This window comes from Eleutherodactylus coqui, chromosome 13 (assembly GCF_035609145.1).
Source record: "Eleutherodactylus coqui strain aEleCoq1 chromosome 13, aEleCoq1.hap1, whole genome shotgun sequence".
In the NCBI taxonomy this organism is placed as follows: Eukaryota; Metazoa; Chordata; class Amphibia; order Anura; family Eleutherodactylidae; genus Eleutherodactylus; species Eleutherodactylus coqui.
The window spans coordinates 29,398,458-29,499,836 of record NC_089849.1 but is presented as its reverse complement, the minus strand read 5'-3'; the positions used below and the strand labels follow the sequence as shown (position 1 = coordinate 29,499,836).

The following is a 101,379-nucleotide window of genomic DNA, read 5'->3' as shown; positions in this document are numbered from 1 at the left end:
GATTACATTGTATTCAACTGACAGGCCCTTGTGAGAAGAAAGGAGCTCTATGCAGAGAACAGACTACCTGCTTTTCTCTGCAAGCAGCTCCCAGAGGCTCATTTACATGGAAATGAATTTGATAAAGTGCTAATGGACATTAGTGCCCATTAGTACTTTATGCAAAATGATTGTTGAAACTGTCAATCTTTCAATCGTTTGCATGTAAATGAGCCTTAGGAGTTGTAGAGCTTAACCTTGAGGGGCCACAGCACCCTGATAGTACAATAGAATAACAATGCTGCATGCATTGCAGAAGAGTAATGATGGTACACTAGACTAGGTGGCGCTATCTTGAGACGGGTACTTCCCCACGTGTTGTTTTGTGGTGCATTTTGGGTGCTACAATATTCATGCATACAATGAGGGTTTTCAGGTTTTGCTGCATTTTTTGGAGAATTTTCCTTGCTCGGCTCACTTTATAGCACATACTTCATTGAGAACACTCTTATCTATGGGCTGTGTCCGGTATTGCAGCATTTATGTGAATGGTGCTAAGGTGCAATATGAAACATTGCTCACAAACAAAAGCGATGGTGTTTCTTATCTCATACACACCAGCACTGGGCTTGGGTTAGATGGCACTCTGCAGAAATTTTTTGGCACCCATCCCCCGCCAAGAGAATAAAAATTGTATACATCACACTGATGAGCAGTCTGCTTGTACTTCACTTGTGCAGAAAGCAGCAGGATAGCAGCATATCCACACCAGAACAGCTCAGGGAATAAATACAAGAAGCAAGCTTAGTGCATAAATATAGCACCAGAACCAAACTCAAAACATAAATACAGCACCAGAATCAAGCTCAAAACAAAAATACAGCACCCGTACCAAGTTCTGAACATACAGTACCAGAACTAACCTCATAACATTAACACTGCACCAAAATCAATCTCATAATATAAATACAACATCACAACCCATAAATACAGCACCAGAAGCTAGCTAATAAATACAGTACCAGTACCAGAATTCTATGCCCATTTGCCATTGATTGCTCCTGTAGTGTCTTTTTGTTCTGTGGCTCCAAAAGAGATTGCTGCATATTGCACAGAGGAGGAGAGTATCTGGCTAGATAGACCCAAGTGTGGCAATCACCCTCAACCTAAATTCTCGGTGCCCCCCAGGTCGCACATAGCTAAGGCCGTCCATGCATACAACCCCCTTTAATGACGTGGTGTGAGTCATTAGCCTGACTTTAAATGGGTTGTCCCACTTCTATCTGTTTGCTGTAGGAATCAGACAGCGCTGTCCATCGCGCAGTGGCCGGTGTTGGTACTGCAGGCTGAGTTCTCTTCATTTGAATAGCACTGCAGTACTGGGCCACTGCACAATGTATGGAGCTGTCTGCTTCCTGCAGCAAAACAGCTAGACGTAGGACAACCCCTTTAAACCGACCCTTAAAATTTGTCTTGAGATTGGGTAGGGGGGTTGTTGTAATATTGCCTGGTGCTTCCCATTTGCACCATTCACCCACAGATCCGCCAGTCACCAGATCATCTCCTGTCTTCTAAGATGGCCACATCACTTGTCTAACGACCCTGTGCACACTGTGGTAATGCACTGGTAGTCTAGGACACGGCATGCTGCATTCTGGATGGTCAGCGCTACTCACACGAGCAATACTGGTCAATCTGCAAGCAGAGTAAAGTGTCTCAGACTACTGATGCATTGGTCAGTGCGAGGCATGTTACAACTATCTTGGAAGTCAGAAGTAGGGCCCAGCAGAAACGGAAGGCATCAAATAATGTTACTCCCTCATGCGGTCCCAAGTAGAGATGAGCGAGCACCAAAATGCTCGGGTGCTCGTTACTCGGGACGAACTTTTCGCGATGCTCGAGGGTTCGTTTCGAGTAACGAACCCCATTGAAGTCAATGGGCGACCCGAGCATTTTTGTATTTCGCCGATGCTCGCTAAGGTTTCCTTGTGTGAAAATCTGGGCAATTCAAAAAAGTGATGGGAACGACACAGCAACAGATAGGGCAGGCGAGGGGCTACATGTTGGGCTGCATCTCAAGTTCACAGGTCCCACTATTAAGCCACAATAGCGGCAAGAGTGCCCCCCCCCCCTCCCAAAAACTTTTACTTCTGAAAAGCCCTCATTAGCATGGCATACCTTTGCTAAGCACCACACTACCTCCAACAAAGCACAATCACTGCCTGCATGACACTCCACTGCCACTTCTCCTGGGTTACATGCTGCCCAACCGCCCCCCCTCCCCCCCACAGCGCACACCAAAGTGTCCCTGCGCAGCCTTCAGCTGCCCTCATGCCACACCACCCTCATGTCTATTTAGAAGTGCGTCTGCCAGGACGAGGAACCGCAGGCACACACTGCAGAGGGTTGGCACGGCTAGGCAGCGACCCTCTTTAAAAGGGGCGGGGCGATAGCCCACAATGCTGTACAGAAGCAATGAGAAATAGAATCCTGTGCCACCGCCATCAGGAGCTGCACACGTGGGCATAGCAATGGGGAACCTATGTGCCACACACTATTCATTCTGTCAAGGTGTCTCTGCATCCCCCAGTCAGACCGGGCTTTTTAATTCATAGACACAGGCAGGTACAACTCCCTATTGTGAAGTCCCTGTCAACCGACAGCATGGGTGGCTCCCCGCAACCCACCGGCGATACACAAAAATATCCCATTGCATTGCCCAACACAGCTGAGGTAGTAATGTCGTGCTTAATGCAGGTGGGCTTCGGCCCACACTGCATGCCCCAGTCTGACTGGGGTTCTTTACAAGTGGAAACAGATGCATTTATAATTCCCTGTGGACCCACAGCAGGGGTGGGTGCCAGGAAGCCACCGGCGGTACATAGAAATATCCCATTGCATTGCCCAACACAGCTGAGGTAGTAATGTCGTGCTTAATGCAGGTGGGCTTCGGCCCACACTGCATGCCCCAGTCAGACTGGGGTTCTTTACAAGTGGACACATGTAGGTTAAACTCCGTGTGCACCTACAGCATGGGTGGCTCCCTGGAACCCACCGGCGGTACATAGAAATATCCCATTGCATTGCCCAACACAGCTGAGGTAGTAATGTCGTGCTTAATGTACTCCCTCACCATCCTTTTACAGTGCTCCCGCCGACTCAGCCTTGACTGGGGAGCGGTGACACAGTCTTGCTGGGGAGCCATAAAGCTGGCAAAGGCCTTGGAGAATGTTTCCCTGCCTGTGCTGTACATGCTGCATGATCTCTGCGCCTCCCCTGCTACCTGGCCCTCGGAACTGCGCCTTCTGCCACTAGCGCTGTCGGATGGGAAGTTTACCATCAGTTTGTCCACCAGCGCCCTGTGGTATTGCATCATTCTCGAACCCCTTTCCTCTTCGTGAATGAGAGTGCAAAGGCTCTCCTTATAGCGTGGGTCGAGCAGTGTGTACACCCAGTAATCCGTAGTGGCCAGAATGCGTGTAACGCGAGGGTCACGAGAAAGGCATCCTAACATGAAGTCAGCCATGTGTGCCAGGGTACCTGTACGCAACACATGGCTGTCTTCACTAGGAAGATCACTTTCAGGATCCTCCTCCTCCTCCTCCTCCTCCTCCTCCTCCTCAGGCCATACACGCTGAAAGGATGACAGGCAAGCAGCATGGGTACCGTCAGCAGTGGGCCAAGCTGTCTCTTCCCCCTCCTCCTCATGCTCCTCCTCCTCCTCCTGAACGCGCTGAGATATAGACAGGAGGGTGCTCTGACTATCCAGCGGCATACTGTCTTCCCCCGGTTCTGTTTCCGAGCGCAAAGCGTCTGCCTTTATGCTTTGCAGGGAACTTCTCAAGATGCATAGCAGAGGAATGGTGACGTTAATGATTGCAGCATCGCCACTCACCACCTGGGTAGACTCCTCAAATTTTCCAAGGACCTGGCAGATGGCTGCCAACCAGGGCCACTCTTCTGTAAATAATTGAGGAGGCTGACTCACACTGTGCCGTGCAAGTTGGAGTTGGTATTCCACTATAGCTCTACGCTGCTCATAGAGCCTGGCCAACATGTGGAGCGTAGAGTTCCACTGTGTGGGCACGTCGCACAGCAGTCGGTGCACTGGCAGATTAAACCGATGTTGCAGTGTCCGCAGGGTGGCAGCGTGCGTGTGGGATTTGCGGAAATGTGCGCAGAGCTGGCGCACCTTTCCGAGCAGGTATGACAAGTGGGGGTAGCTTTTCAGAAAGCGCTGAACCACCAAATTAAAGACATGGGCCAGGCATGGCACGTGCGTGAGGCTGCCGAGCTGCAGAGCCGCCACCAGCTTACGGCCGTTGTCACACACGACCATGCCCGGTTGGAGGCTCAGAGGCGCAAGCCAGCGGTCGGTCTGCTCTGTCAGACCCTGCAGCAGTTCGTGGGCCGTGTGCCTCTTCTCTCCTAAGCTGAGTAGTTTCAGCACGGCCTGCTGACGCTTGCCCACCGCTGTGCTGCCACGCCGCGTGACACCGACTGCTGGCGACGTGCTGCTGACACATCTTGATTGCGAGACAGAGGTTGCGTAGGAGGAGGAGGAGGGTGGTTTAGTGGAGGAAGCATACACCGCCGCAGATACCACCACCGAGCTGTGGCCCGCAATTCTGGGGGTGGGTAGGACATGAGCGGTCCCAGGCTCTGACTCTGTCCCAGCCTCCACTAAATTTACCCAATGTGCCGTCAGGGAGATATAGTGGCCCTGCCCGCCTGTGCTTGTCCACGTGTCTGTTGTTAAGTGGACCTTGGCAGTAACCGCGTTGGTGAGGGCGCGTACCATGTTGCGGGAGACGTGGTCGTGCAGGCCTGGGACGGCACATCGGGAAAAGTAGTGGCGACTGGGAACTGAGTAGCGCGGGGCCGCCGCCGCCATCATGCTTTTGAAAGCCTCCGTTTCCACAAGCCTATACGGCAGCATCTCTAGGCTGATCAATTTTGCAATGTGCATGTTTAACGCTTGAGCGTGCGGGTGCGTGGCATCGTACTTGCGCTTGCCCTCAAACTGTGGCGCTAGCGACGTCTGGACGCTACGCTGAGAGACATTGCTGGATGGGGCCGAGGACAGCGGAGGTGAGGGTGTGGGTGCAGGCCAGGAGACGGTAGTGCCTGTGTCCTCAGAGGGGGGTTGGATCTCAGTGGCAGGTTGGGGCACAGGGGGAGAGGCAGTGGTGCAAACCGGAGGCGGTGAACGGGCATCGTCCCACCTTGTGGGGTGCTTGGCCATCATATGCCTGCGCATGCTGTTGGTGGTGGCTCCCCAGCTGATCTTGGCGCGACAAAGGTAGCACACCACTGTTCGTCGGTCATCAGGCGTCTCTGTGAAAAACTGCCACACCGTAGAGCACCTTGACCTGTGCAGGGTGGCATGGCGCGAGGGGGCGCTTTGGGAAACAGTTGGTGGATTATTCGGTCTGGCCCTGCCTCTACCCCTGGCCACCGCACTGGCTCGACCTGTGCCCACACCCTGACTTGGGCCTCCGCGTCCTCGCCCGCGTCCACGTCCTATAGGCCTACCCCTACCCCTCAGCATGGTGTATTACCAGTGATTTGATTTCCCAGGCAGGAAAGAAAGTGGCGCAAGCCTGCAGCCAAAATAGAATTTTTTCCCTTGTTTTTCAAAGGACAAGCCACACTGCGTGTATTCAATGAATACTACTAAGTTTAATAACTGTGTTGTGGCTCTGCAAATGTGTCAGAGAACTGCAGTGATGCAAAGTTATTTGCTCCAGCAGATCAGGGATTTCCCATGCAGGAAAGAAATTGGCGCAAGCCTGCAGGCGAAATAGAATTTTTTTCCCTTGTTTTTCAAAGGACAAGCCACACTGCGTGTATTCAATGAATACTACTACGTTTAATAACTGTGTTGTGGCCCTGCAAATGTGTCAGAGAACTGCAGTGATGCAAAGTTATTGGCTCCAGCAGATCAGGGATTTCCCATGCAGGAAAAAAATTGGCGCAAGCCTGCAGTAAAACGTAGCTGGCTGCGTCTGATTTTTTGTAACGTTCTGCACGCAGCACACACGTACCCAGAGCCCTTGAGGACTGTCAGAGGCAGGCGAAATAGAATTTTTTCCCTTGTTTTTCAAAGGAAAAGCCACACTGCCGTCTATTCAATGAATAATGTATGTCTTCTGGCCCTGCCTACACAATTCTATCCCTGTAGTATTAATGCCGGGTGCAATGCTCTGCACAGCCGGTTTTGAGAAAAAAAAAAAATATGCAACACTGCTAACAGCAGCCTGGACAGTACTGCACACGGATAGATGTGGCCCTAGAAAGGACCGTTGGGGTTCTTGAAGCCTACACTCACTGCTAACACTCTCCCTGCCTAACCACCACTTCTGTCCCTATTGCAGGGCGCAATGCTCTGCAGATCCAATTTTGAAAGAAAAAAAAAAATACAGTGCTAACACAGTACTGCACACTATTAGATGTGGCCCTGAGAAGGACCGTTGGGGTTCTTGAAGCCTACACTGACTCCTAACGCTCTCCCTACAGCAGCTCCAGCACGATACCACTGTCCCTCAGCTAACTCACAACGCATCTGAGGCGAGCCGCGGGAGGGGCCGATTTTTATACTCGGGTGACATCTGATCTCCCCAGCCACTCACAGCAGGGGGGTGGTATAGGGCTTGAACGTCACAGGGGGAAGTTGTAATGCCTTCCCTGTCTTTCAATTGGCCAGAAAAGCGCGCTAACGTCTCAGAGAGGAAACTGAAAGTAACCGGAACACCGCGTGGTACTCGTTACGAGTAACGAGCATCCCGAACACCCTAATATTCGCATGAATATCAAGCTCGGACGAGTACGTTCGCTCATCTCTAGTCCCAAGACAAACTTTGTTCCAAGAACAGAGGGTGACTTTAAATACAGACCTACAAATGGATTAAAATCAGTGATCCATATTTTTTCAAGCGCGGTTGACTTCAACGGGGAGAGATCAGGTCGCTGACACATGGAGGTTCTGCATGTCAGTATGTATCGTAAACGCATCCTACAGGTATCATGCAACTTCTGTGATCGGCGCCACTTATATCCTGGGTGGAAAATAAGAGGTTCCCACCGCCGTCTGCTGAGCGTCCTGCAGCGAGGATGTACAGCATATTCCTATTCCAGCAAATAGGAATTAAAGGGTCCTAAGAAGAACGTATGGCACTCCTTCCCTTCTGCTAGGGCAACCCCTATAAGGAGATCTAATCCCTCAAAGTGCCCACACTTGCAGGCTGTCCTTCCGTTTTGCCTCGAGTGAACTTTGCAGAGGCTTTTGCAGCAGCATTTACATCTGAATTGAGAATGGCCATGTTTTTGTTTGTGGTCACCATGGAGATCACAACTGACTTCTTCCAGGGTCCGCGGGCGTAACTTGTATGTGTAATGCTAAATTTACTGGCCGTAGATGTGTTTTCGCACACCAGCGTCGACTAATGTTTGTCAGGGAGACTTAAAAACTTTTTCTCATGCAAGCTTGTCTCCGTAATGAAATGTAGACCTTCCTCTAAAACAATGTCAGGCTGTCCCCACTAAAGGTGCCAATACACATTAGGTAAAGGTTGGTTCAACCTGCTGATTCTGGCACAATTTGCCACCCATCTGTATGCGGGTCACCAAACTCTGCCCAGACAGAGACCTTGGGGAAACAAGGAGAGTACTTGTGTGTGAAGTGGTGAAAGTGACCTGACTATAGTTGATAAGTGTGAAAGGCCTCCCAGGCTGGAACATCGATTGACTCAACGCAAGGAAGACCTCTGGAACCTTCGGGGCTACTGGTCACGGGAGTACCAGTAAAGGATAGCCCCAGGCGAAGGCCCGCTTGTAGGGCATACAAGGCGCCTTCCAGCATGGGTGCATCTCCAGACGGAAAGAAGACATCATGACTTCTTTTCTGAGCAAACAACTTTTATTCCTCAGGCACCTCAACAGTACAGTCTTTGCAAACGGACAACAACTCCAGTTTCCTTCTCGATGCCAGATGTGGGGCTCGAAAGTGCAAGGAGGTTTCTGTTCACAGACCATAATCTCTGCCAACCTTGTCTGGTTTTCTCATATAACAGTGTAGCCTAAAAATGGTGTGATCGAGGAAAAACATCCAGCCAAATGGGATCCTGTGGCTGTAAATAACTGGTCGATAAAAGGGGTCAAAGGAGGGTGGCAGGAATCGTTCTGAAGAACAGTCGATGTGCGGTTAAGCAAATTGCAGCCAAATACAACGCTGGTGCTCCCACTAATATGTCCAAATGCATAACTTGTCATTCCTTAGCACTGATGGGCTGTAACAGAGGAGAAGCAATTCTAGCACTATTGCTGCCTAAGGCCATATTTACCCATTTCGCAATCCAGGATGGGCAATGCTGGTCACACGTGTGCATAAACTTAAGGCCAACTCGCAACGCAGACATCTCGCGTGAAGCTGGCTTAACAGTTAGTTCTCATTCCCATGACTATACGCGTAAAACGCTGCATGGATCACTCAGCCAGTGGCGTAGCAAGGTCAGGTGGTACTCGGTGTGGAAATTTTTTTTGTGCCCCCTCTCCCCCGGACCTGTACAGAGAAGCCCATCACCTGGCACTGGAGGAGCTGCTGCTCGGGGGTCCCGAAGCGCAGCGGGTCTTTCTGCAGTGGGAGTAGGTGCTGGGATTTCTGTCCGAGGCTGAGGTTGTGGAGATCCTAGGCTGTGCCGCCTCTGTCCAGAGTAGTGAGGGCTCAGTGTCCACCTCTATGGATTGCTCCTCCAGGAGAGCAGGCAGGAGCATCAGAGAGCTGTCACTCCCCTCAGTGATAGCACCCGGGGCGGTCCGCACCTGCCGCACTCTCCTCCCTACACCACTTCACTTAGCATTTTACCATCGTGGGAGCCGGCTACCACCACGAATGGCAGCGATTGTGATACGTATCTCAAGCATGTTGTCATGCGCAGTGTGATTTGTTTCTTTTTTACATTCCATTCTCTGTCTCATAGCGGCATTGTGTATGCAACGCCATCCATACACAATATATTGCGTATGGGCAGTATTGAATACAAAACCCATAGAGAACTATAGGCCTGTATGGGTGTGATACGCGGGAAAATAGAACATGCTGCGTTATTTTTCACGTGCATATTACACATTATGTATATACACTAATGTGAATGGAACAATCAATGCACTTTCATTGACTCCATTTACCATGTATTACGCAGGCATATATCACTCGCGTAATACGTGGTGAAATCACGCTAGGAATGAGCCCTTAAGTGCCCTTGCTGGAGAGTTCTCAGGAGACTCAGGAGAGGTGAAGATGTGCTTTCCGAATGCATCATAAGATCCGTCTTTTCCTCTCCCTAGGAGGTGATAACTTCTCACATGTCTTAGTCAGAAGGTTTTTAAAACTGGATTTACACTTTGAGAGCCGCCATATCTTCGTGACTCACCGAGGTGATTTTTCTGTAATCCCTGCTGCCATAACATCACTGACGTAGTACAAGGAACTTTTGGAAACTTTGAAACATGACAAATAAAAGTACCAGATGAATTCATCAGCGACAGCGACCCATCATGCAGGCGTGTGCTTCTCAGAGCACGGTGCAGAGGTTTTCTAAATGTCATTGCGGCTTATATCCTGTTTTGACTCACACCCACATTAAAGGTGAATTCCAGTAGAAAGCAAAGTTTCCAATTGTAATAAAGATGCCAAAACTCAGCAACATGCAATGGGGAAGACCGCATATGACTGGATGAGGTGTTGCAGAGCTGCACCAAGATGAAGATCCTGAATAGGGAACCTCATCTATTAACCTATAATTCCCTATAATGGATATAAACATGGATTTTTTAAACTTGACAACCCCTTTGTAGAGGTTTCAAACACGGGCTTGGAGCCTCAGGTGTAATAGCCGCAAGTCTGGAGAGTAGTCAGGGAAGAGCCAGGAGTCAGCAACGGGAGGTCTAACTTTGCAGTATAGATAGATGAGGCGGGTAGCGTAGTCAGATGGAAAGCCAGGGGTCTGTATCAGGAGGTCTTGTAGCAATAGCAGAGGAGCAGGCAGAAGTGATGCTTGACCAAATGCTGTGGAGCAGAATAATAACGCAAGGAAAGAGTGTCAGGGCCAGGTTTTATAGGAAGTCCTAATCAGGAACAGGCGGAGCTAGAACAGGGGCTGGATAGTAGGATCTGGAAAACAAGGGCAAGGTATACGGGGGAACTTGTCAAAAGGTCTGGATGGCTCAGCAGGGTGAGACGCTGCTCTGAGAGCAAGAGGTCCTAGGTTTGAGTCCTGATACCCTTTAACACTGGTTCATACAGGTCAATTTAAAGGGGTTTTCCAGGGAGAATACTACTGATGAGCTATCCTGAGGATAGGTCATCATTCAATAGTTGATCGGCTGGGGTCTGTTGCTTGGGACCCTGAACAATCAGCTGAGCAGACGCATGCTGTCAGCATCGCAAATATACAGAGGTCGGAGCTGAAGCTGAGGCAGTCTCTGCGCCGACCTTTGTGTAGAAATCAACGCAAGCCGTGCCTGCAGTTACAAGCACCAGCCACTACTTCCGCTCCAACCACTGTGTATTTGCGGCGCAGACAGCATGCGCCCGCTCAGCTGATCGGTAAAGAATAGGCCATCAATAGTATTCTCCCTGGAAAACCAGCGCAGTATTTTCCATACAAAATGTCCCCTCTGTGGCTTCACTTAGCAATATAGTGCATTCTCCTTGGCCCCACTTAGTAATGTAGTGCACTGGTTGTGGCCCTACTTAGTAATATAGTGCACCCTCTGTGGCCCCACTTAGTAATAATGCCCTGTCTGTGGACCCACTTAGTAATATAGTGCACTCTCCTTGGCCCCACTTAGTAATGTAGTGCACTCGTTGTGGCCCTACTTTGTAATAATGCCCTCTCTGTGGCCCCACTTAGTAATATAGTGCACCCTCTGTGGCCCCACTTAGTAATAATGCCCTGTCTGTGGACCCACTTAGTAATATAGTGCACTCTCCTTGGCCCCACTTAGTAATGTAGTGCACTCGTTGTGGCCCTACTTTGTAATAATGCCCTCTCTGTGGCCCCACTTAGTAATATAGTGCACCCTCTGTGGCCCCACTTAGTAATAATGCCCTCTCTGTGGACCCACTTAGTAATATAGTGCAATTTCTGTGGCTCAACTTAGTAATAGTACACGCTCTGTGTACTATTACTAAGTGACTGCCTCTGATTGGTCACAGCGCTCAGCCAATCAGAAGCAGTGCTTTCAAGAGGCAGGGATTTTTAAATCCCTGGCCAGAAGAGAAGGGGAAGAAGAGTGCTGGGGACCTGCTAGAAAACTCGCCAGAGATGACTGCTCTTGCAAGGTGAAGTATAAATGTATATATATATTTTTTTTCTACAGTTCATGAATTATTTGAGGGGGAGGGGCTTATATTTCAACATCCCCCTGAGAATCCTCACCACAGGGAGTCCCCTGCCACTGCAGTCACAGCAGTGGCAGAGGATCACGAGCATCTCCCATTGATTTCAATGGGTCTGCCGCGATTTTGTTTTAACGTTGCGTCACAAGCGTTTAAATTTGCACTTGTGCATGGAGCCATTTGAAGCCATTGGCTTCATAGTTTTGCAATTTCTTGCAGCCTCACAGCGCTGGGAAACCGTGCGATTTCATCGCCAGTGTGAAGGCACCCTAAATGGATGATCATGCATGCGTACCACTGCTCTATTAATTTTGGTGGGACTGCCAAAGATAGCGAGAGCTTAATCTTGGCTATCTCTGACAAGCCTCTTGAAATTAACCCTTTCCAATCCACTGTCTGACGTCTGAAGACATTATGATTTAAGGCTGTACACCTCTGATGTTTGAAGACGTCCGTCGGGGTTCTCTTACTGTATATTGCCAGCCTCTCTGCTGTTGGAGCCTATCCAACGTGTCACCTCATGCAGTACTGGCTTTAGCCAGCATATAGCGCTGTTATATAACGGCAGAAAAAGAGTAAGCCCTCTTGGAAAACCGGGATACAAATTGGATTGGAAAGGGTTAATGGAGAAATAAATTGCTGCATCGATTCAGGGACCTTCAGGAACCCCATTCTCATGATCAGGTCGGATCCCCGTTGATCAGCAAGTTATCCCCTACCCCAATAAGATGACCACAGATTGTCCTACTGTTAAGACCCCCGGCGATCAGTGGTAAAGTGTGGAGGAACCTATGAGTAAGTGTTCAATTTCCCTGTAGCACCACCACAGGCCAAACAATAGATTACACAGTTCCGATTCAAAAAAATCAATGGGTTGTCATTGCAAAAACTGTGCAGATTAAGAGATACCGGTTGTGGCCTCGTTCCTCTCTAGTTAATAGGTGAGGATCCTGAACTGAAGACCACAACCTCCACCTCCCAGAATTCCCTTACAGGGTATCTACGATAAGGTTTTCTAATCAGACAACTCCCTTAACGAATCAAATCTGAATAGATGCAGTTGTGGTCGTCGTGACACTACAACACGCCTGACAATAAAGGCCTACGTGGTACAGAAAAGGTTAAGTACACATGAAGCAACTGAAAAGAATGCGATTGGCCAGTTGAGTTGTCAATCATGTGCAGAGTGTTTAGTTCCGCCCCCCTATCATGTGCAATACTACAGGAAGAATTTAAAAGGGCGACTCCACTCATAAGTCTGACAAACAGAACATTCCCATATATATACTGGATAGCGTAGCGATTGTCGCTGTACGGATATCAGTAAGGAGAGGGCCTTCAGAGAATGGCGCCGACTGTATGGTAGAATTACTTACAGGTGGTACGTGCACAGCGATATAAAGTCATCGCGGCACATGATCATTTTCCAGATAGTAAGGCCGGCTTTACTTGAACGTATTTGCATGCGATAAATTTGCGCGCGCAATACGGAGAGAATAGAACCCATTGATTTCAATGTGTTCTTTCACATTTCCGTATTTTACACGCACATTTTGGTTGCGCAAAAAAAAAAATAGAACATGTTCTATTTTTCTGCGTATGTGCGCACCAAATGTCCCCATAGAAGTCCATGGGGGGGGGGGGGGTGCAGAAATGCGTGCGCAATATGCAAGGAGATCCGTGAAATGCTGTGTAATTTGCGCTGGAAAAATGAACACATCTGGAACTCGTCAAGACATATGAGCCATTTCAATTGGCGCGTCTTTGTTTGGCGCACGAAAATGAGCATGTGTTACGGGCGCAAAAACTATAGTAATATACGCTGCTGCATACGCAAAAAAAAATCATCATCTACTTAGTCCACAAGTATGCACACGCTCGTGTGAAAGGGGCCTAAGGGGTCACTCACGGGCATATGTGGTCCATGTGTTACATGCGTATGTTCCAAGCGCATAAAATACGCAGTACGCAGCAAAACGGTTTTTGTGTCCCGGAAGATCAGCAAATTTTTTCCATTGTTTTCAATGGGAAACCTTGCATCGCGTTCGCGTGCGCCTTGCGCAACATGTGATGTGCTTTCCGTGCCCATTGATAACAATGAGTGATGCATTCCGCCCAAAGATAGGACATGCCACAATCTTTCCCGCACCGGCATGCGACAAAAAAAAAAATTGCTTTTGTATATGACCGTATTCCAAAGAAGAGGGTTCATATTCTGGCAATATTTGTGCATCTCGCAATGCGTAAATTTTGTGCGATTTTCCGCCGGGACGCACCGGACACAATTCAGCTGCCGAATTCCACAACAAATTCCGCAGGGTCAACTGCAAATTTTGATGCAGAATTGCAGGCAGAATTAAAGCGACCTTCTGGTCTCAGGTCAAAATTCTGCCCTGGGACTGGGAGGGATATTACCCTCAGATTTTCTGCTCGGCCGCCCCTCCGATCTGTCCGTTGTGGGTCACGTTCTGTTTTTGGCTGTCCAAAATGGTCGCAGCAATTTTCTAACTACATAATGCACAGTGTGAAAGTATCCTATAGGCTCATTCACACGGCCAGATGCAGTCTTGGTCCATTGCGTGTATTGTCCATAAATACGAACCAAAATAGGACATTGGTCCGCGTAAGAAATGCACGTCTGAATACACCTATTTACTTTAACTGGCCCATGTGCGGTCCGCATACAGTCAGTAAAAAATGCAGGCAGTGCAGGGTCAGAAAATGCGCCCGTGTAAATGGGCCCTAAGGCGCACAATACATAGTAAATAGGACCCACTGATGTCAATAGGTTTGTTCTCATGCAAGTATTTTGCTGCGCATTTCGGTCACGCAACAAAAGTCCCCATAGAAGTTAGCCGGGGCGCGCAAATGTGTGTGCGATACACTAGTAGATGAGTGAAACACTTCGTGATTGTACAGGAAAAGACTATCTGGAACTAATTAGCCATTTCAATTGGTGCGTCTTCGTTGCGCCTTGCGGGTGGAAAAAGTAGAGTAAAATACGCAGACACAACCAGCTGTAAGTGTGAGTTACGTCCAAGAGACTCGGGTGCAACGGGCATATGACGGCGCACGGACACTCATCTGTGTGCTGTCTGATATACACGGACACTCATCTGTGTGCTGTCTGATATACACAGACACTCATCTGTGTGCTGTCTGATATACACGGACACTCATCTGTGTGCTGTCTGATATACACGGACACTCATCTGTGTGCTGTCTGATATACACGGACACTCATCTGTGTGCTGTCTGATATACACGGACACTCATCTGTGTGCTGTCTGATATACACGGACACTCATCTGTGTGCTGTCTGATATACACAGACACCGCACATTGACATACACTGGCATGTCCTATTTCTCATCCGTGAATAAGACATGCCGTGGGTTTTTCACGTTGACCATGCGTCTGTGTGAAAGACGTCTATGTGTAATAGCCTTATAATGGCACGGCCCGAAATACACCCTTCCAGAAAGCCAATTACAGCGCATGGAGCGCTAATATAATAGCACCATTGGGCCCTACTGAGTCTCCGTACGCCTCTGATTTTATACGCATTCAGGGCTTTTTGTGTTGGATGCTTTTATTATAGGATGTTCTCCCCCTAAAGGCGTCATTTCCAGGGGGATATTTGGGGGGTACAGCCCCGTACAGCGCATCATATTCTCCTAGCACGTGAATCTAGCCTGGACATGAGACCATGAGCCCCAGCTACACAATGTATGACATTCGGTCATGTGAGAGTCAGGGTGGGATCACAGAATTACCGTGACGTAACCTTCGAAATAAGTTTACAGGCGCAATAAAAAAGTAGCAGCTTGTCACCTCCTGACACGGGGTCTGCGGTGAATGAAGTTAATGGGAGGCTGAAAATCCGCGACAAATCCATATCTAGATTTGAAAACCACATTAAAAATCCAAGAGTTAGGCCGCTTTCACACAGCCAAGAAAATCGCGCAAGATTTGTGTGTTGTGAGACTCGCAAATCTCGAACTAATACATTTGCACAGCCGGCTGCGGCGTCTTGTGGTGAATGACGCCGCAGTCATGATATCCCTCGGCTACCTGAACAATGAAAAGGCATCCCCGCTGTGGGGATAAAGGGAGTGCCCCACCGCGGAGACTCCCTTCATCTCCCTTTGCCAGCCGGCTCGCATAGTCTCCCATAGGAGTCTATGGAGCCACCAGTGTTATACCATCAAGTCCTATTTTTTGATGTATGATATTTTTTTGGGGCGCGTCAAAAAATCATTCCTCTGCATGTAAATATACGCTTTCACATAATAATCTTTATTTGTATGGCTCCAACTTAGGGCTCATGTCCACGAGCGGGTTGGATTCCCTACCCTGCCCGCGTCCGGCGAGCCCTATTTACCTGTATTTCCCAGGCAGCGTCATCCGAGAAGATCTTTCCACTTTTTTCAAATCTCCTGCCGTCTCGCGCGATCCACCGCGCGTCCGCAGTGTCAGGTGTGCCGTGGATTGGACGGCCTCCATTAAATTCAATGGAAGCCGTCCCTGCTGGACCAGCAGAAAATTGGAGCATGCTGCGATTTGTTTTCCGGACCAAAAAAAAATCAAATCTGCATGCTTAAATTGATTTGCGAACGCCCATGCGTCCCTATGGGTGGCTTGATTTGCGGAATTCCCGTGCGGGTTCCACAAATCCAATCCGCCCGTGGACATGAGCCCTAATTCCGCAGCGCTTTCGAGGCACATGGAGAACACAAACAATATGAAATTTGCAGAAATGACAAGAGTTACATGTGGTATTCGGAATATTCGGATGATTTGGGGTAGAGCGTTCCAGAGGACCGGTGCTGCTCTAGAGAAGCCCTGGAGGCGAGCGAGTATGTGGCGGAATATTCTTCACCAAAATCTTTTTTTATTGTGAGGTGAAAATGCTACGGATCCACGTCAAAATCTGAATGCCATGTGTAAAAGAAATAAATCCCTCTGTACAACTCAGAGCTTGCAATGGATCAAGTTATGCGCGGCAGTTTTGATAATTCTGGCGCAATTTGCCACAATTTCCCCATCTTGCGGACCCCACCACAGTACGGCTGGTTTAAAAAATTGTGAACGAATTGCAGAATTTCAGATTGCGGATTCTGCATCGAAAGTTCGCATTCCCTCACAGCGGAAAAGATCTACCATGGCTGTGTCCGCACTAAAACCACGTGCGGATTCACAATGCTAAATGTGCGCTGTACGTGAAACGGCCTATTTGGTCTGGAGAGATATACTTTCTTCTTGTGGAGTATGCCTTGTATTTGCACAGTGAACGAGGTTGATTTGCGCGCGTATCGGCGCACAGTACTGTAGTTTTTGCGCATGCAGGGTCTGTTGCCATGCATGCACAACACCCCACGTTGCGGCTTGAAAGGTTATTTAGACTAATACGATGTGTTCTGTTTTTCATAGAATTGCGCAGCATATTGAACACTTAAGCGCTTATTTGCGCACCTTCCATAGACTATGGGGGTCTTTGCTGCGCAATACGTAGAAAGGTGGAGCAGGTGCTATTTTTTTGCACACGCACAAAACCTGTTCATGAGAATAGTAATAGGTCCTACTATCTGCGCATTGCGCACGTATACTTTATACGTGCATGAATGCGGCCGTCTTTAGAAGCTCTATGGCGTATTTACGTGCCATACTCAGTGATTAGAACACATTGATTTCAATGGGTTTGTTCACTTGCGTATATTTTTTTCTGCGCATTTTGGTCGCACCAAAAAAAAAAAAACCGCAGCCTGCTCTCCTAAGTGATACTCTGCAAATTTGCGCAGGAAAAGAACACCTCTTGAACTCATTAGACTAATTAGCGATTTTAATGGCTAGGAGCATCGGCACGCAAAAAAGCAGGAAAATATACACTGATGCGTGTGAAAAAAAAGCAACATTCGCTCCGCGGCGCTCCTGCGTGTGCGAAGATGTACACGCTCGTGTGAAACCAGCCTTTTAGGCCATGGAATGTTCCTCTGGGATATTCCGTATGACAATGGAGGATGGTACGGTACTACGCCTCCGCAGCGCCATTTATTACAGAAGAACGCAGCTTTCTAATAATGAACTGGAAACCTGCCTCCTAACAAGTGGCGGTGCGGGGGCGTTGTACCCGCTCCCGTGCCCACTGATCACTCACGGCCTCGGGTAAGTACCTGGCCTCCCACAATTCAGCACAGGTTACAACAATAGGAACATAAATTGAACACACAAGTGCAAACAATCTGTGGGGAGACTCCCTGCAGCAGGTCCTGGAATGCTGGCAGTACGAGCAGTGGAGGTGAGAGTGGCATGTTGTAGGTGAAACAATCAGATTGTTGGCCTAAAATATATATTTACTATGCACAGTGCTCAGCAAGCTCATTGTTTTCCTTGCTGGGGCTCATACTTGTTGTACGGCGGGCATAAGGCTGGATTTACATGCTGCTGTTAATGTGCAGTAAGAACCGCACTGGGAAAACCGTACACGCTTTGAACGCAATTCACCGTGGTTTCTGATACGGACATGGAAAAAAATGGCAACTGCATTGAGAAGCAAGGCAACCATGTATGAGGTTTATATATGGTGGTGTGAATATGGCCTGAGGGTACCGCACTTGGGGATTGCTGTGCCCTGCTCAGTGCGCATGCAAAAAAACACGCAATTCTGCTTCCATTCACTGAAATGGTAAATTCTTAGTATAATCAGTTCAATATGTGCAGTAAAATAGAGCACGCTGTGTTCACGAATGAAAGCTGCCCGCAGAATACGCTTGTGAATGAGCCCATTAAAAGCCACAGGTTCTATTCACTGCGTATTGCCTGCGCAAAGCATGACCAAAATAACTTGAAATTGACCAAAGGCCTCCTTCACAGGACCGTATGTGTTTTTACGTTCGCCGGTACGCACCGTATTATCACACGAATGAATTATTACCGCAATCGAGTCCTGAACTTTAGCCACATTTTCAGCCATTCAAGAGGGCCGCTGCTGCGTTTTGGTAAAAAAAAAAAAAAGACGCAGTAGCGATGATCGCTGTAAAATGCTCGGAATGACTAATAATGCTTAAATAGCGGCCGCGGTCTTCTTTTCCCAGCGCTGTACGCAGGTAAACTCCCCCTCCCTTTTTTCCAGCTTCCATTGAAGTCTATGGGAGCTTCCAGCGTATCTCGGCAAACGCGCCATATGAAATAGGCAACCGAAAATATTTTTACCAGTGTGTCTTTTTCTTTTTGGGGGGGGGGGGGGGGGTCGTGCCCAAAAATCGTTCATCTGAATGAATAGATTGGAATCCAATGCTTCGTTTGGTTGTGATAGAGATATATATATATATTATTTTTTTTACGCGGTTGATTAGCTGCGCAAATTTGGTTGTGTGCATAAGGCCTAACTGCTGAATATTGTGATTTGTTGGGCTTTGTTCGTTGTAATAACCTGAGGGCTCGTTCACAGGGGCCCGCACCGCGTTGTATTACAGAATGAATAGACTTTAATGGGTTAATTCACGTGTATATTTTTCGCACTATTTTTGTTGTGTGACAATATAAACAAAAAAACCCAACAAAACGCCGTCTCCTATTCTGGACCATAATCCGCAGGATTGGCAAGCGTTTCCCATTGCTTTTAATGGGAGACCTCGATCGCACTCCTCTGCTTCTCGCACGCCATGCGACATTTTGCTTGCTCCATTGAAAACCTTGGGTGCTGGGTCCCGAGGGAACGCCCAACGATAGGAGATAATTTTTTTTTTTACTGACTGACTACATCCATTAACCGGTTGTCTTCAGACGTGTTTTCCACAGACCGATGTTCACACCGTGTCTTGTGTCGGACTGTTTTCACCGGCCATTAAAGTGTGTTTTTAAAAAAACAATGCAGTGAATACACATTAGTATCTGCATTCAGTGTTTTTGCGCACTCAGGTTTCTGTGTGTGGTGACAAAAGTGTCATCACTTGGCATGGAATGTGTGGGTTGTTTTTTTTTTTTTTTTTTGCACATCTGAAAAATGCAGTGAACACAGATGCAGCACGGACGTTAAAAAAACCCAAACGCACCAATAATAGAAACGCACTGGAAACGGAGCGTTTGTCACAGACCAAGAGTGCCGGTGTGAATGAGCCCCTAAGGCCCTCTTCACGCGTGCGTTCGTCACCTCTGTGGACGCGGGTAGATGATCTGTTCTGTGGCTACTACAGGAGCGCCGTTAACACTTTAGGCCTCATGTCTGCGGCAAAAGTAGAATTTTAAAAACCATGCAGTTCTCCTGCGCGTGCGATCCGTGCCCGTAGGCAATCATTGGCATCCGCAGGTAATTCATCTTCCCTGGCACGCGGATCGCGCACACGGGAAAACAACCGCAGCATGCTCCATTTTTGTGCGGTTTTCCCGCATTGACGGCTTCCACTGAAGACAATGGAAGCCGACCGGATCTGCGGTACAGACGCAGCTATCACTGTGTCCGGACCGCGGAAAAGCAGGAGCAAAAAAAAAGACATCACTGTGCATGCACACCGTTAACGTCCCGAGCGCATCCGCTGGGCAGAAGAAAGATTTGGCCTGCAGCGTCCGGACAAGTGAGTATAATGTGTTGTCTGGCCTCATGTCTGCGGGCCCGTGGACATGAGGCCTAAGGCCGGCTGCACAGGACCAGGTCGGATTCCACATGTGGGAGCCCGCAGCGGTATCTGACCCCGTGCCGCGGCGGCATCCGTACGTACCCTGTCTAGCGCACAGTGCTAAGGCAGCAGTATGCAGTCCTAAGCTCTCGCTCACGACCTGAAGGCTCAATCCCCGCATGGTTCTGGTAGCCGACTCAAGGTTGACTCAGCCTTCCATCCTTCCGCGGTCGGTAAAATGAGCCCCCAGCTTGGTGGGAATTGTTAGACATGCGCCGTACAGTGTTTTTGACTTTTTTAAAAAAAATTTTAATCCCTTCTTTCCCGCGCCGTTGCTGGGCGATGACGCAGTTACCCGCGACCTTTCTGCAATTTCATTGCACAAGGACCGCAGGTCAGATGGCTTCCATTGAGTAATGCTTGCCTAAAACCACATTCACACAGGCGACTGCGATATTGCACTTGCCAACGTACGTTTTTCTGGCGATGCGAGCATTTTTGATTCAAAGCCGCTTTGTATCACTTCCGTGAAGTTGCGATGTTCAGGTGCACGTTTCACGCGCATCAGAGTATCGCAAGTGCTTCCCATTGACTTCAATGAGAAAAATCGTATCACGAGTGCCGCGCGATGTAGTTTGAAAACAATCGAGGAGGCGTTTCAAGTGCACACCCAGAGATAGAACGTGCTGCGATTTTTGTGTGTGCATTTCACGTGTCTGGGGGGGGGGGGGGGGGGACGCAGAATGCTCTACTTTTGCGCACACCGAAGGTCCTCTTAAAAGTCTATGGTGGATGCGCGATTCTGCAGGAAAAAGAGCACATCTGGAACTCATTTGGCTAAATAGCCATTTAATTCTGGGCGTGGTTGTGTGTCGTACGCAAAAACTAACATACGCCAATACACGTGCAAAAAAGACTAGTTTATGGTGCGAATACGTTGCGCTGAGGCATGCGCCAATGTGAGGAGTCCTTAACACGATCCGCCACGGACGAGTATTTGCTCATCTGTCAGGCGAGTAAATGTTCATAGAAACGTTGGGACCCGGCGCTGCGGCATCGAAAAAAAGACGGATCCGGTAAACATTTGCCTCTATGAACGCCACATCCTTCCGATCTCGGAAACCGTAATAGGATTTACGGAACGCTGTGGCCATAGATTAATACTGTATGTACTGTATATTAGCACAGTACATCCCAATATAATCTGTATTATATAGTCAAATATAGATCACCCTGGGCAAATATCCCACGGTCTGATAGTATTTATTGACCATGTGAGGGCCAAAACACACACTTCCTGTTGGCTGCCCTGTGCAGTCTTTTCCGCTTTAAGACGGAACTATATACGGCTTATGTTTACACGGCCTCTGCGGAGGGATCCACACATCATTGTTATTGACTATACGACGGTTAGTATTACTCCGCTCGAACTCGCTCGCTGGCTAAAATATCTTCACGACGCTTCCAATGTGTTATCAATGTTTCTTCGACCACTATATAAATCGTTGTCACAAATGACCATGGTCTCCACGACAGAGCAGATCTTGTATGGACCTTTCTCTACAGGACTACTTAGTCTCCAGCTGTTCGATTCGCTTTACGTTGGAGGGGACGTAAATTATAAACCTGCCAACTAATGTAAACCTATTTCAAATTTCATTGAGTTTTCTTATCGTGTCATGGTTTAAAGAAAAACCGTCTACAGAGCTCCCGTACTACTGACTGGGGAAAAAAGGCTACACTACAAAATATCAGATTACACCCACTCTGTCGTCCAAGTGGTACGGCCCACTTTCGCTGATTGGTTTAAAAATTCTTAACCGACAAGAATCTCAGCCAATAGGCTTTCACTTCCAGCTTAGCAACAGCCCGTCAGCCTTTTAACCAATCGCTTTACAGAATAGGCAGATGCGGCTTCGGGGTCGTTGATTGGTCACCGCGCAAGTGACATCAGAGGTCTTGTGGGAGTGGTAGTCAAATAGACGTTGACCCCTCATCAGCGACTATGAGCTCGGACTACATTTCCCATGGTGCAGCACAGAGCTGAAATTAGCGCATGCGCTCCAGTAAGGGGGCCGGGTTCTTTATAAAAGCAAGCGTCCCAGGCTGGGCAGTAGCAGTCGGAGGTTGGTTGGCGAGTGTGCAAGTTAAGGCGAAGGAGAGAAGGAAGGAGGAGGCGGGTGCTTGACTGCTTCTCCAGGGTGTGTTAGCCGCAGCTGCCAGTTGGTGGCAGTGCACAACCACTGCATTCCAGTGCAGCCTCAATAGTCAACACGCTGGTCTCTGAAGTGGGAAGAAGATAGTGCTGCCTCTGCTGTTGCTTGCAAGAAGAGCTTCTTATCAAGACCCAGCTGCTGTCATGCAAGGTGGATGCAGCCTCCAGGCAAGTTGATCTCTACTGTTCCCAGATCTCCATGGACATTTTATCAGTTTTAATGGTGAACTGAGCAGAACTTAGTGCAAATTATTTGCATCCAAGAGAGACTTTGCTTTTCATCTTTTGCTGCACCCCAAACTGCAATTCTTGGGGTGCCATGGCTGAAGTGGGAATTCAGGAGCCAAGCCTGCCCTGCAAAAGTTTGGCAGGTGGGGGATCCCTGCTGGCCTGCCAAGAAGATAGTGGGTGGCAACAGAGAGCAGAGGAGGAGAGAGGGGAGTGCCAGCGAAGAAGTCCCTCCACCCTGTCCTGCCCAGAAAAAGAGGACCACGACAGCGGCAAGGTGGTGGGTGACTATCCCAAGCCCGGGCAGCTGAGCCGTGGCAGATCCCAGCAAGAGGAAGAGTGGAAGGAGCTGGGCAAGAAAAGGCATCGACGGCGCCCATCCAAGAAGAAGCGGAAGTGGAAGCCTTACAACAAGCTGACCTGGGAGGAGAAGAAGCGTCTGGAGGAGCGTGAGTCCCAGAGGGCATCCAGGATGAGGGCTGAGATGTTTGCCAAGGGTCAGCCGGTGGCACCGTATAACACCACGCAATTCCTGATGGAGGATCATGACCAGGAGGAACCAGACTTGTGCCCCCCTCAGCGGAGAGGTCTGGCCTCGCTGCCATCCTTCCATGCCAACTCTTTCGCCAAAGGAGATAGCACCGAGGAGGACGTGGAGGAAGAGGACGACGGGACGGGCAGCGACGGCATGGGGAGCGACGACGGGTCAGAGTTTTTACAAAAGGACTTCTCAGAGACTTACGAAAAATACCATGCGGAAAGCCTGCAGGACATGAGCAAGCAGGAGCTCATCCGGGAGTACCTGGAGCTGGAGAAATGCCTGAGCCGGATGGAGGAGGAGAACAACCGCCTGCGGCTCAAGGAGGTCACCACCACCGCACAGGACTCCAGGATCCGGGAGCTGGAGATGGAGCTGGAGAAACTGAAGGAGGAGAACCGCCGGCTGCTGCGAGAGAGGGAGCAGGTGGTGGCCGATCCTTAAGGACGCTCGTCCTCCTCCAGATGCCATTGCAGGAACCTGCACTTCAATGTTGACTGTTTCCCTGTGAGAGCCATAAAAAAAAAACTCCCGACCCTTTTGATCCGTCGTCTGTCATCCGACTTGACTTTCTAGATGGCCGCCTTTGACCGAGAGCGATCAGACGACAGACTCTTGACTTTTATGGTGTCTATAGAGACGTTTGTTTTTGTTACAAAGACTTTTTGTGTCCTTTATATAATCTTAATTTTTATTTTTTTTTTTTGCCTTCCCAGTTTATGAATTTTTTTTTTTTTAAATAAATGTTTAAGTTGACAGAAATTTTGTTACTTTATTTCATGTATTATAATTTATTTTCATTCAAGTAGAAACCAAGGCGGTATTAACTCATTGTCGGTAAGTAACTTTTTAGCGTGTTTTAAAAAAAATTTTTTTTGTATCACTAGTGGACTATAAATGGTTAATGGTGTGTGTATACCTCTTTAAATAGAAGTATACTTCCTATAAGTGTGCCGCGTGTGCTGTGTGACGGAACCCGTGTGACGTTGTACTTTGCAATGCAGATTTCCGGATCGCGGTCTGTACAGGTGAAGCACGTGGATGCAATATGCTTCACCTGTCCAGGAATTGCATTGCGAAACCGCAGTCAAACTATATGCGGTTTTGCATGCCGTTCCTGCTTGGGGTGGTATAAACCACTACGTATATGGGTGCCCTAGGGCTATGATCATGTCTGGCGGATTTGCATATTTCTGCCGCAGATCTGTACGAGGGTTAACCCCGTTTATTCCATTTTTGATGTTTGCACTCAAAAATAAGTTTTTCACAGCTTTTTTTTGTTTTTTTTGTTTTTTTTTTTTGTGGCCCCAAAAAATCTCTACGGCAAAACTTTTTTTTTTTTTTTTGCCTTCATTGTGAAGGGTGTTGTAGAAACTGTATTCACGTAATGCTGATTTGTAATTTTTGGCATGGAAATCCTTGTCAAGCCCCGGGAACTTATGACAGTGGCCTAAGACATCCTACTAGGCTTAGATTTATAATAGTCATCAATATTTGTATCCTGAATGTCATTTTGTGGCTTCCGGGCCATGTGGAGACGAGAGGCATAAAATGGCTGCCATATCAGCTGCTCATCAGTTGTGACCTGCTGGTCAATCCAGAAATCTGAAGTTTTATACAATCCAAGATGGCCGCCGGATGTAAATAATTGACAGTAAGTTCGCCAGGTATAAGGCTGCCGTCAGATCTGGCGCTAAAGGTAACTTCAAAAGACGTTTTATGAAAACCTCAGTTATCTGTATCAAGCATTTTCACGGTGCACGTTAGGGCCTGGCGCCGATCTCGCGCAAATTTTTTATTTTTTTTTGAGAAAAATTCTCATCAGCGGTCTCCAAACTGGAACTACAACTCCCATCATGTCATAATGGAAAACTATATAACCCAGTGCTAGGAGTCGTAGTTCTCGCTGGTGTAATCTTCTACACGTGGATTAGTATCCTGTGCCGTATCTTGTAACGCTGGCCATCGTGTAGACGTCTTAGGCTGGGTTCACACTGGGCGGAAATTTCGCTGCGGCAGAGCGGCCGCTAATCCTGAGATTAGCCGGCCATGTGGACGAGATTTCCCAGAAATTTCGTCCACACGGGACGGCGAATTTGCCACTGCAAAGCTGGCGCTGCGGCTCGGGTTTCGCCGGCCTCAGCATGTTCATTTTTTTTTTTTTAATTTATTGTTTTCTTCCGCTGCGGCCGCGCTCTCCTCTATAGGAGCGCCAGCCGCAGCGGAAAAATCATGCGGCCAGGCCGCTTCAAAACCTGCGGCTAAGTGCCGTGGGTTTTGAAGCAGCGGATTCTTGGCGGAACTCTCGCGTTTTTTCGCTGCGGCAAAACCGTGAGATTTACGCCCGGAATCCGCCGAGTGTGAACCCAGCCTTATGGTGGTCTAGCACGCTGGGACGGAGGGCTCTGCTGCAACCACAAGCTGGCGGTTATTTGACGGACTTATGAGGGGTCGGGCGTCATGGCTTCCGCATACGTTGAGCCTTTGGGAGTCAATTTAGTGATTTTTGATGTCATGACGTTTTTTTACGGAAGAGTCTGTCCGGCCGTAATCCATAACCGCTGTGCGCTTTCACTGCATTTCACGTAAATGAAGAGTCTTCTTATAACATGTATCCCCCTTCCTCGCTTGCGGACGAAGAATCGCGGCATGTTGTATTTTTTTTTTTTTTTTTGCGCAGATGGCTTCCAGTGATGTCAATGCAAGCCGTCCGATCCACAGTCCTTCTGCAATGACATTGTGGAAAGGTTGTGGATTCCGCGTCGTGGATTGACACAGGAAAAGCAGGGGTTCACAAATTAGTACATTAAATCTGTACTACTGGTGAGCCGTATGGACCATCCGCAGTACAGATGACGAAAAAAAAATGTACGCAGGGACACCGCTACTGCCGGGGCCGGAATCCGCATGCGGACTCTGACTGTGTGCAGGTGGCCTAATGGTGTGAAGTCTGCTGCACCCTAAGGCTGGTTTCACACGGCTGAGAGTGCGCAAAACTCATGCAAATTTGAACGCCATTCCTTAGAATGGCGACATACACCTGAGCGATGTTTTCCCTCACTGCGATGCAGGAAAAAAAATCACGTCCTATTTTTTTATTTTTTTTTCTGTGTTCCTCTGACACATCGCCCACTGACTGTGAAGACCTCGCAGGCCGTGTGATGTGCGTGCAAGCGCAATGCGAGTTTTCTCACCGAAATCAATGGGAAACGCTTCTATCAATGCATTTTAGGCCTGAAAATCGCCCCGTCTCCGCAGGTAAAACGCAGTTTGAAGAGTGCGATGTCTGGCAAAGTTTCTCAGCCTGATATCGCGCTCGCCAGTGTGTAAGCCTAAGGCGAATTTCACACGAGGGAGTGCGATGTAGGGCTGTAATACTCTGCCCGATATCGCGATCCCCAACATGCAATATGGCCGTGGATGTGACGGGTTTCTGTGTTTATAACTTGGCATCACTTCAGGTAAGTAACTAACGATCCTCTAGCGCGGTTGATCGCACTTGTGTACCCACAGTAGCACGCGGTGCGATGCTCTGCCTGCCCCATTGAAAACAATAGGCGTGCCATCTGTGCATGACCCCATTCAAAAGAATAGGGTTCATAGTCGTGCGTCCCACAACGCAAAAATCTCGCGCGATTTTTTGCGGCCGTGTCAAAGACCCTGGGTGTGGATTTTTCCATTGCTGCCTGTGAATTTTCCCTAAATTGGCGTGTCAAGAACCGCTATATAATATACAGGGTGGGCCACATGAAAGTAGCCCGGCACCACGTTCTTACGGAAGCCATCTTTGTTGCCTATAGCAACCAATCACAGCACAGCCTTTTTTTTTTTTTTTGTTGTTTTAATACCGCTCAGGTAAAATGAAAGCGGTTGTCTGTTTGCTGCGGGCAACAAAGATGAAAGCTGTCTAAGGATGCGTTTACACGGAACGAGAAGTCTTTCGCTTGTTCCTCTTTCGCATGCAGAAAACGGACCGACTGATTGTTCCGTGTAAACAGGCAGCGGTTCACTTATCAACGGCCGCCTGCTTACTGTGAATGGAGGCAGGAGGGCCAGAACGATCCTCGGCCCGCTCCAGCGCGTCAGCAATGCTCATTCCTGTGTAAAAGCACGGGAAGGATTATATCGCTGCCATCAGCTGTCGGGTATCTATTGGCCGGCAGATCATCCTGTGGAAAAGCGCCATTAAAGAAAAGCTTTGTTGCTCATGGCAACCAATCAGAGCGCAGCTTTCATTTCTTATAGTGCTGAGGTAATTTGAAAGCTGTGCTGTGATTGGTTGCTACGGGCAACAGCTTGTCTTGTTTTCTTTCATAAGGATGTGGTGTGTGATGACTATTATGGGCAATAAACAGGTTTTCTCCTAGACGGCTTTCATAAGTGTGGTGCCGGACTACTTTTATGCGGCCCACCCTGTACTTTCTGCATTTCCTCGTTACTGTCAAGAACTCTGCTTGCTGTCAGTGAATGAAGCCACCTTGTTTTCATCCAGAGGCTGACCTAACGCTGAGGGTTTGTAAACCCTGTCAGACTGGACTGTATTCTGAATCCTTTTACCTGCGCTAATACCTTGTAGAGAGGATTTGTTTTCCTTATGCCTCATGTCCACGGGCGGATTTGAAGAGTGGAAGATCCGCAATTCAAGCGTCCCATAGTGAACCCTGGGGATCCGCACTTGAATTTTGACATGCAGATCTGTTTTCTGGATTCCGCATGTAGAAAGCAAATCGCAGTATGCTCCATTTACTGCGGTTCCCGCACGGACGGCTTCCTTTGAAGTCAAGGGAAGCCGTCCGATCCACTGCCCTGTCCACAATTGACATAACGGACAGCCTGCGGATTCTGTGGGAAAGCAGGAGATAAAAAAAGTACTACGCATGTGCGCCGGCCACCGCTTTCGCATGCATCCGCAGTACAGACCCGGACAGGTACGCAATTTCCCAGAAGTGATGCAAGGTGGTTTTCATGCAGGAACTCCTTGTATCCGCTGGTAAAACGCACGTTCACAGGCATGATATCGCGCTCGTCCTTGTTACCGTAGCTTTAGGGCTCCATCAGGGGTTGTTTGGAACCTCCATTGCTGGAGAAAAAACAGCCCGACATAACGCTGCATGCGGCGCTACTTCATCCTGTCAAATCCGGCAAACTGCGGAATCTGCAACCCTTCCCACAATGTAATTGCGGAAGGGCTGCCGATTGGACGGCTTCCATTGACTTCAATGGAATCTGTAAAAATAGGACATGCAGCGATCTATACACGAAACAATGATCATTTGGATTCCCGCGATCCAGGAGAATCTGTTCGCTTCTCATTCGCCGCTCTTGTTTCTGCATGCAGTAAACTGAGCGGCGTATCGTTCCGGGTAAGCAGGCAGTCGTTCCCTTATGAACGAGCGTTTGCTCACTGTCAGTGGAGGTGGGTCCACCTGCACGATCCTCAGCTGCTCTGCCTCCATTCACTCGTTCCTGTGTATAAGCGCCCTGAGGGTGCCTTCACACTTGCAATCGTGAGATCGCAGCTTTTTTAAATTTTTTTTTTATTTTTTTTATGCGATTGTCAATAGGACTTTCTAATGTTAAAAACGCATTGCACAAAAATCGCCAGTTGGTGCTTTGCGATTTTTGTGTAATGTGTTTTTAACATTAGAAACTCCCATTGACATTTGCGTGTAAAAAAAAAAAATGCAGCGATATCGCGAGTGTGAAGGCTCACGGGACGGAAATATTGCAGAATGTCAGCAGGTAAATTCCGCGTGATTTCCACAGCGAGAAGGTTGCTTTAAATCCGTGCCATTTGGCGTGGGTTTTGAAGCCGCTTGTCCGCCTGTATTCTGCTGTGGAAATCTATCCCCATGAAGAGAAGAGAGTTCGCAGCGGAGACGTCGATTGTATTGCCATGCCCCAGACTTGAATTCCACGCCGCATGTCAGTTTCCACACAACTTGTCCGCAGCGTGTAGGACGTGGGTTCATATTGGTGCGTCTCGCAACACACGAATCTCGCACTATTTTCTCGACTGGGTAAAAACTGCTTAATACACTGACGCGAATATCGTGCGAGATATGTGTGCGTTGCGAGACGCACAAATATGCAACCCGTTCACATTTGCGATGTTTCCCTGCATGGCACCGCAATGTGGGAAACAAATCGCAGCATATCCATTGTTGCGATATCGCCCATTGCAGTCAACGGGACCGGCGGCAGCCACATCTGGAAACAATGGTAGAGGATCGCGATCTGCCACGGCTCTGACAGCCACGGTGGAGGTGGAGAGAACCCCCGCAGTGATGTGAGACGGTTTCCTTGTGAAAACTCCTTGCATCCAGGGGTTTTAGAAGGAATGCAAGGTCGATTTATTGGGCTGTGACTCACTACCCGATATCTGTGTCTCGCCAGTGTGCCCGACGACTAATGATGTATACTAATGCACAGTGTGCAGCAGGTAGTCGGAGAAGTGCTGCGGCCATCTTTGTTTGTCCAGGCGCGGAGGGTTGCTTGCAGGAGTCCTTAGTCATTTTAATTTGGAAACTCTGGAGTTTCCCTTTAAATTCTGACATCTGAAAGATTAATAAGAGGTTAAACCAGTGGGAAGTGTGCCCACCTCGCAGCCTGTCAGATGGCAGTGTGGGGGTGTGTAGTGCTGATCGAGTCGGCGCTGCGCGGTGACAGAATCCCCACCTGGCTCCGGCTCTTGGCGGTATGGAGGAGCTGGAGCTAAGTAGGGATTCCCTCGCCCACTGGGCTGCTTAGTTCAGCAGTTTAGGTGATAAGCTGAACTAATGTAGGTGGCATGTTGGGGAACAGAGGGTTGAGGTTTGGTTGATTCCAGTGGTTTAACCCTTTTATTAAGGTAGTAGGATCAAAAATGCATTCTATTACAGCGATCTTCCTGGTCCCCATAGATATTAGATCTGCAGACTACAATGTAATGCCTATGGAACCACTATAGAAATGCATTCCTAAGATTGTATTAGTGTTCTAATCACTTTAGACTTCATGCTGAAGAAATAAAGATGGAAGGTGCAGCTAAGGACCCTTCAGGGTGCTTTCACATGTGGTCCAAAACTTCACCACAGGCAAATGCACATGTTTAATATGTTTATCATACAGATTTGTCTGCAGCAAAATGTTCATCCACATGAGAAGGCACACTTAAGTAGCCCAATAATTGGGTAAGAACGTTTTGTAACTAGGGTTGCCACCTGGCCGGTAGTTGCATCTAAAGTGTGTGTGTTTATTTTTTTGTTTAAATCAGCCATATTAATGACTGGTAAAAAAGTCAGCTGCCATCCGGCCAGGTAGCAACCCGGCACCATCAGGCAGTTAACTTGCTCCGTTTGTAGCTCTGGTCTTATAGCTGCTGTCCATTTTTAATAAGTGAGGCCCACTGATTGTATTTCAGTGTCAGTATAAAGGTACCCTAAGACAATGATGAGGACCTTTGTAATATACCCCCCACACCCTTTTAATACCTTTGTTAGGTCACATGAGGTGCATAAGAATTGCTTGTCTCCTTCTCCATTGCGCCGCACATGTCATTCATCTGACACAAGATTTATCCTGGCCTGATTTTGCCCTCAATGTATGTATTATCACTACTGTCCCATACATGGGCCTTCTCTACTGCACGATAGCAATGCACTGCAAAGACAATGCGTATTGCAGTATTTATCTGTTCACCTGGACAGGTAGTGCAACAGGTGCGTGTAAAACCTGTCGGGAACAGATGAGAGAACATTTCTGTCACATCGGGTACAAGTTTGCACCACTTACAGATCTTTTTGGACTGACTAATAATACAACTGAGTATAGCGAGGCACGGGGGTCTGCAGGGACCAGTCTCGTATGCCATCCGTATAGATAGCAGGTACCATCTCGGGGGTCGTTCAAGAACTAAAAAATATGAGGGAAATGCCAAAAGCTATACTCGCTGGTTCTATATCTAGCGCTGCTGGTCTGGTCTCTCACCTTATAGCACTGAGGCTAATTATTAACGCACTCACATGGGTACATTACTGCTGCAGCCATGTACCCAAAGCCCAGTAGGACTTAGGAAGAGGGGATTGAACCATTCAGTACAATGTTTTGTTTTTTTTTCCTTCCTGTATTTCTGGTATTTACATCTAATTATTTTTAAAGTCTTGTACCATTTCTTTAATAGAGGCCCATACTGGACGGCGCTGTCGCAGATAGGGACTAAATTAAGGACTCCTCGTTGGTCTCTTTGGGTTTTCTAGGAATAGCCCAGGAGGTGGGATAGAGAAGGTAAATGGAGCCATTACAGCCGCTTGATTATGTTTCTGGAGGACTGTTACCCCCAAGGCCGCCTTTAGATTGGTGTAGAGTCGGTGTCCCTGGAAGAACCCCAAAGACAGGGAAACTTTTTTTTATTTCGGAGATTATAAAGGATAGAGGCAAGAACAGACACTGGAAGGACTTAGAGGTTGGGAAGGGAAGTATGGGGCTTGGGACAAGACTAAGAAGACATTGCCTGGAATGAGATTTCATTGACGGTGCAACTTCAACTCTTTTTAGGTTTGGGTCTGCTCCAGGATGGGGACAAATAAAATGGGTGAGAGGGGCACCTGCCTGGTGCTTCCTTCTAGTGGGCATGGAGAAGATGAAAAGTTTGTGGATTGGCCTGTGGTGGGAAGTGGAGCCAAATCCCCATCGGTGGCATTACGTGTATATAGTCCCACGCTAGAGAGTCAAAAGCTTCATGGAGAATGTTCTGAAGAGACCTTTTTTGGTGAAATGCCAGGAGGCGTTAAAGGTGAACCTTCTCTATAAAGGGCGCAGATTGGCTTCTTCTGCTGGATCTCCTCTTTTTCAGGTTGGGAAAGCTTTTTCCTATGGAACCGGCATTATCCGTGTTCAGTATGAAATATCCGTGTTCTACTTGCCTCTGTATAGAAGGCATAATTCTATTACTGGCGGTCTGGGACATAACGGCATGGAAGGATGAAGACGGCGAGGTTTTTAATGAACTAATATAGCAGTCGAGTATGCGCCATCCGCCCTGAGGATACTTAATAAGTCGGTGCATACGGGAAGAGTAATATATTATATTGCAGGCTTTGAGCTGTTCCAGAATGATGTACTAATACTAATGAAATTCTTATGGCAGGTTGTGGCCTGTAGTCACATTCCCTCCAGCAGAGGGCGGCGTCTTTGTTTACATGTTTATAGTAAGACGTCTAAACCCGCTGTATATGGCGTGCGGTACCCTTCACTGACATTGAGTAACGTAACAAAATCTCACCATGAACGAGGACTACTTCTGGGTCCTCAACAGCTGGCAGTCCAGCCCAAAGACTTTTTGGATAAGATGTGTCTGCTAAAAGTCTGACTAATATAATGTATGCTTTATCTGCTGCCTGCTGTGCATGTAGAGCATTAGATAATTCTGCCATATAGTACAAACAATGCTGCTATATAATGCACTGAATGAGTGTTGGGGGGGGGGGGGGGGGGACAGAACTTGCAATGCGAAAGCTGAAATCTATGGAAATCAAACTCCACCACAAAACCTGCGCCACAGAGGTGCAGATTTGCTACCAATTTTCTTTTGCGGAATTGTCACAGCATTTATGTGAGGGCACCCTAAGACCGTGCAGAGTATTCTCATTCTCCAGAGGCGCCACCTAGCTGGTGGGACTGGTGGACTCGGGGTGTTGCACGGTGAGAACTGGCAAACTGGTTCTTGCGGAAACCGGAACACAACCGCCATATTGTAAAGTGACACCTTTAACAGATAAGGCTACTACAGCCAACAGCTGGGCAGGGTGGCATCTCTGCACCACACAACTTGACTTGGACGACTTGGAATTGCGTAAACCCGGATGGCGCTCCCTCTCTGCTCACAAGCTCTCCACAGCTGCCCCCTGTCTACAGTATATCGGGACAGGTGCCCAAAGCCCAGCTCACAGACCACACTGTTGCCCCTTTCAGTAGGCTGTCTCAGCATTTTTTTTTTTTCCGTTGTGTCAACACTACTCCGCTCCAACCCATAGGGGGCGACAGACCTTATGACTCCCTCAGCAACAAGTGGATCATGCAACGCTGTTTGGGAATCTTGGTTTTCCCCCCTCCTTCTTAACCATGGCAACTGCCTGTACCTTCCCACGAGTTTATAAGACCCTACGCAGTACCAATTGCCCATAGACTTACAAGTTACCGCTTGTGCGAAAAAGAAAAGAAAAATCGCATACACACCAGTATAGCGCATGTGGATTGGTGGCACACAGCACGTACGCATTGTAATGTGTATTTGCGGGCGTCTCTCACACATGGCCCGCATGAGCCCATCCTTACATGCCAACAGGAAGTGTAACCATGTTCACGTGAAGCCTCTCGGGCCTCATGGAGGTGCTGTAATTTAAGTACTGAGTGCACTTTTGAGCTGCATCTCTGTTCTAGCTGTACAGCGGGGGCATAGTGGCGTCTTTATAGAGCGCATGGTCAGTTTGGCCTGAGGTTGGTTGGCACCCTATGCAGATTGTTCTCTGCAATAAGAAAAAATAATTATATATTGAAATCAAAAAGTCAGCAGCATATGCACACAAGAACAGTTGGGGGAATAAATACGGTGCCAGAATCAAGCTCTGTACATAAATACAGTACCAGAACCAAGGTCATAGCGTAAATACAGCACCAAAACCATATTCTGTACATGGATACAATACCAGAACCAAGCATAATATAATTACTGTACCAGAACCAAGCTCATAATATAAATGCAGCACCAGAACCAACCTCAGTACATAGATACAATACTAGAACCAAGCTCCTAACATGGATATGTTAGCAGAACTAAACAATCATGTTGTGGGGGAGCCTTTGGCCTTAGAGTGGCACCTTTTGAACATGTGGAGGGAGGGGACGGATGATGATTCAGGTAGCTCCACAAGACACTGCCGCACGGATGAAGATGGTGTATTTGGGTGACCCTAAGAGGGTGTGATTGCCCCCAGACTACATCCACTTGTGCTTCCCCCTACAAGCCGGTGGCTAGCGCCCTGTGCGGCTCACCGCATGAAGTCCTGGTCCTACAGTCCCATTTTGGCCATCTGAATAAGGTCTTATTTTGATCAATACTTGTGGCTTGCCAATGGTAGACAATACTCCGAAAGCGCAGAATACAGGCGCTGCATAGCAATATGGAATAACATGGTGGTGGATATAGAGAACAGCCATTTATTGTGTCCATACGGGTGGGTAATTCTATATTTCCCCCTTACCCTCCCTGGCAATCCATATCTATACTGGATCTCTCCTTTTATGCTTGCAGTCCACTACTTGCGCGTGTTCCTACAAGGAGCGATCCAAAGCCTGTAGGGAGATGAAGTCACAATGGCCGCTGTGTGATGGGACACTGCGCTATTCTCCGTGGAAGCAATCATTGACCATTGTCTCGTCTGTCCCTGGCCATTGTGTATGAATAGCGATATCTTCAGCTGCCGTCTTCATTTTCGTCTCTAGTTGGTCTCCGAGTGGTACAAATGATTGCGGCTTGGGTAGGGTTAATGCAATGTGGACACTTGGCCACAAGATGGAGCCATTATGCTCATTACATCAATGTTGTGAACATTTGAGACCCCTGGAGCCTAACACATGATATGAAGGCTGAGTGTAGCGTTCCCATAAATAATCCCACAGGCTGCGCAGGCCGTCGTGGATTTTCTTTGCCCCCTTTGTGTTGATCTCTTGTGAATATATTAAAAAGGTTCTTCGGAATTGGTCAAACTAGAAAAAAAAAAAAGGGCTTCATGTTACAACTCCATCGGGGAGCACTGATGTTGGGGAGCAATACTCTACGAGGAAGAGGACGCTGCTATGTTGTTTGTCACCCCTTATAGATCCCACCCCCTATAAACCGTATGGGTACATAACATTATTTTATAATCTACCAGCCCTGTATCTGCCCCTCCGCCATGTAGGCCTAAAAATATGTGCCGCATAATAATACACTGCTATTAAAAAGGCGCTGATCTATCTGGCGAAAAATGTGACCCTCCTTCTGGAAGTTGTTGTGGATTTCAGCATTCGTTATAGTCTGGCTCCATCTAGTGTCCAAATCGTATCATCACAGGAAACGTCACTTATACATCCGCATTTGTCATCCATCGATATTTTGTTTTTGTTTCAGTTTTTTTTTTTTTTTTTGCAAAAGTTGGATTTGAATACCATTTTTGAGGGCTGAAGCAAAACCTTTTAGGAAAGGTAGACAGAAGATCGCTAAGGCCATGAGCGCCAGCACACAGGTACACAATGACAGGCTTACTTGCTGCTTGCCACCAATCCCCATGCACTTAAGATGGTTCATTTTTATAAACTTTAGGTGATCCACAGTCTGTGGACCGGCCGATACGTCTGTCAGTTTTCACTCCCCAACCCCGTTTCTGATTGCCTGCCCCGCTGCCAGTGTGCGAACACCTCTAATGCATGTTGTGCCAGCTCTGGCCACTCATCTAGCGACAGGTTGAAAAAACCATGCCACACCTCTGTCAAACTTCCCTCCCAGCGGCGGTGGTAATGCTGCTGCAGCAGCTTCCTGTTCGTCTGACATAAGTTTCAGAGCTGCAATGCATGGAGAAGTTTTGTACGTAAGCGGGGGAGGAGGACCTCACATCTGCCGCTGGTCCATTTGAGAATAATATGCGCTATGCGGGGGGGTGGGGGGGGGATCGCTCGTGTATGACCCTTTTCAAAAGAATGGGGTTTATATTCGTGCGTCTCGCAACGCAGAAATCTCACCCATGTGAAGCTGGCCTAAGTCTATCCAAATACTGCTGCATTTTGAGGTTCTCCATTTCCAGAATGAGATGTCATTTTGACCATGTAGCAGGGATCAGCGAGGGTGGCCACCCAGTAATGATCTGATGTTTTGATGTAGGCTAGAAGCCGATCCTTCTGCAAGCACTACAGCCTAAAAGCACTTGCAAGCCTCAAAGTGCCTACTGGTGACAGACCACATTCCTCGCGAACAGGCCCAGGGGCGTAACTATAGTGGATGTGGTTGCACCCGGGCCCAGGAGCCTTAGGGGGCCCATAAGACCTCGCCTCTCCATATAGGGAGCCCAGTACTATGAATAAAGCATTATAGTTGGGGGCCCTGTTACAAGTTTTGCATCGGGGCCCGGGCGCTTCAAGTTACGCCTCTGGACAGGCCTAAAAGAGCCGTTCCGCTGATCCTGCCATTCACAGAGAATATCTGGCGTTTGTGAGGAAAGGAATGTACCTTACGTAGGCCTCTCCCTTGCATCGACCTTTTATTATCTCCATCATCTTCTGGGTCTGCCTCCTCTATAGTTCTCCCATGGGCGGTGAAACCTGTCCAAGTACATACCCTTCCTTGTCACCCAAGGCCACCCTCCCTGTGGCGTTGAGTGAGGGACTGGCCTGCAAGTTGGAAGCATGGTATCCTTCCTCCTAGACCACATCATTGTCCTGGAGGTCCTATAGCGTCTGTTCCAGCAAGCTGACAATGGGGATGGTCGTACTGATTAGTGCATCATCACGACTTACCATTTTGGTCACTTCCTAAAAAGCAGGCTAAAACGGCACACACATCCTTGATGTGCTCTTTGCCTATACAAGGTAGATCGGGGTGCAAAAGTGATCTTTCTAGCATTGCACGAAGGTATGTGCACAGAGCTGCTTGTTCCGGGGCTAAATTAACCAGTTCACTGGTGCAACATGACATTTAATGTACAGCATGACGAACGGCTCCACCTTCAGCACATCTTATGGACTGATGAAGCTTTGTGGACCCGGAATGTATTACCGGCACAAATTGCACCACTGGGTGGGAAAGATTTTGCCATAAACATTTGGTGTGGAATCCCACGGTGACCGCTGCGGATCGGACGGCTTCCAGAAAAACTGAGCATGCGGCGATTTATTCCCGCGCATGCAATCCGCATGCCGGGGAAGGGAATCGCATTCGCATGCTTTAATTCGTCTTGCGGATGGTAATGCATCCCTGTGGGCAGCTAGCGGTGCAGATCCCCCGCAGATTTTATCATTTAATCCGCCTGTGGACATTGGGCTGGGTGCCTCCACACGGTTGCTGAAACGCCGCATTTTTTTGCTCTATGCGAGAGTGAGTTAAAGAGCAGATGTATGAAACCAATGCCTTTCAATGGCTTCATGTACATCTGCGACGTGTTTGCTGTTGCGATAGCAAAAAAAATCGCAGCAGGTTTTATCTTTCCGCTTTTTTTTGCCTTTTCATGCACCTATGCTTCCATATGAAGCCATTATATGTTCGATTTGGGTGAAAAAAGGCACAAAGATGCACTTTACAAAGCAGACACACATTTGCCCTATCGCTGCCTTTTTCGCCCGCCCAAAAATGCGAACGCCCGTGTGAAGGCACCCTTACTGTCAGAATTTTTCTGTTCTGCTAATTTGCGTTAAATTGATTCCGTTTGGTGATTTTAGTGCAGGAACAAGCGGCTCCACACCCATCCCCGCGGGAATGACCTCTTGCCTCTATAGGTATTTCTTTGCACACCCTATCGATCTGTCTGTACCACCTCCATGCAATGCTGGGAATACGTTCCTACATACAGTCGGATGGACTGCGCTGCAATTTTTTTTTCCCCACTTGATTCACTCGGAATCCAACAGAACAAACCTCCGCGTACCCGATGAAATCAGAGGCACAAGTAGGTACAGTAGAGCGCAGGCACCTCCATGGAGGCCCAGCTGTGACATTGATTGGAATATTTCATACATCCTCATTGTACAAGTTGCACCTGACATTATAAATGAGCGGCCTCGCTGTGTGGCTTCCGCCTCGCTGCCATTGTACTGGCAGTGACAGAGGAACGGCATAATTCCAGGCTCCTGTGCTCTGCCACCCACACCTTCCTCTGGCCTCCATGAATGATGTGATCCCACACAAGTGGAAATTTTTAGCTTTTTTTTTTTTCCTCCTTCTCTTCTACCTTCTGTCTTAAGATTAGGTCCACAGCAAATGTATGAGACTGATGTCTCGGCTGATGACACTACAGCGGTGGTTTTATTTAGAACATCACCATTTGTATTGCATTTCTTTTATTGTATTAATATACAGACTCTTAAAAAATACAAAAAGTGATATAAACCACACGGATACACAGGGAGGGGGAGGATTTGACTTTCGAAGCTCAAGCGTCACCACGAGGAATGGTATACAACAGCGCTATAGAAGGTGACTATAGAGTACAATGGACTATATATGAGGGTCACTGCGGAACCAATGCCTCCTATTGGCACATGATGGCAGAACTGGATGTTGGCGGTATGGCATAAGAGTTTGATCCTTCCCACTAATATTGGGTAATGGCGGCAGACAAAGCTCTGGCTGACATGAAAGTGCGTACAAAGCAAAGATGTGTAACTGCATTCCTCCATGTGGAAAAAAAATTGCAGCCATTGACATTATTTCCAATGCATTGTAGCGGATATTCGGCTCCTTACACAATGCCTTGGTCGTAATAGGCAGATCTGCATGGATGAACCAATCGAGGGTTCTTTATTCCATGGTGTGAGATCCGGGCAGCGGCCTCCAGAAAGTGGCTTGTTATTCAGGTCGCTATTGAAGCGCACCATCCACCATCTCGCTGTGCCAACCTCCATTGTTGGGTTACGTGAGCGTTCAGCCAGCGTCGATGAAGATCAATGGGTCCGATGGTTTCCACATGGAGGAATACAATTACACACCTTTTGCTCTATGTGAACGTTCAACTCCGACACCATTTCGTCTGACCGCCCCTCTGCTGCCATTTGTTACACGGCAACAAAACTTACTGGATATTGGCAGGAAGGTTCAAACTCCATTGCCATACCACCAACATGCGCTGGGTTTGCTGTTAGACTAGTTTCACACGGATGAGCGCAATATTGGGTTGTGAGACTCTGCCCGTTATCGTGCTCCCCAACGTGAGGATCCGCGAATGAGAGGCGTTTTTGTTTCAAAACCACCTCCTATTACTTCAGTACAGTTGCAATCCTCTGGCGCGTCTTTCAGCCACATCAGAGGATTGGCAAGTGTTTACCATTGTTTTCAATGGGAAACCTCACATCGCACACCGTATGACGTATTTTCCGGTCCAATTGAAAACAATGCGGGGCATGCCGCGATGCGGGGAAAAAGCATAAAAATTGCTTATGTATATGACCCCATATAAAGAATGGGGGTTATATTCATGCGAGATTTGTACATCTCGCAACGCACAAATTGTGTGCAATTTTTCTCGGCCGCGTGAAAGTGGTATGGAAGTAGTCTTCAAGCTGTAACTGTTGCATTACTACAACTCCCAAACGTTATGCCTGCTCCTCCTAGGATGGCGTGCAGCAGGGCTACGTGGGTAGAACAGAATGGGGTTGCTACAGTTTTTGCCCTTTTTTATCCTGGTTTGGATGAAACTCCTTTCTAGATAGCTGGTACGGATAGTAACACTGTATTTGGATGAGTTATGCCCCACCTCTCCCTCAGTGTACCGCAATTGCAAAGGAAAGGGACGTTAGTTTGGCCACAGACCTGATACTTATGTACAGAAATTGTTGGACCTAGCCCATTGAATGGAAGCGGTATAATTCAAAAGTTTGCATTTAGGCTTTGCCAGATTGTTGGAGCTGCAGCAACATTTGGTTCTGGTTGAAGTGCTGCTGCACAATCCCAATGCTTGCCTATTAATGGGGTAGTGGAGGGGGGGGGGGGGGGGCTGCCAATAACGGCATAGATCCTGATTATCATGTGACTCCCAATAAGAAAACTTCAAAGCGATTCTTTTATCAGTCAATAAGGGTGTCCAAACGCACTGCCGTAATCGTTGGCAAGTGGCATCTGGATGTAACATTTGAAATACTAATCAAGGTGTTGCGCAGCAATTAGTGATGCAGTTACAGCAGATCGCAGCATCAGGTAAGGGCACCCTTATGGATTGTGACATTCCTGCAGCCACTACTAGAGGGAGCTGACTGCACACAGATATACATAATGACAAAGAATACAGAAAGCTCCCTCTAGTGGTGACTGCAGGCAGCGCTGAAAGGCACTTTGAGCGAGGAAGGAGCAACCTGCATAATATAGTCACAAGCTTGCTGTGGAATGTTATGTAACCCAGTCCTTACAACGTAGTGGGATGGAGTGTAGGAGCGAACATACTATTTACAGAGTAAGGTACATAATACTTTATGAAATATAAAGCTGCTTGTTCTATTTACACTACGATACACTATAAAAAGCCAAAGGTCACAGGTGTAAACAGTAGATTATTGTACGATCTGGGTCTCCATCACTCAATGAGTTATTCCCAATAGTTTTTGCCATCCTATAGGAGCACCTGAGACTACTTTAAAGGGAGTGTTAAAGATTAGAAAAACATGGCTGCTTTCCTAACCCTCTTCCTTATCCCAAGGTTATGTCTGATATTGCAACTCACCCCCATTCACTTCAATAGAACCAAGCTGTAATACTAGACATGACCTATGGAAAACTGTGAAGCCATTTTTGGAAAAAAAAACACCCATGTTTTTCTAAATTCTAGACAATCCCTTTAAGAGTTCCCTCCCTCTCCATCTTTACTATTAAAGTGATAGTATTGTATTGGTTGTTGATATTGCATTATGTCAGGACACTGCCTTTATAATCTAGGTAGCCCCATTAACATCAATGTGTGCTGTAAGGGGAAACCTAGGTGGACTTTTTCGATCCTACTGTCCCACCACGGGTTCTGAGAGCCGCTCCTTAGCTCTACTGTAATTAGATTTGGCTTATTGTTAGTACTGAGTCCAAGACGTTCTCCAGATCAGCGTTTCTGAAATACGATTTTTGGCCGTTTTCAAACATTCCAGGAGTCCAACTGGGAAACAAATAGACCCAGCATATTGGGCCAACTGGTATTCTCCACTCCCATAGGTTTTAGACTGGTATATCGGTGGTGGTCACAGTCGTTCCATTGTTCTGCTTCTTTCCACTTCTCCGGCCAATGTCCGTTCTTCTGTATGGCTGGTTCCTCAGATCTGAAGAGGGAAAAGGATGAAGAGTAGCATAAAAGATCAGTACTGCAATATGTGTAAAAAGTACTCTTCATTTGTTGCTCCCTATTTAATTTCTCCTACTCCAACAACAATTACGTAGGTTCCCCATTAAAGGGGTTGTCAACTTTGGCCCTCCTCAAGATACTCTCCTCCCCCTAGTGATCAGCTGGGAAACTAATAACACTTGTTGCTTTATACTTTGCTCTTTTAAACCGTACGGCATCTCTTTGGACTCGCTCTTGATTTGGAGGACGACCATTTATTACCTATATTACCAAAATTAGTTTAAAGGGATATTCAGGGTTTTTTTTTCAGACTGCATTTGAATTGAGCCTTGATCATTTGGATGCTGTATTATAGAGCTAATCTGTCCTACATGCATCGCTTTTAGGTGCAAATAACCCTATAACTAGGTACAGTACTTTTTTAGCTCCAGAGTACGGGGCCACAGAGACTCTACTGTACGTGTAAGGGGGCCTTCACACTTGTGATCGCGATATCGCTGCGTCTTAACGCGAATTTCAAAAGGACTTTCTAATGTTAAAAATGCATCGCACAAAAGCCGCAAGTCTGTGCTTTGCGATTTTTGTGCAATGCGATTTTAACATTAAGGCCTCATGTCCACGGGCAAAATAGGATTTTAAATCCGCAGCGGATCACCCGCATGCGGATCCGCATCCCATAGGGATGCATTGACCACCCGCGGGTAGATAAATACCCGCGGATGGTCAATAAAAGGGAATTTTTAAAAAAAAAGGAGCATGAAAAAAATAGACATGCTCCATTTTCGTACGGGTCTCCCGCGCGGACAGCTCACGCAGGCTTCTATTGAAGCCTATGGAAGCTGTCCGGATCCGCGGGAGACCTAAAATAAGAATAACTTACCCGCAGTGGACCGGGCAGTTCTTCTCTTCTTCACAGCCGGATCTTTTTTCTTCGGCCTGGCGGATGTGCCCGGCGCATGCGTGCAGCACGCTGCCGGCGTGCCGAGTACATCTGCCGTCCGAAGAAAGAAGATCTGGCCGTGAAGAAGAGAAGATCTGCCCGGTCCACTGCGGGTAAGTTATTCTTATTTTAAGCGAACATGTCCGCGGGGCAGGAGCGACCAGCTACGGATTCTCCATGTAGAATCCGTAGCGGGCCTGATTTTCCCCGTGGACATGAGGCCTAAAAACTCCTCCTATTGGCATTCGCGTAAAACAAAAACGCTGCGATATCGCAATCACAAGTGTGAAGTCGCCCTAACTGGTACATGAGGACTAAAACTGTTTGATCCAATGACTGCAGCAGGCCCGCCTTACTGGGCCTCTCGACCTCCTATATATGTTCACCTGTTATGATGTCTTCTATGGCCCAGTTTTCCTCGTACACTCGTGGCTCTTTCATCTGCAGCTTCTTGTTCAGCTCTGCCATCAGATTGATCTGTGGTTTTGAGGACTTGACTGGTGGAGACTGAAATCCGTAAAAATTCAAGACCATTATTTGCACATTCCAAAAAGCTTCCTGAAGATCCGATGAGCACAATATTCAATAACCTCATATGTATAGATCTTTCACAAGGACTGGAATCGGTGGTCTAAAATCCGTGGTCTCCAACCTACGTCTCTTCAGTGGTTGCAGGACTACAACTCCCAGAACACACTGGTGGCCTGCTGAAAGTTGTAGTCATGTAACCGTTTAGAACGACTGGAGGGCGACCACTCTGACCACAGTCTTCATGAATATAACCTGTATCATTAAGGATAGACTGACACAGCTAGAACTTATCAGATCACACACCGAGGTTGGTTTCTCTGAAGCCGGCGTCTTTCCTTCCATGGCGGCGGCTGCTGCTGCTTCCTGCTTCTTCCACGTCTCCAGATCCTGTTCAGCTTGCTAATATCAAAAAAGCAGATCTTTACATTCCTCTTTGCTTACATTGCCATTTTCAGCACCATAATTATATGTACGAAGCACCTTGTTTGAACCAGACTTTGACATGATTGAAAGATTTACAACAGCCGATTAATGCAGTTACCAAAATCTAAAATATTCTTGCCTTATAAGCTCTTCCAAAGCGAAGGAATATGGGGAAGAAGGCGGATGGAGCGGTGGTCTTGCCGTTCTCACCAAAATAGCTAACCAGTGTCTCATATGCTTCCTGCAAGCAAAACAAGCGGAGAATTAAAGGGGTTGTCCAGGGTTTCAAAAGCATGACAGATTTTGGAATAAAGCAATCATCACCAAATAGTGGACAACCTATGAACAGGTGTAGCACGATTTTTAAGAAGTAAGTAGGGCAAGGAATTTAAAGTGGGCTTACACTAACTATATAGGGCCTAGTGCGGCGCAGAGTGTTAAGGCAGCTGTATGCCGTCCTAAGCTCTTATTCAATCCCCGCAAGGTTCAGGTTGCCGGCTCAAGGTTGACTTAGCCTTCCATCCTTCTGAGGTTGGTAAAATGAGTAAAGATGACTAGGAAAGGCAACGGCAAACCACCCTGCAAAAACATTCTGCAAAGAAAATGTCAATGGGTGCTGCAATGTGAAAACCTCACTTATGTGTATGTAGTCAAAAGAATGAGGTTCATATTTGTGCGATTTATAATATAAATTATATATATATATATATAATATCGCAGCACGATTGAGAATGAGGAAATGCCATTTATATATTATAGCGATTATTGCTCTTGTGTAATAGCACAGGCGTAATAATTATTGAGACGGCTGTTGGGTCCTTAAATGCCCAACGGTTGTCCCGTGTAAGTCCCCTTCCATCCTGTACTTAGGTAGTCTTGTTTAGGACTCTGTCTTCTACATCTCTACCACCGGACGTGCAATTTCTGGCAGAAATGAAAGGAGGAAGTATAGTTTCTGAGCCTGGGGTACATGTAGCATGCGGGTATGAGCCCCAGATGAAGGAGGTATATGTGGTGCCCCAGACCATTCTCCTGTCAGACTTCTTTTGCTCTTAGGCCTCATGTCCACGGGGAAAATCAGATCCGCTGCAGATTCTCCATGGAGAATCTGCAGCGGGTCCCTCCTGCCCCGCGGACATGAGCGCCGAAAATAGCAATTTAAAAGAATTTACCTATCCGGCGCGGGCGACGAAGCTCTGCTCTTCCTCACGGCCGGATCTTCATTTTCGGCCGGCGGACGAATTCCTGACGCCGGCGGCACGTCGCCGACGTGCCGCGCGCATGCGCCGGGCACATCCGCCGAGCCGAAGCAAGGGAGATGCGGCCGTGAGGAAGAGAAGAGCTTCGCGGTCCGCTGCGGGTGAGTAAATGCTTTAAATTCCTATTTTAGGTCTCCCGCGGATCCGGACGGCTTCCATAGGCTTCAATAGAAGCCCGCGGGAGCCGTCCCCGCGGGAGACCCGCATGAAAATGGAGCATGGTCCAGATTTTTTCATGCTCCATTTTTTTTTAAATCACTTTTATTGACGATCCGCGGGTATTTATGTACCCGCGGGTGGTCAATGCATCCCTATGGGATGCGGATCCGCATGCAGGAAATCCGCTGCGGATCCTAAATCCTATTTTCCCCGTGGACATGAGCCCTTAGTCTTTGGCTCTCTTGAGGATGCATTGGAACTACCATTTAATTATCAAAGCCTCCATGTCTATTAGTCAAGCTAACCTGATCAGCCACATATTTTTACTCTATGGGGCCTGTCTCTTCTAAGATCAAAATGGGCCCCATGTTCTAGTGCCAGGTTTGGCCAACCTCCGGGTATTACTTTAGTCCCGTTGCCATTTCCGTGACTCAGACTTGCTAGCAATGCAACTCTTCTGAGGATGGGAATGCTGCATAGGTTCTCACCACCTGAACTGGGACCCCTTTCTCTCCAAAGTCTGCCTCTATGGTAAATATGTGAATGGTGTAGCAGACTGTAGTCACCTGTGCCGTCTTGGCATCGGCTGCAAGCCTTGTCACGACATCCATGCTGGATTTCAGAAACTCCTTGAGAGTGATGCTGTCATCCTGCTTCATAAATTCTTTCTGGGCATGTTCCATCCCATTTTGGAGCGAACGGACATCAGACAGTATGGCATCCAGGGACACTAAAGATGAACGGATATTAAGATGTAGTCAGGATAACATAATTTGAGTGAGAGCATCTTCAAGACATGTAAACCAAGAGCTTCAAACCATCTATTCTATTGATCTTAAAATATATAGCCTGTGAATGTGTGATTAAACAGCCGCATTAGGAAAAGACCCTGCCTCATCTGAATCTGCTTTAGTCTTTAAATGACACGGAGAAGACACAGTTTAGACATTTAGTAGCTTTACTTCAAATTTCATAGATACCTGTGGCAGCCTTTTCCAAAAAGTGCAATTCGGACTGATAATCGGCCAAGTGGGAGTATTTGTCTTGGATGGTCCGCACCAGGTAGTGCAGCAGGGTCTGCTTTCGGTCGGTGGATTTGGTGTCCAGAAGCTACCCAGAGAAGTCGGAGGTTTTAGTTATTCCTTTACCCTTAGATTGCGTTATAATATTTGGCACATTTAGTCAAGCTTTTCTAGTGACTACTCTTTCAATGATCATCAGAGGAAGTTCCTACATGTGGCTACTGTATATGTATACATAGCACTGCACAGAAAATAGAAAACTCAGCTTTGGACCTGCAACATTTAGACTAGGGCACACGGCCACTTTGGTTTCGACAGGGGATTACTGTGCAGTACCTTGCATTACTTCTTAAGTACTGTGCAGCGCAACCTTCAACCCTTTTGACTTCAGTGGTAGTGCAAGCTGGCAGTGCTCCACAGCGATCTTTGATTCCACAGCCCTTATGGCCAAAATCGCCATGTAGCCTAGCCTTAAAGGAGGGGTTCGGATTACAAAACACATGACTGTCCTCCCCCCTCTCCCCCCCCCATCCTCCCAAAAAGAGTAATGCTTCAATATGAAGATCTGGTGTATGAGGGGGATCTAAAACCTCTCATATAAGACTACCTCCATATTGTACATGGCATATAATACAGATTTTGTACTGGGGCCCTGAAGCATCAGGTTCTCGTTCTGTCTGTCTGTAGTGGCCCAGTACAACGAGGCCCCTCCATAACTGTATGAATGCACCTGTCTATATAATGTCTGTGTCGCATGTGTTGTATGAATGATGTGTATTGCATAGCTGCAGCACTGAAAGGGTCGAGTGTCTGGTATGTGAGCTGACTGTCTGGAAAATGTATCAGTTTGTTTGTCACGTGACCTTGTAATATATATGTGAATGCAAGGTGTGTGTGAGAGAGTTTGGAGGTCTGTTCTGAGCTTGCAAGAGGACCACACAGGCACCTTCAGCCTGTGTGGCACAGAATGGTAGAGGCTGAAAGGAGTTTACAGCCTGCCCTGGACCTACTGTACCCAGGAGATATGAAAGTGCTTCTTCCATACCCAAAAATGAGAGAATGAGGAACTGCCATGCAGCGCACCCTGTGAGTGTTGACCAGTAGAGTGTCTGAGAGAAGAGTGTGTGTTGCTGGGATCAGGACCTACAGATAACAAGACTGTGGTTTCTCCTGTTCACCCATGAGTATTTCCCTGTCACACCACTTTGATGTGTTTGCACTGTTTTCTTGCTGGCATGTATTTCAGAGTTGTCAACAAGTTACTACAAGTAGAGCGACCAGTCGCCCGTCCGTGTCCGGAAGCTGTGTCTCAAAAGAACCCCGTGTGTGTGGGTTTACTCCGAAAACTAGGAATTCCACTCATGGAGGCTGCGCGAGGGGGAGTTTACACCGCTATCCAGAAATTCCCCCACAGCAGAAGAAACAGTGGCGTCACCCGTGACAAGAGAGACTAAGGTAACTCATCATTGGGTTTCCCGTTTATTAACCTGCCCTGTGACGTGTCACTGGTTACTCTTCAGGTGGGAGACGGTAGAGCCACGGTGACAAAGCCCTAACTCTACTCCGCTGTCTCCTAGGCCGTGGCCCGCTTTTCGGACGCTGCATATGAGCCTCCACTCAGTACTGTTTTAATGGAGGTATTCTATAGTAGAAGCAGATCTTCAATGTCAGTGCACTGTGGCCTTATAGACCCCTATAGGCTCTGTATGAGGTTTCCATGCTGCTGAAAGCCTTTATGGAGCCATAATATGGCCATGTACTTGGGTTGTGTCTGGTATTGCAGCTCAGCTCCACTTGACAGTTGTGACGCTGGTTTGGCATATCACGGCTCCATAAAAATGCTCAGCAGCATAGAGTCATAATACAGAACCCATCGATGTTTATGAGGCCACACTGCACTGACACGGAAACATTGCTTATAGCCTAGGATACTTCTATAAAACCCATGCTGTATAGAGGCACATAAAACTTATTTATACATAAAGGTGGGGGCCTGAAACTTCAGGGCCCCAATGCAAAATGTGCAACAGGTTCCCAATCTACTGTACCAGGTGCCAATTACCATATTGGTGTCTTCTCATGTGAGAGATTTTAAACCCCCTAAGGCACCAGGTGCAGCACTGCCTACAGCTATGCCCTGGCTTATATGAAATATATGCGGAAAGAACCAGTGTGAAGTGGTATACGGAGATACAGTATGCACGTCATGCTACACATCTGTATTGCAACCATAGCATGAGCTCCAAGACTATCAATGTTCCTCTTGGAGGACCATACAGCATAAATATCAAGATGACCCACTAGTCAACCTCTAGTGCAAGTACCCACCACATCCAGAGACTGGAGCCGGAATCCATAGGCTGCTCCTCTCTTACTGCTGTTCATAAAATTGCCAAAAGCCAGAACCAGCTGCCAAAAAGTAAAAAAAAGGATCCAGTTAATGAAGAATGAATAGGTGAGAAACTGGTATTAACTGGTAATATTAAAAGTACATATTGTATATAATTGGCAATAATTACCTCCAGGATTCCTTTTAGCTTCTCTGAAGTCTTGACTGAAATTGATGCAGCAATTAGGGCATTAAGTTGCTAGAGAAAAAAAAATAGTAGAACATCGCTAGTCTTGTATCCTCAGCATACACATAGATACAATACATACAAACGAGCCTGCAATTATATTTACACATATGTGGAACTGCAGTCCTTTCATAACTTTTGCATACACCAGGTGCCCTTTTCTGGGCATGACTGTTGTGAATTGTCTGTCTCTCTCAATGGTGCAGCTGTTGACTGACTGTCCCATATGTGTTCCTTTGTAATCAGTGGCTCCAATAGCTCTCCAATTCTGATACCCTGCTGTCTGCACCGTGCCCATGAAGCTGTAGCTTCTTCCCCAGTGCTTCCAGTTCTGCACCCTGGCTGCTCTGGTAACTCCGCTCTGGACCTGACTGTTTTGCTCATGCCATCTCTCTTCATACTTGCACTGATTGCCACTACATGGTTCTTCCTTTCTGGACAAAATCTTCTTCCCTTCTCTGGCTGTAGGCATCAGGACTCGGGTGCCGTCTGCTATATACCAGATTTAAAATCTGCAGCAGCATCCCTGCATGTTACAGGCTGCACAGAATTGGCGAATTGGAAGTCACAGAAACCTCCATCCTCCCGAGAGGTGTGGGTCACCACCATGAATATCGAAGATCACATGCCCAGCCTTTCTTCTAATTTGGCTACATAGACACACATACATATAAATGTGACTTTTGGATGAGTAATGACCAGTCTGTTGTACATCTCTTGTCAAATAGTCTTTGATAGTAGTACACCTATATGCACTCACCGGTGTAAGGCGAGCAGTGGTTTCAGGAAAGCTGGAGATAAAAATCATGGTGTTAACTCTCTCAGAGAGCCTGGGTATGGCGCAAAGATGGACCATGAATCTGTCTTCTGCCCCCAACTGGTCAAGAGGCTTCTCCTCCTTCAGGTACCGAGAAATCTGCTGCCGATCCCAGTCTGTTGGTAGGAACCTGGACAGAAGCTCCAGAAAGTCCACGTTGAGGGCCTCCATATCGTAACTGCAGAAACAGGATTATTAGTTCAAAGACTTGGACAACTGTAACCTCAAATGTTTTTCATCATTTCTGTTCTTGACTACTTACGACTGGATGGCAGCAGTGATGGCTTCAGGAGTCAGACCTCCCTTCTTGAGAGTAATTGCAAGGTTCTTGGCTCGATTTGACTCAATCAGGGAAACTTTACTTGGCTGGTTCTGTGGAGAACCCACTTTCTTGGAGAACTTGGTTTGGCTTGGACCTTGGGCTTTGGTCTTAAATTGGTTCTCAAAATCACTCATGTCAAGTTCCTGGTAGTAAGGGAAGATATGACATCAAGTGAAGTGACTGATCTTAATAAACCACTTTTATACCAAACCTTGTAGTTGTAGGGTTTCCAGTACCTGAAGCACCTTGTCATCGTTCAGCTGTGTGAATACCGTTCCACTAATCTGCGTAGGTTTCAGAGCCACCCAGTTCAGGACGGGCATTCTGTGTTTTGGCTGGATTGTTTTCTTTATGCTAACGCCTAACCGCAAGAAGAAAATACCAAAATAAAATATAATATTGTATAAACCAAATAAAGTTGATGCAAATCTGGTAATTTGACCTCCTAAATGAGCCACAAATTTATGCAAGTTAGAAGCAAAACACTGCAAAATTAACAGCCAGTACGCCACTTAGGCAGGTCTCGTTTGAAAGTTTGAAAATTTTTATTAAAGGGTATAACTGGTATCAAACTAACTCCCCAAATAGAAGACAAATGTACGAATACAATTATAGATGTTGAATTGACCATTTAAAAAGTATGATGATATGATCTTTCCTTTTGCTTACCATTAGGCATAGACAAAGCAGGAGGACCAGGTGGTGGTGGCAGAACTGAGCCTCCAGGTGGCGGTGGTGGAGCAGGAAAGCCTCCAGGTGGTGGTGGCGGAGCAGGAGGGCCTCCAGGTGGCAGTGGCGGAGCAGGAGGGCCTCCAGGTGGCGGAGCAGGAGGGCCATGAAGACCACCAGGAGGAAGAGGAGGAGGTGGTGGTGGTGGAGGTGGTGAAGAAGGAATACCAGCTTCACCACTGGGTAGAAGCTGAGATTGCACTGAATCGGGTTGATGGCATATACTGTCATTTTTTGTACCAGGGAGGGGAGGAGCAGCAGGTATTGTAGAACATAATACGGTCTGTGATAGGGAAGCACTGAATTCCGGTCCTTGATGTAGAGGAGCAGGTGGAACAGTTGTGATGTCTGAGAGTAGAGGTTTTGTGGATGCATGGGTGGTGTCAGGTGGTCCTTCTGGCTCGTGAGAAGAGATATCTGGAATAGAACACAAAACGTGACCGTCTGACGTCCTGTCTTGAAATGTATCAGAGTCCACAATCAATGAGTGCTACATGACTTACCTGGGTCCGATACCAGGGTCAACCTGATGGCTGATGGTGAAGCTGGATGGATAATAGCGGTGGTACTTGGGGACTCTGTGTTCTCACCCACAGATGGTTCTTCTGTGCAGGTGTCTCCTGGGGGCTCCAGCCAGAGTACTCCTTGGTCACTTGATTTCAAAGTGGTGACATTCTGATTAATTACGTGGAAGGATCGTGATTGATGCTTCTCCTAAAAAGAAAAGAGACCTCATCGAAAACTGCAGAGAGTCTTCCTGATGAAACAATAGGAAGTGATGACATCATATGGTCATTCTAGAATGTAATCTGCAGTTACCTTTACTGCATTCTGCTCCTTTCGAGCTTGGTCCAATTGTTTCTCAAGCTCCGCCACTCTTCTCATGTAATCATTCTCGGTTTGGTCTAACTTTTCTGCCATCTATAGGAATAGGAGGAGCAGAGACTTTTAATCAGAGTACCTTTTAACAGTTTTTTCCATTACAATAGTATAAACAATCCTGTCCCAATGCCCTCCTTTCCATCAAAGCCATTAGAGGGGTTCTGTGGGACTAAACGATCCATGACCTATCCTCCAGGATCGGTTATCAATATTTGATCGGCGTGGGTTCTGCCCCTGGGAATACTTACCAATCAGTAGTCTGAAAAGGCAGTGGTATTCATGTGAGTGCCGCTGCCTCTTCTCAAGCATGTGACACCACATTCAACAGTCACATGGTCTTATAGCAGCTCAATCCCATGCACTCACATGGCACTGAGTTGGCTTATCAGGCACAGCTGTTACATAGTGTATGGCACTGTACCTGGTGTAATCTGAAGTGGCCACAATGCTCACCAGCCATTGCTGTCACTTCAATCAACTGATCTGATATTAAGGACCTGAGAAAGGTCATTAATATCAGAGTCTCAGAAAACTCCTGTAAATGCAGCTTCTTTCAGACCTGGTCTTTTCTCAAGTTCTGGCAGCCGGTTCATCCACTAGGAATTGCAATCCATATTTACTCCGGGTGCAGCCTGCATAGTGGCTGCATCCTGCATCAATACAGATTACTCAGTGGAAGAAGCAGATTTCATAACCAAAAATGTCAGGCGATCCCAAGTTACTGCCTGTAGAAAGGAAAAAAATATTCACACATGGCAGATTTGTTGCAGTCATCTGAATGAGGAATGGAACGGTCAGTCGGAGATCTCTACAACAAATCTGCCATGTGTGATTATACTCCTATACTCCAGAGCAGAATGTTGAATTCTGCAAGCTACAAGGTTAGGAAAATATGGCAGTTTTCTTCCAGAAACAGCTCCACACTCGTCCAAGGGTTGTGTTTGGTATTGCAGCTCAGCACCACTGAAGTCAATGGGGCTGAGCTGTAATGCCACATACAACCTGTAGATTTGTTTGGCACTGTTTCTGGATAAAATTATCTTCTCTTCACTATCTGTGCATTCTGTAATGTCATAGTAGGAAAACATAGGTGTGTTAGTAACGGCATACACAGACATGAAACTGTTACAGCCCTCCACCCACCCGGACCGCGGGGTTTGTGTCCAGTGTAATTCAGACATATCAAGAGCAACAATTGGGAATTCGGCACTGCTGAAGAGTGGACCAGGCTGCGGGATGAGACAATCCTTTATTGGGCTAAGTGTTTCTCAGCCGGACTGGCTCTTTCATCAGGCCACTAATTGTCTGTGGTACAATAGCAGAATTAAATATCTGTCCAGAGTGGGAAGGAGCCCGCCATCTAACGGTGCGTTTACACCACAAAGATGATTGCTCAAAAATGGCTTTTGAGCGATTATTTTTCATAAACTACTACCGTACTTGGCCCTGATGCCTATTAGTACCAAGTGGTAGCATGTGAGCCGCCAGAATCTGTAATCAGGGAACAGACCACCTGCTGTTCCTTGATTACTTTTGCTTTGTTCTGCGTCATGTCTGACAGCTGAGAACAGCTAAAACAATGCAGTCAGCTGTAATCAGCTCTCCCCCCAAAGAACACCGCGTACGGTCCTGCTTATCAGCTCTTCTGCGGATTGATAGTTTTCAGGCAGAACTGAAATTCATCGTTCGGCTGAACAGTGAAAGATGGGCACATTTACACACAACAATAATCACTCAAAAGATGTGGCCCATGTCTTTTGTCTCCCCGCTTCTGGTGCCCGGTGATTGGTGGAAAACCCAATGACGTCAGACGCCCGGGCTCCTTCCCACTCTTGACAGATATTTAAAGAGAATCTGTCACCTACTTTTAGCCCTATAAGCGCTGAGCTTATGTGCTAAAGTACTGTAGGTGACCCACTGAGGCCAGGGATGTAAGGGTTATACTTACCTCCCCTGTCGTCGCATTGAGCGACGCTGCTAAATAGTCCCCCTGTTCTAATTTTAGAATTGGCGACTGCTTAGCAGCGGCGCTTAATTCACTGAGCAGTGGCTTCCAGCGCTGCCATCGGGAAAGTTAAAGTATACGGCCTCATGTGCATTGGCGGGTCGGATTCCCTCCTGGCAGCAGCGACATTCGTGTGTACCCGGTTTTCTTTTCTTTAATCTACACTCTGAGTGGTCCACACGGCTCGTCATCAGACATGCGCAGTAAAGACTTTTTTAATCTCCTGCGTCCACCGCGTCATCGTTAAACGATGACGCAGAATCTGCAACCTTTCTGCAATGTCAATTGCGGAAGGGCCGCGGATCGGATGGCTACAAGTAGATATCAGAGTCTCTTTAAATCTGCTATTGTATGATAGCCAATTAAAGATCTGATGAAAGAGCCTGTCTGGCTCAGAAACGTGTTGCCCAGTAAATGACTGTCTCATCCAGCAGCCTTGGTCCTCTTTAGCAGCGCCGATCTTTCCCTTTTTGCCCCTGATATTTCAGAAATAAAAATTAGGCCTCCTTTCATTTTTTGGGGGAGTGCAAAACAAGGAATGGAGAACACGCACAATGCATATAGGATGCAACACGAACACCCACAGGAATTAAAATAGGTCCATTTTTCACAGACAAAAATCGGACGTACTCCTATGAATAAACCCTAAAGTTCCTAATAGTCACCAGCAAGCAGAATTGTGAACGCAGCTATGGACTATATATGGCATTACGTACTGTGTATTGCAGAATGGTGTTCCTACTATTATGACTTACATGTGCTAAATGTTCCTGTAGCTCCTCCACATGCTCCAGCATTTCATGTTTGTGCTCCGTATCTTCCAGGAGGTTGTTCACATCAAATATATTATCTAAATAAGCTTGGATTTGGACCTGGAGTCTCTCGCTCTCTGTATGCTTCAAAATCTGAAAAATGGAAGAGACATTTAAAAGGATTAGGGACTCAAGGATGACAAACTCCCTGGATCGAGAGGGGTATCATCTCTCCTTAAGGAGAGCACCTAGATGGTGAGTGAGGTGACTCATAAAGCCATGCATGCTCCTCTGGGAAATATATGCAAATAAGGAAGATGGAACAATACCTCTACAGCGCCACCTATTGGATGGCAGCTTCCTACAAATCAATGTCCAACCCTTTATACAGGTCTTTATAACAAGATTTGCAGGAATGCAGCCATAGGTGGTGCTGCAGTGGTATTGTTCCATTGTCCTTATTTGCATATATTTCCTAGAGGAGCATGAATGGCCTTTATAAGGCTCCTAACTCACCTCCTTGGTGCTCTCCTTAAGGACAGATGATACCCCTCCCGACCCACGTCACAGGCCTCTTACTAGCCCAGCCAGAAGCCTATTGCACACTGATGAGGAGCAAAAACCCCAAAACAGCTGTCTGTGGAAATTAAAAACCAAGCCAGAATCCATACAATCCTTGTTATCAAGACTTGTATAAAGTGACGGACATTTGCAGGAAGGCTGCCATCCAATAGGTGGCGCTGTAGATACATTGTTCCATCTTCCTTATTTGCATAAACTCCCTGAACAAAATTTAATTTCCTGATATAAAAGTGGTAGAAGGCTTAGAGCGACCCATGGCAAACAAGGATGGCCAGAACACTTTTCTTACTACCTGATGCACACTGTGCATTAGTATGTGTTGGTAGTCTAAGACACTACATACTGCTCACATGAGCAGCACTGGTCAATCAAAGCAGGATGCAGTGTCGCAGACCTCATGCCCACGGTCGTGTCGAATCCCACCAGCGGAATACCGTAGCGGGATCCGACACAGCGCCCCCCCCCCCTTCCCCGCCTAGAAACACCATACTTACCCCTCTGGATCCGCCGCGAGAGTCCCATCCAGCAAGCTGCAGTGAAGCGCATGTTGTGCCGGCGCTAGGCGGTAACGCGTAATCCCGCGATACTTCCGCTGTGCTCACAGCAGAAGTATGGCGGGACAGACGGCTGACTTCCATTGACTGCAATGGAAGCCGGCCGCACGTATTTCTGTGGCAAATAGGTCATGCCGCGATTTGTTTCACACTGCGGAATTTCGCACCATGAGCATTGTACGGCAGAAAAGCTATTAGGTTCAATAGAACCTAATATCTGTGGAATAACGCCGCAGGAAATGCGGCAGAAATCCGTCCGTGGGCATTAGCCCTAATGCACAGTGGCAGGAGCGTAATTAAAGGCTCAGGGGCCCTGATGCAAAAGGTGAGCTGGGGCCCCCCCTCTATCTGTATCTGTACCGTACCCATACCTAAACCATGCTGCACAGAGACATAACTTGAAGCTTCAGGGCCCCAATGCAAAACCTGTAACAGGGCCCCCAACTATAATGCTTTATTCATAGTACTGGGCTCCCTATATGGAGAAGAGAGGCCTTATGGGCCCCCTAAGGCTCCTGGGCCCGGGTGCAACCGCATCCCCTGCACCCTCTATAGTTACGCCCCTGCACAGTGTGCATCAGGTAGTCAGAAGCGTTTTGACCAACTCTATTTGTCCAGGACAGGCAGGTAGCTTTAAACATGACCCGGCGTGCATGAAGCTCCAGGGAACGGACAAAGATTGTACTTACAACCACACTATGCCCCATACAGTTGCGTATTTATTTGTACCTATGAATATATAGTTTATATAAAACGTTCACATATTTATAGAAAACAAATGTATACAGTCATCTAATGCTGCAGGAAACTACCTCAAGGTATTCATCCAGTCCTAACAGGGAGAATTCATACTGCAGGTAAACCCGGAAGTTCATGTTTTTCACAGAATGCACCACAATATTAATAAACTGCATGCACGCCACCTGCAGAGCAAACGGGAGAGAATAAAATGCATCAAAAGTAATACGTTTTCTTCTTCTATCCAATGATATCTTGGAGCGGTCAGTCCCAGGTTTACACTACATTATTTTCTTGCATTCCTTCTGTTATTGGAACACAAAGGTGGCAAGACAGCGCTGGTGTCAAACAGCACCTGCAAGGTCCCTAATAGTACCTTTCCTTCGTCACGGCTCATAAAGTAGTATCTGGGTGGGTACAGAGAGACGCAGGAGGAATAGACCTAAACTGGCTCAGAGACGATAATGGTTGAATAGATGAAAAAACACAGCATATCTTTTAGTTTTATTCCCCCATGCCATGGTTCAAGAGGTTAATATAATTTTGTGGAACGTGTGGAATAGTGATATTCATTATTTAAGAATAATTTAATATAATTTAAGATGTCGGCTGCATTGCATGGTAGAGAGAGCGGAGGGAAAAAAAACACCCCATTCCATATCCCCTAGTGTTCTAATTGCCTAAGTGTAGTGATAATAGTCAAAAAAATCCCAATAGCAAAGGGAGGTCACTAATACTCCCACCTATCAGAACAGAGTCTCCCCAAACTTGACCGGAGACCTTGTACACTTGCTTCACTGTGGACTTGAGTTATTCGGGTGGTGTCAGTGCACCGAATCATACACCTATCTCTTAAGTGTGAGTCGTCTTTTATAGATTCAATGGGGAAATTAAGGTCTTAAATGTTTTTTGTGTGCAAAAGAAATATTTTTGGTGGCAGTATATATTCTCCCTCCATATTATATCGAATATATTAAGGTGATGGAAGTTGTGGCTTTATCCCCTGCTGGTCCTACATTAATTGTGGGCGATTTTGATAATTGTCTGGATCCCTGTTTGGAAAGATTGAAAAGGGTCTTCCAGGCAGCGCCGGCTGTTAAAACCCGGGATACAGCGGGGTCGGAGCGAAGGCCGCTGCTCCGACCCTGTGTAGTGGCCAGTGTTTGTAATTACAAGCACAGCTCTCATTGACCCCAGCCTGCAATTACTAGTGCAGTTCCCATTGATTTTAGCACTCTGCGGGACTCCGTAAACACTGGTAGCCAAAACCTCTACTATATCACGTACTCAGGGGTGCTTTGCCCAGTTGGATTCAGTAGCCTCTTCACCAAAATGCCTCCAACTCAGCACAAGCTCTGTGGCCTTGGTAGGACATTCCCAACTACATCTGCCCTCTCGGGAGCCAAACTCTATGGGTGATGCAAAGTAAGACATCAGCTGTGCCCCCTAACTTTCCTCCTATATTTGGAGCCTCCTATTCACACCAGCTCAGGCCTTAAAATACCACCCCCTCCCACAAGAATGGCGCATAACATTGTACAATATAAAACATGATTGGCAGATTTGTCCCTCGCTCTCTAACAATCTCACCATAAAATCGATGTTGCTGTCCTCCGTCCGAAAATATTCCATCAGCTTTTCAAACCTGGAGCTTTCACCGCATACCTGCACCAACATCAAGGTCAATATGCATAGCTGAGATTTCGATGTAGAATTACACAGACATCTCTGCTTCCTACCTCCATGAAGTAGTTGAAGGCTGAGAGAATTAACTCATGTCCTCCACGGACTAGACACACCGCCGCCAGCAGCTCCAGAACCAGGGCTTTAGTACTGAGACCAAAACAGAACAGGACATTATACAGGTTGATATGATGGGCGGGTGCATTGCTTCTACTGTGTTAGCGATGGAGGGCAGTGCATGTGACATGGTGCAATAGTAAAGGGGAATCTGATCAGAGCTTCCACCTTTTAAATTGGTTTTTCATGATTAAAAAAACATGGATGCTTTCTTCCCAAAACAGTGTCACACCTGTCCATGGGTTGTGTGATATTTTTGCTTAGCCCAGAGGCGTAACTAAAGGCTCAGGGGCCCTGATGCAAAACGTGAGCTGCCCCCCCCCCCCCCCCTCTATCTGTACCCGTACCTATACCTAAACCATGCTGCACAGAGGTGTAACTTGAAGCTTCTGGTCCCCAGTGCAAAACCTGTAACAGGGCCCCCAACTATAATGCTTTATTCATAGTACTGGGCTCCCTATATGGAGAAGGCTCCTGGGCCCATCCCCTGCACCCTCTATAGTTACGCCCCTGGCTTAGCCCCATTTACTTCTAAAGAACTGACCTGCAATACTAGACCCAATCCGGGACAAGTGCGGCATTCTATCTGGAAGAAAAGCAGCCATGTTCTTCTAATCTTTGATATATGATGTCCATTATTTCTTAATTAAAAGGGTTGTCAATGTTTTGGAGACAAAGGTGGTTCATGGTACCAGCAGCTAACCGTACTGCAAAAATGTGCCCTCAACTCTGTTTGCAATGGTCAAAAAGACCAGTTTTTGACCTGAAATCACAGTGGGCCTCAAACAGGTTCAGCTGTTGAACTAAGTCACTATGGGACTTGTGGTTTTATGACTTAAATAACCTCCATCATGTTTACTCACCGGGGATTATTGATGGTAAGGCTAATGGTAATCTGGTTGACACAGGATGGGTGAGACATAACCATGCTGAATCCCAACTGAAAATGAAGAAAGATAATGTGTCACCATATGCACTCATTGCCGGGAAAATAATGCACCAAGAAGTTGTTGGAATCCAATGAAACTTTGTAGGTGTGATTGTAATGATGATATGAGTAAGTGATTACAATATCCGATCGAAAGGATAATTTATTGGGGAAAACTGTACAAAACAAGGCTCTAGTACCCTTGCAGCATCCCGTAGGGTGACCCTGGACACATGGCATATGCTGAGGAGCTGGGGGGGCAAGGTGCTGGCTTGTCACGGCAGTACTTACCATGCTCCCTCCCGGAGGGACGCACGTAGCCAAGGCCAGAGTAGTGCTGGGCCTCTTCCAGACACCCCCGGCATGGGGATGCCAAATAAACAGGAAAACAGGTGCGGAGTTTGTCACGAGTGACGCCACCGTTCCAGCACCCACCGGCATGAACATCGGCAGGGAAATAACTGAGCCACAGACAATAGTATAGTACCTCAGATCCCTGGGAACGGTCAGGGCCTAGAAATAACTTTACTTGATAACTTCAACAATGCACAAGGCACAAATGACCCGTTTGGAAAGTGCAGGAATTAGATAAGACAGAGTACCTCCACATTGCAGACCCAGACTTCAGGCCGCCTATGTGTGACTAAATAAAGACGCGTACCTCCACTCAGCACGACCCAGACTTCAGGATGCTGGAGTGTGAACAATAAAAGTAGAGTACCTCCACCTGGTGGTCCCAGACTTTAGGACGTGTGGGTGTGAAACAGTTAGGACTGAGTACCTCTGCACTAGGCCTTGGACTTAAACGCTCACTCATTGTTCACTTACTCTTCTTCATAGATCCATTCACTCAGGAAATCGCTCCTCCTCCATGCTTCACTACATGAGGGCTGAAGGTTCCCCCATGTAGCTAGACCTCCCGACTACCACTCCTGAAGAGATGGAAAACCCCTTTCCTGCTCTCAAACATTCACATTTATAGCCTCTCTCATACCACACGACAGGATAGAAATTGTTATTTTTGCAGACCGTCAGCTCCTACTTTGTAGACATTAACCCATCACACGCTGCAGCTGTGCAATACACACAAGAGAATGACAAGACAGTATTGCACAGTGCATCAACATAAGACAGTCGGGCATGGATGCATACAAGCTCTGTAGTGAAGGTGCCGCCTGTGTCTGGATGGTAGACAACAAAACTGTTGGATCTGCTCATGCTTATTGGCAGAAACGATCCTCTCTACTGGTGGTCTGTCCAGATCCTGATCGCCACGTGTGCGTGCCCTCACGTAACCACTGCTCCCAGCACCTCATAACAGCCTCGTCAAAACGATCGTCCTACTTCGCTCATTCCAATGATGCGCCCTCTTTCGAAGTCTGGGCAAAATGACTTGGAGTGTGTCGAAGAGGATGTCTAGTAGTCAACAATCTCTAAACAAGAGGTCCACTATGCAAAAGTAGCCTCTAAAAGCTTTTTTATACAGCAACGGGGAAAGCACTTTTACAGCCTCTGGGGGCAAGACCCAGTGTCTAATCGGACCACAACTGTAATCCTTTACATATCTGCTGAGACATGACTGCATATTGAGTTTTGCAGCAATCAGACATTTTTTCTGGATACACTACCTGTTTTGTCAATGAGTGTATCTGGGAGACCGATCCTAAGGTCCGTCCTTTATTTTACACCTTGTGTATGTGAATAGTACTTACCTGGTAATTCATAATCGCCCGCAAACACATTACACACACATGGACATCGTCCTTCATAGTTCCAGGTTTAGAGTTCTTCACTGTGGCGCGGTTGTACAATCTGTTGGATACAGATTACACACAGTAGTTATCAATCAATAATAAGCAGCATCCGGGGTATATTAAATCACAGGAATCGCATTTCTCAAAACAGGTTCCTCTTTATTGATCCATCTCTGCATACAGCGACGTTTCGACTGATCAACAGCAGTCTTTTTCAAGCCGATGAACAGATACTGCACATACGCTCTTTATATACAAAACGTCTGCAAATACCACCACCAATCACCAACAGTCTAAAATCAGTAATTAGATTACCCACATATAAGCCACATGCTGGTAAGCAGACGGTGGATTCATTGCAGCTGTAGCCACTGATCATCACGGGAACATCCAGAGCGTGGCAGTCACTGAGCATCATCCAGCGTCGAATCTAGCTCACTGCGCATGCGCAAGCTCCTCAGAACATCTCCTATTGCATCTGCGTGGGATCCTACATACACCCATGATATCATTGCCATCATAGGCCACCGGCAGTATCAGCCGCGCATGCGCGGAATACATCTAGTCCCGCGATCCTAATGCCGCCCATCTGTAATATAGTGCATGTGAAAATGTGAAAATTCGATAACATTATCACACAAGGTTGGCATTCAAACCCACCTCACTGCGCCAATGCGGCAATCATTAAATAACTCTGAACACACTTAAATGTAATAGATGATAGTCATAACAACCGCGCATGCGCAGGGCTTCATTAGCTTCTATAGCCTGGAGACAGCACACTCACAGCCCCTCTCGGGCAAAGTCAGTTGCCATGCCAACCTACAAATAGGATCGAGCTACTTAGGGAATCAAAGCCATATTGATGCACCTAAAATCACTTTTATATATTCAAAAAACATCAAAACTATGATCAATCTCGAAATATCCAATCACACAGCAGTGGTTTATACCATTAAAAAACATTTATTTATCTCAATACATGTTGGGGTAGTCGACCATTATACTCCCAACACAAATATTGCAGCGAAACAGAAACCTGTTCAAACGGAGACCTAATTCTGCCCCATTGAACAGTGAAAGCCTAGGGTGTAGAGATGAGCGAGTAGTGCCTTAGCCGAGTATCTCCTCGCTCGTCTCTAAAGATTCGGGGGGGGGGGGGGGGAGCGGCGGGGGAGAGTGGGGAGGAACGGAGGGGAGATCTCTCTCCCCCCCGCAGCGCAGCTCACCTGTCACCCGCGCCGGCCCCCGAATCTTTAGAGACGAGCGGGGAGATACTCGGCTAAGGCACTACTCGCTCGAGCAATGTGCCTTAGCGAGTATACTTGCTCATCTCTACTAGGGTGCCATCCTGTGGTTCTGTATGAATGAACCCTGGGACAAAACTTGGTCCATGGCCTAAAATCACAGTGCAAGCAGACTCTTACTTGACTGTCAGGTTTCGAACTCTTGAAGGAGTGCTTGAAGGGGAAGAATTGATGCTGCTCCTGTTAATATCTTCCAAGGATCTGTGTAAGGCTCTGGGTTTCTCAGGCGTACCATTGTCGGAGCTATCCATGTCAAACCTATAGAAAAAGGATAATGAAACATTTAGGTTGACGCCATATTTGGTGTATTCAGTGCATGAGCTAGAGGATATTTCCTGAGACATATCCTTACCGGGTCCATAGGACGCAGAATTACGTCCATTCGCACCAGCTGTGCAGGAACTCTAAAAGCCTAGGTCAGAGCTTCACATTCAGTACATATGGCAGGAGATTTCTTGGTGTTTATACAAGGGGGGAGAGCGGGGCATCTCTCCCCTCTTACTACTGATAGAGGCTCACTGCCAGTCTGACCAGTGGCCACTCCAGTGACTTTAAGACCTGCCCCATCAGACACAATAGGGGAGCAGAATGTGGAATACGACTGGCTATGCGCCAGAATCAAGCACATGGCAGAAGATTGTCGTGCACCAAAGCCCTGTGCACTTTTAGTAACAGTCTGAAAGTTCTAGGCGCCAGACACACCGATGAAAAGGATTTTGAGCTGCGCCACAGCTCAGTGAGCCAGGCAGCAGCAGTGAGGGGAGAGACTGCATGAAGACATGGCACCAGCTTTTAAACTGGTGGAGGCCAGTCAGTGAGGCAGTACAGCAGTCCACATCTCCATGCTGAGAAGTGGCAGCTTCCAAAGAGCCTTGCTGACCCAGGGGCTGAAGAGGACAGAGACAAGCCATGTGGAAAGAGAGAAGGACTCCATTCCCGCACGAGACTCTGTCCCGGAAGACTATGATGACTGCAAGGACTCGGAGGAAAACCAAGCTGTTCATCGGAGGTCAGTCTCGCATCTTTAGTAATGTAATGTGGGCTTACTAGGGGAACGATGATGAATCCGTAAGAGATGAAGGAGGACTGAGGAGTAGCTCCCCAAGGGGACTATATGAATGCAGGGATTGTGATATAGTGTTAAGAGTTAACTGAGTTACTGTAGTAAGTTACGTCATGTGTAGCTGAGTTAATATGCAATGCTGTGTACAGATACTGTTGTGACGAGGTTTCAAGGAACTTGGAATTGGCGTTGTGTGCCAATACGAAAGTATACATGAGACGGGAGTGATGCATTGAAAATGTATTTTGGCGCCTATCTGTAAGGTCCTTCATAGTATAGATTAATAATTAAAACTCAATTTTAATATAATTCGTTAAAATATAACCCATGGGGCACACCAAACAAAAATAAGGACAAACTATTACAGCCCTTAAGGACTATGCGGGGGCATTATCTCCCCATTTATTAATGGGAGAGGATAGGAACTCAGCACAGTAAGCCACCCTGATTATTGGTATTGGAAAAGCCCATATTCTTCCTGGCTTTTCCACTTCAGGTAAGATTGTACTAATTTCTGGTTGCTGAGTTACTGGATATACATCCCATCATCTATATCCTTCATTAAATCGGTAGATGTGGTTTTTATTTCACTGGGAAATGAGAATTTCACGGTTGTCATGTGGCCATAAGCAGTACCGCTCATGTCTCACAAGGTGGGCAGTTTCTGTATTTCGTATCTCATTTCACACTACTTCTCTGTACTTGGTCTCTTTCTTTATACAGCTTCGACGCGTTTCCCCGCTAATAATGCGGTTCATCAGGAAGTCAATCAATTCTTGACCCTTATTGTAGTGAATAGAGAGTAGATACAATATATCAGTAATATATATTAACCAGAAATTAGTACAATCTTACCTGAAGTGGAAAAGCCAGGAAGAATATAGGCTTTTCCAATACCAATAATCGGCGTGGGTTACTGTGCTGAGTTCCTATCCTCTCCCGTTAATAAATGGTGAGATAATGCCACCACATAGTCCTTAAGGGCTGTAATAGTTTGTCCTTATTTTTGTTTGATGTGCCCCATGGGTTATATTTTAACGAATTATAATAAAATTGGGTTTTAATAATTAATCTATACTGTGAAGGACCTTACAATTAGAATAGATTTTTGCCCCTGTGATATTTTTGCACCTTTGGTGCGTTGAGTCCATAATGCCACTGAGCACCAAAATTACATTAAGCTGGTTAGGTGGGAGTAATGTCTGGGACGTGATTTCTGTATTACGCCGCGGACCTTTGAGAGTATAGAGTGTTGGATGACTATGGTTAGTTACAACGGTGGATTACAAGTAAAAGTCTGATAAAACATGTTCCTTACTGTTCTGATTTGGATACATAAATGCAAGTGTGAATCCTGTTGAAACCGAAACACCTTTAAGTAACATACAGTCTCCCATGGAGTGAGCCCAGATGACGCTTCCTGTTAGTTAAAGTTTATTTGGCCCAAAAACCTACTGCCTCAGTCTCCATCTATCAGCTGCTGTGCCATCACATGACCTGCAACACAGGCGCTTACCTGCGACCTGTTAAATATGGGCTAAACCTAGCCCCATAACACCATGTGAAGTGGAGCCCAATTAATGAATGAAAGGAGAAGTTGAAAATCTGGTAGAAAGTCAAGTAGATATTATGCAGAAAGATATACGTAAAGGAATGCAACAAGAGAGGATTACCTCAAAAGTTTCTAAGTATGTATCCCCTCAATCTAATCTACTTTTTTGTAAACTATGTTTGTTGTATACCAATATGACTGTAAGGCCTCATGTCCACGGGCAAAATAGGATTTTATATCCGCAGCGGATCATAGGGATGCATTGACCACCCGTGGGTAGATAAATACCCGCGGATGGTCAATAAAAGTGATTTAAAAAAAAAATGGAGCATAAAAAAATCCGGACCATGCTCCATTTAGGTGCGGGTCTCCCGCGGGGACGGCTCCCGCAGGCTTCTATTGAAGCCTATGGAAGCCGTCCGGATCCGCGGGAGACCAAAATCAGAATATACACACCTGCTCCGGATCTTCCCTTCTTCACGGCTTCATCTTCTCTCCGTCGCGGCCGGATCTTTTTTCTTTGGGCCGGCACATGCGTGCGGCACGCAACCGACGTGCCGTGCGCATCCGCCGGGCCGAAGAAAGAAGATCCGGCCGCGACGGAGAGAAGATGAAGCCGCGACGAAGGGAAGATCCGGAGCGTGCGAGAGGTGAGTAATTTCTATTTTCAGCGCTCATGTCCACGGGGCAGGAGGGACCTGCTACGGATTCTCCATGGAGAATCTGTAGCGGGCCTGATTTTCCCCGTGGACATGAGGCCTAACACTTTTCAGTAAAATGTTCATCACCTTTCTGTAAACTTTGAAAACTTCAAATAAAACTACAGTAATTAAAAAAAAAAGATATACGTAAAGGAGACTTTACAACTTAATAATCATACTAAAAATAAACCACAGGGGCAACTGGGTAGCAGGTATTCTAACATACCTGGGCTGCAGACAGCCAAAATATTGTAGCTTGTCCTGTAAGTGGGCACAAATTACTTAAATCTGCAGAATAAGTATTGTAAATGTACTTTTTGTACACTTCGCAACACATCCCTCTATTTTTAGATGAATTTCAAGATCATCATATGACTTTTCCAAACATCAAGACTAAAGTTGGCCACAGCCATACGAAAAACGGGTCTGCGAGCCACGATTCCCACTGGTGTTGCTTATCCCTAGGGGAAGAAAAGGGAGCCAGCAAGTAAAGCTCCACTTTGTGCCCCTCCTTCACATAAGCAAGGGCTGGCCCACACCAGGCCGCCTTCAGCATTGATAAACCACTGACCAATCTAAAGACTGTGATCTTATAAAATATCCAACAGAGATCCACAGTTATTACATGACAAAAATATTAAAACAAACTTCAAAGTATTTTTAACTTACGGAAAGGAGCCCTGAGCGTACGACAGATACTCCACCAAAGCATCCAGACCGCCAACCTCTTTGCTGAGAAATTCTTCCACCCACCTGCAATCAGGAATAGAATTTTACACCTTAGTTAGGACAAACTCCTGTTTATACCTAAAACATATTTACACCATAAATTGATTTGTGCAGTCTGGAAATGTAATGGAAACATATACCTCCTTCCAGAGGCGTAACTTGAAGCTTCTGGGCCCCAATGCAAAACCTGTAACAGGGCCCCCAACTATAATGCTTTATTCATAGTACTGGGCTCCATATATGAAGAAGAGAGGTCTTATGGGCCCCTAAGGCTCATGAGCCCGGGTGCAACCGCATCCTCTATAGTTATGCCAGTGCCTCCTTCCTGTCTGATCTGTATAGACTGCACATGCAGAGTACGCTTTATAGTAGCTGCAATGAATGGGAGTTAATGGACAGAAATGTGTCAATAGACTACTACAGTGTCCCCAGAAATGGAGTACAGATACCAGGGGAGCTACATACAGTGCATAGCTGTCAACCATTATTAAAGGGGTAAACTGGCACATTTATCGATGACCTATCCTCAGGTCAGGATCAGCCGCTGCACTGACTGCAAGCTGGATGATCAGCAGGGATCCAGAGTGGCAGACACCTGCTGATCAACTATTGATGACCTATCCTCAGGATAGGTTATCAATAGTATTGTAAATGCTCGGAATAGCACTTTAAAGCCTCCTCCCTGCAATGGTAATGAGGTGGCTCTGCTGACCCTGCCCCAGTCTACACAGCAAACTGACAAGTAAGAAAACAGGGAACATCACCCTATTGTGTGCTCTCTAATAGCCACAAAACATACAAATGAGTTATATCACTTTCTGATTATACACACACTTAATACCAGGAGGTAGAAGTAACCAACTAATAATCCTTATGTCTGCTCTAGTTTATAATAATGCTCTGTGGTTAAGCTGTGTATAAAGATAATACTTTGCATTCTTTTTTCCCCCAAGACTATTTAAGCCCATTCTCATCTTGACTACTGTAACTCACTACTGATTGGTCTTTTCCTTGTTAAATTCACCCCTCTATCTTTCCTGAACACAGCAGTTAGGCTCATTTTTCTCATCCATTACCGATGCAACCCACCCTGTGCCAGTCACTACACCGATGCAACCCACCCTGTGCCAGTCACTACACCGATGCAACCCACCCTGTGCCAGTCACTACACCGATGCAACCCACCCTGTGCCAGTCACTACACTGGTTGCCTCCACCCTGTGCCAGTCACTACACTGGTTGCCTCCACCCTGTGCCAGTCACTACACTGGTTGCCTCCACCCTGTGCCAGTCACTACACTGGTTGCCTCCACCCTGTGCAAGTCACTACATTGGTTGCCTTCACCCTGTGCAAGTCACTACACTGGTTGCCTTCACCCTGTGCAAGTCACTACACTGGTTGCCTCCACCCTGTGCAAGTCACTACACTGGTTGCCTCCACCCTGTGCAAGTCACTACACTGGTTGCCTCCACCCTGTGCAAGTCACTACACTGGTTGCCTCCACCCTGTGCCAGTCACTACACTGGTTGCCTCCACCCTGTGCCAGTCACTACACTGGTTCCCTTCACCCTGTGCCAGTCACTACACTGGTTGCTATCCACTATAGAATATAAAATCCTCAATCTCATCCAAAAAGCCCTCCACAGTTCTGCACCATCCTATATCTCCTCCCTTATCTTTGTCCATCACCCTACTTGTGCTCTCTGTTCTGCTAATGATCTTCAACTAAGTATCTCCATAATCCGAACCTCCCACTCCTGTCTCCAAGACTTCTCCTGAGCTGCAACAGTTCTCTGAAATGCGCTATCCCAGAAAATCTGGTCAATCAGGTTAATCCTCAGTTTTAAGTGTGCCCTAAAACATGTCTTTAGGGAAGCCTACCATATCCCCTAACGCTTCTCAGTTTACCCCTCTCCTATATTCTGCCTCAGAACCTGACCTTCACCCCATTGTATCCCCCTCATGCACCATAATGCACTGCATATCTGTACATACAGTACACAGATACTGGGTCATACACCTTTATGTATACTACCCTAGTTATATAAAAGATGGCTGGACCATTATACACTGCAAGCACTTCTACCACCTTGTGCCCTCCCCCCATCGATTTAGGTTCTTGTGAGCAGGACCTTCACCCTCTTTTTCTAATTGTTTATTAGTCTAATATTGTATAACGCGTCTGATTCTGTCTGCAGGTGTAATCGCTGATAAGTGAAATGCTGCCAAAAATGTTGGCGCTATAGAAATAGTTATTAATGAAAAAAAAAAAAAAATGTAAAAACCTTAGCACAAAAAAAGGTCGTTCTTCTAACTTCCATATTGCATAAAGGTCACATAATCATCATACGGGCAAAAGACTGAAAAAAAAATTATGGGAAGTTCCCTTTTTATTGCAGAAAACAAATTTCTTCCAAGTTACACAATTATTTGTACATAATTATTGGTATTAGTCACGTTCTGGCTGCCATTTAAGAAAAAATGAGCATTTAGGGATAGGTTTGTAGACAAACTTGTTGAATATTCCTAGAGGAATTCAATACAGCTCTGGAGTATAATACAAGATGTAACTCAGGTTCAGTACAAACGTACTGTATGGAACGCAGCGACCCCACCAGCAGAATAGTGAGTGCAGCTCTGGAGTATAATACAGGATGTAACTCAGGATCAGTACTGGATAAGTAATGTATGTACACAGTGACTCCACCAACAGAATAGTGAGTGCAGCTCTGGAGTATAATACAGGATAAGTAATGTATGTACACAGTGACTCCACCAGCAGAATAGTGAGTGCAGCTCTGGAGTATAATACAGGATGTAACTCAGCATCAGTACAGGATAAGTAAATGTATGTACACAGTGACTCCACCAGCAGAATAGTGAGTGCAGCTCTGGAGTATAATACAGGATGTAACTCAGGGTCAGTACAGGATAAGTAATGTATGTACACAGTGATTCCACCAGCAGAATAGTGAGTGCAGTTCTGGAGTATAATACAGGATGTAACTCAGGATCAGTACAGGATAAGTAATGTATGTACACAGTGATTCCACCAGCAGAATAGTGAGTGCAGCTCTGCTGGTCAGTCTGCAATCAAGCTTCAGTGTGGTTATACTTTGCTTTGCTCTGCTGTGTGTGCTCCAAGGAAGGAAGATGCTGCTCAGAAGTTGGTCCAGTGGAAGAGTTGATCTTTGATCCTGAAAGGGTTAATCTGATCAAAACATAACTGCCCCCTTTATTTATCTACCTGGGCAATGTATACATTTTGCCAGAGCCTCTCTGAACTCGGGCCTACAACCTGTTCTTCCTAATGTTGTACGGGAACAGGTTGAACCTACTCAGGAGATATGTCACGCATCGCATGAGGAGACTAGGGGGAATATCTATGGTCAACGTCGTGGTGTTTCTTGTAAACACCTTTGTTAAAAATCAACATAGGCAACCTCTGGCAAGAGAGGCTCTTCACATGCCGCACAGGCATCTTCCAGCTTACGCTACCGTGGTTCTGAAGAGGATACATCAATGGGGCTTGGGAATGTGGGAGTGATCAGGACCCTGTCCAGAAGCCCCTTAAAGACTGCCCAAGTCAGAATCTGGTGGCATTTATTGAATTCTGAAAGGATTCCCTTGAAGATTTGGCTTGGTGCTGTTTCTACTGGAGACTGTATGTATGGGGTAACTTGATGTACAGGCACACTGAGGATAGGAGTTGTCCCCATGTAGAGTGCAGTAACGTGCATGGAGCATTTCCTGATTTAGTGCCCCTATAATACTGAGGTGTACAATTGGGTGGGAGCCTCTATTGGTTGGCCTAGGTTGGCAGGCGTTTCCTATGCAGAATGGGCCTATGGGCCATTCATGGACCTTGGTGGTAGGGACCAATGCACCTTATTCCTAGCCAGCTTATGGTCCGGTTTCACGTGCGGAATGCATCGTGTTGACTGGTGAAGGTGCATTCTCTGGATTATGCGAGGTTGGGCACAGATAAGGCCTCTCTCCTATGGAGAGGGTTTGTCTTTTGTTAGGGATAATTTTTTTTATTGTTAGGGTCATTTTAGGGACAGAACAGGGAGAGTTAAAGGAGATGTCTCGAGGAAGCAGTGATTTTTTTTTTTTGCCCGGTCCCCCTAATTAAACATACATTACTAATTACCCCTGTAAATGACTTTCCTAGCTGGTTTGTACTTACCGTTCCAGCGTTTCAGCAACTTATAAAAGTTTCCCCAAGATGGCCGCCGGCTCTTTCACCGTCGCTTGCTGCAGCCCGACGTGCGCGCTCCCGAGACGCTGCCAGCTGTGTCTCCATGGCAACCGGACGCCGCGCAGCCGCCGACCAGACGCCGCGCAGCCGCCGACCAGACGCCGCGCAGCCGCCGACCAGTCACCCACCGCCAGGCAGCAGGTAACCGGCGCTAGCCCCCGGCTCCCCAGCGCTACGCTCCCGGCTCCCCAGCGCTAGACCCTCAGCCCAGGTGAAGGCCCCGGAGCCCAGCGCTAGTTTCCGGAGCCCAGCGCTAGGTTCCGGAGCCCAGCGCTAGGTTCCGGAGCCCAGGTGAAGGCCCCGGAGCCCAGCGCTGGGCTCCGGGGCCTTCACCTGTCAGTGAACATCACCCCCGACCCATCACTTACCCCCCTGGCCCAGCGCTAGTTCCCCCGGCCTAGCGACAGCCCCCCCATCGCAGCGACAGCCCCCCCCGGCCTAGCGACAGCCCACCCATCGCAGCGGCAGCCCCCCCCGGCCTAGCGACAGCCCCCCCATCGCAGCGGCAGCCCCCCCCCGGCCTAGCGACAGCCCCCCCATCGCAGCGGCAGCCCCCCCCCCCCGGCCTAGCGACAGCCCCCCCCGGCCTAGCGACAGCCCCCCCCGGCCTAGCGACAGCCCCCCCCCCATCGCAGCGACAGCGACGACAGACCCCCCCGGCCCATCACTTACCTGGACGGCAGGACAGCTGGACGGCTTCTCCGGACAGCTGGGCGGCTCTGCACCTTCCTCTAACAGAGGAAGGTACAGAATGGCCGCTCCAGCGCGCTCCCGAGCAGTGACAGCTCATCTGCGCATGCGCAGAAGAGCTGTAGCGGGGAGCACACTGAAGCGGCTCGTGCTGAAAGGAGAAGACCGGACTGCGCAAAAAAGCAAGCTGCCAGCGAATTTAGACGGAACCATGGAGACGAGGACGCCAGCAACGGAGCAGGTAAGTGAATAACTTCTGTATGGCTCATATTTAATGCACGATGTATATTACAAAGTGCATTAATATGGCCATACGGAAGTGTATACCCCCACTTGGTTTCGCGAGACCACCCCTTTAAGGGTCATTTACACGCAAAAGCATTGAAAGATTGACAGTTCTAGTGAACATTTTGCATAAAGTAGTAATGGGCACTAATGTGCATTAGCACTTAATCAGCTTTATTTGCATGTAAATGAGCCTCCAGCAACTGTTTGTAAATCCCAGCATGTAGTCTGGACTTTGCACTCATTGCTGCATTGTCTTCACAGTAGCTACCAGTATTCAGCTGAATACAATGTAGAATTCTTTGAATACAGCTACATGTCTATGTCATAGACTTCTCCAGGCCTGAAATAACATATACTAATTTGGAACTCGGTAGCATATCATTTGGGGTCCCTGGAATCTCCCTAACAGTCTCCTCCCTTTTAGTTTCATCCCATTGCTTCTAGCCTTTCCTTGTGGAGATGAGAATAGGGCTGATCCCTCTGCACTGTGAGCCAACTGTGAAGCTGATTGTACAAATTAAAGGATTACACTATGCAGTGTGTGCTAGCCCATGCGACTGCAGTTTTCTGTGTTGCACAGCACTATCATATGATATTGACACTGCATGAGAAATCAGTGTCATACCCCATAATGCAGATCAGTCACAGTGTGATCCACAATATGAAACTTCTTTGCATTACTCATTGTATTGCAGTTCTTACTCTTGTCTAAGAGGGGAAAATCCAGTCTGAATGATCTTCCCATGGGGCTCTATGAGAGATCAGATGATATTTATGAAGTCTGATCATACGCCACTACTAAGTTTCCTGACTGGTGCTCTATAGATCTCAAAGCCCCTTGGGCACTGCATAGAGACTTCTGTTGCTGTAAATCTGACAATATCCTCAGCACACTCATTGACTTGAATGGATCTTTACTTAGAATGTTGTCAGACTTTTAGAAACACAAGTCTCTGAGCAGTGCCAAAGGGATCTGGAGATCAGGGGCGGTCTGAGATTAGACTTCACCAGCCGCGGTATTTTCATAGGTATGTATGCCATAGCAGAAGATGGATTATGCCTTTAACAACAGACTTGATTGATGGGTATGGGGGGTTCAACAAAACTATGTTGTTTCCTTTTAACAACCACACCAAATTCACAGCAGACAGAACTCATGTAGCCTATACCGACTTCCCCTTTGGTATACACAGTTCTTGGAATAATCATCATTTTCAGGTACTATTAGATGTATGCATGAAAACAGAGTGTGGTCAAATGCTGAAAATAGAAGTAATAAGCAGATATGGGGTTTGTGAAAGTTTCTCATCTCTATTATACTTCTAGCCTCAAACCAGTCTATACTTCTGCTAGTTCTATAGTGTTAGGATGGATCTCTTCCATGAGAGGATAGCCATTTGTACCATCACTTTTGTTGGAATACTCCTCTAAAAGTATGCTGATCACAGGCTTTCTCAATGTGATAAGGCATAATCTGCAGGGGAACTAGTAAGGCCCAATGTGCACAGGCGGATCTGATTTGTGGATCTGCAAATCAAGCCACTCATAGGCAAGAATGGGCCTCCGCACATGAATAAAAGCATGCAGATTTGTTTTGCAAAAAACAAATCGCAGCATGCTCCATTTCCGTGCGGTTCCCGCACGGACAGCTTCCGTTGAAAAAACGTCTGCTTTCCCGCGGACGGGTCACGGATTCTGCGGGAAAGCAGAAGTTTAAAAAAAACAAAAAACACTCCATTGCGCTTCTGCACACATCCGCAGTGAAGAAAATAGAAGACCCGGACGGGTAAGCGGTGTCCTCGGCTGCAGGCAGGGTCGGATTCCGCTGAGGGCCTCTGCATGCCGAATCCGATCTGTCCGTGGACATGAGGCCTAACAAGAACTCCATTCCCCTGCAGTGCCTCCATAGGGAAAATGAGGCATTACATGCTTCCAGTTGAAATCAATTTTCTGCAGGGATATGTCAGGTCTTCCTATGCTTTGCAGCCACTGTGTCTGTTGACTAATAGAGGATACAAACAAATCTACTAAAGAATCGTACATTCTATTAATGGAGCAATCCCAAAATCTAATTTCATCACCTATCCGCGCTAAGACCACCCCACCCCCCGCTGATCCCGATATCCTCTCCTCCTCACTGTGAACTCACTGCACCTCCTGCAGTGAGGAGCTTGAATGGAGCGGTGGTAGCAACATGCATGGTGCCACTCCATTTACCTTCAATGTATCTGCTGGAAACGGCCGAGCACTTGTGCTCAGCTATTTCTGTCAGCTCCATTGAAATGAATGGAGTTGCACATGCATGCGTGACTGACGCTTAAGTCAATCTCCAGGTTACTGCGGATGGGTGCAGTGAATCAGCCTTGACCCCTGAGACGCCCATTCTTGGGATTGATGTGGGTCTCAGCGGTGAGAACCCCACCAATCAGACTCATTGCCTGACTTTGAAGTGACCCTCCGGTCCTGGAGAAGCAAAGATGGCCGCACCACTTCTCTGACTACCTGATGCACACTGTACATTAGTACGCATTATTACTATAAGACACTACACAGTGCTTTGATTGGCTAGCGCTGCCCATGTAAGGAGAACCTGCCAGTCAGAGCAGCATGTAGTGCCTTAAGGCCCTTTTACACAATGATGATCGTTCAAAAGCCATCTTTTGAGCGATAATCGCTGTGTGTAAATGTGTGCCCATTGTGCACTTTTTGTCCACTTCTGAGTTCAGCTCAGCTTAAAATCCATCGGGACTGATAAGATGGACCACACGCTGAGTTCTCCGCGGCCAGTGCTGATAACTTTCTTCTAGCCGCTGTCCCACTGGAGAACAGTAGCAATGTATTTAGAGAACATACCACCTTCTGTTCTCTAAATACATGCAAATGAAACTAGTTAGCTACTAATGGGCTGATTAGCGACCTCTCTTCATATGTAGTGGCCTAGAACACCATCCTGGTCCCCTACATAAATGGCATACGTGTTTTGTCCTATGTAGATGCGTTGTGCAAACTTTGTCCTGTCATATTTAGTGTGTGTGTGTTGCACAGCTGCGGCGCTTGAAGAGTTAACAGTAATAAAATCATTGCCTGCATGTAAATATATCAGTTTGTCTCGTCATGTGGTACAAGTGAGGTTATTAATGTGTTTGTTTGAGAGCGAGAAAGAGATCCATCTTGTGTACCTGAGTAAGTGCTAACACAGAGCCACATGGAAGCACCTTCAGCTTCCATGTAGGTGAAGATGGAGGAAGAGGAGCGATATCCTGTAGCGTTTGGAGTGTGGATATGAGAAGGGGTGAGTCCCTTCAGCAGAGAGAGAGAGAGCCCTACCAAAGTTCTAAAACAGGTACCCGTTCACACTACAGGCGTTTCATGTGCGGCCGTCCATAGATAGGATCACCACACAGAGGTTCTTGATTGTGACACCCACACGTATGCTGTGCAGGGTGCATATTGGTTAAGCCTTCCTTTAATAATTGTCTGCCAGAGAGTCTGCAGAGTGACCCCTAACCCCCTTCCTCCTCTAGAGTGCTCCCAATCCAGGATCGGTGACATACAGATAATGTGGACTGTAGAACCGTATTCATCCTGTGTATCCTCCCTACCTCTCAGCTGTAGCCTGCTAATGTTTGACAGTGTATTGTACCTGCATTATCTGTTGTTCAAGTTTATTTCCAAGTAAAAGTTATACCAGGCCTTAACCGTTCCTAAGGACCCGAGGTACTATACACAAGTCTCCGTGTTATTTACTCCGCCGCATTGAGTAACAGTGTGTGTTAATGTTCTGAAGTGAATTGTACCTGCATTACCTGTAATACAAGTTGTTCCTCAGTAAACTTTATACCGGGCACTAACTGTTCCTGGGCACCCGATGTACGATACACAAGTCTCTGTGTTCATTTCTCTGTCGTATAGAATACCGGTGTGTGGGAACGGTGGTCACGAGTGAAAAAGTACTACTACCCCCCCTCATCCCATATTGGCATTCCCTATCATAGGGGTGTCGAAGCTGGCTTGCGATCCTACACTGGCCCCAGGGCTGTCTCGGCAGACTGCCTATCAAGCCATCCCCGTGGGGTGGCCCGATAGACTGCCTGTCAAATCGCAGTAGGATGTAATGCTATGGCATTTCATCATACTACAGAAGCGATCAAAGCATCGCTAGTTGTGGTCCCCCAGAGGTGCTTAAAAAGAAAGTAAAAATAAGATCAATAAAGTTTTATTAATTGTAAAAAAAAAAAAAAAAAGGAATAAAAGTTTAAATCACCCCCTTTTGCCATATCTGTGATAAAAAAAATCTAAATCATTAAACAAAAATACAAATTTAGTATCACCACGTCCAGAAAAAGTCAGATCTATCAAAGTAGTGCATTATTTACCCTGCACGGTGAACGTCGTCTGAAAAAAAAAAAAGAACGCCAGAAATGCACTTTTTCAATTACCCTGTCTCCCTGAAAAAATGCAATAAAAAGCGATCAAAAATTCGTATGTATTCCGAATTGGTACTAACAGAAAACACAGGACATCCCGCAAAAAATGAGCCCTTGCGCAACTATGTCGACGGAAAAATAAAAGTTATTGCGCGCAGAAGATGGCGGCAGAAGAGAATTTTAAAAAATTAAATGTCTTTGAAAGAAAATAAAAGTAGTACAACAAAAAAAAAAACTATACAAGTTTGGTATCGTAGCAATCGTACCGACCCATAGAATAAAGTTATGTCATTTTTGTTACAGTTTGTGCGCCGTAGAAACAAGATGCACTGAAAGATGGCGGAATATCATTTTTTTTTCCATTTTATTCCACTTAGAACTTAGAAGTATTTCAGTACATTATATGGTGCAGTAAATAGCACCATTAAAAAAAAACAACTTGTCCCGCAAAAAACAAGCCCTCATACAGCGACGTCGATGGATAAATAAAGGAGTTACGATTCTTTAAAATGGGGGAGGAAAAAACGAAAATGGGGAAAAAAAGGGCTGCGTCATTAAGGGGTTAAGAGTACCAATGCATGCTAATACACAGTGTGCATCAGGTAGTCAGAGAAGTAGTGCGACCATATTTGTTTGTCAAGGACTGGAGGGTCACTTTAAAGCTGGGTTCACACGCGGCGGATTTGCCACGGAAATTCCGTGCGGAATTTCGCTGCGGCAAATCCGCATGCGGCCGCTAATCTCGGGATTAGCCAGCCAAGTGGACGAGATTTCTCAGAAATCTCGTCCACACGGGACGGCCAATCCGCGGCTGTTAATCCGGCAGAAACCGCGGCGCTACTTTGCCGACCGCAGCATGTCTATTTTTTTTTTTTTATTTCCGATGCGGCCGCGCTCTCCTCTATGGGAGCGCCGGCCGCAGCGGAAGAGCGGGCGGCCGGGCCGCTTCAAAGCCGCCGCGGCGGTTCTCCTGGCGGAAATGTCGCGGTTTTTCGCTGCGGCCAAACTGCGACATTTACGTCAGGAATCAGCTGTGTGTGAACCCAGCCTAAGGTTGGGTTTATACATAACAATGCTGCCCTCCTAGCATCACTAGGACATTTTCCCCTCCCCAGATGCCTAGTTTCCTGATTGATCAGTGCTGTGTATTGACATACAGTCACAGGTCCAGGCTTTCTGTTGGTTGTGGAGATGAGCCAGTCGCTGCTTACTGATGGTCTCCATACACCAACAAAACAATTTCTTGCTTTTCTAGTTCACACAACTTAAAACTAGCTGTAAAATAAGTCATAATAATGGAATAAAGAGGAAGTGATCTATTCTAAAGAGGACTTTACATGCAGCATTTACAGCGGGCTGAGAACCATGATCATCATGGGATTGCAGTAGAACGTAGCACTATTCTGTTTTAGGCAAAATTTTGCTTGAATTTAGTTTATAAAAAAGGTGTTCACAATAATAAGAAAAAAAAAGTTTGACTTTCCCTCTTTCCTAGAAGCAGCACTGTTATTATCCACCATCCTGGGTTTGGGTATTGCTTTATTTACTTGATTGTGACTGAGGTGCAATACCAGTCACAGCCCATGGACAAGGATGGCACAATCTCTAATCCCACAGAACTCACACATACATTTTTTTTTACCCCTGATGAAGAAGCCAGTTCTAGGCTTCGTAATGTGTAGGAATTTTTTGGGCCAGCCGTGTGAGGCCCCAATTTAGCCCTCCTCTTACACTGCCACTTCCGGCTAGAGTGGCACTGGCAGTGTGCATTCTCTTCATTTTTACATTCAGCGCACAGCGATAACCAGCCCAAACAAAGTTTGTGAGTAGTTCACACTAGACCTTTCTTCAGGGCTTGCTAATCAGGATAACACCACTACACAGGACTTCTTTGGAAAGTATCTCCCTGCTGTCTTTAGTCCAACAGTTGCCGATTTGTACATATATGGTTTTGTTTTACATATAAAATTGGGATGCTTCGGTATTACTAGTTGAGGTCTTGCTTTTTACCTCACATTAAGGGCTCACACCCACTGGTAATAAAATATCCTTGCGATGCGAGGGTGAGTGAAAACGCATGATAATGAAACCAATGATTTTCAATGGTTTCATTCTCATTAGCGATGTTTTCACTGTAACCTCGCATCGCAAAGAAGAATCTGCGATGTCGCCCATTGTCTTCAATGGGGCCAGCAGCAGCACTAGCTCCATTGAAAACATAAAGAGTACATTGCGCTCCCCTGACACAGCTGTGACAGCTATGACAGGGGATTCCTTCATCCCCACAGGGATGAAGTAATGCCCTTCAACAGCTGTGGAAGAGGTCCATGATGCTATCCCATTGCTTTCAATGGGGCCGGCGCTGCTGCAGTCCCATTGAAAGCAATGGAATGAAGGCTACCACCGCGGCAATGATTTTCAGGGAAGGGCTTGAAATATAAGCAAATCAGAGAAAGCGCTTTCTAGAGGCGGGAGTTTTCAATCCCCGGCCACCAGAACACAGAAGATGACTGCCGAGGCCGGAGAGAAGAGCCAAACGTCTCTGTTAGGAAAGTTAATCTTTTTTTTTTCCACTTTTTTTACAGCTAGCCATGATTTTCAGGAAAGGGCTTATATTTCAAGCCCTTCCCCAAAAATCATCACCGGGGTGGTGGCCTTCATTCCATTGCTTTCAACAGGGCTGCAGCAGTGCCGGCCCCATTGAAAGCGATGGGATAGCATCGCGGACCTCTGCTACAGCTATGACGGGGCATTCCTGTCTCCCGTGGGGATGAAGGAATCCCCTGCCATAGCTGTCACAGCTGTGTCAGGGGAGCGCAATGTACTCCCTATGTTTTCAATGGGGCTAGCGCTGCTGCTGCCGGCTCATTAAAAAAATAATGGGTGATATCGCAAATACTTCTTTGCGATGCGAGGTTACAGTGAAAAAAAATAGCTAATAAGAATGACACCATTGAAAATCATTGATTTCATTATCATGCGTTTTCACTCACCCTCGCATCGCAAGGATATCGTATCGCCAGTGGGTGTGAGCCCTAATTCCCATTTGTTCGGTTGTGTACAACTTTATGATTAGTGTATTTGCGCACCGTTCTGTTTTATGATTTTCTGCCACTGATATGATCTATAGGCCGGGGTAGCAGCTTATATACGGTTACTGCAGGAAAAACGACATCCTTGGCGTGACGTCCCCTTTACTTATTGTCAAGTCTTTACTCACCCAATGTGATTGGTCCTCAGGGAGATCTCCAGTTCTCTTAGAACCTGGGTGGATTCTAGGACCTTTTTCTTTGTCTGGATATTAAGAAATTTTTTGTTATTTTTAGTTAGACATTCTTAAAGAGATTGTCCAGGATTAGAAAAACATGGTTGCTTTCTTCCAGAAACAGCACCACAACTATCAGTAGGCTGAGTCTGGTATTGCAACTTAGCTCTACTGAACTGCAATACCACACTCAACCTGTAGACAGGGGTGGCGCTGTTTTTTGAAGAAAACAGCCACGTTTTTCTAATACTGGACAGACCCTTAAATTAGTGACGTAAGTGAATGTGTGGTGAAGTGTTAAATCATGATTTTGCAATTCAAGAACAATACTCAATAACTGTACATATAGCATAGAAAACAACAACCATACGGATGGAGTACTTTGATTTTTGGAAAAATTGAGACAGGTAGTCAAACAGGAAGTCACAGGAAATGGGGCAGAATGGTCGAGTGACCCAAATCCAAGTTGTAGGGGTGCATCCTATTTTCACTTTTGCAATGGACCCTGTTACAGTAGCTAGGACTGCATTTGAAAGGGGCTGTCAGGTACTCTTACTATTGATGACCTCTCCTCAGGATGGGTAAGGACATGTAATACTGGCATACAATGACTGAATGGCTTCGCTAGAGTGAGAGGAGTAGTCAGATTGTACACTCCATAGCTTATAGGGGCATGTGATGATGAAGGTGACCATGCTGGACTCAGCCTACTTGTAGGTGGCACAAACTAAGGTACAACTCCTTCTCCACCTGTTAGGAATCAAGAAAAGAGGGAATTGGGTCGAGACTTGGGTCGCCTAAACGGGTGTCCTAAAACGGGCCGGTGAGGCAGTGTGAACCACCAGAAGCAGGAAAGATATCTTTCTATGGGGTCCTCTCTCTTCTTACAGTATGTGTGTCTATGGAATGGGGCAAAGTGCCGTGTAGCGCTCACATTGACATGCCTTATGCAGACCAGTCAGCGGTTGGCAAGCAAGAGGCAGGTAATGGGCATAACCAGGGAAATGAATGCAATAGAAAATACCAATGTGACATCCCCCTGGTACGTTATAGGAGGATTCTTATATGGTATTCAGTCCAGTCTTGGTATGATGGGACATTCCATATTGAATCAGTAGTAGTAGAGCAGAAACCATGTTAAACTCTCCCCTGACCTATAATTGTGAGCATGTCTACTTGTATAGGCCTGTATCTTACCTTCCGACTGCTTCCTCCATTGTCCACATAACTCTTCAGCTTGTGTATATAGGCGGCTGGCGGGTTCTTCACCTGGAATCTGCCCTGGTGGAGAGAACATTAGGACCATTATTAATGTCCTTCACGTCTGTTACACTGCATGCTGGGAAAGCAAGATAAGCGGGCTAGTAGGCTTGCAAATAATTATAAGGTGACCCATGTGGCCACCCAGGAGCAGGTAAGGAGTGCAAAAACTAAATCCCCCACAATGCCCTGCTGTCAGTTACTGCCGAGTGCCCATTCACAACTGTATAAACTGCGTTGCCATTACAGAATTTGAAAGGGACTGAGCATGCCTGACCAGTAAAACAGCAGAGCGTACCGGACGTAACCATAGGATGCCAGTGAAGAAATAAGAGGGGGAGCGATGTATGTTTTTTTCTGTAGGGGCACAGAGTAGGTGATTGGCAGACACCCCTAAGGCATCATTTGTATTAGTATCCTAGGAAATAAAGGATTGGACATGTTAAAATCCAACCCAGTCCCATACGCCTGTAAGGAGACCACCAGGACGATATCATAGACCGGTCATGTCTCTGGTCTGCTTTAGTAAAGCTTGACTAACAGCCATCTTTCACGATTCCCCCTTTACATGGCCAGTAAAGGGAAGCAGCTTTCTGGACATGTCTGTTCTAGTAAATACTTCTATTCTTCCTAAATATCTGTTCTGGAGCAGCTTGTCTTAGAACGATATGTTGTTCTGTGCCTCCATTATTCCTCCTGGAAATGTATAAATAAACTAACAACTGGGTTAGTAAGGCCTCCTGCAGACGGCCGGATCAGATCCCGCTGCGGGAATTTTTAAGTATACACCCTACTGACAAGTGCAATGGCAACACCCATTTGGCAGTTTATTCCTGCATTTCTAGGAATAGTAACAGAGGAAAGGCACAATGCAAAATTGGTATTTCAAGGAGAAGGCAAGTATTTACGAAAATAGACATGAGAGGTAATTAAACCTTAAGCCTCATTCAGACAGCCATATGCAAGTTATGCCCAACAGTCTAGGGTGCAACTCACATCAGTCAACTTATGGACCTCTGGTGCATGTGCTTTCCGGGCAGGGGCGTAGCTAAAGGCTCATGGGCCCGGGTGCAAAAGTTTATCTTGGGGCCCTCCAACTTCTCTTAACCCCGACGTGTTACTTGATGCTCCTGGGCCCCAATGCAAAACCTGTAACAGGGCCCCCAACTATAATGCTTTATTCATAGTACTGGGCTCCCTATATGGAGAAGAGAAGCCTTATGGGCCCCCTAAGGCTCCTGGGCCCGGGTGCAACCGCATCTCCTATAGTTACAGCAGTGTCTCCGGGGGCATCGCACATCTTGTGATGGTCTGTGATATATGGACCAGAATAGGACATGCAGCGATTTTTTTCGAACTTGCCCATGTGAATAGCTTCATAGACTATAATGGGCCCATGCGCGGTCCATGAAATACAGGGCCATAAAATACGGGGGTCTGAATAAGGCCTTAGTTATTTTTAACCCTTTCATGCCCTCTGGAAATGACATCAGAAAACCCCTTTAACATTGGTTTAGTATCAAGCCCTTACCTGGTCACACACCAGCTCCCACTTCTTGTCTTGGTCGTACTGCCGAAGAAGGCTCATCTTATCCGGCGGAAGGTTCATGGCATTCTGCGCAGAGAATACAACATTTTAGACACAGACTTCCAAAGCAAAGAGAATGTTTTTTTTTGTTTGACTAATGATAAATCTCATGTCTCCTCCATCTATCCATCTACCAAATGGGACTGACCTGTTCTCAGGTCATGTGACCAATGAATGTGACATCACAGACCTGAGAAGAGGCCACGGCGCTCACGTGAAGGGCGGCGACCTCTTCAGACAGCTGATTGTGAGGGTCCCTAGCGTCAAACCCCCCACTAAACAACTACTGATCTATCCTGAGGATAGGTCATCAATACTTTATTCCCAGAAAACCTCTTTAAAGCAACTCTTCGGCTTAGCGACAAAATTCTGTCCTGGGACCGGAGGGGGTATATTACCTGCAGTTGTTCTCTGCCATCCCTCCAATCCACCGATTCCAGGTCTCAGTTTCGTCCTTCCATGACAATTGCCACAATTTTCTAACTACCTAATGCAAATTGTGAACTGCTCTCTGATTGGCCAGCACTGATCACATGAGCAGCCCTGGCCAATCAGAGGGTAGGTATAGTGCATTGGTAACTATTCACAGAGACGGAAAAGACTATAATAATTTAGAAAAGCCCTTTCACAGTTACAGACTTAAAACTTGAGGATTCTTTATTAAAGATGCTCTAAAAAACATATATGGGCTGACTTACATACAAAACGTAAAGGACAAAGGATAAACAGATACCCTTCCTTGACAGTAGCCTCCACCTTTTTATAGGTATATGCAGCAGACTTGATCATAACTAAGTGCTATTGAGAACAGTACTAGGGCTTATGAATCCATTCACCATGCAGTAACGATGTTTAAATGCAGGGGTGAATTCATATAGATTTTCTATAGAGATGAGCGAGCACCAAAATGCTCGGGTGCTCGTTACTCGGGACGAACTTTTCGCGATGCTCGAGGGTTCGTTTCGAGTAACGAACCCCATTGAAGTCAATGGGCGACCCGAGCATTTTTGTATTTCGCCGATGCTCGCTAAAGTTTTCATGTGTGAAAATCTGGGCAATTCAAGAAAGTGATGGGAACGACACAGCAACGGATAGGGCAGGCGAGGGGCTACGTGTTGGGCTGCATCTCAAGTTCACAGGTCCCACTATTAAGCCACAATAGCGGCAAGAGTGGGCCCCCCCCCTCCCAAAAACTTTTACTTCTGAAAAGCCCTCATTAGCATGGCATACCTTTGCTAAGCACCACACTACCTCCAACAAAGCACAATCACTGCCTGCATGACACTCCACTGACACTTCTCCTGGGTTACATGCTGACCAACCGCCCCCCCTCCCCCCCACAGCGCACACCAAAGTGTCCCTGCGCAGCCTTCAGCTGCCCTCATGCCACACCACCCTCATGTCTATTTAGAAGTGCGTCTGCCATGAGGAGGAACCGCAGGCACACACTGCAGAGGGTTGGCACGGCTAGGCAGCGACCCTCTTTAAAAGGGGCGGGGCGATAGCCCACAATGCTGTACAGAAGCAATGAGAAATAGAATCCTGTGCCACCGCCATCAGGAGCTGCACACGTGGGCATAGCAATGGGGAACCTATGTGCCACACACTATTCATTCTGTCAAGGTGTCTCTGCATGCCCCAGTCAGACCGGGCTTTTTAATTCATAGACACAGGCAGGTACAACTCCCTATTGTGAAGTCCCTGTCGACCGACAGCATGGGTGGCTCCCTGGAACCCACCGGCGATACACAAAAATATCCCATTGCATTGCCCAACACAGCTGAGGTAGTAATGTCGTGCTTAATGCAGGTGGGCTTCGGCCCACACTGCATGCCCCAGTCAGACTGGGGTTCTTTAGATGTGGAAACAGATGCATTTATAATTCCCTGTGGACCCACAGCATGGGTGGGTGCCAGGAAGCCACCGGCGGTACATAGAAATATCCCATTGCATTGCCCAACACAGCGGATGTAACGTCAGCTGTAATGCAGGTGGGCTAAAAATTCATTTGATTACACTGTAGGCGAGGGCCCACAAAAATTGCTGTATCAACAGTACTAATGTACATCAGAAAAATTGGCCATGGCCAACCAAGAGGGCAGGTGAAACCCATTAATCGCTTTGGTTAATGTGGCTTAAGTGGTAACTAGGCCTGGAGGCAGCCCAGTTTAACGAAAAATTGGTTGAAGTTAAAGTTTCAACGCTTTTAAGAGCATTGAAACGTATAAAAATTTTTTAGAAAAATTATATGAGTGAGCCTTGTGGCCCTAAGAAAAATTGCCCGTTCGGCGTGATTACGTGAGGTTTCAGGAGGAGGAGGAGGAGGAATATTATACACAGATTGATGAAGCAGAAATGTCCCCGTTTTGGATGGTGAGAGAGAACGATGCTTCCATCCGCAGGTGCAGCCTACGTATTGCTTAGGTATCGCTGCTGTCCGCTGTTGGAGAAGAGAAGTCTGGGGAAATCCAGGCTTTGTTCATCTTGATGAGTGTAAGCCTGTCAGCACTGTCGGTTGACAGGTGGGTACGCTTATCCGTGATGATTCCCCCAGCCACACTAAACACACTCTCTGACAAAACGCTAGCCGCAGGACAAGCAAGCACCTCCAGGGCATACAGCGCGAGTTCAGGCCACGTGTCCAGCTTCGACACCCAGTAGTTGTAGGTGGCAGAGGCGTCACGGAGGACGGTCGTGCGATCGGCTACGTACTCCCTCACCATCCTTTTACAGTGCTCCCGCCGACTCAGCCTTGACTGGGGAGCGGTGACACAGTCTTGCTGGGGAGACATAAAGCTGGCAAAGGCCTTGGAGAATGTTCCCCTGCCTGCGCTGTACATGCTGCCTGATCTCTGCGCCTCCCCTGCTACCTGGCCCTCGGAACTGCGCCTTCTGCCACTAGCGCTGTCGGATGGGAAGTTTACCATCAGCTTGTCCGCCAGCGCCCTGTGGTATAGCATCATTCTCGAACCCCTTTCCTCTTCGGGAATGAGAGTGCAAAGGCTCTCCTTATACCGTGGGTCGAGCAGTGTGTACACCCAGTAACCCGTAGTGGCCAGAATGCGTGTAACGCGAGGGTCACGAGAAAGGCATCCTAACATGAAGTCAGCCATGTGTGCCAGGGTACCTGTACGCAACACATGGCTGTCTTCACTAGGAAGATCACTTTCAGGATCCTCCTCCTCCTCATCCTCCTCCTCCTCCTCCTCAGGCCATACACGCTGAAAGGATGACAGGCAAGCATAATGGGTACCGTCAGCAGTTGGCCAAGATGTCTCTTCCCCCTCCTCCTCATCTTCTTCCTCCTCCTCCTCCTCACCGCGCTGAGATATAGACAGGAGGGTGCTCTGACTATCCAGCAACATACTGTCTTCCCCCGGCTCTGTTTCCGAGCGCAAAGCATCTGCCTTTATGCTTTGCAGGGAACTTCTCAAGATGCATAGCAGAGGAATGGTGACGCTAATGATTGCAGCATCGCCGCTCACCACCTGGGTAGACTCCTCAAATTTTCCAAAGACCTGGCAGATGTCTGCCAACCAGGCCCACTCTTCTGTAAATAATTGAGGAGGCTGACTCCCACTGCGCCGCGCAAGTTGGAGTTGGTATTCCACTATAGCTCTACGCTGCTCATAGAGTCTGGCCAACATGTGGAGCGTAGAGTTCCACTGTGTGGGCACGTCGCACAGCAGTCGGTGCACTGGCAGATTAAACCTATGTTGCAGTGTCCGCAGGGTGGCAGCGTGCGTGTGGGATTTGCGGAAATGTGCGCAGAGCTGGCGCACCTTTCCGAGCAGGTATGACAAGTGGGGGTAGCTTTTCAGAAAGCGCTGAACCACCAAATTAAAGACATGGGCCAGGCATGGCACGTGCGTGAGGCTGCCGAGCTGCAGAGCCGCCACCAGCTTACGGCCGTTGTCACACACGACCATGCCCGGTTTGAGGCTCAGCGGCGCAAGCCAGTGGTCGGTCTGCTCTGTCAGACCCTGCAGCAGTTCGTGGGCCGTGTGCCTCTTCTCTCCTAAGCTGAGTAGTTTCAGCACGGCCTGCTGACGCTTGCCCACCGCTGTGCTGCCACGCCGCGTGACACCGACTGCTGGCGACGTGCTGCTGACACATCTTGATTGCGAGACAGAGGTTGCGTTGGAGGAGGAGGAGGAGGAGGAGGAAGGTGCTTTAGTGGAGGAAGCATACACTGCTGCAGATACCACCACCGAGCTGTGGCCCGCAATTCTGGGGGTGGGTAGGACGTGAGCGGTCCCAGGCTCTGACTCTGTCCCAGCCTCCACTAAATTCACCCAATGTGCCGTCAGGGAGATATAGTGGCCCTGCCCGCCTGTGCTTGTCCACGTGTCCGTTGTTAAGTGGACCTTGGCAGTAACCGCGTTGGTGAGGGCGCGTACAATGTTGCGGGAGACGTGGTCGTGCAGGCCTGGGACGGCACATCGGGAAAAGTAGTGGTGACTGGGAACCGAGTAGTGCGGGGAAGCCGCCGCCATCATGCTTTTGAAAGCCTCCGTTTCCACAAGCCTATACGGCAGCATCTCTAGGCTGATCAATTTTGCAATGTGCACGTTTAACGCTTGAGCGTGCGGGTGCGTGGCGTCGTACTTGCGCTTGCGCTCAAACTGTGGCACTAGCGACGTCTGGACGCTACGCTGAGAGACATTGCTGGATGGGGCCGAGGACAGCGGAGGTGATGGTGTGGGTGCAGGCCAGGAGACGGTAGTGCCTGTGTCCTCAGAGGGGGGTTGGATCTCAGTGGCAGGTTGGGGCACAGGGGGAGAGGCAGTGGTGCAAACCGGAGGCGGTGAACGGGCATCGTCCCACCTTGTGGGGTGCTTGGCCATCATATGCCTGCGCATGCTGTTGGTGGTGCCTCCCCAGCTGATCTTGGCACGACAAAGGTTGCCCACCACAGTTCGTCGGTCGTCAGGCGTCTCTGTGAAAAACTGCCACACCGTAGAGCACCTTGACCTGTGCAGGGTGGCATGGCGCGAGGGGGCGCTTTGGGAAACAGTTGGTGGATTATTCGGTCTGGCCCTGCCTCTACCCCTGGACACCGCACTGGCTCGGCCTGTGCCCACACCCTCACTTGGCCCTCCGCGTCCTCGGCCGCGTCCACGTCCTCTAGGCCTACCCCTACCCCTCAGTATGCTGTATTAGCAGTGATTTGATTTCACAGGCAGGAAAAAAATTGGCGCAAGGCTGCACTGAACCGTAGCTGGTTGCGTCTGATTTTTTTACGTTCTCCACGCAGCACACACGTACCCAGAGCCCTTAGGACTGACAGAGGCAGGGCAAATATACTTTCTTCCCTTTTGTTTAAAAGGATAGGCCCACTGCGTCTATTCAATGACTAATAACTGTGTTGTGGCCCTGCCTACACAATTCTGTGCCTGTAGTATCAATGGAGGGTGCAATGCTCTGCACCGCTGATTTTGAGAAAAAAAAAAAAAAGCAACACAGCTAACAGCAGCCTGCACAGTACTCCAAACAGTTAAATGTGGCCCTAGAAAGGACCGTTGAGGATCTTGAAGGCTACACTCACTCCTAACACTCTCCCTGCCTAAACACCACTTCTGTCCCTAATACCGGGTGCAATGCTCTGCACTGCCGATTTTGAGAAAAAAAAAAAAAAAATTCCACTGCTAACAACAGCCTGCACACACGTAGATGTGGCCCTAAGAAGGACCGTTGGGGTTCTTGAAGCCTACACTCACTACAAACACTCTCCCTACAGCAACTCCAATAGAACAGCACTTTCCCTCACTAACTCACACGGCATCTGAGCCGAGCCGCGGGAGGGGCCGACTTTTATACTCGGGTGACATCTGATCGCCCCAGCCACTCACAGCAGGGGGGTGGTATAGGGCTTGAACGTCACAGGGGGAAGTTGTAATGCCTTCCCTGTCTTTCAATTGGCCAGAAAAGCGCGCTAACGTCTCAGAGAGGAAACTGAAAGTAACCGGAACACCGCGTGGTACTCGTTACGAGTAACGAGCATCCCGAACACCGTAATATTCGCACGAATATCAAGCTCGGACGAGTACGTTCGCTCATCTCTAATTTCCTAGTAAAATTGACCCTGGTGGTAATATGGCGGTAGTGCTGACCAATTACCCTTTCAGAGTGCAACGGGTGGCTCGTTGCAGATCTATCAGGGTTATTGCTAATTAACAAGAAATAATGTCCCAGATTGTTTGAGACATGTAAACAAAGGGGATTTCTCCCACAGGTACAGATGGCTTTTAGATGTCAAAAAGCTCACAATCGAGAAATCTTATATACGAAAAGCTCGACGCGTTTCCCCACAGTTAGAACTGTGGTTCATCAGGAGCGTAGATAAAGCAGTGAGTCTGTAATACAGCACTTTTGATAATAGATCCAACATGTATAGAGGATTCAGATACTGTCATATGGTGGCCCAGATTTGATAATAGATTTGATAATAGATTCAAATCTTATATACACAAGGTGCTTTTGTTCAATAGTGTAGTTCCAATAGTCCGTGACTATTGAGTAAGATGTATGAAGGTGATAAGCCTTCGTAATCAACTACTGCATTAGACTATCGTTCAGCAGGGTTTTCTTTGATAATATGCAAGGACTGCTTTCTGAAATCAGAGTGTTACAGAGGATATAGATAGCGGCGGAATCAAATAGTTTGATGGTCATAAAACCAAAATAACCGCCGTTATCCTCTGATTAATTTTGCAGTCCTAATCCCCAGCTGAATAGAAGTAAAGCTGCTTCAGGAATAGTCCAGGTGCTAGCAAAATTTGCCGCCCTCGTCCCTATCTGAACACACGCTGAACTGTTTTAGTCTAAATGCTAGCTTCTGTCCGCATTTGCTAGATGTCTGCGCACTGATACTGCACGTAGAGTAGAGGAACAGGAACGCATCTAATCTAACAGCTATCTGTAATAGCTATTAGGACATAGCACCAAGGAGACACCAAAACAAGAAGAAAATAATAAATGAACAGAAAGGTCTAAAGCCTGTGGCTCTGATGGTGAACCACAGGTATGTGGATTGGTAGTCTAACACAGAGTTTCCCAACTCCAGTCCTCAGGGACCACCAACAGGTCATGTTTTCAGGATATCCTATAGTAGGAACACCTGGGGCAGAGTATGAGGCACCGACAATAATGACATCACCTGTGCTATACTGAGGAAATCCTGAAAACATGACCTGTTGGGGGTCCCTGAGGACTGCAGTTCAGAAACGGTGGTCTAACACTACCAATGAACTGTTTAAAGGTACTAAAATTAAAATAAATTAAAACTATACATATATATCTATTTTTTATATATAGTAAAGAAAAAAAGAAATTGTCTGTCGCCATCTTTTTATCCCCCATTTTTGCGTGGTGACCTGTAGTTTTTAGTAATTCCATTTACATGCAACTTTTGAATTTTTTTCTTTATTCTTTTTTTTCTTGGATACAGGGTGACCGAGAAAACTCAAATTCTGGCATGGTCTATATTTTTCCTCGACTGTATTCTCCGTGAGGCATATTTTTTAATAACTTGGACTTTTATGGATGCAGCGATAGCGCCTCTTTATAAATTTAACTATATAATTATAGTTTCTTTAAAAAAATTAAAAAAAAACACCTTTTGTTTTTGTTTTTTTATTTAATAAACTTTTTGTTTACATTTCTTATGGACCCCATACCAAGCTTTACTTGCAATCGTTTGATCGCTCATACAGTATAATGCAATACCATAGTATTGCATTATACTGCATTCTGACAGTCACGTCTTGATAGGTGATTATTCATGGCAGCCCTGGGAGCCTTGAATTGGCAGCATTTAAAAAGTTAATAGCTGCAGCTGTTGCCGGTAGATGTCAGCTGTCAAAGATGTCCGACACCCGCTGTGTATGTAAGGAACTCTGCTTCCAAGCCCACTTGTATACAAACACCCAGGTAGGCCTTACATGTTCGGCCATTATAAGCAAATATTTACAAATCAGTAATCAAAAAAACTTTGTTATTGTGTCAAAATTGATGATTTGCTTTGCTCTGTTTCATGAACAAAATTAACTTTTATATCATCAAAACACTTCTCATGAGGGGGAGCATGATTTGGATTTTCTATGTTGGTTATGTGTGGAGCTTCAGGGTGGGGCCTGGCGGAAGGGGCGCCAGTCATCGGACTGTCAAGTCCTATGACAAATGAAGGTTTTCAGTGGGCCAGTCGGAGTTTTCGCTAGTCCTCTGGAGCAGGTGTCAGTTTGTTTCTCCTCCCTGTGGGTTTCCTGCTTCATAGCCTGGTAGCGTCATCTTCCTGTGGCTGACTTATGTGGAGGGGGAAGGGCTGAGATGTAGATAGTCAGGGCGAAAATCAGACAAAAGACAAAGCACCAAGTCCTAAGACATACAGTAGTACGGTCAATGACTGAGCAGGCAGATGTACAGATCAGATGAATGCAGATTGCGATTTCCCCCCCTTCAAAAAAGTGCAGATTTAGAAAAGCAAAGAGCAATAGAGGGAATCAATAATCCGTAACGCGCAATAATGGGGACTGATTTCTATACTTTATGTCCCTCTCACAATACAATATAAGGCAGTGTAACGTCCCGTAGCAACCAAGGTACAAAGCTCACGCTGAGGAGCCGGCAGGGTAGAGATGGCACTTGTCATGGTGGCTTTCCCAGACTCCTCCCCGGAGGGACGCTTATAACCTCGGCCAAGGCACCGCTAGGCCTCTTTCAGGCAACACCGGTTGGCGGTAACCTGAATACAAGTAGTGGACTGTGGGAGTTGTCACGCATGACGTCACCGTTCCTTTCACACCGATGACTCTTCGGCGATTAAAATAAAGAGAGTCCACACACGATGAAACTTGGAAAACTCAATCACTGGGAACGGGCAGAGACCATATCCTTGGCAGAATTACAGCTTATTCGCTCGTGCAGGTGAAGACAATTTTAGCAGACTGTCAGGGAGGAACAACTCAGGATGATACCAGGCCTACCGTCTAAGTTATCTGTAAAGCTCCACTCCTGGACACACACACTCTGGGACCCAGAATAACTCCGGAGGGGAACACCACTCTCCTCAGACACTCACTTGATATTCTTTAGATAGACGCTGCACGGTGGACTCCATTCGTCTCTTTCACACCCCAGAGGTGGCTCCTGGCATTGCGGACATCAGGATGGTACTGGTGTATCTTGTCTCCACCGGAAGAATGGGTGGAGACAAAATTACACAACCAACGCCCACAACTTGATTGGCTGGGCAGGAGAATGGGTGCCCATCTTCCCGCCTGGGACATCCCATCTCCGCTGCTGCCGACCCTGTCACTCTCCCCCTGCCGGTGTGCCATGTGCGCTCTCCCTGCTGGCGACCCTGTAAAGGACTTTTATTGCTGCTCTCCATTATTCCCTTGCCAGCTACAGCTCTCCCATGTGCTCTGCCATCTCCCTGCCCAGCCATTCCATCTCTGCCGCTGAAACATCATCTTCCCTCCTGGAAGTTGTTGCCTACTGGCTCTGGTGCAGTGCATCTCCCGTGGAGACTCTCCCCACACTGTAATGTGTCTGCCGCTTACATACTTCCATCCCATCACCTGTCACTGGCCCTAGCATGAGGAGACTGACAGTACAGGAGCCAGGAAGGGGACAAGGGAGAGCAGCGGAGGGGTGAATGACACGTGGCAGGAGGGGAGATGATAGGCACCTGTTCTCCTGCCCAGTCAATCAAATTGTGGGCGTTGGTTGTGGGTGTGCATCATCTCCACCCACTCTTCCACCCAAGATACAACAGTACCCATCAGGATACCTCTTCTCCGCTTTTATCACTTCATCACATGAGGGTTAAAGGTACCCCCATGTGGCTGGGACTCTCACTCAAGGAACCCAGAAGAAAATGGACCCAGACTCACTCCTTGCAATCACATTTATATGAGCACATGACAGGACAGGACAAACTTGTTACATTTTCCAGACATATCCTAGCCCATTTCAGACATTAGCCTCTAACATGCTGCAGCTGTGCAATATACATAACTAGAGACAAGACAATTTGCACAGTTTATCCACATATAAGACAAGACATATATGACAGTTATGGAGGGGCCAGATATATATGTTTCGAGCCACTACAGCGGCTTGTTGTGTTCAGATTGGCTGCTGTATAACAGCACAAGCCCGCAACAAAATCAATGGAAACAGGGAGAGCTGCCGTCCATTACCGCAAAGACTGAGCGACTCGGCTATCTCTGGCTGTTCCACTGAAGTGAATGGATCGGAGGTGCTCATGCGTGTCCTCCGCTGAACCACACCTCGGGATGCACCGCACTTGCATTACAGGTAGGAACTGCGGTGAGACAACCAGTTTTAGGGTGCGTTCACCTGTAGCTGAACGGCCACATATTTCCTGCAGCGGGAATTCAGCATCAAAAACTTTCTTAAAGTCTGCCATTTCTGACTAGGAATCAGCTGCGTATTTGCAGCTAATTTCAGCATCTCCAACGCTGCCTTCAAGTGGAAATATTTTGCGCTGCCAGCACCGAGAGCACAGTGCCGGTGGTCAGCTGATGCAGAAGTGGCATCACCTGGCTAGCGGCTGACAGTGTGAAGTATCCCGAGCTAAGGGAGGCACAGTGAATGCTAAAATAACCTGCAATTATGCAACAGACATGTGAGCCAAGCGTAGGGCTGGAGCTTTCCTGATGATCTGCCCTCAGGATAGGTCATCAATCTCTCATGACCCCCACAATCAGTTGTCTGAAGAGGCACAAGCCCCATGTCCTCTTCTCTGGCATGTGACGTCACGGTAATCAAGCACGTGGCCTGCGAGTAGCTCAGTCCAATTCAAGAGATTGGGATTGAGCTGCTATACAACGTACTTGTACAGTGCAGTGCCTGCTATGGACTGAAGTGGCAGTAGCGCTCACCCCTGTACTGCTGTCACTTTAATTAGCGAATTAGTGGGAGACCCGAATAGCAGACCCCCACCGATCTGTATCCATGACCCATCCTGAAGACAGATCATCAATATCTTTATTTAAGGACCCCTTTAGATTACATTTTACACGTAGTAGAATTAAATTTTTAACACAGTTTTAACGTTCCTTCATTCGGTGAATCAACCTTTAAAAGGGGTTGCCCCACTTCTAGCCATCATTGAGCTGGAAGCAGGCAGCCCTGTACATTACGCGGTGGCCCAGTGGGTGGATACAGTGGGCTGAGCGAGACCCGGAAAAAACCCTTTTAGGTTTCCTGCAGCAAAGCAACTAGACGTGGGACAACCCCTTTAACTCTGTAGTTCACAAGCGCTATTAAGATGGCAATGCCTTATTATTGCACCCCCTACAAAAAACCCCAAACTATAGCTTTCTGTAATGCAGTGGCGTGCAACCAGGTGCCTCCCAGCAATGACCCCCAACGTCTTCTGACAAATGAAAGCCAACTACAACAGCCCTATTCGGGCTGGAATGTAACCAGGATCTATAAAAGCGGCCAAGAAGAGGGCCAGTTAAGAAGTGAAGCGAAGAGCTACTGGCAGGCAGATAGTGCTTCTACCGGGTTATCCGCCTCCCTGTATTAAATATCATCCACATCAACCAGCTGTTCGTTGATGTGGAGTTAATTTAATCTGGAGTCTCTGTTCCCGAGAGTGACACTTAATGACTCACTGAGACAGGAAGGAAATGTTGACCAATACACATGTAGTCAGAGGATGGTTCCTCAGCCATGTCCTGTGCCCCCCCTCATACATGGTTACATTGTTACTAATGCTTCTAGATTTTATATGTTTCCAACCTGTGGTGAAACTACAACCCCCAGAATGCATTGCAGGCACGGCTACCAGACATGCAGAGCATTGCATTAGATATTGTGCATCATGATCCCCATTTAAGTAGTTCCATGCTCTATTCCTATGGGAAAAGTGCGGATAGACGTAAAATACTAGGGTCGTTCCAAAACTAATGCCTCCTATCTTGTTATGTTGGCACACAATATTAGAAGTGGATATTGGCATGATGGCAATAGAGTTTGAACCTTCCCGCCAATATCGGGTAAATTTTGCAGCCGGGCAACAGATGGCAGCAGAGGGGCAGTCTGACACGAAAGTGCATATAAGGGAAAAGGTGTGCAGTTGAATTTCTATGTATGGAAAAAAATTGCACCCATTGACATTCATGCTGAAAATTTACGGAGACCAAACAGTGAATGTTAGCACAGTGAGGCGGTGGGTGGTGACAAGCCACGTTATGGACAGCCATGCACATCTGTCACAAAATGAACTGAAGAGCACCTCGATCATCTCATCCGTGCGGATCATCATTCTCACTGCACTGAAGCCGATATTCAGCTCTTTACACATTTCCCAGGTTGTAGTCCGCCAACTTGTGCAGATGAGCTGATCGGGATCATTGTTTAGCCATGATCACTGAAAATGTCCTCCATGTGCGCTCCTTTTTTGTGCACACATTGACTTGAATAGGTGACAGTCGTCCAAAAAGTTGAGACCAGATAAAGACATGCTGCGATTTTGTTTTTACCGTCATGTAAAAAAGCCCTGCATGGCCGTATAGCCTATTGCAGTAGTGAAGAACCTATGGGCACGTGTGCTTGAGAGGGCATGGAGATCCCTCTCTGTTGGCACATGTGCCGAGGGCTGCATACTACAATAGTGATTACCAGTAGTCACTCAGCAGCGCCATTAGTGGCGCTGCTACAGGTGTACATACTGTCGGCAGTGCGTGCACCCAGGATCTTTCTCCCCTGACCACTCTTCCTTGGTTCTGCAGGAGGAGAGAAAAGAGGAAGAGTTCAGGCACACACACTTCCGCCCCCAGTGGTGCTTCAATGACAAGGGAAAGGAAAGTCTATGATTCTCAGGATGGGGGTCGCTATTACTACTGGGGTCACTGTTACTACTGGGGCCACTGTCGGGGGTCACTATTACTACTGGGGCCACTGTCGGGGGTCACTATTACTACTGGGGCCACTGTCGGGGGTCACTATTACTACTGGGGCCACTGTCGGGGGTCACTATTACTACTGGGGCCACTGTCCAGGACACTATTACTACTGGGGCCACTGTCGGGGGTCACTATTACTACTGGGGCCACTGTCGGGGGTCACTATTACTACTGGGGCCACTGTCGGGGGTCACTATTACTACTGGGGCCACTGTCGGGGGTCACTATTACTACTGGGGCCACTGTCCAGGACACTATTACTACTGGGGCCACTGTCGGGGGTCACTATTACTACTGGGGCCACTGTCGGGGGTCACTATTACTACTGGGGCCACTGTCCGGGACACTATTACTACTGGGGCCACTGTCCGGGACACTGTTACTACTGGGGCCACTGTCCGGGACACTGTTACTACTGGGGCCACTGTCCGGGACACTGTTACTACTGGGGCCACTGTCGGGGACACTGTTACTACTGGGGCGACTATAGGGGACACTATTACTACTGGGGTCACTGTGAGGGGACACTTACTACTTGGGCCAATATGGGGGACACTATTACTGCTGGGGTCACTGTTGGGTACACCATTACTACTGGGGCCACTGTTGGGTACACCATTACTACTAAAACCACGGTGGGGGTCACTATTACTACTGGGACCGATATAGGGGACACTATTACTACTGGGGCCACTCTGCATGTGGCAGTGTACCTCAGGCCGTCTTAGGGTATGTTTACACAATTATGCAGCATTTCCGCATACAAAAAACAGTAAACTCTGCATCATTGGTACCCGCAGCTCATTTTATACTATGTGGCACTCCCCCTCACCTCCTCCGCAGGCTTCCCGCAGTCAACCCTTCCTGGCTTCCGGTTCGCAGCGGCCTGGTCAGGTGATGCTGGTCTATCCCTGTCTATTTTGAAACGGCCTTGTCCTTCTTATAACGACGGGGGTAAAAATCATACGTCATGATAAGCCCCGCCCCCTGATGTGCTGGCACTTTGCGATAAATAAGTTGGTTTTGGGTTGCAGTTTGGGCACTCGGGCTCTAAAAGGTTCGCCATCATTGACCTATAGACTGTAATGCGTCAGTGTGCTGTCTGTGTGCAGTTTGTTGCAAATACGGACAGCACACAGAGGTGAAAATCGCTCATGTGAATAAACCCCAAGGGCTCACACGCATATTGATATTCACAGACCCGATAATCATCAGGCCTGTGAATAAGGGCTCGCTCAGACGAACATTTTTAATATAGGTGTATTTTTTTATTTTTTTTTTTACACACATAACACGGAGCAGATGAACATGTAACCCAAGTATTCACTGTGTATTTTTTGCAGCACACATGGCTTGATTATAATCAAGCCAATTGTTATCCGTCACCAAGCATCCAATTGTTTTCTTATTTTATGCCAGTTCCTGGTTCAGAAACAACTGACTACAAACTAAGGCTCAGAGTAATTGCATCAGATCCCTACAGTTAACATATACATCGGGAAAGCACTTGGCGTATACATTTAAACATATTCACAGGGTTCCATTCAACCAGCGAAGGCCAAAAATGTGTCCATTCATTCCCCCCCCCCCCCCCCCCGTAGGGCTGGTATGTGTCAGCATACCTTTTTTCACCTGTATCCAGAGGGCCATCCTTGACAATAGGACCCTAGAGGCGAAGTATGCCGACGTATGCCTATACAATAGCATACATCAGAGCCTTCTGTTGGAGGTGAGCTCCATGTACGCAACGTTCCACCTTTAAGTTGAAGGCATACACCTAGACCTAAATGGTGCTACTAATTACCATGCACTGCAGAGTGTCTTCAGGTTTTATGCTTCCTGTTTTGCACAAAAGTGACGCAAACGGTTAAACAGAACCATAAAACACACAGCAGATTCCAATAAACATAGTACGCGGTTTACCACCCAGGCCTCTACATGCCGCTGCCAGCATAATACAGAACAGCAGATGAATGACAGCATGAATTATATATGAAGCATTTCTGTGCGACCTCACACTAACCTCCATCTCTAGTGTCACTTCAGAGGCCAAACATCTATAGGAAACCTTCCAGCTCAAACCTAAAGGCAAAAGCACCTTAGAAGAGTCTTTGGTCACGCTATAATGGTATTGGTGGGGAAGAGAAACAACTTTAAAGTCTATGGAAACCTTTGTGCATGAAAAAATCAATACACGCTTCTTTCTAAATCCCTGAAGAAAAAAATATGCACTTTTCAGGTTTTGGTTTCTCTAAATTGAGTTTTCCTTCTCAAACATTTATAAAGCCTCGTACTTGGTTTGCAGGCTATCCTACATTCAAGTTTCTCTTATGAATACACACAAACTCAGCTCCCCCTCCATCTCTCCTCTTTCAGAGGCCGTGTAGCATAACCACACCCACTCAATTCTACACAGCTATCTTTCCATGCTTTTAGTAAATTCTGGTTGTTCCCCCTCAGTTCTAATAAGAGCAGAAAACTCATGTGGAGTGAATTACAGCCCTCTGTAATAGTAGCTTTTTCTTCTCTCAGTACTCCTGCATCCCCCACTGTCATACAGCTCTCTGTAATAGCTCAGTGGAAAGGCAGGGAATGCAGGTTCACAGCAGGGGGGCAGGATGGGGGGGAAAAGCTGTCAGTTTACTCTGACGGACAATATTTGCTAAGATTTCAGTTCTCCAGTCTACGGCGCCTTGGAAAACGATGCAAGCATAGAAATTTTGAATGAAAACCAATTGCAAAAAGTCCTTATTTCCAAAAACACCTTGACTTAAAAAGGTGTATATAGGCTTTAAGCTCGAAATGCAAAATCTGTTATATGGCCTTCATCTACTAAGTGCCATTTATATTACTGGTGTATACTTATGTGGTAAAGGGGGCCCATAGCTGCCAGAATCAGAATGCGATTGCAGCCTCCGCACCCCTTCTAACTATGGTGCCAGGTAGAGGTCTGTGGGCTCAGATACCTTCTATACCCTACATAGACGCCCAACGGTATCCTAAGGCACACTTGAACCCCTTTGGAGCTTGAAGATGAAATCTGGTACCCTCAGGGTTCCTCCATGGTCATCTTAGAAGGAGTAATGTTCTACATATAGAGCATATTATGACTGCATTATGATTATGTACGATAATTAGGTCATGTTCTGAGGAGTAGCAACAATTGTTGCAAACCTTGGCTTCCTAGCAAAACTACAACTCCCGACATGCTTGTAGAGTATTTTAGGTCTTGTCGTTTTGCAACCGTTTTAAAGCCACAGGTTGGAGACTAGCGATATATTCTATGGTAGAAACATATTACAGTCACGTCTGGTAACTGAATCATGATGGGATGTAACATGGAAAGTACTTCCAAAATCACATGTCCTCATGTACAGCGGCCAGTGACCTCCAGTAACGAGGCATATAGGGACATTTAGCACCATCATGGCGTATGTAATATTCAGCTGGTTATAAAGTGATCAACAACAGATGCGGAGCGGGTGACGTCACGCACAGCTGACATGCTGCTCCGTGGGTGGTATAAACAACCGTCACACCCAATGTCTGTGTGGCAACATATATTCTTCCATCTGTTCTGATGCAAGAACCGTCTGCTAATAAAATGCTGAGATTACAGCAATGCAAATCACAAGACAACTAGAAATCTCCGTGCCCTTCACAATATAAGATCGTTTCTACTGCAGGGAATAGAGAGGCAGTAATTTAACGCATCTCCGCATTGCGGGAACGCAACGATTTCTTCACAAAGGCAGCGTTTTATTATTAAAGTCAATGGGATTAATGCATGTAGAGAAAAAAAATGCTGCGGATTTTCTGCTGTAACTGTAATGCTAACCGGCGGTTTTGCTGCGTTTCCGCTCCGGAAATCCCACAGTGTTACCCCAACGTGTGAACGCATCCTTAAGGGGTTTTCCAGGACTAAACTATTGATAGCCTGTCTTAAGGATAGGTAATCAATAGTTGATAGACGGGGGTCCGCCGCTCAGTATCCCCCTCTGATCAGCAGATTGAAGAGGCCGCGGTGCTCTGATGAGTGCTGTGGCTTCTTCTCAGGTCTGTAATGTCATGTTCATAGGTCACATGACCTGAGAGCCGCTTCGTCGCATTCTGGAGCTGCTATACAATGTACAGTGATGTGCCCGATTTGGACCCAAGTGACAGTGGCGCTCACCAGTCAGCTGATCAGCGGGGACCGCAAGAGGAGGACCCATGTCAATCAACCATTGATGACCTTTCGTGAGGTTAGCCGATCAATAGTGTAATGCTGAAAAACCCCTTTAAAGCAGTCCTCTGGTTCCGGACAAATCAAGATGGCCGCGGCACTTTAGAGTAACTGATGCACAGTATGCATTGGTAGTGCATCAGTAGTTAAAGAGACTGCTTTTACTGGCCAGCGTTGCTTATGTGAGCATCACTGGCCAGCATGTAGTGCCTTGGACTACTAAAGCACTACCAATGCACAGTGTGCATCAGTTGGTCAAAGAAGTGGTGCGGCCATCTTGGTTTGTCTTGGATCGGAGGTTCGCTGTAACGAATAAAGACACGTTTCCATACATGAACTGTAAGTCATCTATAGCTACCTTTAAGATGGCCATTACGGTCCCATCAACAAATTCCCAGATCACTAAAGATGCCTAAAACCTTTTTCTTGTTTGCAAGACCTTCGGACAACCAAATGTCCTTGGAAGGCTGTAAACCCCATCGGTCACTCATTCCAACTTATGCCTCGCAGCCCCTTAGTATCCTGTCCTTACCCTGAAAAACTTGCCCTATTTTAAAAAAATCTTCTCCAGGACCTTTACTATTGATGCCCTATCTTCAGGATAGATTGTGAATGGTTGAACAGCGGGGGTCTTCCGCTCAGGATCCCCGCCAATCAGCTAATTCTCAGGTCCATTATTAGTACTGCAAGCACAGGAATTCCCATTGAACTAAGTGCAATACCAACTTGACCCGCTGCAATGTTGACCGCTCTAGCTGTATCTAGTGCTGTCCTCACTGGCAGCAGGCCTGAGGATCAGTTGATCGGCGGGTAACCAAGCGGCAGACCTCAACGATCAACTATCAATGACCTATGCTGAGGATACGTCATTAATAGTAAAAGTCCTGGTTCTTTAATGTAACATCAAGGCAAATTCACATTGTATGTCCAAGTCCCTACAGCTATTGAATCGTTGTAAAGAGTAGAATACCAAAATCAGAACAACCTAGTGCCTACATAGTAGGGCCAAACTGCAGTCATTTCCTCGTGTTGTGCCCATGTAAGTCACATATAAGTATGCATAGAATAGTTATTATTATAGTAGTGTCCATTTACATGTGCGCCATGCTCCTATTCTACACACATTCCAAAAGGTCTATACTTCTCAATTCGATTATCCAGCTAGCAGCCTATTAACCGTTGCTTTTTCAGTGTACCAGTCTATACAATCAAAGATCACCACAGAAGTTAATTAGATAGACTGTATTACTAAACCCGGACACACATTGTCTAGCGGCATCGAATTGGTTACTGAGGAGATGTGAAAGAGCTGGCAGGCTGGTAGTAATGAAAGTTTTAGACAACTCTGTCTCGTTCTACTAAACCCTATTAGATCATGCTGAGCTGTGCCCTGGATGACCACCGCATTTTGCGGATCCCCATAAGAAATTTGACCCAAAAGGGTCATGCACGGTTTTCATTGGCATCAGCCAACTATCTAATGTGTATAAGGGTATCCCAACTCCCTCCCAATAGCAAATGTTGAGGGAAAGAAGAGTTGGGCATGCTAGATTTCATCATGCCCAATCCTTAGTGCCCACAAGAGATATGCTACTACTTATTTACCCTCCTCCCATTGAGAACACATGCACGCTTGATCGAGAAGAAAGCAGGCATTTGGCTAATTGAAGGAATGTTTATGAAGATCAAGAGTAATGGTTTTCAACTTGAAGTTCTCCAGCCTTTGCAAAACTACAACTACCAGCATGCCTTGACAGCTGCAGACTTGCTAGTAGTTGCAGTTTTACAGCAGCTGTAGAGCCAAAAGGTTGAAGACCATTGTTCTAGACCAGTATTTCCCAAACTCCAGACCTCATGACCCCCCAACGGGTCATGATTTGAGGATATCCTATAAAGAACACACCTGTTGCAATGTCTGAGGCACCAATGACAATTACAATCACATGTGCAATACTATGGAAATCCTGACCTGTTGGGGGGAAGAGTGGGGAGGAGTGCGTGAGGACTGGCATTTGGGAAACACTATTCTAGACCATGATCAGCTTATTAGATCCTCCACGTTCTAGACAAAATGCTGCAATGTACATCACGTAATACAGAGATTGTGAAAATGAGCAGCCAGATAGGGGAAGGGTGAAAGTTGAGAAACGAGATATGCGAAAACACACTGAATATACGGCACATGTGATTGTATCATTAGCACCGTATGACCAAAATGGGAGAATCTAATCTTGGTCCTTCATAACTCTAAGTGTAAGCCTATATAAACATTCAGGTCTACTCACCAGCACCACGTTGAATTTTTCCTCCAGTTCCTCCGAATTCGGTCTTGGAGATTTGGAAGTAGATCCTTCATTTTGCTTTGGTGATGGAGTCCCATTTGTCGGCTGTGTCTTTGAATCCCGGGACTGGAACAAATCCAGGGACCCGGCTGCGTTCCCCATAATCCAAGCTGCTCCGCGTTTCCACCCTCCTAGATCCAGGCTTGATACTTAAAGAGGGATGGGGAGGAGGGACAAGGGATACGTGAAGACAAGGAGAAGATGTACAAAGTGCAGAAGACTTACTACAAAGTATCAGTAAGATTTCATGGCGACACACCCAACTTCCGATGACATGGTCGTGGTGTTCTACACAGCACACGCTTGCCACAGCGATCAACGGGTACACGCAGAAGGAGGAAGGTGTGGCAATAGACTCGTATGTGCAAAATAAGTGATTTACTGAGCAACAGAAGCAGAAGTTACATCCTAACGCGTCTCTTCTTCTTTCAGCCCGATGGCAAACACTCTAAAGTTTCAAGATTCGCCTTTTGTCCAGTTGCTAGAATTTGTTTTCTGCTACCGGCCCCCTTATTGGACGTTTAACGGGAAGACGTAAGATGCAGCAGACCACAAGGCAGAAGGAAGCAAGGTTTCAAAATCAGATGGTTGATGTTGAGTGGGAGGAGATATTGGGTTTAGGAAGCAGAGTCCAATGGATGGTGTCTAAGATAAGGTAGTGGAAGCATAGTATACAGCGAGAGATGTTGATCTCAGGTAGCGACACAGAGAATTGTGTATATGATGATAGAAAGGCAAGGTGCATGTGCTGAAACCAAACACCACAACAGGTTATAAGATCCCTGTACCTTTAATATTCAGGATCTGTTAACTCTAAAACCCCCAACTGCTAGGAGAGTTTCACATCTCAAGATTCGAGCACTTTCTTTACCAATGCTTGGACATACTGAGTAAAGAATAGTCGTCTGCACCTGAGCAATTCGTAGTTTGTAGTCAAACGGAAGCTAGA

The 101,379-nt window shown here is 47.0% G+C and overlaps 2 protein-coding genes across 2 annotated transcripts; one reads left to right on the top strand and one right to left on the bottom strand.

Annotated features, from left to right (window-relative positions):
• The first annotated feature begins 22,100 nt into the window (after positions 1-22,100).
• On the top strand, positions 22,101-23,738 carry HEXIM1 (HEXIM P-TEFb complex subunit 1). Its single transcript, XM_066586458.1, has one exon. It carries the CDS (start codon positions 22,530-22,532, stop codon positions 23,418-23,420), a length of 891 nt encoding a protein of 296 aa, XP_066442555.1. The 5' UTR covers positions 22,101-22,529; the 3' UTR covers positions 23,421-23,738.
• A 14,284-nt stretch (positions 23,739-38,022) lies between these two features.
• FMNL1 (formin like 1) lies at positions 38,023-100,914 on the bottom strand. The gene is made up of 26 exons (XM_066588159.1): positions 100,374-100,914; positions 80,863-80,946; positions 79,269-79,352; positions 78,027-78,100; positions 65,080-65,163; positions 61,215-61,352; positions 59,746-59,845; positions 57,969-58,045; positions 57,045-57,138; positions 56,896-56,970; positions 55,380-55,490; positions 53,435-53,584; positions 50,612-50,713; positions 50,296-50,506; positions 49,733-50,209; positions 49,300-49,424; positions 49,004-49,206; positions 48,685-48,919; positions 47,868-47,936; positions 47,677-47,757; positions 45,307-45,436; positions 44,893-45,056; positions 43,048-43,149; positions 42,789-42,884; positions 42,341-42,461; positions 38,023-40,991 (listed from the first exon to the last, which is right to left on the bottom strand). Exons 1-26 carry the CDS (start codon positions 100,530-100,532, stop codon positions 40,891-40,893), a joined length of 3,447 nt encoding a protein of 1,148 aa, XP_066444256.1. The 5' UTR covers positions 100,533-100,914; the 3' UTR covers positions 38,023-40,890.
• Positions 100,915-101,379: the final 465 nt, after the last annotated feature.

Bases quoted from the DNA above. Each gene is read 5' to 3' on its own strand.
- HEXIM1 (XM_066586458.1), top strand. From the start codon at position 22,530: ATGGCTGAAGTGGGAATTCAGGAGCCAAGCCTGCCCTGCAAAAGTTTG.
- FMNL1 (XM_066588159.1), bottom strand. From the start codon at position 100,532: ATGGGGAACGCAGCCGGGTCCCTGGATTTGTTCCAGTCCCGGGATTCA. The intron at 49,425-49,732 runs GTAAGCAAAAGG...TCTTGCGGTTAG, and splicing joins TGCTTTGTCTATGCCTAATG to GCGTTAGCATAAAGAAAACA. The intron at 43,150-44,892 runs GTGACTACAGTC...TTTTGCTTGCAG, and splicing joins CCGATGCCAAGACGGCACAG to GAAGCATATGAGACACTGGT.